The sequence below is a fragment of the Pongo pygmaeus genome, chromosome 16, assembly GCF_028885625.2.
Source record: "Pongo pygmaeus isolate AG05252 chromosome 16, NHGRI_mPonPyg2-v2.0_pri, whole genome shotgun sequence".
NCBI classification, from domain to species: domain Eukaryota; kingdom Metazoa; phylum Chordata; class Mammalia; order Primates; family Hominidae; genus Pongo; species Pongo pygmaeus.
In genome coordinates this window covers 35,238,114-35,381,612 of record NC_072389.2, presented here as the reverse complement: position 1 = coordinate 35,381,612, position 143,499 = coordinate 35,238,114, and the positions used below count along the sequence as shown (strand labels likewise).

Genomic DNA, 143,499 nt, shown 5'->3' with positions numbered 1-143,499 from the left:
ATAACTGACAGCCCTCACCAGAGAGTACCCAGCTTCCTCATCTCTACAAAAAGACCAAACTAACGAAGGCTTTACTCCAGCAGATACTAACCCTCCTCCTAAGTTCCCTTCAACCCTCCTCCTAAGTTCCCTTCAATTTCCTAGCAAGATGTTTTCGTCAGTTCGGGCTGTTACAACAGAATCACACAGCCAGGGTTGGTTATAAACAGCAGAAATTCATTTCTCACAGTTCCAGAAACTGGAAAGTCTAAAATTAAGGCACCAGCAGATCTGGTGACTGGTGAAGGCCTCTTCCTGATTCGTAGACCGCAGTATTCTTGCTGTGGCCTCACCTGGCAGAAGAGGACAGGGGATTCTCCAGGCTCTTTTCTTTTTCCCTTCTATTTTTTTGAGACAGAGTCTCGTTCTGTTGCCCAGACTTGAGTGCAGTGGCGCGATCTCGGCTCACTGCAACCTCTGCCTCCCGGGTTCACAAAATGCTCCTGCCTCAGCCTCCCGAGTAGCTGGGATTACAGGCCCACACCACCACGCAGGCTCTTGTTTCCTAAGGCACTAACCTCACTCATGAGAGCTCTGCTCTCATGACCTAATCACCTCCCAAAGGTTCCTCCTCCTAATACCATCATACTGGTGTGAAATTCAACATATGAGTTTTGGGGGCACATGGTTCCATCCACAGCATAAGCATATCATTGGTTCTATCCTACTACAAAACAGTACTCTCAGCCTCTTTGAGGCATGGTGGAGCCTGGGATTAGAGCAAAAAGCTCCCCCCACTGTTCCAGGCACAATCTCTCCATCCATACCCCTGAGTGAAGACCCTAGGCTCCACTCTTCCCAAACTGTGGACCCTAACCTTGCAGCCTTTCAGTGTAGGGGTTTGTTCCTTCCAGTGGGTTTGTGGTCTCGCTGACCACAAGAATGAAGTCCCGTACATTCACAGTGAGTGTTACAGCTCTTAAAGGTGGCACAGACCCAAAGAGTGAGCAGCAGCAAGATTTATTGCCAAGAGCAAAAGAACAAACACACCACAACAGTGATGGGGACCCAGTGGGTTGCCGGCTGCTGGCTGGGAGGTGGGGGGAGGGGGGGCCAGCTTTTATTCCCTTATTTGTCCCTGCCCACGTCCTGCTGATTGGTCCATTTTACAGAGTGCTGATTGGCCCGATTGGTCTATTTTCCAGAGCACTGATTGGTTCATTTTACAGAGCACTGATTGGTCCATTTTAGAAACCTCTAGCTAGCCACGGAGAGCTGATTGGTGCATTTTACAATCCTAGCTACAGGGTGCTGATTGGTGCATTTTACAATCCTTTTGTAAGGCAGAAAAGTTCTCCAAGTCCCCGCCCGACGCAGAAGTCCAGCTGGCTTCACCTCTCATTTCCAGCTGGTAGAGGTACCCTTCTACCCATGCCTCTTCCCTTCTACCCTCCTCCCTGCCACATACATTTACTCCTGCACACTTACTGGGCTCCAGTGCCCTCTGCTTTGGTTTATAAACCAACACCATCATGCCTGTTTTTTATTTTCTGGAAGTCCCTGATAGCTGCGGGCCCACTGGTAACTTGCCTGTGCCTCACTCTCCTTCTCACCTCTGCTTGGCTTATGCTACTTGTCCATGTCCAGGGAGTTCGGAGAGGAGAGGGAAGCAAACGGGGTGTTCAGTCTGCTCTATGGGCACCTATGTCGACATGCTTAGTTACCACTGTACTTGTGGTAACATGCCAGTGTGTAGGAGGAGTCCTCTCCCCGACGAGGACAGAGCCATCCCACAGATGAACCGCCTTAGCGCAGCTGGCGCTCCAGTCTGGGATCACTTATAACCACTGGCTGACCTTTTTCATGAGAAACATAATTGGCTGTAAACTCTCTGAGGGTGGTGAATCAGTTAAGACTATCTCTGACTATGGGTTGAAAAAATCCTAATAGTGGCTTAAGCAAGAGAGCAGTTTACTCAATGTGGGAGGCAGGAAGTCTAGATCTGTTACAGGGGCTACACTGATAGGGACTCAGGTTCCATCTATCCAGTGCTCATTATCCTTGTGTGGCTTTAAATACCCTCGTGTGACTTCCATTCCCACGATGACCCATGGTCCAATGTGACTGCTGCAGCTCCTGCCATCATGTCCACACTTCAGCCAGCAGGAAGAGAGAGAAGGAGGATTGGCTCATCCACTCATTTACAAGTACTTCCTGGGATAGAAGTTGTTCATGACACTACTGCACACCCCATCAGCCAGAATTGGTCCAGATAGCCACATGCTGAGCTAAAAATTAAGGGTGTCATTATTAAAGTTGGGAACATGTATGGTGGGGCCTCTAAAGGAGCCCCAGCTGACAGCATATCTCATTTGTGATTTTACTCCCCCATCTAGAGACAAGAATTCTGGAGTCATGATTCATCGATTATTTGCCAGTCACCCAGTTTCACTGTAGCCTTTGACTTGGACTGTGTTGCCCAGAGTTATCCAGACCAGAGCAAAAGATCTTGCCCCAAAACTGCTTCACAGTAGAAAAGACACTAAAAGAATGAGGGGAATCAGCAGACATATCTATACTCAAACATTTTGGGGATCAAGATAGACTGACAGTTGGAATTGGCAGTCGAGCCGTAGCGAGAGAGCAAATGGGAAGCAGCTTGTGTTCCCCAGGCCTGGACTAGCATGCCATTCCTGGCATCCATTTTTCCTGCTGGGCCCCAAGGGACCTGGCCCTGTGCGTCAGTTCTGCGGCTGCAAGGGATGCTAGTGAGGCTGCTTACGAAAGAAGAAAACAGTTCATGAGTCCCATTGCCCGTCCCTCCAAGGCAAACACTTTTAAAAGTATTTTTTTCCCCACATTTTAACATTTCATATTCTGATAAGACCCATATACTGCTGTTGGCTGAGCCAGAACAGCCTACACATCCCAGAGGAAACAGGACCTTCTCTGACAGAAACAAGTCTAGACTAATGAGCCGCAGAACTAAGTGTCTGGTGATAAGCTGAGAACAGTGAGCCTGCCTCCCCAGGCTCCACCTGGGGCTCTGTGCAGCAGCTGCTGCTGGAGACAGCTCCTCCGCTCCTGGCGGTGGGACAGCAGGGCAGCCCTGGGTCCCAGTGCCGCTGACAGCCAGGTCGGACCTGAGCACGAGACCCTGCACCAGAGCGGGGACATTCAGGCTCTGTGGACTTCCTGAGTGTCTTCTCCACATTGAGCCGTCACATGTTTCCTGAATGGAACTGTTTCTCTGGGTCTTTGTCACTGGGACCACTTGGGAACCCTCTGACTGAGTCTCAGCCCAGCCTCATCTCCACGGCATCTGAGGTGCCCCAAGCACACTGCTTTCATCTCCCACCCCTAGAGGTGCCCCTGTGGGGCAGGGTCCCCAGCCGAGAGCTCCTTCCAACCTCCCCTCCTCATCTAAACCTCATCCTCCTTTCAGAGGCTGGCGGGGGCACATCTTCTCCCAGAGGGCTCTCCATTCAGGAAGGCCATGGACCTACCCAGGGTCAAGAGGCAAAGGAGCAGCAGAGCCTGGAGCTGAACCCGCATCTGCGGCTCCCAGGCCCGGCCCCCACAGCCCTTCTTTGGGCCCCCTGACAGCCTCGCTCAGAGGTTGTGTCCTGGACATGCGGCATCTCCCCTACTGGGGTAGACATTGGTGCTGCTCACCCAGACCCCACCTCTCCTTGGGCACGCTCTGCATTCTGCGAAGTGGATGGCAGCAGGATCTGCCTCCAAACGTGCTCTTCTGACAGGAGATTCTGGCAATTCTGCTAAGAGGAGGGGTTTCCTTTCTTCCTCTTGACTCTAGGCAGGCTTGCATGCCACTCCAGGTAAGTGATGCTATGTGGCTTCTGAGGCTGGGTCACAAATGGTGAGATAGTGTCTGCTGGTTCTCTTGGGACTGCCCTTGGAGACTCAGCCCTCATGCTGAAGTGGGCCATGCAGCCAGAGGACAGCTAGAGACCTTGGAGCTGGACTGCTGCGTTCAGGTCCCTGCACCAGTGTGGCCTTGGGCAACTACCGCATCTCTGAACCTCAGTTTCCCCATTTGTAAAATGGGCATAATATAGTCTTTCCCGCTGAGTGTTATTAGGAGGATCAAATTCCCACATGAAGGGCCCAGCCCAGCCCCACACACCAGGTGGCCCCCACTCAGTGCTGGTTCCTGCTCCACAGCACAGGCTCTCACCCCAAGCACAGGCCCTGTGCCCAGAGGGCGGGACGCAAGCCTTAGGCACACCCTTGATGCCTGCTCCCCTCAGAGCAGGCAGCCCACTACCCACTTCACCCCTACCCGTGCCTTGCCCTGACTCAAGCCAGCTGGGATGTTACACCCCCCCAGGGGACAAAAAGCAGGCCCAAGGGACCCTGGGCAGGTGGGCAAGGACTTCGTGAAAAGAGCATAACTTTGCAGTCTAGAAGATTTTGTCTCGGCCAGGTGCAGTGGCTTACACCTGTAATCCCAGCACTTTGGGAGGCTGAGGTGGGTGGATCACCTGAGGTCAGAAGTTGGAGACAGCCTGGGCAACATGGTGAAACCCCGTCTCTACTAAAAATATAAAGTTAGTTGGGCGTGGTGGCGCATGCCTGTAATCCCAGCTACTTGGTAGGCTGAGGCAGGAGAATAGCTTGCTCCCGGGAGGCAGAGGTTGCAGTGAGCCAAGATTGTGCCATTGCACTCCAGCCTGGGCAACAAAGCGAAACTCCATCTCAAAAAAAAAAAAAAAATTGTTTCTTCATCTATCGACAGGACACATTGCAGCACTTGCCTCAGAAGGTCACCTGGTGACATCAAAAAGATGATAGCAATGCGACGCTTCCAGGTGCTCAAACCCAAATCTCGGGGTCAGCTCATCTTGACCCTCTCAGAGCCACATGTCACAGCCATCGCATCCAGCCAGCCAGACCTTCACAGGCAGTCAAACAGCACAATTGACTCTGGTCTGAGGCATTGTCCCTTCTCTCCTGGATCTGCCCTCTGCCTGGTCTCTTGGCTTCCACCCCCTCCCTCGACCCTCCTCTACCCTCCTCCACCCTCCTCCACCTTCCACACAGCAGAGTGATCTGAGTAAAACCTGAAACCCACGTTGGGGCCTGCCACCCCTCTGCTAGAAGCCCCAAGGCTCCCCATTTCCCTGCAGGGCACCTCACCCCCAGCTCTGACCTCCCTGTTCTGCTCCAGCCCCCTGCCTTGTCGCTGTCCCAGCTCTGGGACGGGCCACCTTCAGCTCTGGACCTGGGATTTGAGTTCTCCCTGCCTGTAGCACACTTTGTAAGGCTGGCTGACTCACTTTTTAAGGCCTTTATTTAAATGTCATCCACTCACAGAGACCTCTCTGAGCAACCTAATTAAACTGCACACCACCCCCTCCATGTGGGGTCTCTTTCTGTCCTTCACTGTTTTCTATTTCGTGGTTGCCGTCTGACACAATGCTGAGGATGGTTTCTCGCCTCTCCCCAGTTAAACACAAGCATGAACATGAAGGCAGGGCTTTCCTGTCATCAGTTTCACTGCTCTCGCTCTGTGGATTCCCTGCAGAAAATGGATTTGGGAATACCTTTTCCCCATTGAGGAAGGCCAGGTGGAGGGAGAGCAGAGTGGGGGTGGAACAGGAGTAGGACTCGTCTCCTGGCAGGCTGTCAAGAACCCCATGGGGAGGCTCCAGTCTGGCTTGGCCTGAGACCACGTGCTGTGGCCTCTGTGGGTCCAAGCAGTGCTGACAGCAGCCTGAGGGTTTGAGTCACCCTCCCTAGTGGGAAGCCCCTGGGCAAAGAGCAGAAGTCAAGTTCAAAGGGGGCAGCTGAAGCTTTGAAGAGCCACTGAGCAAAGGGGCCTAGGAAAGCAAAAGGCACCAAGGTGTGGGCCCAGCATGGCAGAAGCCCTGGAGCCCAGAGTCAGGCTCTCAGCCCCTCCCTGTGGCCCGCCCTGGCAGATTGGGCAAGACAGATGTGCACATGCACAAAAAAGCCCTAAGCCAGAAGACCCTCCCTCCCAGTGGCTGGTGCCCCTCTGCCCCACAGCGACCCCACCCTGGCACATCCACCCAAGGTGAGTCAGCTCTGACTCTGAGACCACACCCCTTGTCCTGCACCCAGCCACGAGGCGGAGGTTAGTGCAGGTTTCAGCGCCCTTGGACCTCATCTGGGAGTAGAGGGGGCAGGCCTAGGCCTGGACCTGGAGCAGTGGGTGTCAAGGAATCCCCTGCATGGGCAGGATGGCTCTGGGAAACCAAGGGCAGTGTGTGGTGGTTTGGCACAGCTGACTGCAAAAAACTCAGAGATAGGCTGGGCTCGGTGGCTCACACCTGTAATCCCAGCACTTTCAGAGGCCGAGGCGGGTGGATCACCTGAGGTCAGGAGTTTGAGACCAGCCTGCCCAACATGATGAAACCCCGTCTCTACTAAAAATACAAAAATTAGTGGGCTAATCCCAGCTACTCAGGAGGCTGAGGCAGGAGAATTGCTTGACCCTGGGAGGCAGAGGCTGCAGTGAGCCGAGGTTGCAGTGAGCCAAGATTGCGCCATTGCACTCCAGCCTCAGGGGGAAAACTCAGGTATGCAATTCCCTGCCATGTGGGTTGCCCCCACATTTGTGGGGCTAAGGGGCCCCTTGTTTTCAGAGGGAGCTCAGCTCCTCTCAGAGAGTCATTGCAACTTTGCCCAGTGGAGTCTCTGCTCTGCTTCTCCATCTGGTGCTGACATCCTCTAGGGCAGCCAGCACCATCCTCTTCACTGAGGCAGGATGAGGGGCTCACACTCTGCCAGGGACACTCAGGATGCTTGGGGCTGTGTGATACTGAGCTTCCCTGGGCACAGGCTCCAGGGAAAACCTAGTAGATGACACAGCCCCGCCCAGTGGGGCAGATCAAAGGGAGCTGTGTAGGCGAGCACTAGGCGACTGCAGGGCTTGCCCACGGCTTCTTGGCCTGGCTGCAGGCTCTTCCCACCCACAGGGTCCTATAGCTGCCCTGGGGGAGAGGGAGGAGGGCACTGTGCATGCTCGACTCTTCCTGCTTCTCAGCTCCAACGGCCTTGGCCTCCTGCTTGATCTTTCCAGGGCTTGGGGGCTTGCTCCGAAGTCAGACACTCCTGATGTGGTACTGTGCCTGGGGACAAAGGTGGCTTGGAGGGGCCTGGTGGCCACGTGGGCCTCAGAGCCCCGAGCTTGAGCCCTGGGATGGAAGGGGTCGCTGCTTCTCCACTGGGGTCCAGGAGCCAGTGGGCTCTTGCTCTAGGAGTACCCTGGGGACCAGGCAGCAGCACCAAGCATGCCCCTGAAATAGGCGCTGGCCAGAGCCTGGGTGTAGGCTGCAGGGTTGGCCCCAGGGCCAAGTTGGCTCCCTCATTGCCCACCACGCTCTGCTCCCAGCCACTACACACAAAATGTCAGCAGCTGTTTTGGTTTGGCAGCTTCTGCTGCCACCCCCATACCCCTTCTAAACTCGTCAGTGCTGCCGGGTCTGGTCTGTTGTGTCCTGGTGCAGCCCTGTCCCCTAACACCTGGGCTGTTTCCTTGCCGTGATGGCCATGGTTGTGCCTCTGAGGCCTGGGCTCCTTTCAACTAGGGTTGGAGAATCTCTGAAAACACCACCAATTAAGGCCCCGCCCGAGCAGGAGCATCCTGTGCTTTGTGGTGGGAACCTGTCCAGGCAAAGGCCTTATCCGAGAGATCAGGTAAATTACTGGGTAACCATCGGAGCCTGAGCACAGACGCAGGCCTAGCAGGCTCCTTATTAGGCTAATTACCGGCCCTGGACTGCGTAAAACCCAAGATAAACTCAGGGTCGACCCGGAGAGCAGCTGGGAGGTGGTGTTTTCCTGGAGAGGCACTTGCCAGAGGCCCTCAGGCTGAGGCCTGCGAGAGAAAGACTGAAGAATTCCCCAGGGAGAGTGGATCACCTCCCCACCCACCCCACCCCTAAAGACCAGAGAAGTCTGCAGACCCCACATCCAGCTCCTAACTCTGACCCCCTCCGTGTCCTCATCTGTGTAGTTCATCCCTCTGACATTTATGATGTGCCAGCAGCTGCTGGCCACTGGGTATGGTTGAAAATAACATAATAATGTTAGAAAATCAGCCTCACACTGTACAAAGAGTAGCTCATTTAGTCCTCAACAAATCCATCTTCATTTTATAGATGGGGAAACTGAGGCTCAGGGATGTTAAAGGATTTGCTAGCAGCTGCTAGAGCTGGAACCAAGAGGCAGCCCTGACCCTAAAGGGGAAACAGGCCCAGGAACTTCCCAGCGCCCCTCCCTTGAGGACAGACAAGGTTGGCAGGCCACGGCCCCTCCCACTCCGAGGTATCTGGACCTCTAGGCCCTCTCCTCACCGAGGAGAGGGCGCCACCGCCCCAGGCCTGAGAATGGTCGGCAATGGGTGGGGTCGGCGGCTCTCTGGGCTCGTAATTATTCTCCGGGTAATTATGCTGGCGCTGGGCGTGGCCTGAGCGGAGTGCGGGGAAGCCTGCCCGCCCTGCCACGTGCACCCCTGCCCTGCCCTGTCCTGCCATGTCCTGCCCGCCCCACCCCACCCCACCCTGAACCTGGACACCCTCTTGGCCTCAGGGCCTCAGGCTTGTTCCCAACCCCCCTTTGCCCATTTCCGCCTGGGAAATGACCCCCGGCAAATGTTCCTGTGGCAAAGTCAAAGGAAAAACCTGGACTGGAGGAGGGAAAGTGTCCTCTGGGCTCAGGATAGGGACAGGCACCAGCCCCTGAGCCACTGTTGAAACCACCACTGCAAAATTATAACCCAGACAGTGAACGAGATCTGACTTAACTGACTCCATCTTGCTTCTAACCTCCAAGCTGTCCTTGTTCATTCCTGGGCATAAGCTGAACTCACTTTGGGAGAAACTTGGTTTATAGTTTATAGTTTAAAACAAAGACTATAACATCCTTTCCCAAAGCAGACCTCCTTCTTGCCTAGGGACTAGACTGCCTTTGTAGCTAGGACTAATAAATTAGCCAAAAGATTAGAAATTATGGTTTAGGAGTCACGCAGCTGGAGGCTACAGGATTCTGACTTTTCCCAAGTTGCTTCTGGGGATAACATCACTGTTGTAAAGCCTAAGATCCCTAAAATCAGTGCTTGAGATATTTTGCAGACCCTGCACTCCATGGATCAGCTGGCACCACCCAGGTCAATAAACTGGCTCATTTGATCTTGTGGCCCCAAACCAGGAACTGACTCAGTGCAAGAAGACAGCTTCGACTCTGTATTATTTCATCCCTGACCAATCAGCACTCCCAACTCACTGGCTGCCCCCCAACCACCAAATTATCCTTAAAAACCCTAGGCCGGGCGTGGTGGCTCAAGCCTGTAATCCCAGCACTTTGGGAGGCCGAGGCGGGCGGATCACAAGGTCAAGAGATCAAGACCATCCTGGCTAACACGGTGAAACCCCATCTCTACTAAAAATACAAAAATTAGGCTGGGCGCGGTGGCTCACGCCTGTAATCCCAGCACTTTGGGAGGCCGAGGCGGGTGGATCACGAGGTCAAGAGATCAAGACCATCCTGGCTAACACGGTGAAACCCCATCTCTACTAAAAATATATATAAAAAAAAAAATTAGCCGGGCGTGGTGGCAGGCGCCTATAGTCCCAGCTACTGGGGAGCCTGAGGCAGGAGAATGGTGTGAACCCTCCAGGCGGAGCTTGCAGTGAACCGAGAAGGTGCCACTGCATTGCAGCCTGGGCGACAGATCAAGACTCTGTCTCAAAACAAACAAACAAACAAAAACTCTAATTCCCCAGTGCTTGAGACTGATTTGAGTAATAATGAAACTCCAGTCTCCAGCACAGCCTGCTCTGAGAGAATTACTCTTTCTCTATTGCAGTTCCCGTCTTGAGAAATCGGCTCTGTTCAGGCAGCAGGCAAGATGAACCCATTAGGGGGTTACCCTGTCTCCCCCAAACATAGCCCAAGGCTTTCACGGGAGACCCTGCCTGCCCCGCCAGCCTCTTCTCTGGCTCTACAGCCCCTGGCTCGGCTTGATCCCTCTGCACAGAAGTCCTGCCACACCCTGTCTCCTGGTCCCCCTCTTCTTTAGTATCCCAAGTCACCCTCACGGCCCCCAGGCTCTAAGGCCCAGCACCTCACTTGGGGCTTGTGTGTTCCCCATGGGCTGGGAAGCCTGGAGGACAGGGATGGGGACTTAACCACATCCCCAGGAAAGCCCCGCCAGGCCAAGACAAGGCCAAAGGCAGGAAAAGACAAGGGGCCTCTGCCTAGGGGGCCACCCCTCGAGTCACTCAGAAATCTACTCTGTCCCCAAGGTCCCTGCAGCTCTGGTACCACCATCCCAGACCTGGGGTATTAAGAAAAGGAAGGGTCACATCAACTTCCAAATTGGATCCAACAGGCTTAACTAGACTTGTCCATCTCCTTTTGTTCTTTCCTTTTTTCATGAAATAAAAAGAATGAAGAGACAAGCTTTGGTTTTATAGCAGTGATTCTCAGGGTGTCGTGGGGCCAAGCAGTGGCAGCAGTACCTGGGAACTGGCTGGAGTACCCAGGCCCACTGCAAACCCACTGAATCAGACACTGTTTAATGAGCCCTCCAGAGAAGCCTGATGCTGGCTGCAGTGTGCAAGCTCCTGGCCTGTGGCATCCCTCTCACCCTCACACATGACCCCACCATTGCTTCCTTCAGACCAGGAGCTCTGGGGCCCTGAGGGCATCTCCCACTCAGAACTACTCCAGGGCTTCCCTCCAGGGCCTCCCATCTGTTCCCTTCATCTCTAAAGCACACCCGGGCTGATCCCTGGAACTCCTAATCTGCCTGAATGTTGCCCTTACCAAAGACGATACCCAGGTGCGTGGGCAGCTTAGGGTCAGATCCCCTACTCAGCTCACGGGCTGGAAGCCCCAGTCCTATGGACACTTGCCTTTTGCCTTTTTTTTTTTTTTTTTTTTTTGAGACAGAGTCTCGTTCTGTCGCCCAGGCTGGAGTACAGTGGCGCGATCTTGGCTCACTGCAAGCTCTGCCTCCGAGGTTCACGCTATTCTCCTGCCTCAGCCTCCCAAGTAGCTGGGACTACAGGCGCCTGCCACCACACCCGGCTAATTTTTTCGTATTTTTAGTAGAGACGGGGTTTCACCGTGTTAGCCAGGATGGTCTCGATCTCCTGACCTCGTGATCCACCCATCTCGGCCTCCCAGCCTTTTGCCTTTTAACCAGGCTGGGGGTTACAGATCTATCTCAGTGTCTGGTCTTCTTTCTTCAAAGGCACAGCCAAGTATCCGAACAGTGACAGAACAGGGCGCTCTGCAACCTCTGTCTGCTGGAGACATTAGGAACAGAGAAGGCCACGCAGACATGGGGGTGGCCTCCACAGTAAGGTGCCTAGACCAGCACTCCAAGAAGCCACCGTATGCTACTTGGGCACCCTGACCCTCCCTCCACTATCTCAGTTCACATGTCAGTGCTGATGGGATGCCCTTTCAGGGCCCCACCGTTCCCCCACCCAACTAACCAGGCTGAAAATGTAAGCCAGTTACACGGTATGCAAAAAGCTGCAGGAGCTGCCTCGCCCTACTCCCCAAGACCCAGGGCAGAGCCCCTGAGTCCTTCACTGGGTCCACTGCTTCGCCCACCCTCCCTGTGTCCCCATGTCCAGCCAAGCCAGCCATCAGACAGAGTCAGTCCCCCACACCAGGTGTGCCCCTGCCTGTGAAGCCCACAGACCATGGTCCTTCCTCTACAACCCAGTGTCAGCTCTGTGCATCTCTTGGGTGGTGTCTTTTCCTTTGGAGTAGTACCTCGAGTCCCTGTGGTCTCCCTGACAAAGGAGACCTTCATCCCTTGAGGGCAGATCCCTCACTCACCTGAATGTGTTCTCCGTCTGCCACCCTCCCAGTGCCAGCCACAAGTCCAGGCACATGGGATCGCATGAGTCAGAGAGACTCTTTTTTTTCTGAGACAGAGTCTTGCTCTGTCACCCAGGCTGGAGTGCATTGGAGTGATCTTGGCTCACCGCAACCTCTGCCTCCCAGGTTCAAGCAATTCTCCTGCCTCAGCCTCCTGAGTAGCTAGGATTACAGGCATGCACCACCACGCCCAGCTAATTTTGAATTTTTAGTGGAGATGGGGTTTCTCCATGTTGCCCAGGCTGGTCTCAAACTCCCCACCTTAGGTGATTTGCCTGCCTCGGCCTCCCAAAGTGCTGGGATTATAGGCGTGAGCCACCGCGCCCGGTCTGAGACTCTTTTTAAGTATAGTAAAACATTTAAGTTTTAATTTCCTTTTTAAGTAGTTCAATAGTCTCAATAATATTAAAAAAAAAAAACCTTCCCAAGTACGTAATCAATTAAGTATATTAAAATAAAATACGGTGATTCACATTTTTAAAGTTTTATGGTATTATATATGAACTCAGATTTGCGGCAGGCATGGTGTTCATGCCTGTAATCCTAGCAATTTGGAAAGCCAAGGCAAGTGGATTGCTTGAGACTAGGAGTTTGAGACCAGCCTGGGCAACATGGCAAAGCCCTGTCTCTACAAAAAAATTAGCCAGGCCTGGTGGCATGCACCTATAGTCCCAGCTGCGTGGGAGGCTGAGGTGGGAAGATCACCCGAACCTGAGAGCTCAAGGCTGCAGTGAGCCATGATCATGCCACTGCACTCCAGATTGGATGACAGTGTGAGACCTTGTCACAAAAAGAAAAGAAAAAAAAGAACTTAGAAGTTAAAATCTCAAGTCTAAATTAATTCCTCAACTTTAAATTCTTATTACAAGGCTGGCCTATGACTGTAACGGGCCACATTATCCAAAACATAACAAATGCTGAAAAGACCGTACGCACATGTTTCACAATGTTGAAATTGTGGGTTTGATTCTCGTTAACATCTGAATGAACAATTCTACAATGTTGTCATCAAGATGTTATCAGAGTTACCTTTCCAAGGAATGTTGGGTTAGGTTCCTGGCTGGTGGAGCACGCTCCAGACAAGAGGCTGAGCCTATGTCACGGTTACTTTGCCTATTTTTTTCACATGGCAGGAGAGGAAGAGCCCTCCTACACAAGTTCCCTGACACTGGTCACACATCACCTAATTCCTACATCTTTTCACTGACATTTTCTAGCTCTACTCTGGTGGCTGCACACTTCTGTCCCACTGGGCTATTTACTGCTTCCTTTACTTCCGGGTTGTTTTTGTTTTTGTTTTTTTTCCAGGCCTTCCTGTTAGTAGAGCCAATAGGTATTTAAATGACACCTGTCTGACTCTCCCCAACGTGGTGATGCTTCACCGTAGCTGCTTGGTAATGGTAGGCCCCTGTGCCCTGGTCATCTGTCCCCAACAAAGTTGTACCAGCCTCAAGTGGATTGTGCTGTCTGGTGGCTCCAGCTAGATGTCAAGCAGCATGGACAGGATGACAGCTCCTCTCTACATCCCCAATACGAATCTGTGTGAGGAACAAGCCCCATCCACCAGCCACAGGCACCTCCCAAAGCCAGCCTCCCCACAAAACCCCCTGCTCGCCCAGTGTGTTCAGACATCCCTGCATCCCTCCCTCCTGTCGCTCCAGATGTTGAGCTGTGGACCAGAAAAGGGGGTCTCCTCAGGCATCAGCCTCTCATGGGTGTGGGGGAACTGTGGGGAAGGGATTCTCAGCCTGACCATCCATACCCAGGCAAACGGGCGTGGGAAACACCCAGCCCCAATGTGTTAGACACTGCCTGTGGTGACAAAAAGCAGATGTCCTCCTTGGCTGGAGAAGTGGCCTGGCAGCAGAAGAAGGAGGCCTGGGAGGGCTGGTTGCTGACCCACCATCCTCTGTCTTGGTTAAACCAACCCTCCCTGCCGGGCATGGTGGCTCACGCCTGTAATCCCAGCACTTTGGGAGGCCGAAGCGGGCAGATCACCTGAAGTCGGGAGTTTGAGAGCAATCTGACCAACACAGAGAAACCCCATCTCTACTAAAAATACAAAATTAGCCGGGCATGGTGGCGCATGCCTGTAATCCCAGCTACTCGAGAGGCTGAGGCAGGAGAATCGCTTGAACCTAGGAGACGGAGGTTGCGTTGAGCCAAGATCGCGCCATTGGACTCCAGCCTGGGAAACAAGAGCGAAACTCCGTCTCAAAAAAAAAGAAAGAAAGAAAGAAAAAAAAAACCCAACCCTCCCAGGGCATGTGTATCACAGGCCCTGAGGGGACAACAGCCAGAAAAGCTGGTGAATGTCCAGTAGGCAGAGGATGGAGGATCAGGGACTCTGAGGCAGACTTCTTGGGCCGGAACCTCAGCTCCACCACCAAGCAGCAGCATGGCTTGGGAAACTCAATTCCATATACTTTGGGGGTTCCCCTCCCCCATTTTTATTTTATCAAATTAATTTTGATGTGATATTGTTAAGTGAAATTAAATGTCAAAACTGTAGATGAAATGTTGCCATCGGGGAAATGCAAATCAAAACCACAATAAGGTACCACTTCACATCCATGAGGATGGCTATGAACAAAAAGGCGGACAGTAACAAGTGTCGGGGGATGTGGAGAAGCTGGACCTCTCATGGATTGCCAGTGGGAATGTAAAATAGTGCAGATGGAAACAGTCTGGCAGTTCCTCAAAACTAAACATAATGTTGCCACATGACCCAGTAATCCCACTCCTAGGTGTATACCCGAGAGAAATGAAAACTTATGTCCAAAAATAAATAAATAAGGAAAAAAGAAAACTTATGTCTACACAGAAGCTTGTACACACATGTTCACAGCAGCAGCATTCATAGCAGCTAAGGTGTAGAAATAACCCAAACATCCATCAGTGGATGAATGGACTTTAAAAAAATAGTACATCCACACGACAGAGTATTATTAAGCCATAATAGTGAGTAGGGGCCGGGCACAGTGGCTCACGCCTGTAATCTCAGCACTTTGGGAGGCAGAAGCAGGCAAATCTCTTGAGGTCAGGAGTTTGAGACCAGACTGGCCAACGTGGTGAAACCCCGTATCTACTAAAAACACAAAAATTAGCCGGGCGTGGTGGCGGGCATCTGCAATCCCAGCTACTCAGGAGGCTGAGACAGGAGAATCACTTGAATCCAGGAGGTAGAGGTTGCAGTGAGCTGAGATTGCCTCGCTGCACTCCAGCCTGGGCAACAGAGGGAGACTCCCTCTAAAACAAAACAAAACAAAACAAAACAAAACAAAGGGAGTGGAGTACTAACACATGATACAACATGGATGAAACTTAAAAATTTATGCTAAGTGAAACGAGACAGACCCAAAAAGCCACATATTGTTTGATTACATTTATATGAGATATTCAGAAGAGGCAAGTAGATGAGTGGCTCCTAGGGCCAGGGAAAATGGGGGAATATCTGGGTGATAGCTAAAGGGTACAGGGTTTCATTTTGAGATAATATTCTATAATTAACTGTGGTAATGGTTGCACATGTCTGTGAATATACTAAAAGCCAATGGATTACATACAGTAAATGGGTGAATTATATATGTGAATTATAGAAAACATGCACCTGGAGAAGTCTCACTTCTACCTCCATCCTCTCTGCCCATATCCACAGGACTTCTTTTTGAAAAAATAAGCAAAGTCTATATAAAATACACACCCACACTCTTTAAAATACTCCCTACTTTCTTTCTTTTCTTTTTTTTTTTTTTCTTGAGACGGAGTCTCGCTCTGTCACCCAGGCTGGAGGGCAGTGGCCCAATCTCGGCTCACTACAAGCTCCGCCTCCCGGGTTCAGGCCATTCTGTCGCCTCAGCCTCCGGAGTAGCTGGGACTACAGGTGCCCGCCACCACGCCCGGCTAATTTTTTGTTTTTGTATATATATTTTTTTTAATAGAGACGTGGTTTCACCGTGTTAGCCAGGATGGTCTCGATCTCCTGACCTCGTGATCCGCCCGCCTCGGCCTTCCAAGGTGTTAGGATTACAGGCGTGAGCCACCGCGTCCGGCCAAAATACTCCCTACTTTCTTACTCAAGTAGGATTGTCTTCCATGTACTGCTTGGCACCTTCCCTTTTTTTCCTTTAACTTAACAGTGCACCCCAGCGTTGTCAGCATCTCTCTTTGGCGAGTGCACAGCATTTCTCTTTGGAGATGTTAGCCTCATGGACCGCGCCACCAGGAACAACCTTGCCTGCAGGTTGCTTCCTGTCTGTCCAGGTGATCCCTGTGCGAGGCCCCTGAGATGCAAGGGCAAAGGCAGTCCAGGCTTGGCAGATGCGGCTGCCTGTCCCCCCACCTCCCCACCCACCACCCTCGCAGACGGGAGCCCGACCCGGTGCCTTCCAGCCAGGCAGCATGTCCTTGACTCTCCACAGAGGCCTCTGTTTGCTCTGTGAACAGGGCTGTAGTAGTAATGAGATGGATACAGGTCCAGCACTCAGAACGATGCCTGGGCCATAATGAACATGATCTCAGTGGGAACTCTCATCATCACCCCCTCACCTTCAAGGCCAGAGCAGCGATGCCTGGCTGGGAAAGCTCTGCCTTTGCTTCCTCTCTGGTCTTGGAGCACCTAAGCGGCTGCAGCTGCGACTGCAGAGCACAGCGGGGTTGAGCCCTGCGGAGCGGCGTGTAGGGAGTACTAGACGAGTAGTGGGAGGACCGAGGGACAGGGTGCTGGGATGGGGCTGGATGGCCGGCACCCTGCCCTGGCTCTGAAACCCCCTGGCGGGTGGGTGCATCCTAGGTCTGCGGGGGACGGAGGTGGGGACAGGGCGGGGCTGACGGGGTGGGTACTCTTTAGCGGGGTTTAGGGAAGGCCTCTCAGGGGGAGCAGCGGAGGAGAGGCGTGCAGGGAGTGCGCAGCACACCTCCGTCACCTCCATATCTGGACGGGGAAAAGCAAAGGCCGAAGGCCGGGCCCGGCGGCTGCTTACTGAACGCTGCATGCTGCTAGGAGGTCCCCGTAGCCCCAGCAGGGTGGGGGCTGGCGGGAAGGTAGGGGCAGGCCGAGTTCTGGGAGAGACGTAGGTGCCAGGTGGGGTGGGATCTAGAGGCTGATGGAGCAAGAGGGGAAGCCGCTGTGGGTTCTCCTTGGAAAGGGCCCGCGCGCCCGCCTCCAGGCTTGGAGGCTCTCCCGGGCTGCGGTCGGTCTCCGTCCAGGCGGGTATGGTGGGGCTGGACCGAGCGGTGCTGCACAGTGGTGGAAAGGGGATCTGCTTTGCAGGTGGAGCCGGCAGAACTTGCCTCCATGCTCTCCAGGCGTAGCGGACCTGGCTGGAGCCGGACAGTGCACCTAGAGCCGTTCCGGACCGGCCCACGGCAGCCGCCTAGACCTACCGGAAGCGTCGGGGGCGGGGGCGGAGTGGGGGGCAATCCCAGAAATGGGTGTGGGGCCCCAGATGGGGCTCCTGGCCCAGCCCCGAGCTGACCCTTGTCTTGGGCCGGTGCAGGGCCCCCACTGTTAAAATACCGCGAGTAGACTCCACTGAATTTCCAAAACGTCACCCAAGTCACTGGCTCCTCCCTCCGAGCTATTTCTAGGGCGGACCCCCAGGACAGGCCTGAGCAGGGTCAGGGAGGAAGAGCCGCGTCCCGTGGACACCCTGCAGGCCCCTTCAGGGGCGGGACAGTCGCGCGCGTAGAGGACCCAGGATGCGCCGTCAGGGTCCTGAGGAGCCCAGGGAACCCGGGGGAAAAGGACGCGGGTGAGAGCGGGGAGAGCAGGGCGGGGCCACATCAGGAGGGGCGTGACCTGGGCGGCCCCAGGCTCAGCCCCCCCGCCCCGTCCCCGTGACCCGTGACTCGGCGCCCCAGCCCGCGGCCAAGGAGGTGGCCTCTCCCCCGGTCTCACTGATAGTCGCTGCCCGCGTTACATGAGCTCACGTGAGGGGAAGAAACTTAGAAAGACAGAGTGCAAAGCACAGTGACAATCCTTACCGTTCTCTCCCGGACCACAGCCTCATCCCTGTGTCATCTGAGCTCGCCGTGGGCTGGGGGGATCGCAGTGGGCAGAGGGCGCTGCGAAGTGGAGACGACGTCCTGCGGCGGGCGCGAGGGCCTGGGGCTGGCCGGGGTCCGAGCGGGGATGGAGACCGCGCCGCGGGGGTCCGGGGCGAGCCGGCAGCTGGCGGGTCTGGCCGCTCGCTTCGGAGGCAATGAATGGCCCAGCCGGGCTCGGCGCCCGCCCAGACGAGGGCTCCCCCGCCTCCGGCCCAGCCGCCCCGGCTGCCCTCCGGGCGCTGCAGTCCGCGCAGGAATCCTCGGCCTCCCCGGGGCCCTCACAGATCCTCCCCCGGGCCTGCAGTTCACGAATTCCAGGAACTTACTAGAGCCTGGGAAGCCCGGGAAGCGCCTCCCGCCGGGCTCCGCCTCCCCCAACCCAACTCCGCGGACTCCTCGAGGGCTCCTGACTGCCTGAGGAGCGCAGTTAACACCCAGCCCACACAGCCCCACACAGCCCCACACAGCCCCACACAGCCCACACAGCCCCCCCACAGCCCACGCAGCCCCACACAGCCCCCCACAGCCCACACAGCCCCACACAGCCCCACACAGCCCACACAGCCCCACACAGCCCACACAGCCCCACACAGCCCCCCACAGCCCACAGTCCCCCCACAGAGCCCCCCCACAGCCCACACAGCCCCGCACAGCCCACACAGCCCACCCACAGAGCCCCCCCACACAGCCCACACAGCCCCCCACAGAGCCCCCCCACAGCCCACACAGCCCCCCACAGAGCCCCTCCCTACAGCCCTGCAGCCCCACACACCCAGCCCCCACAGCCCCACACCCAGGTTCCCGCACTCAGCCCCACACAGCCCCACACCCACAGCCCCACATAGCCTACACAGTTCCACAGCCAGCCCCCTTCAGCCCCCCACAGCCCAACACCCAGCACCCACCCCTACAGTCTCCTCAACTCTATACCCAGCCCCCCCACAGGACCACAGAGCACCCCCAGAGGCCCACACAACTCCCTCAGCCCTACAGAGTTCCCCACAGACCCTCACAGCCCCCTCAGCCCCACACAGCCCCCCCACACTCCCCCATAGTCCCCCACATTATCCACCCCCGCCATAGTCCCCACAGCCCTCCACCCCATAGAGAAGCCCCATGCAGTTGAGAATGTACATCCTTTCCGGACTCAACAGCCTAGTAAGGGTCAGGACAAAATGCCATGGCCAAGAGTGCCATGAACACTGCTTGGGGACAAGGATGGCCAGAAAGGCTCCCACCAGACATGACCTGTGGTCTGGGTCCTAGGGGATGAGTGAGATTTCAGTAAGGAAGCCTGTTTCAGCTCAGGGAGCAGACCAGAAGAAAAGAAGGAAAATAAACACAGGGCTAATGCCGAACACAGAGATAAGGGACACAGAAGCCAGATTCAGTAAATCCACCTTCAACTAATAGGAATTCCAAAAGAAAAGAATGTAGAGGGAGGGCAATTAACAATACAAGATTAGAGGAAAGCGTTGCAGACCTAAGGAACAGACTTAAGGAGACATGGGTCTGCAGATGGAGTGCTCGGTGGAATGCAGAATCAAGGAAAAAATGACCTGCCTCTAGAAATATCTGAACAAAAGTGCAGAGCGACAGGGAGTAAGATTGGTTGACAGATTTCAAAGATGGTAAAAATAAAATGTTCACTGCAAAGGCTGAGAACTGCAGTGCATCAGATCTCCATCAGTAGCAATGGTTGTAAGAAGATGATTGGGAAGTAATTTTAAACCTTGTTTTCTATACTAGGCCAAATTATGAATCAAGCTTGGGGTAGAAAAAAGATACTGTTAGACCTCCAAGGACTCAAAAAAACAGAAACCCATCCTCCCATGCATCCTTTCTTGGATAGTTACTCGAGGATGTATTCCAGCAAAGTGAGAAAGAAAGCTAAGAGAAAGACCTGGGATTGACTCTTGAGTGATCCACCAGAGGGTGGTAAAGGGAGTCCAGGGCTCTGCTCCCACTTAGGGACAAGGAGTGGGGGTGTGGATCCATGGGGTAGGAGAGGGCAGGGGAGGTCTTGAGAATAAAAGGGTGGCAAAACTGAGGCAAAGTCAAAGGCACGTTATTATTCTGTTATTAATATTATTGTCAATAAAAAGGAAGAAAGGCAATTAAGTTATAGGGAAAATGTATGTAACAAAATTCACCTTCCACTGTAAAGCAAACTAACACAGGATAGGATTTTCAGTTCCTGAGGGAAGGCAAAATGAGTTCGCCCCATTTGCTCTGGATGCTAAGAATATCTTCCTTGTGTGGTTGGAGAGGGTGGTAGTGGTGTTGATGCCTTTAGGCCCAAAGAGAAAGAAATGTCCCCCTGGCCCAGCGGTTAGCTGTGCAGTGAGTAACATGTAACAGTGACATGCCCAACTGCCCAGGGGTGTAGAGGCTCCCACTGTTGCAGTTCAAATCCACTGGGTTCTGCTTTTACTATAGACTAAGCTGCAAAAGTAAAGGCTGAGGAGGATGGTGTTGTGGGACCTAGAGAGAGTGGATAGCAGAGGCCATCCTACTCCCACCTTCCATGAAGGGGAGTCAAGACGCAGACCAAAGGTATGGTAGTAAATATAGGGGAGTAGGAGCTAATGTAAGGTTTCAGAGAGAATCTGCAGAAGAGTTAAAACACTCCTCTAATGTAAACACAGGGGGAGGAGGGAGAAGGTACAGGGGGAGGAGGGAGAAGGTGCAGAGGGGAGAGGGGACCGGAGGTAATTACAGTTGATGCTTGAACAACACAGGGGTTGGGACCATTGATCCCCTCCCCCATTAAGTCAAGAATCCACATAAAACTTTTGACTCCTCAAAAATTTAACTACTGATAGCCTGTTGACCAGAAGAAGCCTTGCCGATCACATAAACAGTTAATTAACACATCTTTTGTATGTGAGATATATTATATTCTGCATTCTTACAATACAGTAAGCTAGAGAAAAGAAAGTGTTATTAAGAAAATAATTATAAGAAAGAGAAAAATATATTTAGTATTCATTAAGTGGAGGTGGATCATTATAAAGATGTTCATTCTCATTGTCTTCATGTTGAATAGGCTGAGAAGGAGGAGGAAGAGGAGAAGGTGGTCCTGCTGTCTCAGAGGTGGCAGAGGCAGGAGAAAATTTACATGGAAGTGGACCCACGCAGTTCAAACCCGTGTTGTTCCATGGTCAACGGTATCCGTCTTTCATATTAGGAAGCCAGTATATTTTGTCAAATACTCATAAATCACAAAGTAGGAGAACAAGTATTTTATTGAAGCTGAAGGGAATAACGACAAAAACAAATTAAAAACAGCAGTGGTGAAAAGTTTAGTCCCAAGGTGGTAGAACTTGTGTGTGTGGGGGGGATGGGTAAAGAGACATTCTATCATTAGTTTTTTTTTTTTTTTTTTTGTTATTTTTTCACCTTGTTCATATGTATGATTAGAATTCCTGAATTTTAAAAATAAAACCAACAATCAAATTACTTCCACAGTCCTTGATCATCATGACTCAATACTCCATAAAATAAACATATTTTACTGTTTCTTTTCCTTTTTCTTTTCTTTTTTTTTTTTTGAGACAGAGTTTCGCTCTTGTCGCCCAGGCTGAAACCTTGGCTCACCGCAACCTCCACCTCCTGGGTTCAAGCGATTCTCCTGCCTCAGCCTCCCGAGTAGCTGGGAGGGATTACAGGGATGCACCACCACACCCGGCTAATTTTGTATTTTTACTAGAGACGGGGTTTCTCCATGTCGGTCAGGCTGGCCTCAAACTCCTGATCTCAGGTGATCTGCCCGCCTCAGCCTCCCAAAGTGTTGGGATTACAGGCGTGAGCCACCACGCCCAGCCTTACTGTTTCATTTTTAAAATCATTTTCACTGGCACTTTCTCAGTTTTACAAGTGTCACCAACTGTATACAGAGCATGCATTCTTTACCCTAGACATGAAGGGAAAATAAAGCAAACAAATAGTTTCTAATGCTTACCTAAAGGTACAGTGCCACCTGATGAGAATAATAATAACCACCTAGCCCCATCATGTTCAGGCACTTCCAGGTACCAGGACAGATGACTTCGACTCCTTCCTGACTCGTGGCAGCATCCTTACCTAGTCTCAGATCAATGAAACCTGCTCTTGTTTTAAAGGCCTCCCAGCAAGGAGCTCAGCCTGTCTCCTCTCCGGCTGAAGCAGTTCTATTTTTATTCCATGCTGTTGGATGGCTTGTGTCCAAGCCAGTGGCTGTGCTCCAGGTGCCAGACTCCCTGGCAGCACCCCTATTATGGGACAAAGCTCTGCCTGGTCCAGGCAGCAGCCTGGTCACAGCCTGATCACAGGCTGGTCACAGCCCTGTCACAGACATCTGTGCACACTTCAATCTGACCATTGTAGGGACAGCCTGCAGGCCTCCCTGAACCTGGCCAAGCCCTGATAACATGCAGGAACCACGTCTGTGAACCATGTCACAGACTGTCAAATTGTCAAACATTTCACACCTACGGTGAATACAGAGAAAGGAAAAACAAGCCCCACTTTTCCCACCACCCAGTTCTAGTACAGGCAGACCTCAAAGATATTGTGGGTTTGGTTCCAGACCACTGCAATAAAGCAAATATCACAATAAAGTGAGTCACACACATTTTTTGGTTTCCCAGTGCATATAAAAGTTATGTTTAAACTATACTGTAGCCTATTAAGTGTGCAATAGCATTCTGTCTATAAAAATAATGTACATACCTTAATTTAAAAATACTTTTTTTGCTAACAAATGCTAACAATCATCTAAGCCTTCAGCAAGTTTTGGTCTTTTTCCTGCTGGAAGGTCTTGATTCAATGTTGATGGTTGCAGACTGATCAGGGTGGTGGTTGCTGAGGGTTGGGGTGGCTGTGGCAATTTCTTCAAATAAGACAACAATGAACTTTGCCACACCCAATTGACTCGTCTTTTAGTGACGGACTTCTCTGTAGTGTGCAATGCTGATAGCATTTTACCCATGGTAAAACTTCCTCCAGAATTGGAGTCAGTCCTCTCAAACCCTGGCACTGCTTTACCAGCTAAGTTTATGGAATATTCTAAATCCTTTGTTGTCATTTCAACAATGTTCACAGCATCTTCACAAGGAGTAGATTCCATCTCAAGAAACCACTGTTTTTGCTCATCCATAAGAAGCAACTCCTCATTCATTCAAGTTTCATCAGAAAGGGGTCTTTTTTCCTGAGCAGTAGATCTCAAAGTGGGCTTAAAAATATTTAGTAAACCATGCTGTAAATAGGCGTGCTGTCATCCAGGCTTTGTTCTTCCATTTCTAGAGCATAGGCAGAGTAGATTTAGTATTTTTTAATGGTCCCAGGATTTTCCGAATGGTAAATTAGCACTGGCTTTAACTTAAAGTCATCAACTGTGTTAGCCTCTAACAAGAGAGCCAGCCTGTCCTTTAAAGCCAGCCATTGACTTATCTCTAGCTTTGAAAGTCCTAGATGGGATCTTCCTCAAATAGAAGTCAGTTTCATTTACATTGAAAATGTGTTGTGTAGTAAAGCCACCTTCATCAATGATCTTGGCTAGATCTTCTGGATAACTTGCTGCAGCTTCTATAGCAGCACTTGCTGCTTCACCTTGCACTTTTATGTTGTGGAGATGCCTTCTTTCTTTTTTCTTTTCTTTTTTTTTAAGATGGAGTTTCATTCTTATTGCCCAAGGTGGAGTGCAATGGCACGATCTCAGCTCACTGCAACCTCCGCCTCCCAGGTTCAAGCGATTCTCCTGCTTCAGCCTCTCAAGTAGCTGGGATTACAGGTGCACGCCACCATGCCCAGCTAATTTTTTGTACTTTTAGTAGAAACAGGGTTTCACCGTGTTAGCTAGGCTGGTCTCGAACTCCTGACCTCAGGTGATCCGCCTGCCTCGGCCTCCCAAAATGCTAGGATTACAGGCAGGAGCCACTGTGCCCAGCCTAATACCTTCTTTCTTTAAACCTCATGAACAAACCTCTGCTAGCTTCCAACTTTTCTTCTCTAGCTTTGTAGCTTCTCTTAGCCTTTGTAGAATTGAAAGAAAGTTAGGGACCTTGCTCTGAATTAGGCTTTGACTAAAGGGAATGTTGTGGCTGGTTTGATCTTCTATCCAAGCCACTGAAACTTTCTCCATATCAGCAATAAGCCCATTTCACTTTTGTATCATTTATGCGTTCACTGGAGTAACACTTTTAAGTTCCTTTGAGAACATTTCCTTTGCATTCACAATGTGGCTAACTACTTGGCACAACCTACCTCACCTTTTGAGACTTCCTCACATGGCTTCCTCACTAGCTTAACTATTTCTAGCTTTTGATTTAAAGTGAGAGACCTGTGACTCTTCCCTTCACTTGAACACTTAAGAGGCAATTGTAGAGTTATTAATTGGCCTAATTTCAATATTGTGTCTTAGGGAATAGGGAGGCCTGAGGAGAGGGAGAAAGACAGGGAAAGGCAGGTTGGTGGAGCAGTGAGAACACACACATTTATCGATTACATTTGCCATCTTATATGGAAGTGGTTCATGGCACTCCAATTACAAGAGTAACATCAAAGATCACTGATCACAGATCACCATAACAGATGTAATAATAGTAAAAATGTTTGAAATATTTTGAGAAATACCAAAATGTGACCAAGACACAAAGTGAGCATGCGCTGTTGGAAAAATGGCACCAACAGACTTGCTCAAGGTGGATTTGCCACAAATCTTCAATTTCTAAAAAACACAATATCTGCAAAATGCAATAAAATCATGTGTACTAGAACAAGGTATACCTGTAAATCCTAAATAAATCTAATGTTGCAACCCCCTTGGGCCCCTCTCAGTCACCTTGCCTGACTTTGGGATTAAACTTTATCATGTAGGTTTCATGCTCTTGGTCTATAGATACTCATCAGTTCAGGCTGCTAAAACTAATTACTATAGACTGGATGACTTAAACAACAAACATTTACTTTTCACAGTTCTAGAGGCAGGGAAGTCCAAGATCAAGGTGCCGACAGATCTAGTGTCTGGTGAGGGCTCTCCTCCTTGTTTGCAGATGGCCACCACCTTCTTGTATCCTCATATGGGTGAGAGAGAGATCATCCCTCTCACATCTCTTCTTGTGAAGGCATCAATCCCATTCATGAGGATTATGAAATCATGAGATCCACCCTCACGGTCTAATCACCTCCCAAAGGCCTTACCTCCTAATGCCATCCTATTGAGGGTTAGAGTTCAACACGTGAGTTTGGCAGGGACACAAACATTCAGTCCATAGCAGGTATGGATGCATGAGTAGCACATGGCATTGCTTGGTGTGTTTGGTGCTCCTTTAGCAGCTTGCTTTTGTGGTGCAGCATGGTTTTTGGGTGACTTTGGGATGACACACTCAGCTCTACGTCATCCCCTTGCATCAACATGTGGACAGCCGTTGGGTGTGTCTGTCCTTGTGTGGACATGTTGACGGCATTTGGGGTGTGTCCAAAAGTATGCTCATGAATGTTGGTGGACATCTTTTGGGGGATGAAGTGGGGACACACTGCACCAGCTTACCTTTAGCAAGCTCCTAGCCTCACAAAAGTGCTATTGTGAGTTTTAATGACAAAAGTGATACCTGAGTAGTTTTGAGAATTTAGAGAGCACACAAAAATAAGTAAATAAAAGTCATCTGTTGTCCTCTACCTAAAGGTAACAATTGCTTGAGTTTGTTCTGTCTCTTACCTGTCCTTATGTTTTTGAGAAGGAGCCTCACTCTGTCACCCAGGCTGGAGTGCAGTGGTGTGATCTCGGCTCACTGCAACCTCCACCTCCAGGGTTCAAGCCATTCTCCTGCCTCAGCCTCCTGAGTAGCTGGGATTACAGGCACCACACCCGGCTAATTTTTTTATTTTTAGTAGAGACAGGGTTTCACCATGTTGGTCAGGCTGGTCTTGAACTCCTGAGCTCAGGTGATATGCCCACCTCAGCCTTCCAAAGTGCTGGGATTACAGGCATGAGCCACCTCTCCTGGCCTACCTACCCTTTTTCTATGCATTTAAACATGTAAACACAATATATCTATAGAGAAAAATGTTTTAATAAATCATGATCATACTTCTGTACTGTTTTGCAACCTACCTCTTTCACTTAATAATAGATTGGGTATTAGTGATAATGGAGGTTATGTGGTTCATTGAATTAATCTCCTATTCCCGGACATTTAAGCTATTCGAAACATCTTGATATTGTTAACAGATAACTTTCTTTTAATGTTGTTCTTATGTGACATTCGCTGCATTCACAAGAACATATGTAATGAAAGTGTGAGTGCGACCCTGTCCTCAGCACTAGGCTGTCATCATCGCTGACACTGCTGTGTGTGCCTCTCCTGGCCCTGTGACCCTCACTGCAGAGGCACCTGTTCTCTTGGATTTAGCGTTTGTGTTTCCATTGTAATCCAGGTTCCACAAACTAGCAGCTGGTCTTCCCAATGTGGAAGGTTCATGTACAAAGTCCACTGGGCCACGGTGGGAGAGCACTGCAGAGCCCGGGAAGGAGGCCATCCTCCCTGCTCCGAGCATGTTCAGCCCCCACAGGCCAACGGTCAATCTCAGAAAACCCACTGGAGTGTGTTTATGGTTAAAAGAGCAGGAGACAGACAAGACACAGGGAGCAGCTGTGTTCATCAGGGTAAGCATGCAATAACCACTTTCCCAAAACACCTTGTGTCGCTGGTGTTGAGATGAGGACCCCTCTTAGGAGGTGCAGAGGAAGTCTGCTGATTATGCAGGCCATCTTGATATTTACTGTTGATTCTCCCTGGTCCCCTGGCCAATTCATAAGTAAACGATTACCTAATTGTGAGGTTGGGAATGGAAGACATGATGATGGGGCAGGGGTCAAGAATGAGCCCTGGAGCTGGGGTCAGGACACCCAGACGGAGCTCCTTGGGCCTATCATGTGCTTGCAAATGAGGGCAATGTCCATCACGACTTTGTACCGTCTGTCTCTGAGTTCCAAGAGGTCTGAGTGAGTGGATGCGGTACCTAGACACATTGGCAGCCTGGGCACAGGGAGTCACAGCTATGCAAGGGAAAGGGCTTTGCCTGGTTGCTTGGTGGGCCCTGAAGGGAGGTCTGAACCTCACAATGCCTGGGACTGGGCCCCTCTGAGGGCAGCTTGCTCATCTTTTTAGAGGACATTGCATTGGACACACTGAGCTGCCAGGTGCAGGCCCACAGACTGGCCAGTGTTCAGGCCCCAGAAATGCAGCAGCCAGAAAAATGCTAAGTCACCAGCCCTGTGTCCTGAGGCCTGTCAGTCTTCTGGGCCTGTCCCACAATGCCAGAGAATAGACAAAAGTACCCCTAGACAGGTTAGAAGCCTTTAGAACTCAGAGCTTAAAAGGCAGCTGTGGCCAGTGGTCCAATCAGACCAGGGTCCCTCTGTGACTTTTGCCAGCTGTGTGACCTTGAGAAGGCCACTTCACCCCTCTGAGCCTCGTACCCTCTGCAGCCCTAAGTTGGGACTACTCACGCCTCTCTCTGAGAGTGCTCAGAGGGCACAGCTCAGCAAGCAACCCTCTGGCCCAGGACCTGGGCAAGTGGCTGCTGCCCCGCAGGCCTCTGGGACAGGGAGTGCAGTGTGGGACAGCCTTCCTCTGTGTCACAGGTCAGTCCCAGTCTCTGTCCACAGGGATCATTTCCCAGTGGCATGTGAGAGTGGAGGCCTGGCCTGGGGGCCTTCCAAAGTGCTGGGATTACAGGCATGAGCCACCTCGCCTGGCCTACCTACCCTTTTTCTATGCATTTAAACATGTAAACACAATATAGCTATAGAGAAAAATGTTTTAATAAATCATGATCATACTTCTGTACTGTTTTGCAACCTACCTCTTTCAGGGGTACAGTTCCCGGCATCTGACATCTCGCACACCACTGGGAACTTCACCATGACCCCACACAGACCATGCCAAGCTTGCCTCCCAGGTGAAGGCAAGGCTCAGGAAAACACTTCTTTCCACAGCTGCGTGGCAGGCTGCTCAGAGCCGAAGGCCCAGCTGTGTCTGGCACGGAGACACCAGACCTTTCTCCGCCCTGAGCAACGGCTGTGCAGGCAGCGGCAGGTGAACTGGGGTGCAGGTCTTCAATAACTGATCGGCTTTTAAGAACTGTAGTGAAGTGACAATTATTTTTACTATTACTCCTACTTTTTAAAGCTGAATAGTTGATAGGGAATACTATGAAGGATGACAAAACACAGGTGGAAGAGAGGTTCAGTCCAGTTTAATTCAACTATGTTTTGTGACCCTTGCTTGGGTCATGGAGAGTGGGATGCAGGCTCCTTCCACTATGCAGGAGTTCATCAAGCCCTGCAGCCTAAGCTGCCACTTTGCTCTTCCCAGCTCAGGGGAGTGCAGGAAGGACACGAAGGCTGGGATGGATGGGGGGCTCATCCTGGACTAGTTCAGGGTTGGGGGCAGCCTGATGTGCAGCCACATCTCAGCCTCACAGGGTAATCACAGAGGTCCTTATAAGAGGGAGATTAGGAGGTCAGAGAGGAGATGCTACTCTGATGGATCTGAAAACAGTGGAGGAGGCCACAAGCCAAGGAATGTAGGTGGCCTCTACTAGCTGGAAAGGAAAACAGACTCCAGAAGGAAGCAGCCCTGATGACACCTGGATTTTAGCCCTATAAGACTTGTTTTGCACTTCTGACCTCCAGAGCTGCAAGAGAATAAAAGAATAAATTTGTGTTGCTTTAAGCCACTGGTTATGGTAATTTGTTACAGCAGGAATAGGCATTCTATTTTTTTTTTTTTTTTTTTTTTTTGAGACAAGAGTCTTGTGCTGTCACCCAGGCTGGAGTGCAATGGCATGATCTTCGCTCACTGCAACTTCCAGCTCCCGGGTTCAAGCGATTCTCTTGCCTCAGCCTCCCGAGTAGCTGGGATTACAGGAACCCACCACTACGCCTGGCTAATTTTTGTATTTTTAGTGGAGATGAGGTTTCATGATGTTAGCCAGGCTGGTCTCAAACTCCTGACCTCGTGATCCGCCTGCCTTGGCCTCCCAAAGTGCTGGGATTACAGGCATAAGCCACCATGCCCGGCCAGCAACTGGCAATTAATACAAGCCTTGTGCTTCCAACACTGTCTTCTGTCCAAACCTGCCTGTCCTTTGTACCATTGGAATGCTGGTCTCTGATGTATAACGGTGGAGGAAAGTTGGTGCAGAGCTAGCAGCCCTGCCAGGAGTAGCCGCATGTCTTTACTGCTTTCTACGTAGGAGACTTTTTAGGAGTGGTGCTAATCGCAGGAATTTTAGCATGGCCTAGATGAGGTTTGATTGGGGGTGACTGAGCCACCCATGTCCCCAGAATAAGCTACACATTGCCTAGTCTGTTATTCAAGGACTTCTGCAGCCAAACCCAACCCAGAAAAGGCCAGTCCACACCCCAACATGACCGACAAGGCTAGGAGAAAGTGTCAGAGGGTCTTGATGATTACACCCCAGTGAGTCCACTTGGAAAATACTGTGGCCCTTCCTCTGAACGCTAACCGGGCCCCCTTCCAGAACACCAGTCCCTTCACGGAATTCCTGGTTTCAGCCTCTGCTTGAATGCCTCCAGAGACAGGGTGCTCACTGCCTACAGGCCAGCACCAAGGGATGGGAAGTCCTTCTTTATTAATTTGTTTTTGAGACAGAGTTTCGCTCTTGTCCATGCTTAAGTGCAGTTGCATGATCTCGGCTCACTGCAACCTCTGCCTCCCGGGTTCAAACAATTCTCCTGCCTCAGCCTCCCGAGTAGCTGGGACTACAGGCACAAGCCACATTTTTGTATTTTTAGTAGAGACAGGGTTTCTCCATGTTGGTCAGGCTAGTCTTGAACTCGAAATCCTGACCTCAGCTGATCTGCCTGCCTCGGCCTCCCAAAGTGCTGGGATTACAGGTGTGAACCACCACGCCCGGCTGGAAGTCCTTCTTTAGAGGGGCAGATGTCACTGTGAGCCTTTGCCAGGCTCTGCCCTCTTGGGGAGTGCACCTCAGCCCTCCACCAGATGCTTCTCCTCACCTGGGTCACTATGCAGCCAGACACAGCACTTCGCCTAACTGCCACAAACCTGACTTCTAATCCAAGTCCTAAGAAACATGGAAAAAGGGTCAGGCCCAGGAGTGTCCTGAGGCTGGCCTCTCAGGCCTGCCTCCAGGACACTGTCATCTCTGCTCAGCACAGAGGACCTGTCAGCCACAGACCCTCTCCGCCACCCAAAACTGCTTTGTGACCTGGTCCAAAAAGAAAGTGTGAGAAGAAAATGTGCTATGCGCATGCCACAGACACTCATACATTTGTTCTTCAAACGCCAGGAAAATCTATTGCTTGCTTTTTTTCTCCCTTACATTACCAGGGGCCTCTGAAGGCCTTAGGAGACCCCTCATTCCTGGGATGGGGGCTCCATGAATGGTGGGTCCCCCAGTCTTCTGGAAAGAAATACCAGGAGGGGTTTCAAATCTCAGCAGTGACATCATAACTGACAGGCTTTTTTTTTTTCCTGTCAATATTTTTTAAGCATCTGGGATCCTCTGACAACTATTTATGGAAGCGGATCCGCCCTGCAGTTGCTGCTATCTGGGGAAGTTCCTGAGCAATAAATGGCTCTGAGAAGGCGGAGCAGTGGCTGTCCTGGGAAAATACTCCAACCAAGAATGGGCTCCAAACATCTCAGTACCAAAAAGACTTTTGTTTGAAAAATGTGTGCTTGTTTTTATGACTGTTCAGTATGTGCCTGGGAGCGTTCATTTCATGCCTCCCTCCCCCCAATCTATGATACAGAAAACAAACGTTCATCAGGCAATGCCAGCTGGTGTCAGGGTAGCTTCAGGAAAAACCATGTCTGATCAACTGCAATGCCTGTATTTGTTAGTAACACTTCACATCTTGTGGTGGTTTTTCATTTACCCTATGAACAGGTAATCACAGGCCAGGTATGGTGGCTCAATCCTGTGATCACCAGCACTTTGGGAGGCTGAGCCGGTGGATCACCTGAGGTCAAGGGTTCGAGACCAGCCTGGCCAATATGGTGAAACTTTGTCTCTACTAAAAATACAAAAATTACCTGGGCGTGGTGGCAGACATCTGTAATCCCAGCTACTCAGGAAGCTGAGGCAGGAGAATTGTTTGAACCTGAGAGGCAGAAGTTGCAGTGAGCTGAGATTGCCACCATTGCATTCCAGCCTCGGCGACAGCAACGAGTGGGGCTACACAGCGAGACTCTGTCTCAAAAAAAAAAAAAAAGAAAAGAAAAAAAAAAGAAAAAGAGCAGGTAATCATGTACGAACAGCGTACAGCCCAGATGCAGCGCTAGTCTATCCCTGGGTGAGGCTGAGATGTGGCTGCACCAGCACCTCCCTTCTACATGCTGTGGCTAGAACAGGGTTCGGGCCAGACCTCCACCCCAGCAGCCACCTCCTCCACTAGCTGCCAGCTTCCCATTGCCTCTGATGAGCACATCATCTGCCCTGGGGACAGCCAGGGGCAGTTAGTGTTCACTGGGGACTTAAACAGGCTCTGCTATCAACACCTGCCTTCCTACTCCCCAGACTCCCAGGGTCCTGGGACCTGTCCTCGCTGCAGCACACTTTGGGGTCAGTGCCCGTGGTAGATTGTAGGAACTTTGGTAGCTAGAAACAGGGGTGTTTTCTAGACTCTAGGCTGAGGGGCGAGGCAAGCAGTGCATCTGGGGTTGAAAGAAGTGGTAGCTGCTGCCCAGAAAAAGGAAGTCCAGGTGTTTTGGGGGACTTTGAGGGAAAAGGTGCCGTACCCTTTGAGGGAATCTGCCATCGCCACATCCCTTTCTCCTCCATGCTCTTTCGGATGGACGGAGGGGTGGGAATGGGATGAGCTGAAATAGCCTCCCATGGGCAGGAGGGGAAGCCAGAAGAGCACCCACTGTCTGCAAGAGCTCTTCTGCAAAGCCTTCCAAAATAGGACCCGCCAAGTTCCAGGCAAGCTTCAGTCCCTCAGTCAACTGCAACTGCTTGAGTTTGTGCATTTCAGTTCCCTTCCCCTCCCAGAGCCTGTGCAAGACATGCTCTTCAAAGAAACTAGCTCCAGCAAATAAAATAATGAATCATAAATTTTATTTCAAAATGTAAACGTCACTAAACATGCATACACGTTAAAACAATAAAATTTACAATTTCGTTAATTTTTCTTTTTGCATAGGACATCATTACAATATAGAATCTATGCCATACAAAATACATACAAAGTTTTATCCGAGCAAGCCAAGGCCAGACTGGGAACTGTACAACTGTAATACTTCACTGTAGTGATCCAGGAAAGATGAAACATGGCCTTCGGAATTATGGTGGGTGCTGGTTAAAAAAAAGTTCCTACAGAAAAGAAAAACATGAGCTCCATGGAAATGGTCTTGGACCCTTGGATTCTGCCTTGGGCTTTTGGCAAATGATTCCAGAGAAGCTCCACCAATGGCTTTGGATGGGAATGGGTTGCCTGTGTGGGCCTGGGGCAGCTGAGACCCGGAAGCATGCACCCAACACATGCACACAAGCAATTCCCAGTCACCAAGGAACCACCGCAAGCCCCAAACCCGACAATGACAATGCATAGTTGCTCAGTAGTGCCTCCTTTCTGCTGAGGCTGACCAGCGCCAGAGACCCCAGCACTAGGCACCAGGGGCCTCTCTAGGATGAGGCCAGGGAGCAAAGTCTCCCACTCACACACCCAGAGGCAGGCACCTGGAGCCGGTACAAACGCTGGGGCTAATGAGCCCACGTGGTGTCTGGAGCCACATGGGAGGTGGCCCCTTGCTCCTCTCAGGGCGGCCAGGTACAAGGGCTCCTCTGCTGAGTGCATGGCCTCGCAGGCATTCGGCTCACACCTGGTTTCCAAATAAGCACGCACTGCGGCCTGTCCATGGGCCCTCTAGAAGAGGCCAGAGAAAACAGGACCCTGAGGCCTTAAGAAGCTGTTCCCGCGCTCCCACCCCCACCCCCATGACTTCCTGCCTCCACCCCCCACCCCCCTCCCCGGAATGTGTGACTTGTAGGGTAGGGGACGCTACTTCTCTCCCATCCAGTTCATTTTTAAATAAAAGTAGTAAAGTTTTAAAGCTGTATGAGAAAGAAGAGAGGCAGGGCAGGGCCAGGTGTCCGGCACTGCAAGTCTGAAATCTTCATGGGGGTCAGTAGAAACCAAGCGCGACCCCTCTTCCCTCATGGACACCGGGCTCCCATCTCCTGCCGAATTCAACTCCTCTGATGCTGAGGGACAGGACAGCAGGCAGGAGGCGGTGCCTCATCCTAAAGGGTGCTCAGGCATGTATCAGTAGTAAGGTGGACTGTGCATCCAAGTTCTGGTACAAAGGTCTCTGGAATGTGTCTCAGACAAGCCTTCAAAGCCTCAGAATCAGGAAAATGACTAATAGGACCTGGTTCTTCCTGGGGTAATCCTGATTTCAAAAACCATCAGCCCACGCCTCAGATTTTAGCTTTGGAAAATATGGTGACCAGAATTGTATATGGTAACAGTCAGCAAAAGATGTGGATAACCTACCAAGCGTTTCTTACTGGTTGTGATGTGACCAACACATTACACTCTTTAAACCTTCTAGCACTGTGTCTTTGACTAAATGACCTTTTTTAAATGAGGGAAAGAAAATCAGTGACACCTGTCAGAAGTCAAAATAGTCAGGTAGCCCTGTAAACACAGCCACAACCAGAAGCGGAGCAACAAGGCCACACTATTGCTCAGATCACATCTTCCTGTTGGGTGGCACCCCTGCCCGGCTGAGATCCTGAATGGGTCCCGAGGGAGCGCCAGGACCCTGTGCAGTCCATCTTAGCACCTGCTTCTGGCAAGAAAGAGGCTGGTCTTCTGGACACACCGGGTGGGGAGACAGAAGACTTAAGGTCAAGTCCTGACGCAGAGTGGCCAGCCCTCTCTGCCCATCCCCACCTCTGAATCACCCCTCACTGGTCTGAGCTGTGTTCAGGGTGCCGCAAGGACTGGGATCACCAGTGCCTCAGATGTTTGTACCTGGAGGCTGCACCGTGGCGAATCCTGCACCTGCCTCGGTGTGGGGCCTGGGAATAAAGTCAGGGTTAGGAGTGAGGCAATCTTGCACTCGAGTGTCGTGGGTGGGGGTGCAGCAGGATGCAGGTAGGGCACCTCCAGGACTATGTTCCCATCCAGGACATCTCTGCCCGTTCCCATGCAGCATCCTGCAGGACAAGACCCCAGGGCTCTTTGAGGAAAGGGCTGTGTCCGTCTCTTTTCCTGTATGGCTGTAGGATCCAGTAGGCATTTGGGGAGCTGACAACCGTTCCCCTAATATGGCTGATGTAAACAGGGGCTTCCTTGTCTGGGACAGGAGCAACACCAGCCCCTTGATGGCTGAGCCCGAAATCAATTTTAGGCCTTTTATAGGGGAACTCTCCCTTCACTCAGGCAACCTTCACTTTGAGATCTCTGCCCCTATGGACCACTAGAACTGAAGTCCCAAAATAAGGGTTTGAGTTTTCCTTATTATTTCTATGAGTCCTATGGGTTCCTCAACCCCACCAAAACTGGCAAGCATGGCCATAAACCACAAAAATGGAAGACCCTGAAATAGACGCAGTCTGGGAAAACATTCTGCATGTTTGAAGAAAATGAAGGCTGTTGCAGGAGGGTCCGCCTTGTGTGCCCGCTTCAGTGGAGGCAGCGTTCCAAGGCCCACCACCCTCTTCCACAGGAGTCCCTCACTTCATGATGAGATGGAAATCTGCCCTTGAGGACCCCTGTGAACCGTGCCTGAGATTCATGGGTTTCTCCCCGCCCTTCAAGCAAGATGAGTTTAAGCCCCAGATGATTCAGGAGGGTCTGGCCAGGAGTACCCAGGAGGATTTCTCTCCTGGTGCCCTACCCCCATTTCCCAGTCCAGGCCGGAGCCTAAGGACCACACCCTGCCATTAAATGAGAACCACTTTGGGAATGAAGACACACTCTTATGCCAAAAATAGCCAACGCCTGCATATTTCTGTTTTAAGGCAATGTTACCCTTCCATCTATCAGACGGAACAGCCCTGGGTCATTTAAAGGAAAAATTAAATTAAGTGCTCTCTTTGGAAACAGCCAACACCCGCTTCCCTCCCCCACCCCCCGCCCTGCTCTAAAACAAACCAGCTCTTCTTTTTATTCCAAGATGACTAGGTTTAGAGTCCTATCTTTTCCTTCCTATGTGCAGACAGATGTGGAGCTAGAAAATCTCCTTCCATGACACCCTGGGCAGATCACAAGGACGTCTGACCCCTCCCTGGAGAGCACTTTGCCAGCCTCACAGGGACGGGCCGCTCCCTCTCCCTGCCTTGGGGAACGGTGGACGGTGAGTGCACCAAAGGACTTTGGAATAAAATTCCTGAACCTGGAATGTGAATTCCTGAGACATAAAATGTATTCAGAGTGTGGCTTTCTCTGCCTCACACGAAAACAACTTTGGGAGGGACCTCACTTTGGAACTGGGCATGAAGATCTTTGCACCACAAGCACCCAGGGCTCTCTTCTGTCAAGGTCCCTACCAAATATTCCACTCTCTCTCCCAGACCCGATGCAAGCAGGGAGGTCAGGGAGCCCCAACACAGCATGGCAGCCAGAGGGACCAGCTCTGCATCCAACCAGAGTGGGGGTGACCCTCTCCCTGCCAGTTCCCACCACAGCAGAAACAATGCTACTGCCCAATTTAGGGCCCATCGGTCTACCTAGAAGACACCACCACGCTGTCGGCCAATCCCAGCTGACACACAGTGGTAAGAAGCGGGCACCTGATGGCATACTGTGCCTGAGCAGCTGCTGTGGACAGAGCGTACCTGTCCACTCTGGAGCCAGCCAAAACAGTGGCCAGCAGCTGTGGGCGGTGGCTAGGCCTGGGTCCCGGGTTTGTGCTGCACCCCATACCATGGCAGGGCTGAGTAGAAGCAGGATGGCCACAACCAAGGCACGCTAGGCCCAGGAAGCCCATCTGTGGCCCTCTGAGGTCCCAGGGCCGTTCCTTTGCATCAAAATAGGTACTCATCAAAACAGGTATCTCTGGCAAGATACCCTGAGTCCACCCCAATCCCCCCACCCCCCCCAACACACACATGTGTGTGCTCACGCGCGCACACAACCACACGCACACATACACTCTGTCCTGGGCCCTTGTATTTACAGGCCCCAACTCTCAGGAGGAAGGGAAGGTGATACCTGGGCCACAAGCCTGGGGTCGACACTCCAGCCATCTGCAGAGGAGTTTGCTGGACCACGGCTTGACTGACCCCTGCCCAGGGCTCGAATCCCAACCCAGGACCCAGCTCTCTGCTCCTCCTCTCCTGCTGGTGATGGGGCACTGGAGCAGCCCCACCAGCTGGGTGTGGCCTGGAGCCTCCAGGCAGGACAAGGAGAAGCAGGAGGAAAAGGGAGGAGGAGTACAGGGGGAAACGGAGAGGCTGGAGGTTTGCTAAGTCTGAGTTGGGGACATGGTGGGTCTGAGAAAAGTGTTGCCCACAACTTTCCATCTGGCATTCCCTGGGGAGGAAACAGAATGCGCGCTCTCCGACAGCATTTCCTGTAACATCCGCGCCACTCCTGAAAAGGTCCAAGTCACAATGTTCCGGTCTCTTGCTACAGAATGGTCTCTGTGAAGCATGGTGTGCTGCCACACGCACAGCCGCTCACACAGACCCTCTGATGAGGAGGCCCCATGACCTGCCCACTGTTTCCAACAAAGGTGCCCATGCGGGCAAACTCCGGAACTGGATGTGCCACCAGGAATTTCTAACATCTTTTTAGAAGGCCAGAATTCCCCCCATCAGAGGCCCAGGTATAATAGTGACAGGGTCCTGCGTGCCTTCTGCAGGGACACGGAGAAGCGGAGTCCTGGCAGGTGTGACCCCAGCCCCTGCCTCAGAGGTCGGATGGTGCAGTGCTACGCTCAGCCAGGGCTGGCATCTCTGCTTCCAGTGCTCCCTAGCGCCGTAGGAGAGGGCTCCTGGAGGCGGGGTGTGAGGCAGGCAGAGTGCAGAGGGCTGAAGGCCCCCTCCACTGTCCCCAAAGTGGAGTGCTCCTCCAGCCAGGGACAGCTTTAAGGCATCCCTCTGCAGGGGCCTGTCTCAGAATCAGCTGCGTTGCAAGCCCAGCCAGGCTCGTTGGGCAGAGGCCAGAGACTGGGTTGGGGGGGGGGCGGGGGGCGGGGCAGGAAGAGGTCAGGCCAGCTGCTTAGGAATCTGCCCTGGAGGCACAAACGTCAGTGACCACATCTGCTCCCAACAGACCCACAGGCTGGCCAGCCAGCCAGACGCTGAGCTCCACCAGACTGGCTGGCCTGCTCTGTCCCCAGCGTGTTCCCGAATCTAACAGAAAACTCCAGAGTGCAAATCTATGTACAGAGTAAGGCGGCAGGAAGGGGTGTCCTCACTGACCTCGTGGAACGTGTCCATCCCTGAGAAAGGGGGTTCAACAACGCTGAATCTCAACTTTGTGGGTGTATCTATTGTGCAATTGGTGGGTGGTGTTTTTTGAAATTTTTGTGTTTTTTTTTTTTTTTTTTAAACAAATTTACTTTGACACCTGAGGTGAAAAAAATTGTTTTTTCGTGGACTTCGCATCAAGTTCTCTCTCTTCTTTCTTATTACAAAAGGAAAGGCCAGGGACTCACGAGGGGGTGGGAGCGGCTGCTCATGGCTGTGGCGGGCTCAGGGCGAGCTGGCCGGGCTGATGGTGGGGCTGCTGGCGTCGGAGCGGCTGTAGTCGCTGAGGGAGCCGGTCCGCGAGCCCCCGCCGCGCCGCTGCAGCATTCCCGGGTGGAAGTTGGCGTGGCGGCGCGCGTGCTTGGTCAGATGGTCGCTGCGCATGAAGCGCTTCTCGCAGATGGGGCAGCTGAACTTCTTCTCGCCCGTGTGCGTGCGGTAGTGCCGCGCCAGCTCGTCGGAACGCGCGAACTTCTTGTTGCAGTCCTGCCAGCTGCAGGCGAAGGGCCTCTCACCTGTGGGCACAGGGGCAGAGCGTCAGTATCCGCACCTGGCCCTGCGTTCACACCCTCTCTGGGAAAGGGCCCGCAACACCCAACACCCCGGTCTCTCATCACCCCTCCCACGTGCCCCATCTCCAAGAGCTTCTGTGACAAATCCATCAGGGCAGAGATGAAGGTGGGCCCCTGCCCTCCCACCCACGCCTGGGATGGAGGCAGAGAACACGGCCTAGGATAAAACAGCATTTCAGGTGCTGAAGCTGCAGGGCCCGTGGGTAGGTACATGTCAGGGCCCCAGGCTCCTGGCAGTGGACCCCCTAAGTACACCACAAAGCAGGCTGCACTACACACCCATGCCGGGCCAGTGGTCTCCAACGCCTGGGGGTTGCAGGCCCATGCCCTGGCTTCACAGGCCTCCCAGAGTTCAGCCGCCCATGCTGCTCCATGGGAGCCACACTCTGGACCCCTGCAGGGCAGGAAGGCAATTCCCATTCTGACCCTCCTCAGTCTAGTCTGTAACATGAGAGGGTCAGCCTAGGTGAGTTCCCGGGCCTGGAATTCTACAACCAGTCTGCTGCTCCTTCTCTCACAAAAGTCCCGAAGTGGCCAACCAGGGATGGCTGGCAGAACAGGAGAATGAAACAGGCTCTTGCAGACCCAAGTGTGGTGACAGACAAGGGCAGCAGCCCAGAGCACCCCATTATAGGAGCCTGTGCCGGTAGGAAGGAGGCGGAATACAGTGGGGTGGGAGGTAATAAAGGTTGGCTACAGTCAGGATGCTGCTCCCTCCTTCCCACCCCTCACTCAGAGTGGGAGACAGGCCAGCGTTTACCCAGGCAAACTCTCAACACACAAAACTCTCAATCACAAAAATGACATCAACTGCTCAGGAAGAACCAGGGTGGGGGGCTCTGGCACCCCAGAAACGAGCCCTTCTTGTATTAGGGGTGGCCGCAGGGCTGCCCTTCCTACACGGTCTCATCCCCTCTCACCCCCATACAGACCCTAAAGTGACTGCCAGTCACTGAAGCTGGTCTACCCATGTTCAACAGAGGAAACCCACTCACCCACCCACCTTAAACACAAGCAGATACCCAGGGATGGCCAGACAGCCAGGGAGAACCAGCAGCATGGAAGAGAAAGGCCAAGTGCAATGCAACCACGAACTCTAGAGGAAAAGAGTGAAGCCAGGAAACAGAAGAAAATTTTAACTTGAAATTTCTGATTAGTATTCTCTGAGGAATTTGAGACACAATTTGATGCAAAAGCAAAGAGGATACCATACAAAGAAGTTCAGAGAGCAAAAACGGCCAGGCGCGGTGGCTCATGCCTATAATCTCAGCACTTTGGGAGGCTGAGGCGGGTGGATCACTTGAGATCAGGGGTTTGAAACCAGCCTGGCCAACATGGTGAAACCCCGTCTCTACTAAAAATACAAAAATTAGCCAGGTGTGGTGGTGTGCACCTGCAATCCCAGCTACTCGGCAGGCTGAAGCAGGAGAATTACTTGAACTTGGGAGGTGGAGGTTGCGGTGAGTCAAGATTGTGTTATTGCACTCTAGCCTGGAGAAGAGAGCAAGGGTCTGTCACAAAAAAAAAAAAAAAAAAAGACCGCAAAAACAACAGCATTTAGAAACTGAAAACAGCATTGTGTGCATAAAAAACCTTCATATAAAAGCTGGAAATATACTCAAAGCAAATATATGAGAAAAAAAGAACCAAAAAACAGTTCTGGAAAATATGTGGATGTCGCAGTGTTCCGTCTCCTGGTACTGCTGAAGCAGGGGCCATGTGTCGGTACACTTGTTCTCTTTATTGATTTTACATGTTGGGGGAAAGGGTGTTGGGGGGATTCAAAATCAAGTAGCCACCACGATTTTCCAAATACATGACAATTACAATCAAGTGAGAAAACAGAAAACATGGAGAAGAAATTACAAAAGAAATAATGGAACAGTCTCTGTCAAAGAGTAAAAAAAAAAAAAAGAAGAAAAAGGAGACAGGAGACTAACATGAGACAGGCTGCACAGAGGTGGACCAGGTAAATGAGTTAAGACCTCTGCTGCTAGAAGCTCTGCAATGTCAGAACACTGAGTAAAAACAGGAGCTCTCACAGCTTAATAGAGAGAGGGGGAAGAAACAAACACCAGGTCATCCACAAAAGAACAAGGCTGGGACAGACATCAGACTCTTCCTAAGTCACACTGGATCCTGAAGACAAAGGAACAGGGCCTTCCAAGCTAAAATGAGGTAAGACCAAGGAGCTAGGGACATGACTGAATAGTAAAGGACTATCTCATGACAAGAGCGAGGCAGAGACCTGGGAGGTCACTGGAGCACAGGACCAAGACTCACGGGGGAAAATTCCAGGAGGAAAGTGAGTTTTGTGCAATCAGAAAGTACCATCAAAAAGCTGGATAAACTTCAGGACACAGTAAAGACACACCACTCTTCTTTGTTTAAAAGAAAAAAGAGAGGCAATTAGAAACTCCAGGAAAAATAAAAGACATACAAAAAAATTGTGGTTCAAATTAGACGTAAACGAAAATGCCTCATGATTATGGGTCAAGAGCTCCGAGCCAAGCTCGGTTCTAGGGGTCTTTCCTATGCTCTATTATTTATTCTTCACAACAACTCCATGAGGTGGTGGCAGGAAATGTAATCCCAGCACAGGCCCTGCTGATGGAAGCAAACCTTACACAGTTGTGGTCATGCTAACCTTAGCACTAGTTGTCAATGTTTCAGAACCAATCCTATAAACAAAGGCCATACAACTGACCTGTGGGTCCAGCAGAGAACATGGATTTAAGGGAAAAGTCGGAATGCACACAGTGTGCAAAGAACATATCTAAATGAAACACAGAGATTTAAAATTACAAAGACAGTCAACAAAATAAGTAAAATAATACATCCATCAATTTAGGAAGAGTTGGAGGGGAGGGATAGGAGTGAGGTAAATCCTTAAATTTCATGGCAGGAGGATAACAGAAAATATCTAAATTTGATAAATCAAGAAACAGCAATAAAATACAGTTCATTTATGGCAGTAACCATCAAGACAACTAAAATCAGAAAAGAAGCGTTGCTGTCTAGGGAGTGGGGCTGGACTGGTGAGAGGATTTTTTTTTTGTTGCAAGCTCCTCTCTGTTATGGGTATCTATCTATCTACCTATTTATCTATCTATCTAATCTGAGATAAGAGTCTTGCTCTGTCACTGCAACCTCCACCTCCCAGGTTCAAGTGATTCTTCTGCCTCAGCCCCTTGACTAGCTGGGATTACAGGCGCCTACCCACGCCCAGCTAGTTTTTATATTTTTAGTAGAGACAGGGTTTCACCATGTTGGCTAGGCTGGTCTTGAACTCCTGACCTCAAGTGATCTGTCTTCCTCAGCTTCCCAAAGTGCTGGGATTACAGGTATGAGCCACACGCCTGGCTTGGGTCTTTTAAAAAAATCCTATGTATTTGTTTCTTCCGTAACAATAAGAAGTGTTTAAATATAGTTCCTTAAATATCTAGTCCAATATTTCCCAAAACATGTTCAAAGAAATGTTATCATTGTATAAAACTGTTTATCGTTTCCAGAATAAAAAATTTTGTCAACTAAAGAGTGAAAATGTTGCATGGTAATTCCACTCTTGGAGATTCACAATGCACACTAGTCATTAAAAGCTTGGGAAAGTCCAGCATTAAATGGTTTAGCATTAACCATGTCAGGTCTGACAGATGAGGTTCAGACCCTGTTTGCCCTGAGTTGTGACACTATGGCCTCGAAAAAGCTCCGTGCTGCCTGTAGTAGGGCGGATAATGGTCCCCCAAAAGATATAGCGAAGTGATAACCCCCCAGAACCTGTGCATGTGATCTTATCTGGAAAAAGGGTCTTTGCAGATGTAATCAGGTCAGGATCTGGAGATGAGCTCCCAAGTGTGGAGCGTGGAGAAGAGGGGAGGGGAGTGAGGGAGAGGGGAAGGGAGCAAGTAAGAAGGGGGAGAAAGGAGGCAGGGGAAGGAAGGGGAGGCATGGAGCGGATTCTCCCTCAGAGCCTCTGGAAGGAATTAACCCTGCCAACACCTTGATTTCTGGAACTGTAAGAGAGTAAGTTTCGGTTGCTTTTCAGCCACCCAGTTTGCGGTAATGTGTGACAGCAGCCACAGAAAGTAAGCACACTGCCCCGTCCTCATAGGGGGGTCCATATAGTGATCCCATGGGGCTGTGCACGGCCGGCCTCAGCACAGTGCCTGGCACGTTCCAAAGGTCCACTCCTGAAATCTCAGCTGTTACTGTTGCTCTTAGTCATTAGCCTTGTCAACTGGGTCTCCCCAGATTTGGGCCTGTTGGTGTGGGGGGGAAGCCAACCCAAATTCAGACTCAGCCTTGCTTCCTAATAGCTCTTGTGAGGAGCCTTGTCCTTTAGCTCCTTCTGCCTGCAGGCTGGGGAAGCATGTGAGGTACACAGAGCTACAGGTGGGCCACATGGTGTTGGGGCCGCAGAGAAATGCAGCATCCAATGGATGGGACGTTGGTGCCAGGCAGCCTGGAGTGGAGGAAGGTGGGTGTCCGGTGCAGCCACTCCACCAGCACAGCTCTTGGCCTCCCTATGTATCAGGAGATTTATGCTTTGACAGGGCACATACTGGGTGCCTGGCCCAGAGACATGGTCCTGACCCAGGCAGACACGGCCCCCACGGCTCCATTCTCTGCTCCTCCCTCCGCCTGCTGCAGAGAGGTGACGGCCAATGAACTGGCCCACAACAGGAGTTATGGCTCAGGCTAGCAAGGAGCAACACTGGGTCTGTCTGGGTCCCCTGGTAGTGACACTCAGGCAGCACCCCGGAGGCTGACAAGGAGCACCCCAGAGAAGGGAGAACGGGTGGAGGCGGGAACAGGGAGCAACATGCCCCAGGCCACTTTCACCCACATGATCTGCAGGAGCCCCAGGAGCTTTCCTGTATGTGGGCGAGAGCCACTGCTTTCATCATATTAGAAACTGGAAATTAAAATGGAAAAAAAGTCTTCAACCCAAGCACGCATTCCAGTCGCTGTCAGAGGGACAGTGCTGTCACACATCCTGTAGCATCTGCAATAGCCTACTGTACCCTCTTTTGGGAGAATGAGGCAAACGGTGCTATTGTTATGGAAACAGTTTTGATCTCATGGCCCCTCTGAAGGGTCTGAGGCACCTGCGGGTGTCCTCCAGCTTCACTCTAAAAACTGCTGTTCTGGGGACAGACTCCAGGGGGCCTGTGTGCAGCCGAGTGCAGTGAGTACAGGGGGGCACCCAGTGAGGTGAGGGGCCAACCAGGCCCCCCGGCCCTTCAGGGAGTGAGCCCGCCTCCCATTCTAAGGCAAAGGGAGCCCAATGGACAAATCCAAGCACCCTCCTTGCTGGGCTCAAACCCTGCATCTGCCTCCACCTGGGCATGTGGTACACAGACAGCAACAGCAAGACAGGGACTCACCAGGACACGGGCTCCCTCTAGCTCCAAAATGACAAGAGAACCGGTAGGAGATTCCAGACTCCTGCAGAGGAGCTCCTAGCCTTCCTGCCAGATCCCAGAGCCACTCCAGCTCCCCAGGTGGGAGGGCCCCAGGGGTTCTGGCTATGTGTGCCTGTGCATGGGGTGGGGGCCGTGGGACAAGGCGGGGTTAGGCCTTGTGAGGAGACTTGGTGAGAGGAAGGGGGCTGAGGTCAAGCCTGGAGGGGCGCTAGGTGTCCTGGAGCCCTGAAGGGAGGCTGTAGGAGGGCTGGGGGAACAGTGGGGAGCTGGGAGAGGGACTAAGCCATGCTGGGGTTTGGGGGTCCTACGGGTGCCAGGCAGCGGGGGACTCTTCGGGTACCAGGCTGCATGGCTGGGTGACGCAGGGTAGAGGACCGCATGGAGTTGCGGGGAGAGTGGGGTGGGTGGGGATTGGAGTATGGTTGGGCGGGGCAGCTGCTCAGGGCTGCGCGTTACATAAATGTTCCCTGGCGCCACAGCGAGGCCGCGAGCGGAGCAGCGCCCCAAGTGAGAGCAATTGCCTCATCTTATCAGAGAACACAGCGTCCCACATGCTGCTCTTGCCCAAGCCGCAGGCCCAGGCGGGGACAGCGTGTTCTCTCAGAGAGCCAGCCGGAAGGGGGGCGCAGGGGCTCTCTCTCCTTCAGCTGAGCCCCCCATCCGCCTGAACGCCCAAGTCCCAGGCCCTCTCCCCTCCCCCACAGCAGCCACATGCAAATACAGCCAGCTCAGGAGTGTGCGTGCTCCAGCTCAAAGCCTGAGCTCAGACTCGGGCTGTGGCGCAGACTCCACTCTGCTCTGCCCTCCTGCGCAAAGGGCACGATCCAAGTTATCTCCTGCAATCCAGCCTTAGCCAAACTCCCACCCACCAGCCCACAGGTGAGTGGGCCCCCCCACTCCACCCAACTCCAGCTGCACCTGTATAAACCACACTGCAGATCTTTCTGTCTGTGAACCTCCTGTGGGAAGCCTGTTGAGGGGTCATTTTTGCAATGTTCCCAATGCCCAGTACCAAGCTGGGGCCAGAGCAGTGTCTGCTGCAAGGGCCTCTTCTGCCGGCCTCCTGCTGGGTCTTCTCTAGGAAGCCTCGCTGAGCTCCCCTTCATGGAAGGGAGAAGGGAAGAAATGCAACTCCTACCGGGAGGTCCTGGAAAAGCAGATGAGCTGTTACCCTCACAGGGATGTCCTGGATACAACAGCAGACCTCTGCAGCGCAAGGGTCCATGTGGGTGTGTATCTGGAGGCAACGGCAGGGGCAGGGCTGGTCAGACTCAAAGGGAGGCACAGGGAGCGCCTTCCAAAGAGAAACTGCTTGCCCTCAGGCTCCCAGGCCACTGTCCCCAGTCTCCAGGTATTCCCCAACAGTGAGTGGGCTGTCATTCACCAATGGACAGCTCTGCCCTGTGGGCACTGGTTTGGGGCCACTTCTAGCTCCCAACCTCAAGACTGCCATGTCTTTCACTCCAGGGAAGCCTGTTCACCCTCCTGTTCTGGAGCAGGTCGGCATGGCCAAACACAGGGGCTGATCAACTGCTGGCCTCCAATGAAACTCAGGCATACAGCCTCAGGGGTGGCAGAAAGGCCTGGCCTCTGTGGTGGGGGGTGGACTTCCTAACTCCTTAGGAGGCCATTTGACTGCCCTGCTCGTCTCTAGAAATGTTAGTGGTTTATTAAGCCACATGGAGCTGACATGCACATGGCCTCCCAGGAAGTCCAGGTTGGAAGCTCTTACCCACCCACTGAGCAGGTAAGGGAAGTGAGGCCCAGGAGGAGAGAGTGAGCTGTCATTCAGCTGGCTGGCACCACAGCTAGAGCCACAGCTGGAACTTGCCTATGGCAAGGAAGCAGCCTGCTCCACCTCCACTCCTTTGTTGATGCCTCAGGGATTGTCATCCAGCCTGTTTCTCAGTCACTGTGAGGGTTAAGTGGGAGAATACGCGGGGCACATGCCTGCTGCAGTGATGCTTGGAGGAGATAACAATGTTATCACCTATGGGCCAAGGGGCCCCGGGAAGCATGTTTGTGAGCCGCCCAGTAGTAAAAGGGACATGGGGGGCAGGTGTGCCCTGTCCCAGGTGCTCTGGTCTAGTGCCGCTGATCACACTCTACTATCCACTCTTCACGTGCAGAGCTGGCAGGGTGCTGAAGCCTGGCTGGAGACTGCCACAGTGTTGGAGGGAACACTGCTTCAACGAGAGAATCCTCCTTGGGCAAATGTGTGTCTCCACATTTCTACAATGCATGCGAAGATATTTTTTAAAGTAGGCATTTTTCTTGTTGCTTTGCTTTGTTTTCGAATAGGATAACTTGATCCTAAAAATTCATACAGAAAAACACACAGGAATAGCCAGAAAAAATTCTGCAAAACAATGATGTGGGGGAAACGAGACCACCAGGATCCAACACAGTTTCGTAAGCTGATCACTGGCCAGTGAAGCCCAGCAGAAATGGCAGAATTAGAACGAAAGGTAGTGGTAACTGTGCATAGGATGGAGTGACATCTCAAACCCTTAGGGCAAGGAGCAGTCAATACATGTTATCAGGACACTTCAGTAGCATCTGGAAAGGTTGGGTTCATTCTTCCCACCCTACACTAGCATAAATTCTAAATAGGTCAAAGATTCAAATGTGAAAAATAAAACCACAAACATTCTAGGAGAAAACTGTAAGATAGAAGTTCCTTCTATGAATCAGTCCACAAACCATAAAAGAAAAGCCTAAAGGCTGGGCATGGTGGCTCACGCCTGTAATCCCAGCACTTTGGGAGGCTGAGGCAGGAGGATCACCTGAGGTCAGGAGTTCAAGACCAACCTGGCCAACATGGTGAAACCCCGTCTCTACTAAAAATACAACATCAGCCGGGCGTGGTGGCGAGCGCCTGTAATCCCAGCTACTCAGGAGGCTGAGACAGGAGAATCACTTGAGCGTGGGAGGCAGAGGTTGCAGTGAGTTGAGATCACATCACTGAACTCCAGCCTGGGTGACAGAGCGCGACTCAGTCTCAATCAATCAATCAATCAATCAATCAATCAATCAATTTGACTGCACAAAAAAGTATACTATACTTCTCCATGAACAAAGTCATCATAAACAAAGGCAAGAGATAACTGACAAAACTGAGAGAAAAAATATTTGCAGCTCCTATCACAAACGGCTAATCTCCAAAACAGAAAGAGCTCATAGGAATTTTAAAAAGAAAAATATCCAACAGAAAAATGGGCAAAGCCAGTTCATAAAAAAGGAACTACAAATGGCTCTCAAGTGCCTGAAAAGATGCTCCACATCATCCATCAGGAGCTAACGGCAAATGAAACACACTGAAATGCAGCTTGGTAGCTATCATCTTGGTGAGGCTGCGGGTAAGCAGGCATTCTTTGCTGATGGGAGTACAAACTGCTACAACCTCCATGGAGGACGATTTGGCAATACCTATTAAAATTAGAAATGTGCACACCCTTTTACCCACATCTGAACTTTTGACATCCTAGCCTACAAACGCATTTGCACACCTACAAAATGGGATATGCTCCTGATTAGTCAATGCAGCAGGAACCTGAAAACAACTCATGTCCTTCCACTGGGGCCTGTCAAATAAATTATGGAACGCGCATATAACAGAACACTATCGCAAAGAAGTAGAATGAGTTCTTTACAAACTGATACGGAAAGATCTCCAAGCTGAGTGAGGAAAACAAGGTTGAGGAGAGATGACCAGCAAGGATCTACGTGCGCCTTGGCCTGTATGTGCAGAGAGAGGGTCCCTAGGAAAGTAGGAACAGAGATCACCCAGGGGAACACCGAGCAGATGGAGAACACGGAAGGATGACAGAATTTTCCCTGGGGAAACTACTTAAATCTTTTAGATTCTGAAACACACAAATGCATTTCCTATTCAAAAAGTTAAATTCAAAACAAAAAATCCATAGCAAACTAGAAAATGCTAGCCATCAATAACGCCAATTTAAAAATCAGACATTCAACACTCTGGGCACATTACTGGCCTCATTCTGTATTCCCTATTTCAAAGCACAGTTCCTCATATTACCCCAAGAGCTCTCTTAAAATAACAATGGTCGCCCAGGCAGATTCTCCTCAGAATGTGCTGGGCAGTGGCTTCCAGGATGAGAAACTCAAAAATAGCAATAAAGTCCAATCTAGCTTTGTAGGAGATGCTCCCAAGGGCAGGGCTCCGGGGCTTTAGAGCCCCTGGGTCACGCTGCAAACTGTCCTATTGGAGGAGGGCCCTCCCTGATAAATTGTTTGGCAGGCCCAGCAGCTTAGAACGGGTCAGACTTAAAAGGCTATGGGTGACAAATATTCAGCAAAGGATTTAAACAGAAGCAGTTCCAGAGTTGTAATTCCACGTCAGAAGCCCCCTTCAGGCTCCTGAATACCACACTCCTGTCATAAAACCACTTTGTGACACCACTGTGGGCTGAAAATTAGCCCAGGTGGATGGGGCAGGTGCTGGCAGCTAGGAGAGCCAAGTCCGTCCAGCCACTAGGATGCAGATCCCAAGTGCCACTGTAGGGACTCATGAGGAGTGGGAACCAGGGGATCTGTGGACTACTGGGAAAGGGTTTTCTCTTGCACCAAAAGGGAAAAGGAAGGAGGGAGGGAGGGAAGAAAGAGGGCAGAGCAGTGGTGGGTAGGGAAAGGGACACAGTATGGAAAGGCCTCTTGGGCCTACCTCTGGCTGTGACGTCTGGGGTGGGGGGTGGGGGGCACCAGCCTTGGCAGTCACAGGGGAGATCTGCAGAATCTCACAGAGAAGTCCAACTGCTTCTTGACACGAACAAGCACCTGCACAGCCAGCCCCAGCTCTGCACCCCAGGGCCCCGCGCTCCCAGCCGGCTCTCTAGGCAACTGAGGGAGGGGCCCCTGTCTGCAGAGCCTTTGGCAACCATCGTGGCCTACTTCCTCTTCCTGTGTCTCCCCTCCCCCAGCCTTCATTTCCTCCCCCTGCCCTCTCCTTCTGTGCCTCCTGGGGGGGACCTTGCCTGCAGGGACCCCACCCTGCTAAGCTCTGCTACAGACACTTAATGGCACAAACAGCTGCATGTACACTCTTTACAGGGGCGCAGCTTTTACTTTTGGCCTGCACTGGCCTCATCTGACTCTACCAACCCGGAAGACAGGAAAGTGGTGATGTGAAACCCTTGTCAGAGGTGAGGAACCAAGTGACCTCACCAAGGTAACACACCCAGAAGGGTGGGCCTGAGGCCAGGCTCCACTGGGAAGAAAGACATTCTCACAGCCCCTCCCCAGCATGGAACAGGAACACTGATGCCCACGTTCACGTTCCAGGAGGAGCAGGCAGGGGCACCCACCCACAGTACGGCGAGGCTACCCTCTGCACCCCGGGGCCCCTGGTGCCCCCACAGCCAGGCTCTATGAGGCCTATTTCACTGCAGGCTTGCCCAGGCTGGGGGCATGTGGGCCTGAGGACCTGTGGGGGACCTCCACGGTCCCCAGCTCCCCTGCAGCAGGAGGCTGCAGCTGAGGAAGGAGCCTGAGCGCCACCAGGCAGCGCACTCAAAACAATGGCACTCAGAAGCCCTGGAGGAGCCTCGGCAGGCTCCTCTTCCAGGCCCAGCACCTGCCACCTGGCCAGCTCCAGGTGCACAGCAGGCTCAGTTTTCTTAGGAAAAATGTGGCAAGGTTTCCAGCAGAATATAACAAAACAATACATTCTTCAGGGTTGGTTTCACAAAGTAAATACATCCGAATTAAAATGAGCTTGTAATTTGGACGACAGGCCTAAAAAACGCCTTTGGCTTTTGAGGGAGCTGAGGCAAAACAACAACAACAACAAATTAGACAATGATCTGTTTTTTCTGGAACAGGTGAACAGTGCCAGGGGCTTCTGCTAGGAACTTCCAGACCCCCAGGGAGGAGCTAGAAAGCCCCCAGGCCTCTCCTGCAGCAGCCCAGGCCCATGGAGCCACCAGGGGCTCTCGGTCTTGCCCACTAGGAGCAAGTTACCCCCTATCTTTTGGGAAAGCCCTTGTGTTCAAAAACCCTTTTGCAGAGAACAGGTGACCTGGCAGCCCCAGGCTCTGTCCCTCAGCCCTGCCCACAGGTCTAGTAGCCCCCTACATCCTGCTCAGGCTTGTTGCAGCCTAAGTGCGTTGGAGAGGGCCTGAAACAGAGCCCCGCTGCCTGCCATGTGGGGAGACCAGTGCCCTGGGGGGGCCACCTCTCCTCAGGAGACAAAGCCCACCCTCTTCCTGGCACAGGCCTGCCCGCCGCATGTCCGAGCCCATACCTTCCTCCCTGCATCCTGCTGGCCCTGTTTCCTACGCCCTTCCCTGTCCTAGCCTAGTACAGGGCCCTAACCTTAAGGCAGCTGACCCCAGGGACACCAGCCGGGAAGAAAAGCAGTGCCACACTCTGCACTATCCCACGGCCAGGCTCCCAGAGGCTTCAAGGTTGGAGTGACCCCCTCTGCAACAGCTCTGTACGGGACTCCAAGACCTGAGGCTACCTAGGTCTGCCTGATGCCAAGGGAGGGCTAGCAAGAGCTGGGAGGAGCCACTGGGGCAGGAACCCTGTCTTGTGTCCTGCCTGCCTCCCTCACCCAGGACCACAACATGGGGGGTGGAGGGCTCAGTGCTCCTTGGTGTCATCCCCAAGGTTACTGGAACCAGGCTTCACAATCTGTTGGATGGGGTGGACGAGGGAGAGTTAAGCACATGGAGCCAGCCCAGCTGTCTCTCTCAAATGTTCTTCTGAACCACCAATGTGAGCTGCTCATAAACAGCCCCTGGGAACGTGGACAGGGAAGAAAACAGACTATCAAGTGGCTGAGCCCCACCCTCAAATGCACACATGAAATGCATATGCCAGAGCTCTAATTGCAGGAAGGAAACAGAGGTTACCTCAGGAAGATGGGATTTGTGTGTGACTGTCCTTTCTGCATTTCTGTCTTCATCAAATGAAATCACTTTGGACAGTCAGAATTAATGCAATAACACTATATAACAAAGTGGTGTATGTACACACACATACCTTTCACCCAAGCTCCAGCTCACAACTGGGACTGCTTCCACAGAACCCAGCACCCCAACCCCTAAGAAGGGAATAGCACTAGTTTGCATGCACCAGTACACTGCCTGGAAAGGTTAAAAGGACCACATGCCAGAATTTCATAAAGGTGTTTGCTCTCTTTTTGCTAAGGGTTACAAAACACATTTGAAAATTTCCGTTCTCAAGGTCCCTTTTAAAAACAGCAATAATAGAATACCAATGGTTTCTGCCAACAGAAGGCCAGAAGCCACCTGAGACAAGGGCTCTGGAGCTTCTCTCCTTCATGCACACCCGAGTCACAACCCTTATTGCTCCTGAATGGATATGCAGGGAGACGTATATCGGCCCCTTGCCACAGAAGCTTCCAGATTATGGATTGTGCAAGTGAAGGCCTTCTCCAGATGAATGGTGCTACCTGTGGACTCATGAGAGCTGAACCCAAAGAAAAGACATTTCCATTTCCTTTCCATTGTGAGAGCCTCATCACTAGCTGCCTCCCAGGGGAAGCCAGAGGCATCTTCCCTGAGCACGGCGGGGTGACGCATGTCCAGCTGAGCCCACTGCCCCCGCCTTTCCTCTGCCATCTTGAAGGGAATGTTCCCTGGCTTCAGGAGCCAGTGTGCGGTTAACATCCTTGTTCTGGGCATCAGGAGGCAATGTGACTGCTTGCATACCCACACAGCCCTGACGGCTGGTGATAGCCCAGGGATGACATTCCTATGCACCTCTTCAGAGATTTTCTGAAACACAAGGCAAGACAGGAACATGAAGTTGGAATCCACAATTACAGAGCCAGGTTTATTTAGCTGATAAAAATGCCCTTGAGGCTGATCAAAAGTAAAGGCAACTTGTATCTAAAATACATAAAGAACTCAATCTCAACAATAAGCAAACGCCCAATTTAAAAAATGAACAGAAGATCTGAACACTCAACCAAAGAAGATAGAGAGATGGTAAACAACTGTGTGAAAAGGTGTTCAGTGTCATTAGTTATTATGAAAATTCAAATTACAACAATGAGATATCACTATACCCATTTATGACAATGGTTAAAATCCAAAACACTGACAACACTAAATGCTGGTGGAGCAACTGGAGCTCTCATCCATTGCTGCAAGCATGTTAACCACAGGGCAGCTGACCAGCCACTTGGGAAAACGATGTTTTGACGGAAACTGTAAGAATGCAGACAATTGCAACTGTACTATAGTCAACCTGCCAACCTTAGGTTTGGACCCCCTCCTTCCTTTGCACAACTGTCTTCTTGTGAGCTGCCTTCAGTTGCTTCCAGGATATTGCTGGGTGTATCTCTGGCAAACTCCTGGATAACATTGTCGGGCAAGAACAAAGGAGATGCTGGCTGCCCAACCAGCTGGACAACTCAGCCACCCCCTGCCTAGTGCTTACCTTACCCTCATCTCTCCCCAGACCTCCTGCACTGGACGAAAGGCCTAACAGGAACTCTGGATAAAGATGGCAGGTCAGGCACAGGCACCCACCACCTTTCCAGCCCTAGATCCAACTACAATGAAAGAAAGTGGATTTTAACAGACAAAGCAAAAGGGAAAGAGAATAACAAAAATAGTCTGGAAGCAAGAAATTAGAAAGACATCAGAGAAGGCAAGGAAGCAATCCACGTTTCCCCACAAAGGCTCGGGAGTCTCTGGCGGGGGTGGGGGTGCAGTTGGTGGGGGGCACCTGAACATCAGATAAAGCAGCTGTGGACACACGGTCTTTCCTCACCTTACAGATGGCTGCTTGCCCTTCCTGCACCTGCCAGGAACCAGAGGCTGACTTTCTGGGAGGGTCTACACAGGAGGGAGCTCTGGACTGAGGACTCCAGACCCAGCTCAGAGTGGGGCAGCCTCCAGAACAGGGATGTGGGGAACAGCCCGCTCACTGAGTGCTGCCCCCCAGCTTCTCTCCCAGTGTCGCAGCAGGACCACCCTCCCTCCCCCAGGCAGGAGCAGAACACTCCTCTTGGGGGAAAACCCTGAAGGAGATGGCCCAGTAGACCACCCACAGGAGGCCACCGTCACTGAGCCTGATGGGCACCCAGGAGCCCCCACCCAGCTCAAGGCTCTCTGGGCCGTGTCACCAGACATCAAGGATCAGCAGACAACACAGAAGAGCCTGACGTGGGTGAGCGAGAGACCCAGACCAAGGAGCAGAGACAGATGATGCAGAGGGAGCAGAGGCCACGCAACAAGACTTCCAGAGCTGTCACTAACATCCTCACCACATAGACGGCCTGGAGGAAGCAAGACCACATGCGCCTTTAAAACGGAGGCTTAGAAACCTGAGTTTGAAAGTAAAGATACAGAAGGAAAAATGTGGCAGAAATAAAAATCCCAATAGCAGGGTTGGGAGAGAACACTGAGAGAATTTCACAGAAAACAGAGCAAAAATACAAACGGATGAGTAAGAGAGAAAAAATACGAAAATGTAAGTATCAGTCCAACAGCTCCATATAAAAGGAACTGCAGGCAGCCCTGAGAACACAGGAGGTGAGGTGCTCGTGAAGAAAGTGGCAAGAATGTTTTCCAGATGCCACCCGAAGGGCCCGCTGCAGAGGACAGAGCTTGGCCAAGCACCTCCATGCACGTGCACACCTCCAAGCCCTGATAAAGGCAGAAGCCCAAAAGGCCCTGAGAGGCAAAGAGCCCGGCAGGTGCACACAGCCAGAATCAGAACAGCTTCAGTCTTCCCCACAGCAACATCAGAGCTCCAAACCCCACGAGTAAACCATTCCCACTTATGATTCAACCCAAAGAAACATGAATCAATCTTAGACCAGGATCAAGACATTTCCAGACATACAAGCCTTAAAACAATGACCTCCCATTATCCTAAGTGAATTAACGTAGGAACAGAAAACCAAACACTGCATGTTCTCACTTATTTTTTGAGACGGAGTCTCACTCTGTTGCCCAGGCTGGAGTGCAGTGGCACAATCTTGGCTCACTGAAACCTCTGTCTCCCGGGTTCAAGCGAGTCTCTTGCCTCAGTCTCCTGAGTAGCTGGGATTACAGGTGCCTGCCACCACGCCCAGCTAATTTTGTATTTTAGTAGAGACAGGGTTTCACCATGTTGGTCAGGCTGGTCTCGAACTCCTGACCTCAGGTGATCCACCCACCTTGGCCTCCCAAAGTGCTGGGATTATAAGTGTGAGCCACCGCGCCCGGCCTGTTCTCACTTATAAGTGGGAGCTACACACTGAGTACACAGGGACACAAAGGAGGGAACAGCTGACACCAGGTCCTACTTGAGCAGGGAGGGAGGAGGGTGAAAGACTGAAAAACTACCTATCGGGTACTACGTTTATTACCTGGGTGATGAAATAGTAAGAACATCAAACCCCGTGACATGCAATTTACCCATGTAACAAACCTGCACATGTACCCCCAAACCTAAAATAAAAGTCAGAAGGAAAGGAAAAATGGCCTCCAGTGCACCCCTTCCAGGAGGCTATGCAGCAGGAGCTCCGCCAAGAAGCAGACAGCAGGGGCTCCAGGAATTGGGGCCTGGATGGTAGGGGAGGGGTCCCAGGATGACAGCCAACCCCCAGAGATGTTATCCAGGCCACACGGAGCAGGCCACACTGGGTGTGTGGGGACAACTGGGGGGCTGGGGATGTGGGGACAACAGCACTGGGAAAACCAAGCAGAAACGGCAACTATTGAGTCTAAGGGAAAGAAACATGTGTAACATATGGGTCACCTGCAACTAGCATTTACTGTCATGATCCCCAAAATACTGCATGCTGGCTCCATTCTAAATATCCAATTATCACATGGGTGGGGGAAGGGTGCCTGCAGGCGCTCACGTGCCATCATGGGAAGTCAGGAGATAATGCCTAACACTCTTCTACCATCAAGAAGAGCCCCTATGAACACGTTATCGAGCTGGGAAAGGTAAATACCAAAGGCAGTAGCTGAAGAAGCTGGCAGATGGTGGGGGTGACCTGCTTATCACAATGAACATACAGAATGACTAGATCCTTAAGCTACGTGTATTACCACATGCACTACTCTAATACAATTATTAACATAATTTACAAAATGGGATGGGTATAGCGTTCTCGGCAGTCCAGACTTTCCTTAGAGCATCACTTTCTTCTCCTAGCAGCTCCTCTTCAGAAGCCATCGAGGGTGCTGGCCCTGCCATCTCCCCAAGGCATGTGGAGATGACACCCTGCCCTTCTGCTCAGGGGAGGTGAGGGACCGTCCTCAGGAGACACTTACTGAGTACCTGGCCTCTTCCTCACCTATCTGTGTTACCTTAGTAGCCCTGTTGATTGTTTCAGTTGTTGTTGCTTTTGATCTCATAAACATCTGTGTCTTGGTTGCCTTCTTTTTACCTACGACTAGTTGTAACTCGAGGCTGAGGGATGGCGAGATGGGCTCCATCACTTCTTTAAATGGTGACTCCAACCCCAAGCTCGGTGATTTTAGGGCTGGACCCACACAATTCCCAATACCAAGTCATGTGGGGTGACTTCAGGCTTTGGATTCTTTGCTTCACACTTACTGTTAGCCCAGTATTAAAATTAGATGTAACAGGCTTTCATTTGAAGGTGTAAGGCACTGAAATATTTATGGACAAATTGATATTGCATCTGGGATTTCCTTCAAAACAACTGGAGAGGACGGTGGTGGGGGAGGGGCAGAGATAAGACTGCAGGGGGTTAGCAGGTGCTGAAGATGTGGGTGTCCTGAAGATGTGGGCATCTGTCTGAAGTTCTCCAAACAGAAGTTTAAAAACTATTAATATGACCAGGTGCGGTGGCTCACGCCTGTAATCCCAGCACTTTGGGAGGCCAAGGTGGGCAGATCACTTGAGGTCAAGAGTTCAAGACCAGCCTGGCCAACATTTTGGTGAAACCCCATCTCTACTAAAAATACAAAAAATTAGTTGGGTGTGGTGGTGGGTGCCTCTAATCCCAGCTACTTGAGAGGCTTAGGCAGGAGAATTGCTTGAACCCGGGAGGCAGAGGTTGCAGTGAGCTGAGATCGTGCCATTGCACTCCAGCCTGGGCAACAGGAGTGTAATTCTGTCTCAAAAACAAAAACAAAAATTACAAAACTATTAATACATGGACAGGGATTGCAACCCTAGGCCCCGCCTGGAGGCCACTCCTCCTCGCTGGATTTCAGCCCATCCCTCCTCTGGCTCTCCCCAGGCCTGCTCACCAGCACACTATGGTTTGGGGTTTGGTCAGCTGCTTCTCTGCCTGCCCCAGGCAGGCAACGTCCCATCCTGTAGGCCTGGGCTGATGCCCTGGACTGGACATTGCTGTCAGTCCACTGCAGCCTGACACTCACTGGGAGGGCAGATCTGTGCCAGGCTCCGGGGCCAAGCTGGGTAGGGACTGGACAGGCCTGAGGCCTCTACACTGACGCTGTCTCCAGGGCCTGGCTGTAGTCAAGTGCCACGTCTGACCCCACACTACAACCTGGGTCCTGGAGTCTGAAGGGCTCAGGGGAGTTAGGGACTCTCAGGGGTCTTCAAGCTAGGCAGGGCTGTGGGGGTGTACTTTTTCCCCAGAAGCAGCCTGGTTTCTGTTTAAAAGAAGGCAAAGTGAAGTCCTCTTCTCCTCTGAGCCCCATGCCTGCAGTACAGGGTCCTTGGTGAGAGAGGGGAAGGGTGTGGGGGTTGCCTGCCGAGAGCCCCCTGCCCCAGGCCTGGCCACACTGAGCTACCCCACAGCCCTGCCAGCTCACTGTTGGAACTCTGGCCACAGCCACCGCAGCCCCCCTTCCCAGCAGCTATTCTTGGTCTGTGTCTCCCTTTGGAGGGAGGATAAGGGTGGAAATGATCGGAAGCTAAAATTAGCAAGAGGCAAACAATTGAGGCCAGGAATCTGAGGTCAGTTGAGGACAACAGTTTGTTCTCTGCAGCCCCGAGGTGGTTTTAGCAATAAAGGGAATTGAAAATGAAAACAGATCTGGAAGCAGCCCAAGCCCTGGTGGGACCAGGCCCAACACAGCCAGCCCCAAGTGGGCAGACCAGATGGCAGGGACTTTGCCCAGCCCAGGCCCCCCAACCTGGGGCTCCCGTCTTCACAAGGGGGCCCTCTACAGCCAGGAGGCAACACTCAGAGCACCTGCAGCTACGGTTACAGAACGCCTGGGACAGGTTTCTCACTTAACGTGGGCGTGACTTCCTCTCCAGGGGAGGCCCAGCACAGGCGGCTGTAAACACCCCCAGTAACTACTGGATGACCAGGGCCACAAGCCCCTGCTTTGATACCTCCAGGCACTCCCCCTTTAACAGGCCCCAGCAAAACTCCCTAAGTGACAGACCAGGAAATCAAGCCACAAAGTCAGCAGATGTGGAGCCACCCTTGAGCCCAGCCCCCGGCCCAGGGTCCCTTCCCTGTCACCACCTCTGCAGTCCCTCCTCCCCTGGAAGGCCCGCCCAGAGCAAGCCGCACACTCCAAGGCGGCATCAACAGAGCCCACAGCCTAGGTGGGCTGCATGGTGGCTGCAGACAGACGGGGAGGTGGGTTCAGCCTCGTCATGCTCCACGGTCAAGAAACTGCCCTCCCCACAAAAACTCCAAGTAGCTACCCTGGAGGTCCCAATGCCAGTGGTCTCTGGGTTCTATCTGGTGATGCTCAATCCTAAGGGAACTTGGCTCAGCCTAGGATGCATGGGAATAAATACAGCCTTTTATTAAGTTTTTATTCATTGATCTCTGCCACCTAACAGTTTGCAAATGGCAGAAGAAATAAATCAGCCCAGTGGTCATAATTCAGAGCTGGGAAGCACACAGGAGGCTGGAAACGCACAGACTGGGTCAGTAGACCCAGCCCTGAAGATACTGCTCCTGTCCCCAGGAGAGAGTAGATGCTGACAGGCCCTTCCACGGGGCCAGCACAGGGCCAGGAGCCAGAGGCACACCAAGTGGCACCACATACAGACGCTAATCTCAGCAGCTGCTAAGGCTGCTGGCTGACCTCATGGCCCATGGAGAAGGCAGGCATGGAGCCCATGGCCAGCCCACACCTGGGCCAGGCAGAGCTCACACAGCCTGTCCTTTCTCACTGGTACGGTCAGGTCTGTGCATTCTGAGCGGGACCAAGGGAGCACACAGGGCAGACACTGGGACTGAGGGAGGTAGAAACCCCTGAGCGTGGCCTGCAGTAGGCCAGGCCTCTGTTGTGAGACAATCTCACCTTTCCCTGGACTGCAAGATCTCAGAACCCGGCATCCAAGGCTGGATCACAAAGCCTCCAAGATCTGAGGGTCCAGGGGAGGCCTATTCCGAACAGTCTGAAGCTCCCAGGTACAGGGCAGCCTGGGGACCCCTCTGTTGTGTAAACTCCAATAGTGACTTTTGCTCACTGCAAAACCCTTTTTTTGTCGTTGTGTGTAAACTCTACTTAAACAGTGACTTCTGTTCGCTGCAAAACCCTTTTTTTTTTTTTGACACGGAGTCTCACTCTGTTGCCCAGGCTGGAGTGCAGTGATGTGATCTCAGCTCACTGCAACCTCCACCTCCTGGGTTCAAGCAATTCTCTGCCTCAGCCTCCTCAGTAGCTGGGATTACAGGCGTCTGCCACCACACCCAGCTAATTTTTGTATTTTTAGTAGAGATGGGATTTCACCATGTTGGCCAGGCCAGTAGTTTTGAACTCCTAACCTCATGATCTGCCCACTTCAGCCTCCCAAAGTGCTGGGATTATAGGCATAAGCCACCGCGCCCGGTGTGCAAAACCCTTTTAGACATCCAACAGCCACCCTCCCATTCTCCCTGCCAAGGTGCGTACCTGGGCACTCTCATGCCTTGCTTGTGGGTAGCACACTCATCCTTCCTTTCTGAAAAGAAGCAACCTGCGCCCTGAAAATGCACATTCCTTTGCAGGCTCCTGGGAACTCCCCCTGAAAATAATGAGGTGGACGGCTGTCCCAGGACAGCCAATCACTGGAGCTCTCAGTGCAAGATAAGGGCACACAGGGCACCATTCAGACCAGGTTAGAAACCAGTCAGTGCCTTGGGGTTATGAGCCTAACAGGATGTTAAAGCAGGAAAATGTAGAACAGAAAATGACTGGTATGGAATGATCCCACGTTTTAACAGTGGTGACTTGTGAGTGGTGGGATTAAAGTTATTGATTTTCTTCTTCATTAATTTTTCTTGATACTTTCCTGTTTCTCAAATTATCCTTAATTAACATGCTTGACTTTCACAAGTAGAAATAAAAACAAATGCCAGGCACTCAAATGATGATCTTTTGGCAAGGCAACTTCTTATGACAGGAAAACACTTACAGATCTGACCCCAGCCCAGAGCACCAAAAGCAAGTCCACGATATGGGCTGAGCAAAGACCTTCCAACTCAGGTTTCCCAGGCCTTGGCCCAACTCAGAATCTGCGCCAGGTCCAGGGATGGTGGATTTGGGTCATTTTACAAAGCAAGTGGTTCCTGGAGACACTGGGGAACTCTTACTCGGATGTCCATCCACACTCTCCCTCCCAGCCTCCCTGCTCTCACCGTTACTATCATGTTCTTACACAAAGGCCATTAAACATTAGGCTCCTTACTTACTCAAAACTGCTGCTGCCCAGAAGATGCCTGGGTGAAGAGTGCCAGGCCTGCATTCTGGCCTGGCCATGGGCACACCTCAAGAGCCTGCTTAGCCTCACCTTCTCCACTGGCATGGCCACCTCTAAGGCCCTTTTCAAGGGCTGTACCCAGACCAAAGCTTCCTCGCAGATCCTTCAAGGTCTGAAAGCTGAGCCAAAGAGCCAGTCCTTGTGCAAGTCCCAGACTTCACCAAAAAAGGGGGTGAAGTTGGGCCAGAGACCACCTTACATGCCAAGCTACTTTCTCTAAATACCCAGTGTATGGAACAGGTACAAGGAACCAAGGCTTGGGTGTCATTTCCTTTATCCTGAACCCTGCAGGGGCATAATTTCCTACACCTCAAATTTTAAGTTTGGTGAAGACAGAAGCGAAGTGGAGTATCCTTGCCCAGAACCACATAGACTCCCTCCTTTGAGATCTGTAATGAGATGAAGTTCACAGGTGTCCACCTGCTCAGCTGAGAGACCATTGTTCTCATTAGGCCCTGGCAGAGGAGAGCTAGGGCGAGGTTTCGAACAATGGACCGATGTGGTCGGCATCCAGGTGCCCTGCACCCTGGAGGGCCTGCTCGGCTCATCCCCTCCCTCTCCAATCCCAAAGCTTAATCTTTCTGTCCAGGATCCATGGGTCCAGGGTGCCCAATATCCTACCATAACTGAGGCAGACCCTGGCCGCTTCCTGCCCTGTAATGGGCATATTGGCTTAAAAACAGGGGCCGCATGCTGTACTACTTTCTAAGTCTGGAATGGCCGAGGGTTAGGGGCCATTTTCTCTAGGGCTTCACTCAGTGGAGAAAAGCACACCATCTCATGAAATGGGATTCATACCATGAAGCACAAATTCAGCAAAGGCTAGGCTACTCTGAGGACTTGGCAGCTTCAGCAACACTGAGAACTTTTGGTTCCGCCAAGAACACATGGCTGGTTACATTATACCATTCAACTTCATGTGGAATTCCAGGGACATCTGAGCTCATCTGCTTTTCATTAATTCACACCCAAGTTCACACTGACAGGAGGGGACCTGGAAGCTGTGAACCCCCTCCCCAGGAAGCCCTCCAGGCCCAGGAGAAACAGGCTTAAAGCAGCCTGAGGACCTGAAGCCCCCTGCTCCCAGCCTGGGTCACAGGCACAGGGGCACAGGCTTGGCCCATACTCACCTCACATGGGCCCGGAGGACTTCTCCTGCAGACACCAGCCTACTTCCTCCCCACTGCATGCTAGGCATTAAGAGCACAGCACTGCCCTTGCGCTCATGTAGCCAGGGCAGTGAAGTATCAGAGGCAAGGTGACTAACCACAGGCTGGCACCAGCTGGAGCAGACTGGGTCCCAGAGACTCATGTTAAGGGTCAGTGCAGAACGAGCCAAGCGCCCTCCAGATCCCCAGGTCCTCGGCACGGTGGCCGTTCCATCGAAGACAGTGCTGCTGTACCACTACTGCCTGACAGGGCACCCGCCTCCCATGTGGCCCAGCTGGCATCAGTCCATCCCACGCTCTGGGGAAACATGTCATAATCTGCACAGGTGGCTCACGGGGAAAGCAGTGTCAGCCTCCCCTCCCTAAATGGGCAGCAGCAGCATTGCCCTGGGTCCTGGGATTCCCCCAGATGGAATGACAGTCACAGGCTGCGGCCCTACAAAGTTAAGGGGCAAAAAAGCTGCCATGAGTGGGGGGAGTAGGCCTGCAGAGGATACAGTACCCCACCCTACCTCGCCATCTGCACTCCGTGGTTAGGCAAGAATGCTGGGCACTATAGGCTGAATGTTTGTGCCTCCTGAAAACCCATACCCTGAAGCCCTAACTCCCAGGGTGATGGATGGTCTTAGGAAGTGGGGCCTCTGGAAGGTGATAATTTCATGAGGACAGGGCCCTCCTTATGGAATTAGTACCCTTAGAAAGGAAACCCCAGAAAATCCCGTCGCCCCCTCTACCATGTGACATTATAGTAAGAAGACAGCTGTCTACGAACCAGGAAGAGGGTCCTCACCAGATACAGAATAATCTGCCAGCGGCCTTAATCTTGGACTTTCAGCCTCCAGAACTATGAAAATAAACTTATTGTTTATTTGCCACCCATCTCCAGTATTTCTGTTACAGCAGCACCCTGAGCCTCCACCACGGCTCTGGGGCGGTGCTTAAACTCTACAATGCCAGCACCGAGACACCCCACTGGAGCCCAAGGCACTGCGGCCTGAGATGCAGTCAGGACCCCAGGGTCTAAAAAATGCGGACATCGGTGGCCAGAGCAGGCAGGCTGCCGTGACTGCAGGGCCACACCCTTGGCTGACAGGAGGGGCTTCCTGGGCTCTATGTTGGCAGGTTTTCAGTGAGAACTGGGCCAAGCAACAGTCCTGTCTGGGAGGTAAACTGTGGGTGCCACTTAATTTCTTCTTTTAGCTTTTCTGTACTTAAATGGTCTGTAGTACATGTATACTTCAATAAAAAGTATGTGGTGCGGCGTACATGTGTGCCTACGTACCATGCGTGGTTTTTCCTTTTGGAAGGCACTGGAGGCTAGGCTGACAGAGCCAGGCCCTCTGGGTTCTGCTGTTCGTTTAGTGCAAAACCAAGCTGAAGAGGGGCGCCTGTGCTCCTGCTCTCTCTTCTAGACATCACCCTCCACAGTCATCCTGACAAGAGTGGCAAGCTGCCTGTCCCAGCTCCACAGGAAATCCACGGGAGGAGGAGTGGCATCCTTTCTTCCCACAAAGCCTGTGTGTTTTCCACTTTCCTCCACCAGCAAGAACACCTGGGGTTCGAGGCCTGCCTTCCGCCTTCAGAAATAAACCCCCCTGAAAGTGCAGGAAGAAGCCTCCACACTGAGGCAGACTCATGTGGAGTGGCCAAGAAGGCCAGGCTGGAGACACTGAAGCCTGATATCTGGAATGCACTGAGAAGCGCAGCTCTCTTCGTCGTGTTGGGAGGGTGTCACCCTCAGTGGGTATGGTCCAGGAGAAGCCAACAACACACCTTCCTGTTCCACCAGCGCTGCAGCCACTACAACAGAGGCAGCCCCCAACCCCTGCAGCCTATACGCTGCCCCAGGGCCCCAGAGGCTGGAGGGGGTGGAAGGGCAGTCAGAAGAGGTTGGGGCCCCCTCAACCTGCTGCCACAGGATGGCAGGATGGGAGCCTTTGGGCCCAGCCACTGTGACACCCACTTTTCCTTTAGCCATTTCTTGCCTTGGCTTCCCAAGTCACACTGCCCCGCCTCTCTCCCCTACTCTTGAGGCTCCGCTGGCTAAGGGCCTGCCATAGATGCTCCCGTCCCTCATGAGCAGCACCTCCAAGGCAGAGTCACCTCCTGGGCCCCACATCCTGCCTCTCTCATCACCACAGTCAAGGTGGGGCCCCTCCCCAGCTCAGCTCCCTGAGGGTCCCCTTTGACGCTAGCACACACAGTTTCTAGAAGGCTTGCCACCCACGCACAGCAAAGCCTGAGTAGCTCCTCCCTGCCTCTAGTCTCCACTGCCCACCCCCAGCCCTGCCTCAGGGGGAAGCCTTGTTCACAGCTCCCCTTCCCCACCACAAGCACCAAGGACGGCCTCTTCCTGAGGTGTGCTGTCCCACTGGAGCTCAGCAAAGAAGCTGGTCACCCTGCTCCCTCCAGGAGGTTCCCAGGCCCTGCCAAAGAAGCCTTTTTCTGGGAAGGCTGGTCCTACCAGCAGAGCAATGGAGGGGGGAACGCCTGCTGATCCCAGGAGGGTGTCCAAATCCTGAATTCCCTGCTTGACCTTCTAGCTTCACAGGTCCTCAAATCCTCCTACCTGCTGGGCTCGGTGCCGTGCCCTGTCACAGACCTGACCTCATCCCAGCCCCGATGAGAGCCAGCAGGTAGGGGAACTGAGGTCCTCACCCATGCTTGCTACCACAGTCTGCTCCTGCCCCCAGACTCAGGACCCTACGCTGCCCCTCTGCCCTGCTGGCCCACCCAGCCCACACGTTCAGTCTGCACCTCCCCAGACCCTCCCTGATGCCGCCAGCACAGAGGGATGCAGAGTGGTGGCAGGCAGGAACCTGGCCTGCAGGCCAATAGCCCACCTACGGCTGGCAGGAACCGTGACCCCACTACCAAGTGCCTGGGATGTCCCTGTCTAGAAACAGAAAGATTTCGAGGCACAGGTGGTATTTTCATTTCTTCTTCCAGTTGAAGGTGATGCCTTTAAAAGAGAAAGAAAGATACGGAAGTGAAGGCTGCTGTGTGACACAGAAGTCAGCCTGGGGGGCCTGCAAGGAGGGGACACCTCATGTCCTGAGAAAGCTGGGGCAGTGGGCAGCATGAGGCCTTGGGGCTCTGGCCTGGAAGCTCCTGCAGAGGAAGAAGAGAACCCGGAGAGGAGCTCCTGCCTGGCTGTGGCCTGGGGGCTTTCCATAGCTGTGTGGGTGGCCGCAGCTCCAGGGTGGCTGAATACTGGTAACAGCGGTGGGGGGTCCATCATACTCTTTACCAAAGGGTCAGGTTAGAGTGGACCAGTCCAGAAGGGGAAGGACAGCAGCTGCTATGCAGGAGCTCAGGCATGTGGCCAGGGCGAAGGGCCCATGTAGAAATCTCTCCTTCTGGCCTCAGAGAAAAGCAGAGGACAGGAGGTCGGGGGAGAAGGCTGTGAGTTTCAGAAAAAGGAAGAGGTGCTTTCTGGAAGCCACAGATGGGTAATCTTCCCAGAAACAGAGTCAAGATCATTGACCTAGTGTTCTGTGCAGAACAGCTCTGGGTTCCCGTCAGGGTTCTCGGGGGCTCCTGAGAAATACGCCTGGGCCGTGGGCATCTCAGCTTGAGGCAGGCATCTGTACAGAGGGGCTCAAGCACACCTGTGCCAGATGCCCGCACAGAGGGGCACACTTGTGGAGCTGCACTCCCTCTGAGCTCAGATACTCTTCCTCTAGAACCAGAACCCCCATCAGTGCCTACAAACGGTACCCTCCGGGAAACAGAGACAACGAGGGGTGAGAGGTGGGGAGCAGTTGCAGCCCTCCCCAGAAGGTCATTTGCCCCCGGTAAACTGACGGTGCAAATATGACCTCGCGTGGCCCACAGCATCTGACGACTTTACACCAGGCTGGCGGGGCAGACACCCAGGTCAGAACTAAGCACACTAAGCCCTGGTGTGGTTAGTCTCAGGCTGCGGCCTCACAACCACAACAGCCCGGCAGGATGCTGCCCATGTAGGGCCACTGAGAGACAGTGAGCAGGGCAGGGTCCCCTGGTGAAGGGGCTGGGGGCCAAAGGAACGGTGCACCTCCCGGGCTTTCTCCATCCCACCCTCACACTCACGGATTTCCTGTCAGTTTCAGGCTGGGACCCTGCCACACTCCTGGAGATCCCCTGCTGCTCGCTGCTGGGTACGCGGTGATCACTCAAGGCAGGATCTGCCCCCAACCCAGTGCTCTCCAGGCAGGTACCCGAATGGGCAAGAGGCAGGCCAGAGTGCAGCAGGGCAAAGGCAGGCTGAGGCGGGGGCATAGGCCTCCAGACCCCCAGAGCAGCACACAGGGTGGAGCCACAGGCCCTGCCCTCAGACACCACGCCCTCAAGGGACAGAAACACCAGCCAAAGCCAGGCCCCTCATGACACTCAGGCAATGAGTGAGGAATGCCCAAGTCCCTGCTCCACCCCTGTCCGCTGGCACCCCACAATCCCAGCCCGATGCAGCATGCCTGCCTGCCATCTGTCCTGCTCCTCTCCTGGCTCTGTCTGGGATCTCACAGCTGCCTCCTCCTGCCCAGCCCTATGGAGCCCAGACCCAACCCCCACCTGCTCAAAGGCAGGGAGGCCAGGGTGGCACGCTCAGAAGGGCCAGGAGAGGACCCTGACTCACAGAGCCTGGAAGGCACCTGCCCCAAACTGCAACAGCTCACACTCCCTGGCCATCCCCCAGGGTTGGCTTGCACCAAGCCTGGCTGTCCCGGGCTGAACCCTGGAACCTTGGCCTGCTCCTGGTTACTTGTGGCCCCTCCCTCCCCACTCAGGCGGCTTCCTTGGGGGACCCAGGGAGGATCCCGCACAGCCTCAGGACAGAGTCAAAACCCCTCCCACCCTCATCCTTCCCCACCCAGCAATCCTCCCAGCTCTTTTCTGCACTGGATTCCAGATTTTGTTAAAAGACAGGTTCCATTAGGTTTAGAATAAAAACCTGTAAACCCAAGGACCAAAACTCCTCCACATTCTTACAGCAAATTCTGTAATGGTCCCTTAGGGGAGCTCTCCCTCCCCACTGGCCCAAAACCCCACAATCCAGAAGAGAAACAGGGCCCCTGGCCTGGCCCAGCCCAGTCTCAGCTCCTAAGCAGCAGGTGACCCTTTCGCCATGGGCCAGCCATGACAGTGGGGTGAAGTCACCCCCAAAGGCCACCAGCCAAGGCACTGAGGAGCCAAGCTTGGCAAATGTCTCGGTGGCTAGGGATTCCTGGCCTTGGTGCCTGGCACCCCTGCCACCTCCCCTGGAGCCCCTGCCAGCCAGACACATGAAAACGTCCAGCCATGGTGTGTTTTCAGAGCATGCCCTGGCTTAACAGGCAGGTGAAGGAGGCCACTCTGCTGACACTCCTCCAGTCCTGCCACAAGGGAAGGCCTAGGTGCCCTTGACACAGGCTGGAGGGGTGGATCTGGGATGTCTCCATCTGCACAGAGATGGGTATGGGTGTGGGGAGAGCCCCACCTCTGGAGCTGGAGTGACAGGCCCAGGGTGGTGTGGGTGCCCAGCGCTAGCAGGAGGTAGCTGCTAAGTATTGGCAGGTGTTTGTCCCAGGGGGTTGGAAAACATCCCCCAGGGCCAAAGTCACCCCTGACAGCCAGGCCATTTGTGCACAGTAAGTATTTAGGGCAGCAACCAGGCACGGGCCACTTGCAATGCGTGGCTCTCCTGTCTCTGCTGCCGTCTCAGAGGGAGGGACACTGAACACATTATACAAAGACCGACAAGTGACCAAAAGTATGGGTGGGGACAGGGGATCAAGAGGTCTCCCAGGGAAGACTAAGGAGCAGGTTAATTCATGCACCAGAGCCTCAGACCTCTCCAAGGAGACCTTCCCCATGGAGTCATGGTGACTCGCAGTCAGTGGGCACATCCCCACATCAGGACTCAGCTTGGCCCGAGGGCTGTGTGCGCTGTTGGAAAGCCAGAGCTGGCCAGCTCTTAACAATAGGCAGTTTAAGTAGGAAACTTTTCCAGGTCATTTCTTGAAGTTGGAAATTATCTCCTAACATGAAATCCAGTTCTTGCTCCTGCGGTTCAAGAAACTGATGGCATGGGTGGGCACACAGACTCTGCCAGGGCCCATCAGCACCCAGGCCACCTGTGGGTCCCCACTGGAGGCTGGATGCACCCCTCCTGCCTCCTTGCCTTCTCCCTTCAGGTGAGCAGCCTGAAGGCTGGTCTCCTTCCCACTGCTGGGGGCCGACACGTGGTGGGAGGTGTGCAGACTTAAGACTGCAGGAGGCTGTTTGGGAGGCTGTGTGCACCCAGCCTGTCTGTGGGCACTGCACCCCGCCTTAGGGCTGGGGGCAAGTCTGAAGTCCCGAAGGCATCTGCCTCTGCAGAACATGCAAATGTGGCCACCCCAGACCTTGCTGCTGTTTCTCCCAGGACAGTGTCTGCTGCACACCTGAGCCGGCGGGCCCTGTGCAAGGGTGCAAGACAGTCCCCAGCTCAGGCGCCACTCTACACCTAGTCACTCAAAGCAGAAGAGAGAAGAGGCCACTCATGACCACAAGAGCAGAGCACGGAGACAGTATGTGCCTCGGCGTCCTCCTCTCCCTAAGCACAGGAGCCTGGCCAGCAGGGGGATGCGGAAATCCCATGGCCAGGAGCGGCCCCGACCCCCTCCAGCAAGCGGGCCCTGCCTGGGGAACAGACACAAGTGTCCGCGGAGCAATCAGATGCCGGGAGAGCGAGGAAGGCCACGCTCTCCTTAGTCACTCCAAATGTTCACCTCCGACCACAGGAAGCGCTTCCATACCAAATACACTCACAGGAAGACAGAAATAAAGCAGGAAATGGGTGCGAAGGCCCGGCTCAGCAGCCAAGAGGCCAGCCTCAAGAAGGCCTCATGCTTCCCTTTAGGAAACAATCCTCATATTTGCAAACATAGAACTGCTGCCCCAAAAAAGAAAGAAAATAAAAAAAAAAAAAACCATATATCAGCAGATGGCCCAAAGCTCATGAAGGCAATTACTCCTGTAAACAAGAAGTGGAATGCTTGTGGAAACGAGCAAAGCCCAGGCGAGACACAAAAATAGCAAACCTAAGTCCTGAGTGGGATTCTCCGGGCTGCTGATGGCTGAGATGCCAACGGCAGCGATGAGCTCGCCCCACTTGAAGGAGCTGTTATGAAGTGGTCCAGTGAGGCAAGTTTTGCTGCAAACAGGATTTCTGTTGTTCTCTACTAAAGAGCTGTCAGTTAAGAAACCCGTCATGGTGCCTGGGCCTCGGGAGGGAAGGCGGGGCACCCAGCAGGGCACTGAGTCCCTGGGAGGGCAGCCGGCATCCTCACCCAAGACTGCCCAGTGTGGGGAGTCTCACCCAGAGAATGCCTGGTCTCAGAAAGTCCTTCCCTTGGGGTGGGGTCACTCGGCAGGACTAGTATGGCCACCTGCATGCAAAATCTCTCCTGTCCCTGTAAGACTGCCCAAGACTACTGACACAGGGTGCAGGGCAACTTTCAAGCCCACCTCAGACAGGTGGACTTGTCCAGAACTGTTCTGATGACTGGTGACTGAGTCTTTCACCTTGAGGTTGAGGTTTCAGTTCATCTACTTCTGCTAATTAAAGAGTCTGGCCAGGTACAGCCTGTTGGTACCTGAGAGGGGTTGGTTACCTGGTAACACGTGAGGCTCACCTGAGATGGGGTCACCACTCCCTAGTCTGAGCATGCCTGATGTCTAGCAACAGGGTCTCCATAGCAACAACAGGATGCTCATAGAAGCTCACAGACTATACCACTTTTCTGCAGCCAGTCTGGATTTATCCAGGGGGATACAGACACGGAAGCTGAGGCTGGATGCGCCTCGGGCTGGGATGCCGGGAGCATCATCCCACATGCTGTGTCACAGGGTGACTCTGGGAAGGGGGGCTCAGGGCAGGCTGTGAGGATCCTGGAAAGTGACCCAGCACCTGCTTTAAAACAGTAGTTCTGGGCTGGGTGTGGTGGCTCACACCTGGAGTCCCAGCACTTTGGCAGGCTGAGCTGTGAAGATAGTGTGAGCCCAGGAGTTTGAGGCTGTGGTGAGCCATGATCGCACCACTGCACTCCAGCCTGGGTGACAGACTGAGACCCAGCCTCAAAAAAAAAAAAAAAAAAAAAAAAAAGTTCTGAATTGTCCCAGCCTCAAAAAAAAAAGTTCTGAATTGTCTATGTGTTTGTTTCTTTTCAAAACAGAAGACAGCAAACCTGTCTGTTCATTTAGGTGCCCACGAACAATACTGCAGGGGGTGAAATTCTGCTTTGCAAGTGAATCACCACTTACCTGACACACACATGTACACACACATGAACACACACGCACACACACCCCTCCTACTGGGTGCCTCACCCACATTCTACTCCTCTGCTCCTAGATGCAGCATGACCAGACCCACTTCACAGTGAAAACCCAGAGATGGGCTCAGCCTGTCCCACTCCGAGGCCAGGGCTCCTCATCACTACGCCACAGTGCCTCTGCTTAGATAACAAAGAACCAACAGACAAGAAGGGCTTTCTCTGATGAAAAACAAAACACCGAGAGCCTCCCAAGGAAGGTCATGCAAATACAACATCTGTGGAGTCAAGCTTCCACGAGGCGATCCAATAAGAGAGACACAGCAATGTCTCGGGGCTCCAGATCCAGAGCCCAAATTGTCAGAATGAACACAGGGCACAGGGGCACTGGGTCTCCCATGAAACTCCCAAGTGTGCTCATGTTTTGGACTCCTTTAACACTTTCCAATACTATTTCAATACCTTTGACTTGAGATTTTTTCTTTTGTTTTTAAGACAGGATCTCCCCGTGTCACCCAGGTTTGAGTGTAGTGGCAAGATCGTGGCTCACTGCAGCTGCCACCTCCTGGGCTCAAGTGATCCTCCCGCCTGCAGGCTCCTGAGCAGCTGGGTCTATAGGTGTGTGCACCACCATGCCCAGTGGAGTCTCACTATGTTGCCCAAGGCTGGTCTCGAACTTCTGGGCTCAAGCAATTCTCCTGCCTCAGCCTCCTAAAGTGCTGGGATTACAGGCATGAGCTACCATGCCCAGCACGAGTTTTTTCTTAAACGCTAAAAAGGTATATTTTCCAGGAAAAAAAAATCAAATTCTGCTTACATCTTTGGAGGGGGGTGACGTTAGCAGGACTGTTTCTGCTTTACAAACAGAGAAAGGATGACAAGAAAGGAGCTGAGCACTCAGGTGAGGAGGGATGCTGGGGCCCTCACCACAGCCCTGTGCCACCCAACCGCAGGAAAGCTGCCTGTTCAACAGGGAAACCTGGAAAGGCCAGGAGGCTTGGGGTGTGCACAAGCAACACCAGGCACTCACTCCAAAACAAATGCAGCAAATCTGAACATCTTTTTTGGTGCTGAGCTCCCTTGGCGACTGCCACAGCAGCTGCTGCAGAGAGAGGCTTTGTAGGCAGGTTCACACCGGAGGTTGGTCATGAGGGCAGTGGAGAGAGGAACCATGAGGCAGCCCAGCCCAACTGGGCACATCCTCAGCCTGCCTGAGTCGTGAGAAGGGACCCAAATAGACCTGCAGGCCTACAATGAAGACGAGACCCTGGAAACAGGCCTAGAGGCAGAGGCTCACAGGACACACCACCCACCAGGGCAACCTGGGTCAGCCCTACTGACAGTAAAATAAACAAAGCCACTTCCCTGGATCCTCACCTGGCTCCTCCATGGGGCAGGTGACTCTTTACAAGATAATCCATGGGTGGGCAGAGCAGGGAAGCCCAGTGAAATCCAAGGTGAAGGGTCAGGCCTGCGCAAGAACCCGCTGCTGCATCTGCCACAGCAAAGTGCCACCTGGGGCACTCCCATGAGACAGCAGGCGGGGGGCGGGAGGACATCCACTGGGCGCAGCCAGCCCAGGCTACCTAGGTGAGCAGTTAGAATTTAACAGCAAACACCAACAAGGTATAAACAAGCACATGCCCTGACCTGCAGGGAGGGGGCCAGGCCTCTGGCGGGAGAGTCCAGCACTGGGTGGGAGGGCGCTCCTCGGGCTCAGTCAGACTCATCAGCCTTCAGACAGCTTCTGGAAGCACCAGTTGTGGGTATGTGAACACCCAACAGGGGAGAGGCATCTCCCCAAAATTTTCCATGGAACTTAATTAGCCTCAAAGCCAATAAAATCCTGGTGTGGTGTCTACGTAAGCACACCTGGTCCCTGGATCGTGGCCAGTGCTCTCCCAGCCTCCCGTGCCAGCTGTCGGCAGTGGGGGGCCCTCTGTGCTGCCCCCGCATTGCCTCACCAGGGCCTTGCCACCATCTAAAAGAAAAGTCAATGAATCACTAAAACATTCCTCCTATAAAGGGAAGACAAATGTTTATTAAGAAATTATAGAAACCAGGTCAGACATTTTGGTATCTTAGTCATTCTTGCTAATTAAAAAAAAAAAAAAAAATCAAAATAGAAACCCATCCTAGAAACTTGAGACAATGGGAACTTCTCTAGCTAGGAGCACTTGGAGCCGTGGCACAGCCCAGTTGCCAAGGCAACCCAGTGTTTACCTCCAGTTCTGCTGTGTAGGAGGACCCTGACTGTGAGCAGGGACAGTCAGCCAAGCCACCTCCTCCCAACACCCAAGGGACAGGCCGCCAGGGCATCCCCAGAGGGTGGAAGGAGGAAGCCACAGCCTCCCCCACAGTGTCTCCCAGGATGAGCAGCTACAGACAGCACAAAGGAAGGTGCCTTCACCCTCCCTCCTCAGGCCCCCCTGGGGTCTGCTCCCCTGTATACCCACCTGCTGCTTGTCCTGAGGGCTGCAAACCCCTGAAGGCTGTTAAAGAAATGCTCAGATCCCACAGAACAAGGGAGAGTAGAGGAAGTGAGAATGGGGCCAGACTTAACCTCAGCTTGGCAGCCAAGGAGCGCAGTTCCCATCCATTAACCTGGCCAGGGCCAGGATCCCAGCAGGCTGCTGGCCCCCCTGGTTTGCAGAGGAGGAGCAGAGAGACCAGGGGGCAGAATGGCCCAAGATGGAGTACCTCATCAGGGACCAAGGGTACACACCCTCTGGCTTGGCTCCAGGGTCCCACCCTCCATCCTGAAGGCTGGTTCTGCCTACACAGCCACGGCTGGGCACGCACTGCTGCTTTCTACCCTGCTCTTGTAGAGACCAGCCTTTAAGTGATGCAGCCCCACTGGGGTTCATAGGGCTGGGAGAAACAAACATTGTGCTGCAGCCCGCACCACCTGGCCAGATGCCTCAAGACTGGGTTACTTCCAGTGAAATAATTGTTCTGAGACTTGGCTGCATGGCTGACCACGTGTGCATGCGCATACACAAGCACACACTCACATAAATATCCATCTTCCAAGGCCACGTGCAGTGCTAGATGTGCAAAGGAATTCAAACGCTTGGCTCATAATCCAGGGCAACTAGGAAGATCAGGGAAACAAACTTTGAAATTTCTCAAAGGCTAAAGTGAGTTAACTTAAGATTGATAAAATTTGTCCAAAGCAAACTGCTTAAGTGTACTACCCAGCCCATCGTTAGGGAAACTTCAAATCACAAGCTATAAGTAGCCAAGGCTGTATTTCCTGTAAGACTCTAAAGCCTGACAGTAATTCAGGACAACCACCTACCTGCTCGCCAACACAGCAGCTCTACACCCGTGACAGTAGACACTGATGGGCTCCTGCTCTGTCAGCCTCAAAGGGGACACAGTATACAGTGCTAAAACTAATTTCAACCTTGATAAAAGATGGTATCCTGCAAAGCCCCTCAGGCTTACCCAGAGAATGCCCTGGCACCTTAGGTCAAGCAGCAAAGTACAGCCATGCACCACATAATGACGTTTCAAACAATGACAGTCCACGTGGGATGAGAGGCTGGTCCCATAAGACGATACCCCATTTTAATTGTACCTTTTCTGTATTTAGATACAAAATGCTTACCATTGTGTTACAGTTGCCTACAGTATTCAGGACAGTACCATACTGTACAGGCTTGCAGCCTAGAAGCAAGAGGCTACACCATACAGCCTAGGTGTGCAGTAAGCTATGCCATCTAGGTGTGCATAATAAGTACATTCTATGATGTTCACATAAGGACGAAACTGCCTAACGACACATTTCTCAGAATGCACCCCTGTCATTAAGCAACCTATGACTGTAATTTTAGAAAGGGCCTGCCATGCAAGCAGAAAAAAAGGGCACTCTGGAAAAGATAATAAAACCTTGGGCATCTTCCCTCAGAACGCACAGCTGCAAGGGGCCAGAGTCCCTGTGGGTCCTCACGTGCTGCTGTCCAAGGCCTCCTTCTACCACACCATCCGTGCTAGAAGACAAAAACGACAACTGGTGGACAAGCACAGGAGAAACCTTCCACGTGTTAAGGTGGGCGGAGGAAGGAAGGAAGACCTCAGCGACGGGATGGAGGGAATCTGAGTCCCTGCCTGCCCTGCCGCAGGCCACTTATCATGCCTAGTGGGAGAGGGACATGGGGGCAGATGGCGCACCCCTGTGGATGCCTTCAATGACGAGTAGGCAAACCAGACATGGCCAGTCATGCAGGTGAGGACAACGGGCAGTAAGTCTGGAGAGTAGATAGGCTAAAATATGCAAAGCAAGACCATGGAGAGCCTGCCAAATGCTCAGACTGTGTGTCACATTTACATATCCCAGATTCGAATGTGTGGGAACCACGTCATTAACTCCCATTTATCCGCCCTGGTCCATGAAAATGTGTTGGGGTTTGTTGTTGCTATGATGCCCGGGTGCACCCAAGGTGCCGACCCCGGCTCCCAGATCCTGGCTTTGAGCAGCACCCCCAGCCGGTGGCCCAGGTGAATAGCCTTAACCTTTTTGGTAACCCAAGACCAATGACCTGCTGGACCCATGCCCTCTGCCCCACTCCCAGTCAACAAAGGAGTCAGGTTCTAAGACTCACATATGCCTTTGCTCTATTTCCAATCTCTTTTCCAACAATTCCTTGCAGACACCCCTATTCATGCTCTGCCATCAGCCTTAACTTCTACCAGTAGCCCTAAACCAAGTTCCCTTTATTCTTTTCCTTTTTAGTGAGCATTTAGACACTAAAAGAATTAAAGACAAGTAGAAAGGCTCAGAGAAGTTTATCAGAAGAGGAAATTCTGGCTGTATCACAGGCCCTGCACATACTGACGTGTGGCCCAAGAAGGACTCTCAGGTCTCACTAACCCATGCATACCTGTTAGATCTCCAGGGAGCACCTAACCATCTCCCATATGCCAGGACACTTGGCCTCCCCATCCACAGCTTGAACCCACATATGGAAGCACAAAGCCCCTGCCATCCCCAGGGGCCACAGGCCTTGGGGTCACTGCTTTGTTCACAGGCTCTCCTTACTCCAGGAGGAAGACAGATGTGTCCTCCAACGAGGCCAGACCGGGAAAGGATGGTGTCCCCCAAGCATTAGCTGCCAGTGCTCCAAAAGGGAATGAGGAGGCCCCAACCAGGGCCCTGACCACTCGCCAGGCTGCTCAGGCATCACCTCACCTCCCACGTGTGTCCAGTGTACGCTGGGGTTGGGGGAGAAGCCCATGGCTCCTCTGAGCCCACGTCATCCTCTCCCCACTCCCAAGCTTCCTCCCACCTGGCCTGTGCTCACAGGAGACAAGCACGTGACACAACTCCACCTCTAGAAGCTTCTCCCGCGCTCACAGGAGACAGGCACGTGACACAACTCCACCTCTAGAAGCTTCTCCCGCACTCACAGGAGACAGGCACGTGACACAACTCCACCTCTAGAAGCGTCTCCCGTGCTCGCAGGAGACAGGCACGTGACGCAACTCCACCTCTAGAAGCGTCTCCCGTGCTCGCAGGAGACAGGCACGTGACGCAACTCCACCTCTAGAAGCGTCTCCCGTGCTCGCAGGAGACAGGCACGTGACGCAACTCCACCTCTAGAAGCGTCTCCCGTGCTCGCAGGAGACAGGCACGTGACGCAACTCCACCTCTAGAAGCGTCTCCCGTGCTCGCAGGAGACAGGCACGTGACGCAACTCCACCTCTAGAAGCGTCTCCCGTGCTCGCAGGAGACAGGCACGTGACGCAACTCCACCTCTAGAAGCGTCTCCCGTGCTCGCAGGAGACAGGCACGTGACGCAACTCCACCTCTAGAAGCGTCTCCCGTGCTCGCAGGAGACAGGCACGTGATACAACTCCACCTCTAGAAACTTCTCCTGAGACAGGAGGCCGAGGTAGGCTCTGAGCCACATGCTCTTTGGTGAGTGACTTTTGCTCTGGGCCTTCAATTCTTGCAGAGCTCTTTCATGATGCAGTGTGGGCTCCAGCTTCAAGGAGACGAGCCTGTGCCCTGTGCCTGGGGACCCAGGGTCACCCATCCATGCAGAGTAGGCCACACCCCTGTGGCACCAGCATAAGGACATCAAGCCTCAGTGCTTCCCCAAACAAGTCACCTTGGGACAGACTGGCCAATGGCCACGGAGTGAAGCCAAGTTTCTGGTTAGCAAGTGTTTTTGTGTGATGAACTTCAAAAATGGAGAACAATAAACAGAATCCTCCCCCTGCCAAGTGTGCTGTCTTGTTTGTCTAGAATGATGTTGGTAAAAACCAGGGACTGATCAAGGCTGTGTTTTCTGGTGCTCAGTGCCATGCTGTGCCCTCCCTCCGTCCCGCCACCACACACACACACACACACACACACACACACACACACACACACACACACAATGCCCAACAGCAAATGGCGATCACAGCCTGGCCCTGCATCAGGAGGGGAACTGAAGCAGTGTGGAGGACACAGGAGCCGGTCACTCTGCTGGGCGGGGCAGCAGGGTGCAAAGGCATAGCCCCTTCACCACAGCCCTAGTTTCAACTGAACAAACTCCATGTCTCCCCCAAAAGCCTGACTCACAAACAGCTGGTAACATTTGCTGCGGGTGAAGACGGACCTAAGATCTAAAACTGAACTAGAAATCAGAAGTTCCACATAGCCACTATGTTCCAGGTGTGGATGCTCCCCCATTCAGCAAGCATAAGCAGGGTGCCACGTCCACTCACACACACACCCATATGTGTTTCTACACATGTACGTGGCTATGGAGGCATATGTGTGTGTTTATGGCCAAATGGCAGAGCTTTTGGTTGGGTGAGGATTTCTTCTGTGCCCAGTGCCCAATTGATGCCAAGAGTAAAACAAGTTCAAGTTTCTGTTATTTTGGCCCAGAAGAGTGTCCAAAGCCTTCTGAACTCAGTATCTCCCATCCCGAGGACTGCACTGGTGGCTCTCTCCATGACTCCAACCCCAGCCACAGAGCACAGCGGCTGCTTCTTTATTGCCAAGCTGGAGAGAAGTTTATTCCCATCTCGACAGGAAGTTGACTTCTCAAGAAAATAATCCCATTAGGGGCTTTGAAAGGAAAGAAAAGGCCGGGTGTGGTGGCTCATGCCTGTAATCCCAGCACTTTGGGACGCCAAGGTGGGCGGATCACCTGAGGTCAGGAGTTCCAGACCAGCCTGGCCAACATGGTGAAACCCCATCTCTACTAAAAATACAAAAATTAGCCGGGCGTGGTAGCAGGCGCCTGTAATCCCAGCTACTTGGGAGGCTGAAGCAGGAGAATCGCTTGAACCCGGGAGGCGGAGGTTGCAGTGAGCCGAGATCGTGCCATTGGACTCCAGCCTGGGGGACAAGAGCAAGACTTCATCTCAAAAAAAAAAAAAAGAAAAAAGGAAAGAAAAACAGGCTCAGGTGTGTGGACTTAGGACAATTTTTGTTTATTTCTTAAAAGCACATAAAGACTCACCAGGACTTTGAGAGTGTCACCCGCCATAGGCCCTCCCCAGCCCTAGGAGACAGGCTGCCTGTGGCCACAAGGCCGGCATTCAGGCGGGCTGACCAAGAACACACTCACAGTTACCCTTGAGCTGGCTATTAATACCATCTGGAGCCATTTTCATTCAAAGGAAAATCAGGGTGTCTTGTCTGTTTGGGGAAAGGAGCACCTAGGCCTCCTCCAAGTGGTCCTTTGACTTCAAAAGCCTTCCAAAGCTGAACCCAACCCCCAACATCTCTCCAGTCAAGGAAGTTGGAAGATGGAGTAGAAACCAACCAGGTGGACAGAAGGGGCTGAGCCTAGCCGCCCACCTTAACCATGTGATCCTGCAGTGGGACAGGCTAATATCCCATGCCCCCGCCCCCACGAGGCTATGGAAGTGCCCAGTATCACCTGTGCCATATTTTGGACCAAAATTTGTTTAAACCAGACCTGATCACAGGAAACAATCAGACCAATCCATATTGTGAGTTGTTCTACAAGACAACTGGCTTTGGGCCTTCAAACGCCAGCGTAACATAATAAAGGACCAAAAGAAACTATCCTAAACTAAGGGAAACTAGAGATGACAACCAAATGCAATGTGTGATTAACTGGATCCTGAATCCTATACTGGACATTTTAGGAATCACTAGGGGAACTGAATATGGACTGTGTATCGATAATATATAATATTTAAAGAGAGAGGTGAGATGGAAAAGGGAGAAAAATATAGACAAAAAATTAATTTTTCTTTCTTTAGAAAGAAAAACACAAGGAGAAAAGGAGAAAAATGTGGCAAAATATTACCCAATGACCTTATGGGAAGAGTATAGGAGTGTTCACTATACTACTCCCTCAACCTTTAAGCAGCAGCAAAAATCTGTGCGGGAAGCCGTGTGCTGGGGACATCCAGATTTCTACTACTACAGGGCCCTGCTCACCTGCAGTCACCTGAAACACTGGTTCAGACAGGAGTGGCAGTAGGACACAGCAGGTACACCCAGCTCGGGGGCGGCTGCCCAGGCTCAAGCCCCAGCTCCAATCCCTGTTCCACCCTCACTTACTGTGTGACCTTGGGCATGATTCCTAAGGCATCAGAGCCTTAGCTTCCTTATTTGAAATTTAGTATTAATAACAGAGCCTACTTCATAGGGTCCTTGTGAAGATTAGATAGCTTGATGTAAACTAATACAAACAGAACAATGCCTGGCCCCTAGAGCAAAGAGTCTGGAAGTCTTAGGATTGTGAAAGTTGAGTGTACCGTTCTAGAAGTTTTTATTTTTAAAACTATTTTAATTGCTTCCTGAAAGCACAAACTGAACACACTTCACAGTGCCATGGTATCTCAAGATCCCTGCTAGAGTGTTTGTTATTCCAGGGTCTCTCATGCAGATCTCAGGGACTGCTGCAGAGAAACATGTGCCCCTCCACAAATGGCCCCATGCTTGTTCCAGTGCTGGTTGACTGTAGGGCTTCTTCATGACCCATTTAAACACACACACGTACACACGCATATGTTAAAAACCTGCTGGTTTGTTTCCTCCCCTGCCTTTAGCTGCTATCCATGTCTTTTGCCCTTCCCCAGTAACCAATCGGATTAAAGCTATGTGTAAAGTGGGAGCACACAGGACTTAAGGGCAGGAGGCTGTCAGAAGCTTGAGAAGTAGGCTTCATGGCACCTACTCAGAAGGATCAGGCCCCCATCTCTGCTCTGTTCCAGACATGTGAAGCCCCAGACACAGGCTACTGGTTTAATGAACTGCGTCCTATCAGTTCGCTCAGGCAGCACAGCTTCCAGCCTTCTTTCAGCAGCGGGGGAAGGTGAGGGGGGTGGAGATGGCGCCACACCAGCCCCCATCCAACTGCTCCGGGGCTGAGCGCCCACCACACACTTTCCAATCTCTGTAAAACCAGAACTGAAGATGGCCAAGAGAGCCAGCCACCAGGCGTGCGGGAGTGACAGTGGTTTTGCTGGTACTGTTTTAAATGTTCTCAATGTTCTCACGCATGCAAAAGGAGAACTGGGAGAAGTAAATATTTTCAAGAAGGTGGAGTGGTGACACAATAGGTCTCTCCCTCAGAGGGGGGACCAACAAGTGTGGTCTCTTTCCTTTAAAAACATAACATAGTAACTCCACAACAAATTTAACCAACACTTATCAACCCTGTCAATACCACCACTAGGTCTCAATCCTACAGAAATGCCAGCTCCCCTGCACCAAGACACACACACACCAGAGTCCACTGCTACACATCTTGTAATAGCAGAAAAAACAAAAAAAGGCAATGTAGCTGTCCTTTCCATAAGTGAAGAGTAAATAAGTTACAATGCAGCCATATAACCATATCTTGGAATACCATGCGGCTGTGAAAAAGAATGAAGATGCCTCATTTAAGCAAACACACAGAACAAAATGCCAGCAGTGAGATGCTTGCTAGGATCCTATCTAACTATGTTTCAAAATGTCTACGTGGATACACACGTATGCATACGTGCAAATCCATCTAGAAGGTCTGTAAAGAAAAACACCAACGTGGGGTAACAGTGGTTTGGTGGCGGTGCAGGCTGGCACCTCCCATGCTGCATACACTTCTGCATTGTTTGAGGAGTTTCACAACTAGGGCCACTGGCAGCCTGGGACTGTGAGGGTGTGAGGAGGAGGGATGGGCGTGCTGAGCCACTGGCCTGTGTGTGTCTCTGAACAAAGCACGGGCCACCAACAAGCCTGGCTTTGCCCTGGGTAAAGGAGATCCCACCCAGATGTCCTCTGCTCTGCTTTCCGAGGCAGCAGCATCAGGGAGGACCTGCAGGGTGCCCAGGGGGCGGTGTGCTTGGAAACAAGTCTCTAAAGTCAGAATGTGCCCTGGGGGAGGGGTCGCAATAATCTGTCAGGATCAAATCCTTGCTTCGTGGGTAAAGATAAATTTCAGGTGAACCCCACCCAAATTATCACAGGAAATGGCTGACAGAATGTGATCTTACTCTACTTCCCTCCTCCACCCCAAACAGGGCCAGGTGACCACAAACATGCCTCGGGTTCTGCAGGAGGGAAGGCTGGGCACGCCACTCTGCCCACCTTTCCATGGGACCCCCAGAACCCAGAGCGGACCCAGCATGCAGAGAGATGTTTTGGCTCCAGCGCTGTAAGGAAAACAGGGCACAGAGCAGTTTTGAAAACAATTCTCTGCGGGAACAAATAGGTAGAAATGTATTCACGGTCTCTCCGCCAAGACCGACCAAGTGGCCATTCTGCTGGGGGCCTGCCAAGTCTCCCCATTCAGGACAACACGCAGGACTCTCCAGAGGCAGGATGTGGGCAACCAGTCTGCCCTCAAGAGGGCCCCAGCCTGACCTATAGAAGGTGAGTCCTTGAATTTCTGCATCAAAGCACCTCAGGCTCCAAGAAAATCTGCTCCTGGTCTTGCTGCTCCCCTAAGCCCCTCTTAGCAAACTTTCCAGGTCTGGACTGGGAAGTTCTAATTGGCCAAATAATAAAGTAGCACGAGCTGCAAAGATGCTTTTCCTGGTTTTGTGTTATTATGCACTGTTATAACATTAACAATTACCTAAATGTGACAGAGACCAATGTGTCCACAGGATAACTCCTGGGAGAGTGGAAGTGGGAGACCACACTGCTACACAGCTAACCAGGACAGAAAGCTCTTAGCATGCAGCTGTTCAGAGAGTAGGGGTGGAAAATCAGAGCAGAGCCACGGCCAAGGGACCACAAGTGCCTCCAGAGTCAAGGCTGACCCTTGCACTTCCCAAAGGGTCTTCACATACTTGACCTCATTTCCCTGAAGACTTTGCAGGTGGTCAGGGCAGACATCACCAAGTGGCAGGGAGATCTGGGAACCGGTCCCTGGTCACATAGAGGAACAGCACAGAGCAGCTGGCCACCTTCCTGGTTTTGACATTCACCCTCTGCCATGAAATTACTGTGGATCCTGGAAATGCGGGAAGTGGGGCGGGGGCACCTTCCTGCGCCTAGTGGAGTACGGGGCCCGGCATGACCTCAGTCACTGACTGCAGAGACCCCACAATGCTGCTAGAGGCCCACAAACCACGGACACCTCAGAGCCCACGGCTGCAGCAAAGCCATCACCTTGTGGCCTGCCTTCTCAGTCATCCCTGAGGCCTGTCTGGGTTTCTCCCTCCTGCAAGATGCTCTTTTCTCCCCCCACAGCAAGCTCCTCTTCTCCCTTGAGAACACCAGTTACTTATGCTCTGCACACCCGGGCAGGGGCTGGAAATGGGCTTCCCAGGGGTGCCCTCCACCAGATGCTGAACCAGACTCCCTCCAGAGGCAGGTTTCTGGGCAGTTCAACTCTCATAATGGGTCACCTGGGGTACCGGTAACATGCACTCCCAGCTGCAGGCTGGAACTGTGTGTACTAGGTCGGCATCAGGGGCCTGGAAATCTGCATTGTTCCCAACTCCCCGCCACCCCGCTGCCGGAGCCCTGTGCACTTCCGACTTGGAGGCCGGCTTCCACCCTGGAGGTAGGACTTCTGATGTCTGCACATCTGAAGGGTGGAATAGTTTCTCTGCTTCAAGAATGGGCACTGTAGCACACTACAGACACTCAAAGGGTTGGTCCCATTCTCTTTTGCCTGCCTTCGGTTTCCAGGCGCTCCGAGGAAACTGGCCCCACCTACAGCGGGAGGCCCGGGTCTCCAGCGCCCCTGCGCCAATATTCTAGTCAAGGGGCTCGCGCGGGGCCAGAGCCTGAAGCGAGAGGTGACCCCACCAGGAAGACATCCCAGGACTGACGCCCTGACGAGCCGGCCCCGCCCACGACGGCGAGCCCCTCCCCTCGGCCACCCCCACTCCTCAATTCCCCACTACCGGTGCTGCTGAGAGGCAGGCCACCCTGACAAGAACCGTAGAAAAATTTCCCAAACATTAAGTATCCCGCCCAGCACGGGCATCATCCCCCAAAGCGGATCTCAACCCCAGCCACGCCCCAATCGCTGCCCCACCCCCGCGATACTCAGGGTCCACCTGGAGCCGAGCTGAGCCTAGGCTGGCCCCTCCCCCAGGGCCACACCCACCCTGCAGCCGCGTCCCGAGCTGAACTCCAAGCCCACACTGACTCCCACCCCCAACCTGAGCCCCCACACCCTTAACTGACCCCAAATGCCTAGAAATGGCCTCGCTCTCACCCTCTACCCCATCACCTGCCACGTGGTTTGGGGCGGCCACAACAGCCTCCCAGGGGAAAGTTAGTCGGAGATCCGAAAGCCTCACCTGCAGACCTTGGGCCCTTTCACTTCCAAATGTACCGGAAAAAAAAGGGCCTTCAGCTCTAGGGTATCCAAGGCTGCAGCTTCTTTTTATGCCTTTTAATCACTATGTGAACTATTTTACAAATCAGCGACCACCACCCTTGGTCACAAGGTAACAGTATTCAGCACACGGGTTTTGAGCTTGCCCCCAAGGTAGAAGAGGTGAGGGTCACAAAAGAACTCACGTGAGCTCGGAGGAAGCATACAATTCTTTACACCAAAATGGGGAAGGATTGCCGTCCATTAAAATATTTTCATCTTTGTGTTAAAAACGAAACAAAAAAGGGGGAAAGGAACCGCCACAGATGAATCAACTACAAAGTATCCGGCCGCGCGTGGGAACTGCTGCCGCTGGGGTGGCGGGGGCGGGCGGTGATCCCCAGGCTGGAGGCTCAGCGCCCGCCCTGGCGCAGGTGCCGCCCGCCCCGCACCGGCCCAGGGCAGGTGAGAGGTGGGCAGGCGAGAGGGCAGCACGGAGGATGGGCAGCGGCCAGGGCATTCCTTTCCGGAGAGAGCCTCGAGGACGAGGAGCTCTAGGGCCGGGCGCGCCCCCGCCGGGCCGGATGGGCGGGGGCTCCCACAAAGAGCCGCAGGCGGGGAGCGGGAGCCAGGACCGCCCCCCGCATCGCCCAGCGCCACCGCTGACTTTGGTTACGACAAATTAAACCTTAGAGCGCTGGAAAAATTACAGGAAGAAGAGAGCGAAGAAAGTGCCGAGTGGCGAAGGAAGCCTTGTCCCTGCGTGAACTTCGCCCGCCGCGCACCGGGGCCGGCCCCTCCCCTCCTGAGCGCGCGCCCGGGCAGCGGGGGAGGAGACGAGGAGGGACCCCGGAGAGCGTCCCCTGCCCCCGCTCCGGGCGCCCCTTGGTGACGAGTGCCGCCTGCGGTCCACACCCAGGCCGCCCGCACCTGCCCGCGCCGCCTCCCGGCCGAGTGGGATCCCCGCCCCCAGCCCAGATGACTACATCCGCCCCCGCGGCCCCACCCGAGCGCGCCCGAGGAGGGGGCGTGCCCGGCGGGGGCGCGGTCGCCTGGCGGGCGCCGGCTCCGAGAGCCAGGACCCGCCTCGCGCGACGCGCTGGGCCAGCCGCGGGTCGGAGCGGCAGGAGAAGGGGCGAGGCCCCGGGCATCCCGGCCCGCCCGGCCCCCACCTCGCGCCCCGCCGGCGGCTCCGGGGGCGTGGTCGGGCAGCTCGCGCCTACCCCGTCCGCGCGATCTGGGCGCCCGCGCCGCCCCACTGACCTGTGTGAGTTCTCAGGTGCGCCTTGAGGTGCGAGGATTTCCCGTAAACTTTCTCGCAGCCCGCGTAGTGGCATTTGTGCTTCCTCTGCGGGGACTCGAGGTCGGCGCGACTTCGGCCCCGCCGGCCCCTTTGTCTGAGGCCGGGCTCGCCGCTCCCCGCGGGCCCCTGCTCCCGCTCGGGCTCCAGCCCCGCCTCGGGCTCCGGCTCGCTCCACGCCGGGCTGGGGGGCGCGGCCGCCGCGCCTTCGGCGCCGGGGGAGGCGGGTTCGGGGGCGGGCGGCGGCAGGCGGCAGGGGGTCCTCGCCTTCCGGGCCGCGGCGCCCTCCCTGCGCTCCGCCGGGGCGGGCGCCGGCGCTTGCTGGTTGAGGTCCGCTAGGATCCGCGCCACCACGAAGAGCGAGGCGCTGTCCTTACCGTCGCGGCGCTCCTCGACGCGGGGCAGCGTGGGGGTGGCGGCCACGGCCGCGCCCTCGGGCCGGGACTCCGGCCCCTCCCGCGGCCCGTGCACGACCGCGCGGCTCGACATGGACACGAGGCACTCGGCGGCGAAGTGGTCTACATAGGCGGCGGCTGCCATGCTGCGGGCTGGGGCCGGCGGCGGTGCTCTTGCTGCGAGGCGTCAGCCGCGCATCCGCACCCACGGCCTCGGGAGAGCGGGCGGGGGGCGGGGGCGCGGCGCGCCCTCTCCTCGGGCTGGGCTGGGCTGGGCTGGGCTGGGCGCGCAGCCGCCTGTGCCGTCACCCGCGCGGCTCCGCGTCTGCGAGGCGCCGGCCCGGCCGGGCACCGAAGAGTGAGCGCATGGGGGGCGCGGGAGACTGGGGTCCCCGCGCGGCGTCAGGAGCGGCCGGTTCTAAGGATGCCGAGCGGCAACGTTAGGGACCACCGCGCCAAGTCGCGGCCGCAGCTTCGCCGCGCATTGTGGCAGGCGGGACAGCTGCCGTGCGCGCCGCGGCTCGGTGTGGGCGGCCCGGCCCCGGGGGTGGGCGGGGCCGGGGCCACATCTGGACCCGACGTCAGCCCCCAGCCACATCCTGGCGGCGCAGGTTACAGGCGGCGACGGCTGCGGGGAGCTGCGCGCGCGGAGGGGGCGGGGAGCCTAGAGCGCGCACCGGCGGAACGGAGCGGTCGCGTGCCCGCGCCTGGGGAAGGGGGCGTGACCGAGGGCCGGGACAGACGCCATTGGTCCGTGAGCGCACGGCCAGGCCAATCCGGGCCGTTAGAGGGGCGTGCCCGGTCCCGGGCCTTGCGCGCGCCAGTGGGCGTGTCCCCTGGGCCGGTGAGAGGAGGGGTGGAAACTGGAGCGGGGCGCGCTGACGCATGACGTCCGGGGGCGGCGAGCCGGCTAGTTGCGGCGCGGAGCGGCTGCCCGTACCCCCCGCGGCGGGGACACAGCGGGCACTTCTCTGCCGGAGCTTTTGTGTGGTGACAGCCTTGGCCCCCGGCATGGAGGGGAGCGGTTTCTGGCAGGCGCCATTTGTTCCTCCCGCGATGGGCGCCGGCGGGGAGGCGTGTCTGCCCGGCCAGGCGCGGGGCTGCCTAGGGGCGGAACGCACTCGCGCCGCGCCCTCCGCCGCCGGCTTGCCGGGTGGCCGCGCCTAGAGCCTCAGGCCGCTCTCCCTCCCCACGCCCCTGCCTTGCAAAGCTCCGGGAGTCCGGGCGGGGCAGCTCCCGCGGGAGGGACAGACTCGGGCTCGTTCCTGGCGTCCGGGGTCCGGGGTGCGGCCGCGCTGCCCTTGAACTCGGGTCAGCCCGAGCAGGAGTGGCCTAGGCTGGCGGTGAGCCTGGCAGCCCGGGTGGCGCGCCCACCGCGGCCTGTGCCTCCAGAAGCGAACTACGTGCCAGGGCGGCCGGCGCCGCTGCTGAGGGAACGCGGGGCCCCTTCCTCCCCCTCCCGCCGCAGGCTTGCTGCCAACTCTTCTAGGCTGCCCCTCTCCCACCGCGGTGGGGGGGCTTCAAACGCCACCAGCTGCGAGGACCCCGCCCACCGCGCCCCACCCGCCCGCTGTCTGGGCCTCCCGGAGGAAATCCTCGGCTGCGCCCAGCTCGCGCCTCCCAGCCCGGGCCGGGCCAACTTGCCCTTGACTCTCACCGTTAACCCCTACCCCAGCCCGCGGCCCCAGCCATTTTCCAGGCCTGGGCCGTCCTCGGAGACGCCGGTGAATAACTTTCCACCGCCGCGGAACCGGGCTCAGCAAACCCCCTACTGCCTCGCTCCGGTGCATTGTGCTTAATGGACGTTCGAGGGAGTCAGCCACCCTTGCTGTGTTCTGAGAGGAGCCTGAGGAATGAAGGAGCCCGGACATTCACCCTCAGTGGACCCTGGCAGTGGGAGGGGGGTGTCATTCTTCTCTCAGAATTAAGGTTAATAGCCGAGTTCAAGTTCTCGCCAAATTAATTTGGGGTTGGAGCTCAGTAAGACTGGTTTTCAGGTAACCGACGGGGGACCGAAACAGCCATTCTGGGTTGCGTGTTACGGTGAACAGCAAACTGCATGGATGTTTGAGTATCCTCGGTATCTGTAACTAAAACCCTGAAATGCGGTCTCGCTGATTGAGTTGCTACCCTCTGGGAAGACTAAAGGTGCTGGACTGGGTCTGGTCCCTCTAGGAGGGTCTGTGCTTGGTAGAAAGTAATCATGTTTCTTCCAGGCAGATTGTGTTGATGACATTTAATAAGAGACGTGTGTCCTGACCAAGTAATGATTCGGAATGTTCCTCCATTCCCACCACATGTCACAATCAGTCACTTCTTAAGGAAGGAGTGGTCCTACACCAGCTTATCAGCCACCCATACCCTCCTGGCCCCTTTCCAGCCAGCAGAATTCTCCCCAGTCTTCAAGGTGCCACGTCTCCCCACTGAGTCACCCCAGCCGGCATACACAGTGGTAGGCCGCCTAGAGTCTGCACTATTCTAGTATTAGGCTACTACAGCCATGAACAAAACAGGCCTGCCTTGGGTGACGGGATGCCCTACGTGGTCAAGGGTCCTTTGCACTGATGCACCGCCTCCAAGAGTTTTCCAAGAATGTGGGTCCCAAAGAATTTTGACTGTGCCCTGTGGCATTCTGGATAGAAAACTGAGCCCCTTGGCTGGTTTCTCAAAAATCCACTCATCAAGCATTTGATGATTGTCGTGGTGTTCACTGACTTTATCCCACACCTACATGGAAGGGTCTTCCGGACAGACACAGCTCTTCCCCAAAGAAAATCTCTTAGCTAAGAGTCCATGTTTTCTTTTCTAAATAAGATTTTGACAGACATGGCGTATGTATATGTGAGGGCTGGGTCGTCTCGTTTCAAATGGAAGCAACAGAAAAGCAGAGCAGGTGTGTCTGGGGAGTATAGAGACTAAAGGCTGAAAGGGTGGTTGAGTTTCTGGGTAAAGTTGGATGGTTAGTATGTATTGACTTTAACTTCCTTCTGGAGCATTTGTTAGAAGGCAGAAATCCACAAAGACAGGGAGAACAAGAGAGGAAGTAACAGTAACACAGTTCTTGAAGCTAAAATACTTAGCAGATCCAAGAAAATGAAACCCTGAGATAGTAGCTAGGAAGGAAAGCTAAGAACATACTCCATGGAATCCCCCAGAAGGTTCACTAATGGGTGGTACTACGTACCTCTGAATGTGAGAGTAAACGGGGGTGAAAATAAGATTGGCAGAACGTCTGCTTGAAGAGCACTCAGATGCCCATATCTGCACCCCAATTTCATGCAGCCTGACAACTGCCCCTTCCTTGTTCTGACGAAAGGCTGGATATTTATGACCTGAAAAAACTAAAAGGCAGCGTCTTGGGTGGGTGGACACCAGGCACAATTAAGGACAGGGGTACGGTAATAGGATCAGGGGATTAAATGCGTACGTGGATACTGGATGCCGAGACCCACAAGCCCCTTTCTGGGATTTCAGAATGCAAGCAGCCAGGAGACTAGAAGGGTCTTTCCTGGGGTAGCCAACCATGCCAAGGGGAAACACCTAGACATTCTAACATTTGTGGCTGCCCAACTAAACAGCCAGCTCACCGTATAGGGAAGGCCACAGTTAACACTGCCACTCATGTGTACAGAAGTTCTCATCAGTCTCTCAGTCCCTCCCAGGCAAAGTACAAGCAGGCAGCCAGAGCTGACTGGCATCTCAGGAAACCATGTGTCATGAAATACAAAGCTACAATAGAGTTTTAAAAAAGCAAGTTGGAAGAAACAGACTATGCAGAAAGAAGTAAACATCAACAAGACCATCAATAATTTCATTAAATTTTAAAAGACATACAACCTGTGAAGGGAGAACATATATAAAGAAACATTCAGGGGAAAAACAAAAAGTGTTCTTGAGATGTTTACAAGGTAGCAGAAATGAAAAAGTAAAAAACCTCCTTGAAAGTAGAGCCAAGGGCTAATATCCAGAATCTACAATGAACTCCAACAAATTTACAAGAAAAAAACAAACAACCCCATCAAAAAGTGGGCGAAGGACATGAACAGACACTTCTCAAAAAGAAGACATTTATGCAGCCAAAAAACACATGAAAAAATGCTCACCATCACTGGCTATCAGAGAAATGCAAATCAAAACCACAATGAGATGCCATCTCACACCAGTTAGAATGGCAATCATTAAAAAGTCAGGAAACAACAGGTGCTGGAGAGGATGTGGAGAAATAGGAACACTTTTACACTGTTGGTGGGACTGTAAACTAGTTCAACCCTTGTGGAAGTCAGTGTGGCGATTCCTCAGGGATCTAGAACTAGAAATACCATTTGACCCAGCCATCCCATTACTGGGTATATACCCAAAGGACTATAAATCATGCTGCTATAAAGACACATGCACACGTATGTTTATTGCCGCATTATTCACAATAGCAAAGACTTGGAACCAACCCAAATGTCCAACAATGATAGACTGGATTAAGAAAATGTGGCACATATACACCATGGAATACTATGCAGCCATAAAAAATGATGAGTTCATGTCCTTTGTAGGGACATGGATGAAATTGGAAATCATCATTCTCAGTAAACTATCGCAAGAACAAAAAACCAAACACTGCATATTCTCACTCATAGGTGGGAATTGAACAATGAGAACACATGGACACAGGAAGGGGAACATCACACTTCGGGGACTGTTGTGGGGTGGGGGGAGGGGGGAGGGATAGCATTGGGAGATATACCTAATGCTAGATGACGAGTTGGTGGGTGCAGCGCACCAGCATGGCACATGTATACATATGTAACTTACCTGCACATTGCGCACATGTACCATAAAACCTAAAGTATAATAATAATAATAAAAGAAAAAAAAATAAAAAAAAAAAAAGAAAGTAGAACCAATCTTTTTTTAAAAAAAATGGAAAATAGAGAAAAGCTAAATTAGTGGGTGGACCAACCAAAAAAATTATTGATCAATGAATAGGGACCCCAACAGGTGATCAGAGAAAACACAAGAGAGAAAATCGTCAATTAATTATTAATCCAAGAGAGGTGTTCATGACATATGCTGAAAGGGAGAGAACCCAACACAGTGGGAAAGAATAGCTCTACGCCAAGGCGTATTCATTGGTGAGTTTCAGAATGCAGGGGACAAAAGTGTCCTAACATTAAAACAGGTCACATACGGATAGTCGGGTCAGAATAACCGTGGGCCTCTCCACAACAACCAGTTGAAGTTAGAAGGAAGGGAACAAAGCCATGGGAAATAAATGTAAAGAAAATTATTTTCCAGCCTTCACCCAGCCAAACTATAAACCAAGTATTTTTCAGATGCATGAGGTTTCAAAAAATTTATCTCCCATGCATCCTTTCTCATACTAGGAAGCCACGGGAGATTATACTTCATCAAAACAAAGATGTAAACCAAGAAAGCAGGAGACATGTGATCCAGAAAGCAGGGAAGTCACTGCAGGATGGAAGGGAAAGGAAGTCCCAGGTGATAGCTGCCCAGCCAGGTGCAGAGGGTCAGCAGCCCAGGCTGGAGCAGATCGGCAGGTCCAGGAACACGTCTTCAAGAGGTAGGATGAACAGAGTCCCTGTACCAGTCAGGAGAGGCTGGGCCACACGGCAAAGCTCAAAGGTTTATTTCTGGCCATGCTGCGTGTACATAGGGAGGCACCTGGGGACAACAGGTTGATGGAGCAGCCTCTGTCTAGAATGTGCTGGTTGCCGCACAGAAGACAAGGGATAGCATGGACCCAAGGGTGTTAGCTGTCCCTTCTTTCCTACACACGAAATACATTTTACCCCTCCCTGGGTGGGCCTGACCCATCTTACATGCCTTTTTAGTCTGGGTCTAGAGGTCAGAGACAAGATAACAGGAATTTGAGGTGAGGGACATTCTATGGCAGCCAGCTCAAAGCCCAGGACCCCCGTGGGAGGAACAGTGGCTTCTTCATGTGGCTCATGTGGTTCCTCTTGGTTTAGAGACCTACGGCCTAAAGATGAATTGTCTGGGCCCCCGCTGCTCATATGGACACCCAATGCTGAAAGTGCAAAGAGACAGAATAACACAACAAACAGCCTAATTCAGAAAAGGGAGGAGGGGGAGACACACAGTAGACAGAATCCATAGCAATCCTGAAACCCTGCTGGGCAGATACTCCCCTCTGCCCTAAAGTGAGACTAGTCCTTGAATAGCCTCAAATCTGCTCTCTCTGGAGTTTGGGGATGGGGCAGCCAGGGCTCTACTCCACCCTCGGGAAGTTTGTCCTTTTGCAATTTATATCTCACAGTTCTGGAGGCCGGATATTGTATTCCAGCCACATATTGTATTAATCCTAGTTTTGGGCACTGCTAGTTTCTCAAAAATGTAGTTAACATCTTACCTAGTCTGTTTGCTTCCACTTGGTTTCATTGTTACTATCTACTCACAGTACTTTTCGGGACATGTCTTTCAACTTGATTGCGGATCCTCTGAGCCTCTCAGTCTTTGATGGTAGAGTAACACCCTTAGTCTCTTTTCCCTGAACCTTTTAAGTTATCCAAGGTGACAATTTACTAAATATTATGCCATTCAATACATGGATGGCCATGCTTCGAGCCTTCAGAAACCATTTTCCCACTGCCTGCTTGATCAGCCACATATCTTGTTTTCTGTTGCAGCAGTGCCCCATTCCTCGTTACTATTCTCTGGATCAGTCAGGATCAGCTAAGTTATGCTACAGTAACAAATAGTTCCTGAAGCTCAGTGGCTTAAAATAACAAAAGCCTAATTCTCAGTACGTTGAGGGTTGGATGGGGACGTTGCTCTCTGTCATTATCATCCTCACCTCAGCACTCAGATCAACAAAGCAGCCACTCTCTGACAGTCACCATGGCAGAGGAAAAAGGGACTTTCTGTAAGGTCTTGGATTGGCCCAGAAGTGACACACATCATTTCTGCTCATAACTGGTCACATGGACCGTCTGCTAAAGACTGCATGTTTGTGTTTCTCCAGGATTCGTATGTTGAAATCCTAATCCCAATATAATGATATTTGGAGGAGAGATCTTTGAGAGGTAATTAGGTCATGAGAGTGGAGCCCTCATAGTGGAATGAATGTCCTTAGAAAAGAGACCTCAGGCAGGGCGCAGTGGCTCTTGCCTGTAATCCCAGCACTTTGGGATGCCGAGGCAGGTGGATCAGTTGAGGTCAGCAGTTCAAGACCAGCTTGGCCAACACGGTGAAACCCCGTCTCTACTAAAAAAAATACAAAAATTAGCCAGACATGGTGGTGCACACCTGTAATCCCAGCTACTTGAGAGGCTGAGGCAGGAGAATCGCTTGAACCCAGGAGGCAGAGGTTGCAGTTAGCTGAGATCGTTCCACTGCACTCCAGCTTAGGTGAGCAAGACTGTCGCAAAAAAGAAAAAAAAAAAAGAAAGAAAAGAGACCCCAGAGTATTCCCAGAGTACTCCCTGGCCTCTTCCACCATGTGAGGTTATAGTAAGGAGATGGCCTTCTATGAACCAGAAAGTAGGGCTTTACCTGACACCGGATCTGCCAGCTCCTTAATCTTGGACTTTCTGGCCTCCGGAACTGTGAGATACAAATTTTTGTTGTTCGTAAGCCTCCCAGTTTCTGGTGATTGTGTAATAGCAGCCTGAACAGACTAAGACACCATCCTGTCCACAGGGAGCCAGGAGTAGACCCGTGATGTCCCCAAAAGGCAAGGAACTGAGCTATTCAGGGACACATTAAGAGTTTCTCCAATACCCAGTCTAACTTGAGAAGAGTGAGAAAACTGGTGAAGGGTTTGGGATTGAAATAATGAGTAGACAGAAAACTAAATGAAGAGAAAAGACAATAAAGAGCTCCAAAGAAAACAAAAGGAAAGTCCGTTATAGTTGACTACTTGGCACAGTTGCAAATAGTGTTTTCATAATGGTAATAATGAATACTGAACACTGATCTTATAAGCTTTTCTGCATGGATCTGGTAGGGGAATTGGGCACTCAGGTGTACACATGGCACAGGTGTGGGAGGGAAGTCCCTATCCACATAATGGGAAGTCAATAGACACGGCTCCAAACTGAAAAACAGAGAAGCAGCAATGCAATCGTGCTGTGGTTGGCAGAATTCTAAGATGGCCCCAGCATCCTGCCTGTGGTCTGTACTCACCTTTCTCCCAATTAGTCAAACACTCAGTGTTTCTGTGAAGGGGTTTTGCAGATGTGATCAAGGTCCCAAATCAGTTGACTGGAAGATAGGAAGACGGTATCTGGGTGGGCCTGTACTAATCCCGTGAGCCCTTTCAATCTGGGTCAAAGGTCAGAGACAGGGAGCTCAGAGAGAGTAGAAGCAAGACAGGGATTTGAAGTGAGGAAGAGTCTGTATTGCTGGCTTTAAAGACAAAGGGGCCACATGGCAAGGAACTCCGGCAGCCTCTGGTAGTTGACAGTGGCCCCCAGATGGCAGTCAACTGAAATGGAGACCTCAGCCCTGTAACCACAAAGAAGACTCTTACCACGTGGAGCTTGCACAAGGACCCAAGCTGCAGAGGACACAGCCTGAGTAATACCTTGATTTTAGCTTCTTGAGACCCTGAGCAGAAACCCAGCTGTACCTTGCCCAGGCTTCTGATCACAGAACCTCGAGATGCTAAACCGGTGCTGTCTCCAGCCGCTAAGCTTGTGCTGTTTTGTTATGCAGCAGTGGAAAACGAATACACATGCTGTTTGAGTCGTGGAAATAATTAGGTAAAAGAGGAAAAAGAGATAATTTCTAGGGATGGAAAGGGGAGGAAAGGAGGGAAGGACTGCTGTGTTTGCTAACAAACCTTGTAGAACGACTTGACTCTTCAAGTGATGTGCATGGTTAACTTAGATGTAAGGAAAAACAAAAATCAAAAGATGGGGTCAGAGACTACTAGCTGCCCAGTGAAATCTCTCCTCTCTTTCCACAGTTGTGACTCAGTTCACTTCCCAAACACCTTTTTGTTTGTTTGTTTTTTGACAGAGCCTCTCTCTGTTGCTCAGGCTGGAGTATAGTGGCACAATCTGCTCACTGCAGCCTCTGCCTCCTGGGTTCAAGCGATTCTCCTGCCTCAGTTTTCTGAGTAGCTAGGATTACAGGTGCATGCCACCATGCCCGGCTAATGTTTGTATTTTTAGTAGAGACGGGGTTTCACCATGTTAGCCAGGTAATCCGCCTGCCTCGGCCTCCCAAAGTGCTGGGATTACCAGCGTGAGCCACAGCACCCGGCCTTCCTAGACACCTTGGTAGTTAGTTGTGACCAGGTGACTAATTCTCAACATGGGAGTATGAGTGGAGGGGCTGCCTGTCACCTCTGCGCTGGGGCTTTTAAGAGAGCAGGTCTCCATGCTGCAGCTTCCCTTCCCTGTCTGCCATTTGCATGCTTATGGTGACAAAGCTCTAGGGGATGATGGAGCCACCAAATAGAACGAGCCTGGGACGCAAAAGTCTTTTGGCCAAGAACATGCTCCCGAACCATCACTGTGTTTGAGTCACAGTATACATTGGGGTCCACCTGTTACTGGGACTTAGCCTACCATAATCAATGTGGAAAATGGGACAGGGAAGAAAAACAACAGGTGCCAGGTAGAGTGGGGCTGGACTTTTTTCTGGAGTGTGGCTCTCTAGGCTTCCTGGTGACAGCCAGGCTGTGAGATGCCCACTCTGGGCACTGTCCTCCCTTCCTCCCAGGGCAGCCATTGCCTGCAAGCCCTGCTTCTGCTCACAGAGCCCAGCCTGGAGCTGAGGGTGGTTTGGTTTATCCAGGATGTCTCATAGCGTCAGCGCTCAGTGCCCCCCAACTCAGAGGGCAGGCAATGTCCTCCTTAGCCCAGGAGTCATGTGTAAGCGCTCAGGCCCCCCACACACTCTCCTATCTGCTTTTGACCTATCTCCTAACGTACTCATAATGTCACCAAGGAATCCTTCCATCCAAGGAGGGCTTTGACCCCAAAGTTTTTGCAACCCTCAAGCCTGACCATTTCAGAATGGGGTTGTTGGATGAGGAACTTCTGAGAAAAAGCTCATCTCAGTCACTGATGGTTTGGTGTTGTACAAAGAACAAGCCATTTTCTGTCGTGTGACATGGGGTTGGAGTAGAAAATTCTGTTTTCATGCCCTGTCTCCCGTTAGTCCAGAGTGCAAAATAATTGATCAAGTTCTAAAGGACAAAAGCCAACTTCACATCTGGTGCACATTTACACGGGGAAAGATTAAAACCAGCAATGCTTCTGAATCCGAGCCATCGAAACACTGGAGAGGTATATACAGTGTCTGCAACAAATGTACAAGGGAAGCATGTTAAAATGACGGACGATCCCTTCTAGGCTTGCCAGAGCAGATGGCTTCCGCTCCTAAACATGAAAACTGACATGGGACCCCTGCCCTCCGTCGTGATCCGGGAAGATCTCCAGCCTTGATGACAATTATGCATTCTACGTGTCCCCTCCCACTCTCACTCCTTGGTTATCTGCCATTCGTAACTGGTGATCCTCTCCCCAGTTAGGTCTCAGGGTCAAATGCTGCATTTTATCCCATTGACTCTGAGATTCCTGCCCAGCCTCTGATCAATGGCAATAAACCCCCACCCATCAGCGCCCACCAGGCACATTGACACACACAGGAACTCTACACAGAAGGTGCCATTCATTCCCATGTCCAGGTGAGAAAACTGAACCTCCATCAGGCCAAGAGACTCCCAGAGCCACACGTAGCAAGATGCAGAGCCCAGGCTCTTGGCCTAGAGTCCTTTCACCTCACACTGGTGCCCCCACTGCCAGCCTACAGGAAGCTAGCCAATTAACGCAGGGACTTACCAAATCAATTCAGGGAGAGCCAGGCTGATTCATTCTGGGCTGTCATGGGAATCCAGTCTAATGAGTGTTCTTATTAATGGGATTGGGAGGATTTATCATGAACAATGTAGGCTATGATTGCCTTGAATTCTGGGCTGTTTGCATCTAGAGCTGAAAGATGGCAAGGATTAGCCGTTCCAATACACATGAAGTGGTTTTCCTTTTTGTTACTGCTAAAGTGAGTACCAGTCAGTAGCATCTAGGCACCATCAAATCACAGGAAGTGGAGCTGGAAATGAACTGCTAGGCCGCTCATGGTCAGGTTGAGCTCAGCAATCAGCACACATGGTCTGTTGTTAACCTGGGGGTGGCAGGCAGTGAATCCTCAATGTATCATGTTCTTCATGTATTCAGTTAGTTTTGTGGGCCCTGGGCTGTCTTTGTAGGACAGTATATTGAAGAGTCAGGAGCTCTTGCCCTGATTTCATAGTTCAACAAACTGATTTAAAATATTTTCAGAATATAGGTCTGAGTAGTTCTTTCTATCTGAGCCTCTTTGAACTGGAGCTTTCTGATTTGGTATGGGGTGTGAACTTGTTTCCTATGTAGAGCAGAGAACTGCACCAAGAGGGATGTTAACATTCCAGGAAGAAAAAAAAGACTGTTTTCCCCTCAATGAAAGAGAAAGGAGAAGTTAAAAATCAGATTTAATCATATTACAGGAAACTTGAGAGCAGCCACAAGGCTGCCATTTCCAACCTGAAGTCACTTCCTGAAAGTCCAGAAATCATTCCCACTGGAAGCCACTGACTGGGACCCATTGAGGGGTCTGCATTGGGTCTCGTGGGTGGATATGAGGTAGATCCTTAAACAGCTCCTCTCCAATGGGGTAAGAATGCCCACGGCTCTCAGCCAGCTCTGGGGTCAGTCACCAGCCATCTCCCCTTGGCACCCAGTGCCTTGGGTGAGCAGCCATTCAGGAAATAGGTGCCCAGTCAATGAGGGAATTCTCCAGCCACATCTGTGGTCTTCTTGAAGTCTCTCCTTAAAGACCTTTATCTGCCCAGGTGTCATTATGAAGCAGTAATCCTGGACTGAGACAGCTCAGCTCAGGAACTGCAGCCTGGATTCCTGGGCCTGCTGACAGTGAGACATCCAGGGGAGCTGCCCATGAATGTAACCACCCCAGCGGTGTGCACACACCTCTACTACAGCGGCTCCACCGCGTGCCCGCAACGCAGAGAGGACCAGCTGGCATGGGGGCTGCCCCTGATCTCAGGGGGACCTTCAGTGCAAGCAAGGAGGGACCAGGGATCCCCTGAGCCTCAGCTCAGCTCACAGCCCTGCTGAGCTGAAGGAACCCCCTGCTTCAAGGCAGAGATTATTCATACAGTGTTGTTGCAGTTTCTTAAAAAATGGCCAGTCCGGGCACGGTGCTTCACATCTGTAATCCCAGCACTATGGGAGGCTGAGGCAGGCAAAATCATTTGAGGTCAGGAGTTTGAGACCAGCCTGGCTAACATGATGAAACCCCATCTCTACTAAAGGTACCAAAAAAAAAAAAAAAATTAGCTGAGCATAGTGGTGCACGCCTGTAATCCCAGCTACTCAGGAGGCTGAGGCAGGAGAATTGCTTGAACCTGGGAGATGGAGGTTGCAGTGAGCCAACGTTGCACCACTGCACTCCAGCCTGAGCCACAGAGTGAGACTCTGTCTAGAAAAAAACAAAATGGCCACACATTTATTTGATGCTCCTGCCATCAAGTCTGGGCCACTGGTGACTGCTTTGGCCTAGAAGGGCAGCCTTGTGACTTCCAAGGCTGGGTCGTAAAAGGTGGGGCAGCTTCCTCCTGGCTCCCTGGGCACGGGCACTCACATATACCTCTGCTTGGGGCACTGAGCTTCATGTAAGAAGTCCAGCTACTCAATCTGGTGGGTGTTTGGGGATGGGCCAGCTGAGCCTAGCTTTCCCTCCATCCCTGACACAGTGCCAGGCATGTGCATGGGGCAGCAGGTCCTTAGCTTTCCAGCCCTGGGTGTTCCAGCCCTGATCTGTTGGAATCATCCAGCCTTCCAGACCTCCCAGCTGAGGCCTCAAATGGGAGGAGCAGAAACAGATCATCCCTGCTGGGCACTGTCCAAATTCTTGACCCACAGAAGCAATGGTTATTGCTTTAGGCCATTACATTTGGGCTTGTTTGTTACACAGCAACAGTAACTGGAACAAACAACTTGGTTTATAGTTTCTTTTTTCTTTTTCTTTTTTTTTTTCTTGAGATGGAGTCTCCCTCTGTCACCCAGGCTGGAGTGCAGTGGCATGATCTTGGCTCACTGCAACCTCCGTCTCCTGGGTTCAAGCAATTCTCCTGCCTCAGCCTCCTGAGTAGCTGGGACTACAGACACACGCCACCATACCCGCCTAATTTTTTTTTGTATTTTTAGTAGAGACGAGATTTCACCATGTTGGCCAGGCTCGTCTCGATCTCCTGACCTTGTGATCTGCCTGCCTCGGCCTCCCAAAGTGCTGGGCTTATAGGCGTGAGCCACCGCGCCCGGTCTATAGTTTCTATAAACCAAGAAACTATTGGTCTAGTGCTCAATCACAAGAAAAGGATCCCTTTCAACCCTGGGGGGAACAAATGTAGTCAACAGATGGGCTCCAAACTGAAAAACTGAGAAGCAGCGATGCAATCGTGCTGTGGTTGGCAGAATTCTAAGATGGCCCCAGCATCCTGCCTGTGGTCTGTACTCACCTTCTTTCTCCCAGTTAGTCAAACACTCGGTGTTTCTGTGAAGGGGTTTTGCAGACGTGATCAAGGTCCCAAATCAGTTGCGGGGGAACAACCGGTGCTGCTGGCCTTGGGTCTGACGTCTGCACTTGATGGGTGGGCTAAGGCATTTTCAAGGGAATTTGACCTATACCACGTTTGACTTGGGGACTGACTTGAGACTTCCCAGTACTTGCGGCTGCCAGGTGGGTCCTCGCTGGTGAGCTCTCTGCCTCCTCACAGCCAGCTTCCTCTGAAGGGAGGAGGGATGCCCATTCCACACCACTCTTCCACCTGGCCACTGTCCACGTGGGGTCCTTGCAGCCCAGTCACCTCCTCAGGGAGATGACAGGGATGATGGCTGTCTCAGACCTGGCCCCTCTGACACAGTCTCCATAGCCCCATGCTTCAGTACCTTCCTTATTGTATCATGATTTAAATGGAAAAGTACTTAAAAACATAATAAGTTAAAAATTGCTGATAACCTTCATTTTCTTCAGGAAAGAACCATTTCTTCACCCTTTTCTGCCATCAACAGACTAGTTTTTTCTTTGTACACATTATGACGGCCACTGCTAATTGTTTACTGTTAGGCAGCTATTGCTGCATAACCAAATACCCCAAAACTTAGTGGCTCAGAGTAACAATAAACATTTACTACCATGCTTGCAGTTTCTGTGGATTTGGGAGTGGCTACATTGGGGGATGCTGGCTTGGGGTCTCTCATGAGATTATAGTCATGACACTGACTGGGGCTGCTGTTGCCCCAGATTGGGGTTGGAGAATCTGATTACATGACAGTAACTCACACGGCTGGAAAGTTGGCACTGGCTGTTAGTGGGAAACCTCAGTTCCTTCCCAGTTGGACTTTTCCACAGAGCTGCTTGAGCATCCTCATAACATGGCAGCTGGCTTTCCTGACCTAGAGCAAGTGATCAAGAGGGAACAGCTGTTCTTTTTATGGCCTAGCTTCAGACATCACAGAGCATCACTTTTACCCTATTTATTAGTTGGCTCTTCTGAGTTACTAAGTCTGGCCCAGATTCAAAGGGAGGGAAATTTGGCTCTGCCCTTTGAAGGGAGAAACTTCCAAACATTTGGAGACGTCTTTCAAAACCACCACACCTACCCAGTATCTGTTATTCCCTTCCTTCTGTAACTGTATTCTAAGCAGCAAGGTACCTGGCTAAAAAACTACATTTCCCAGCCTCCCTTGAAAGAATTGGAGGTTACTGAGATATAAACAGAAGTTGTTAGGTAAGGCTTGCCAAAAGCTTTTTAAGAATGGGAACAAGTAGCTAAAATGTGCCCTTTGCCTCTTCCTGTTACTGGCTGTTTGGAATGCAGATGTGATAGCTGGTACTCCAGCAGCCATTTTGTGAATATGAGGCAACTCTGAGACTGGAAATCATATGCTAAAAATCAAACGGAAAGTGGAACGAAGCCTGGGTCCCTGGTGACATCATGGAGCCTCCCATAACTTACTTGGACTGCCTAACACTGAACTTATTTTATTGAAGGGGGTGGAGGACTGACATTTCTTGATATTTCCTGATATTTAAGCCAAGGTTACTACCAGATAAACACAGATCCTGGCCGAGCATGGTGGCTCACTCCTGTAATCTCAGCACTTTGGGAGGCTGAGGTGGGTGGATCACCTGAGGTCAGGAGTTCGAGACCAGCCTGGCCAATATGGTGAAACCCTGTCTCTACTTAAAAGACAAAAAATTAGCTGGGCGTGGTGGTGGGCACCTGTAATCCCAGCTACTTAGGAGGCTGAGGCAGGAGAATTGCTTGAACCTGGGAGGCGGAGGTTGCAGTGAGCTATCGCATCATTGCACTCCAGCCTGGGCAACAAGAGCCAAACTCTGTCTCAAAACAAAACAAAACAAAACAAAAAAAACCACAGATCCTAAAAGATAAGCTCACCGTAGTTTTTCTCCACAGACTCCATCATGGTATTTCTAGGCCCTCTTCCTTCATCCTGTCCTTCTGCAAATGACCTAGTTTTCTTGGTGTCTATAAATTAAGTTGCTGAGGGAAACTGACCCATATAATCATAACAATCCATTTAGGCATAACCTCTTGTGCCAGACTAAGTCATAGGCCACCTAAAGATGGGCCAACTTTGAGGTCTGGGGCCCACCGCAGTCCAATCAGCTGTGGCCATTGGCTATAGAGAACTTACATATACTCTAAGATCATTGATATCTGCCTGGAGACAGGGCTGGGTGAGGCAGGGAGGGGCTCTGTTCCAGGATGTGAGAGAGGGAATGGATAGAACAGCTCTTAGCCCAGTCCTGACTCTTAAGTTTGCCATTTGGGGAGAAGTCCAGGCCTGCCATGGAGGACCCTCAGGTAATTAGCAGACCAGAACACCTTCATTGGCATACAGTCCCCTCTGATCTCTGAGGGCTCATCTCCAGAAGAGTTAGGTGGTCTTTGGTCCCCTCCACCAGCAGCCAGAATACATATCTTCTGCTTAGTCCCCTCCACCAGCAGCCAGAATACATATCTCTCTCCTCCCTGGCCATCCTGGAGCACCAGAACTGCACTCCAGGGTCCTGGAGCCATGTCTCTGCCACCATCCCTCTGTGGAAATGCGTGCAAATCACCTCTGCTTTCTACAGCTCAGTTTCCTCATTTGAAATGGCTTACCATTGCTGTGTAAAATCCACCCCACACCTAGTGGCTTAAAACAACAACTGCCATTTTTTTTTCATTTTTTTTAAACAAGAGGTGGGGTCACACTATGTTGCCCAGGCTGGTCTCAAACTCCTGGATTCAAGCAATCCACCCACCTCAACTTCCCAAAGTACTGGGATAACAGACATGAGCCACCATGCCTGGCCTACTTTTATTTTTACTTTTTTGAGACGAGGTCTTGTTCTGTTGCCTAGGCTGGAGTGCAGTGGTGCAGTCACAGCTCATGGGAGCCTCAACCTCCCAGACTCAAATGATCCTCCTGCGTCGGCCTCTCAAAGTGCTGGGATTATATGCATGAGCCACTGCACCCGGCTGCGACTGCCATTGATTTTGCTCACGGCTCTGCTATTTGGACAAGGCTTAGAGAGGATGGCTCATCTTGGTTCCATGCAGAGTCAGTTGGGGTGGCTCAGCTGGGGCAGGAAGACCCTCTTCCATGATGGTGGGTTCACATTGGTCCTAGTTGTTTAATGGGAGCTCAGCCACAGCTGTGAGATTGGGCACTTGGTTCTTAACCTCTAGATAGGCTTCCTGCACTTCCTCACAGCATGGTGGGCTGTGTTCTAAGAGCGGGTGTCTCAGGAGATCAAGGTGGAAATGCATGACATTTTTACAACCTGGCATTCAGAAGTCACGTGGGTTAGGCAGTTACAGTGACCCACCTAAGCTCAAGGGAATGGGGATGTAGATTCCACCTCTTGGTGGAGGAATTACAAGGTTCTAGAAGAGCCTGTGGAACTGGAGACAGCACTGTGGCATTCTTTAGGAAGCACAGTCTGCCACAAAGAGCTGACAGGGCTGAGCCCTCTCCATGCTGATGTTTGATGGTGTTTGATTCATAAGGACTTTGGGGAAGCTGGAGACACCACAACCCAGTCTCCCTACCTCCTTCCAGGAAACCAAATTTCTTAATGAAAATAGAAGTTTTCTTTTAAAAATTAAGCTATAATTTCACAAGTGCCAAGGTGAGATGTGTCTTTTCTTTAGAACCCTGCATGCTGTGGAATTTGTCCTGGAAGAGGAGAAATTTCTGTGGTATAGGAGTCATCTCCAGAGATTGCAACCAAAGGCCACTTCCCGGAGGGACACATTGAGGATGACCACTCCTGAGAGCATTGCTCCACTGTGGGTATATCTTCCCAAGGGCCTCTGAGCAGAGATAAGGGGGAAACAAATACAAATCCCTGACTCGCCAACCTCCCTGGCAGCTGGACGTACCACGAGACCACACTTGGGTCCGTGGGATCTAAGGGCCCAGCACGATATCTGTGATTTCCAAGAGACCCCGAACTGGGAGAGAGGAACCCTTGCTGCCTTCTGCTCTCCCTCCACCCACTGCCCGGGACCCAGAGCCTTGCCGGTGGTCCAGGAGCCCCCCACGGGCAGAGGAGCTGCTGCATCCACCCTGCTGCATCCTCCGGCTGCGTTGTGAGAGAAAATAAGGAGGTCCTCTCTTCCTGCAGCAGGGCTGCCCCTCGCACATACAGCCCTCTCCAGTGCCACATCTGGACCCAGCGCAGCCCCTTGCAAGGATGCAGTGAGCAAAGCTCACCAGGGGGCCTTGGGAGCTCTGCTGGAGGGACCTGCAGAAACAAGGCTTGGGGAAGGACAACTGTGTGCTCGGACAGGAGGACCACCTGGCAGTGACTGCTGTGGGCAGCCCCCTCTTCTGGCTCTCATCCTTTCTCCTGCAGATGCTGCAGCTGCCCCTCTCTGCTGGCTTTGCCCCTTTGGCTCTTAGCATCCCAGGGCTTCCTCTCCCAGCAGCCTCATGGCTCAGCTTCAGCACCCTCTGCTGACTCTCTGGATCTGCAGGGACAGACCCCTTGGGGGAGATCTGGTGGGCAGCTGGTGGCCCTGCCATTGGTTCTCCCAGCAGGCCACCCTGAAGCCCTAGTCAGCAGAGTGGGCTGCCCCGGGGAAGATCTCAGGTCCAGTCTGTTAGGGGAGCACGGTGAGAAGCACGCAGCTGCAGCCAAGGAGCTTCTGTGGCCCCCAGGGGCTGCGCAAGGTGCGCTGTGCAGGGCAGAGGCTGGGCTGGAGTCCTGGCTGGACTGCCCCAAATGCCTGGCACCCTCATCCTAAAGTGGGGAGCATCGTCCTGCCTCTCATGGGGCTGCCACATAAATACCTCCTCGGTGCTGAAGAGGGCTCTGCAAGGCACTTGATCCACAGGAGACGCCCACCCAGGGCTGGAGCAGGGTGAGAGGGCAGTGCCCAGAATGCCAGGACTGTCCAGGACACATGCCTTAAAAGTCAGGGGCTGCAGCAGAGGGCCTAGCAGCTCCTGTTTTTCTCCTCAACATTCTGTTTCAAAAATTTTCAGCTGGTCTCAGTGGCTCATGCCTGTAATCCCAGCACTTTGGGAGGCCAAGGCGGGTGGATCACAAGGCCAGGAGTTCAAGACCAGCCTGGCCAACATGGTGAAACCCGGTCTCTACTAAAAATACCAAAATTAGCCGGGGGTCGTGGCACACGCCTGTAATCCCAGCTACTTAGGAGGCTGAGGCAGGAGAATCGCTTGAACCTGGGAGGCGGGGGTTGCAGTGAGCCAAGATCACGCCACTGTGCTCCAGCCTGGGCAACAGAGGGAGACTTTGTCTCAAAATAATAATAATAATAATAATAATAATAATAATAAATCAACCAGAAGACAAAAGAGTAGTGCAAAGAACACGCTTTACTCTGATTCGCCAGCTCTTCAGTGATTGCCACATTCACTGTATTTCTTTCTATCTCTCTGTCTATATCTGTATATTTTTTGAAATGATTTGAAAGTCAGCTGCTGACATGACAACACTTTGCCCTACATATTTGCAAAAAAGAAGGACTTGCTCTTGGATAGCCACAGAGCCTGTATTGGACTGAAGAACTTTATTGTTAATCTGTGAATATTGTATAATATGCAGACCATATTTACATTTTTGCAATGGACTCCTAATCTCTTTTCTATCCAAATAGCTCTTTTTTTGTTTTGTTTTGTTTTGTTTTTGAGATGGAGTCTTACTCTGTTGCCCAGGCTGGAGTGCAGTGGCGTGATCTTGGCTCACTGCAACCTCCGCCTCCCAGATTCAAGCAATTCTCCCACCTCAGTCTTCTGAGGAGCTGGGATTACAGGCGCCTGCCACCACGCCCGGCTGATTTTTGTACTTTTAGTAGAGACGGGGTTTCACCATGTTGGCCAGGCTGGTCTCAAACTCCTGACCTCCAGTGATCTGCCTGTCTTGGCCTCCCAGAGTGTTGGGATTATAGGCGTGAGCCACTGCGCCTGGCTTAAATATCTCTTCTTTATCAACCAAACTGAGATCTCTGTCTTCAGGATGCTGCACTGTCACCCTGGTCATACCCCATGTTAGGGCTTTTCTGGAGCCTACCCACCTCTTCAGGGTGTGTTGGGAGAGTGCCGGTGAGGGTAGAGAAGGGAGCTGCAGGGATCAGTACATTTCATCCCCTCACTGCCACCGTTGTCTGTAAAGATACAGCTAAGCTCTGACAAAGGCACCATTGGTTTTCCTGCCCTTTAAGAAGTTTGCTTCCAAGACCACAGACCTCCAGCCCCACTCTCAGCGACCCTAGGCCATGGGGCTGTTCTCAGGCCCACAGCCATCTGTAGCCCTGCCCCCACCCAGTCACCATCCCATCCTTTCTTAGAGATAAGACAAAAAAAGAGTACCCCTCGTCTTCCCCCAGTGTGCTCTCCAGAAGGCAGGGGGTTATGTCTGGAAGAAATTGGTGATTACTAGGAAATTGTCTACATTTGTCCACCCATCATGACACCAAGCACTCAGTCTTCTCAGGCTCCTGTCTGATCCCCACAGATTGAATTTGGTCCCCACATTCCCAGATTTATGTGTTGAGGCCCCAACCCCCAGTGTGATGGTGGCCTTTGGGAGGTGATTAGATCATGAGTGTGGTGCCTTCATGATAGCATTAGTGACCTTTTTTTTTTTTGAGATGGAGTCTTGCTCTATCACCCAGGCTGGAGTGCAGTGGCACAATCATAGCTCAATGAAACCTCTACTTCCTGGGTTCAAGCGATTCTCCTGCCTCAGCCTCCCGAGTAGCTGGAATTGCAGATGCCCACCACCAGACCCGGCTAATTTTTGTGATTTTAGTAGAGTTGGGGTTTCGCCATGTTGGCCAGGCTGGTCTCGAACTCCTGACCTCAGGTGATCCACCTGCCTCAGCCTCCCAAAGTGCTGGGATTACAGGCATGAGTCACCGTGCCCAGCTGGATTCGTGACTTTTTAAGAAGAGAGGGAGGAGAGAGAAGAGAGAGAGAGAACATCTCCACCATGTGCGGAAACAGGAGGAAGACGGCCATCTCCACGCCAGGGAGAAAGCCTGCTGCTGGAACCTGGATCTTGGACTTCCCAGCCCCAGAATGGTGAGAAATAAGCCACCCAGTCTGTGCTATTTTGTAATAGCCTCCTGAGCTGATAAGACACTCCATGATGCAGGAATTAGGCTCCCTGCACAGGAGGGAAACGTGCTGCAAGAGACACAGCGGGCCACACAAAGCCACGCCCGGGACCTATGTTGGAGCCTGTTGATCTGTTAGATCAGTTGACAGCCAGTTAAACAAACAGGGGTCTCCCATCATAAGAGGTTGGCAGGTGGGCCTTCTCAGGGCCAGGGAAGTGGCTCAGGGGTGCCCACAGGGACCCGGCTCCTCTACTATCCTTAAAGTGTTGGCTTTCTGCTCTAGAGACACTTGCCACTGCTCCAGGTCTGCAGCTGGAGTCAGAAGCCCGGGGAGGCTGGTAGAAGCCAGCAACCTATGCCCTCCGTAAGAAGAAGCTGCTTTTCCAGAAGACTTCTGCTTCACTTTACTGGCCGCAGGGTGCTTGGCCCCGCCAGCACTGGGGGAGATGGGGGAAGCAAGTTTCTGACCTGGCAGCTCTTGTAGGGAAGGCGGCACGGGAGAGGGGCTGGGCACGTCCATTGGATCAGCCCATCCAGGGTGGGCCACCCCCGGGGTCTTATTACAGACCCTGAATTCTGACTCAGTTGGATAACTTGGGACAATTTGAGGAACTCATTCAAATTCCAAGTGCCCTTTAAGGTTTAATTGGATACCTAGCAAATGAGCATGCTCTGAGGTGTGGGTTTTTGCTTTCCCAGTAGTGGGGGAGCAGAGGATGAAATGCTTCTAATTCCACATCTCCCTTCTGCCTCTCTGAGATCTCCCAGGGTTTTCCTGGTGAGAATTGTTAGCCTGTGTGTCTGAGGGTTTTCAAGCTCACTGTAAGCTTGATCAAGGCGGATCTGACCCCCAGGAGCTTCCTTGCAGGTGCAATGGGGGAGTCCCTGGGACCTAAAAGGAGGGCAAGCACTGGTCCTTCTCCCCACAGCCTGCAGCTGGCTCTGTCTTCCCCCACAAGCTGAAAGGTTGTGCAGCAGGGGTGCAGGCAGGGGAGGGTGGGGCCCAGGCAAGGGCTCAGCTCCTCCTGGGCTGTGACACTGAGGTCCCGCCCACAGCTCTCCTGCTGGCCCAGCCCATTTGCAGCCTCTCCTTGGGGTCTTCCCCACACCTCCCTTTCTTGTCGAGGCTGCAGGGCCTTTCTCCTCCTGAGCTCTGGCTTCTGCACCTGCTGCATGTTGATCCTTCCCACAGCCCTGTCTCCCAGTCATAGTGTCACCTCCAGCTGGGCCAACCTTTCCCCTGGAGGCTGTGCTCCTGGCTCCTCAGAGGACACACCTCTACCCCAGTCCACTGGGTGCATCATGGACTCCTTTGACCTCCCTCTGGTTGGTTTTGGATTTCAGGGAGTCCCAGCAGGAGATCCCCGGGAGAAGGAAGGAGGGAGCCTCCCCTAGAGTCTCTGCAGGCGGGCTGTGTCCCTCAGGAGCAGGCGGTGGCTTTGAGGGCTCCTCTCCTCATGCTGTTTCCAGGTTTGCAGCACAGCCTTCCCACCCCAGGGTGACTCAGTGGTAATGGCCCCCTTCCCTGCTCTGATATCTGGAGAGGATGGCCCTCAACACAGCTTTTCCTAACAGTTCCTGTCTCTGTCAAGGCCTCAGGAAGGGCCACTGCCTGCGGGTGTGCGGAGGCCTTCGCATCTGTGGCTGGTACCGCCCTAGCACCTTCAGGTGAGCCAGGGGCAAGCACTAGTTAAGCCTTTCTCCTGTAAGTCAGAGTAGCAACAACATTTGCATTTGGAATACAGTTGTGAAGTTAATTTAGTTCCATGAGTGCTGGCCAATTGCAGGCACTAAGGTGGAGCTTCTGGGCTAGGTACCAGGTGCCAAAGTGCAGGTGCTCACAGCCGGGACACAGGACCATGCATGGAGAGAAGGCAGCCAGGCTCAGGAGGGGCTTCTGGGGAAGAGGAGGGGTGCACAGGGCTCAGCGGGCTAACAGGAGTCTGTGGATCCATAAAGGACACAAGGGAGTGGTATGTAATGGACACAGCCCCAGGACCAGCGAGGAAGTGCTCCACAAGGAAGGGGATGCCGCTGACGGCAGGCACCCCAGGGGCGCGGCGAGGGCAGAGGGCCCTGTGCTTGCCGCCAAGGCAGCTGGATGCTGTGGCGAGGCCATTGAGGAGAGAGAGAAAGGACTGAGAAGCTCAGAAGGGAAAGGGGAAAGGGCCAGGGGAAACTCTGGGACCGCTGTGAGAAGCATGCCCCGAGGGGCTGGGACCTTCAAACCTCGGCTCTGCTGTGTGATGCTGGGCTGGCTAGTGAACCTCTCTGAGCCTGTTTCCCCATTTGAAGAGTAAGAAAAACACCTGTTGTGAGTGAAGCATCAAATAATGCAACGCTGCAGCGTGGGCGCCGCACACTTGGGGTTTGTGGTTTTCTTCCCTCTTCCAGCCTACACTGGTGACCTTGGAGTCCTCACCTCACCACTGGCCAGCCCCAGGCCAGCCCCCCAGGCCCTTTGGCAACCAGGCAAGGTTCCCCCACCACCCACCCCACCCCTCACAATGTGTTCTGGATGGTGCCCAGGGCCTCGGAGTCTGTCCCTGGCTGTGTCCTAGCAAAGGCATCAGGCGCCACGCAGAGCCTCGAGGCAGTGGCGGTGCAGGGAGCAGGTGCTGGCAGCTGCCGTCAGCCCCACAATGTGGCTTTTGTCAGCTGGGGTAGCTGTGGAGCCCAGGAACAACCAATGTCGGGGAACAATTCCCAAGGCTCAGCCTGAGCGAGGCTGCAGCTCTCAACAAAGCCGCTGAGAGCCGTTGGGCAGGCGCTTTTGTCATGCAAATACAGGCGGGGGACCGGCGCGCTCCCGTGCATGCTAACCACTTTGTGATTCAGAGGAAGCCAGGGCCCTCCCGGGAAAGGCGGTGGCTCCTAGCTTCCCTGGGCCTGCCCTGCCTCTCCCATTGTCCTCTCCTGCACCCGGCTTGGTGAGCATCACGCTGGGCCTGGGAAGCAGGCCCTGACGCTCAGAACTCACAGTCTGACCAGGAGTTGACCAGACCTGAGGAAAGATGCAGAGGCCAGAGGACATAACCCCAAAGTTCGCAGCTGGCCTGGAAGAAGGAGACTGGGGAGCTGGGAGAGGGCTGAGCGAGGAGACCGCTCCAAGAAAGCCAAGCTCCCAAGTTCGGCCCAGCCAGCCCGGCTGAGGACAGCATCTCACTGGGGAGAGCCTCAGGGGCAGAAGGATTGTGCATCCCAGGGCCCCAGTGGGGTGGCCGGTGACTGGTTCCAGGAGAGCCTGGCTGGTGTGAGGAGGGCCCGTCTGCAGGCTCCTGGCGCACAAGGCATGCATGCTTGAATGGGGCTTGGAGAACAGGTCAAGGGTCCAGCCCCTCTGGGCGGGGCAGGTGCCCCAGGGCTGGGCCTGCGTGCCCTTAGGAAAAGGCCTGACAGGGGCCTGGAGACTCAGGGTCCATCCCAACCCCACCCCACCAGCCCAGATGGCGATTTGGCATGTTGCTGAGTTTTTCTGAGCATCTGTGTGCTTATCTGTAAAACCAGCATTGGAATAACCTCCATTTTAGGGCCACAGTGAGATGAAATAAAATAATCCAGATAAAATGTTGAGTTCAGTGTTCAGCATGTACTAGGCTCACAATGGATGATATCAACGGACAGCAATTTGCAAAAATTTCCAAACTTAGAAATGCATATACTAATTTCCCAATAATGCTACTTCTAGGAGTTTATTCTACACATATTCTAACATGTGCAAAATGACATATGTTCAAGGTTATTTTTCACAGATTTGTGACGACCAGAGATTGGAAACAGCCCAACTGTCCATCTAGAGAGCCTGGTTAAATAGATTATGGTCTGTCCATCCATGTCACAGAGTAGTCTGCAAACGAAACAAGAACGGGGGTGCCCTTTGTGCACTGACACGGGGATCTGACCTCACAAGGAGACACGGAGGAAGGCCCCCTGTACAGCCAGTGCCTGTGGCCCAGAGTCAGTGTCCTATGAAAGGAATGGGGCCAGTATCTTGGGGACCCAGGCAGCCTGCTGGGCAGGGACAGAAGGTCCACTGGGCCCAGGGAAAAGGTGGGGGCAGCAGGAAGGGCAGTGTGCCCATTTCTCTCTCTCTCCTTTCTTCTCTCTCTCTCTCTCTCACACACACACAGACAGACTTGGAGATAGAGACTTTCTCCTGCAAAAACAGACCATCTTGGGCAAGGTGGAGCACACAGCTCTGTAGGCTAGAATAACACAACCAGTCACCATAGCAACAACAGGGAGTTGTAATTTTCAGACTGTGAGCTGCGCCAGAGCCCGGGGAGAGGATGCAAGCCACCAGCAGGGCTCCCTTCGGGCAGGTGTCTCTGTAACCCGGGGAATGGAGGCCTCAGCCATCTCACCTATAAAAGTAGGATGTGATCCGCACACCGCTGCCCTGTGATGCCTTGGAGGAGAAATTGAGAAAGGCTAGGAGGAGCTTTGAAGCAGGCTGAGGGCTCTCCAAAGTGTGAAGTCTGTTAGCCTCCCCCACCACGCCCGGGGGGATGCCTGGTCCCCTTCTCTGTTCCCGAATGCCCTCATTAGAGACGCCTATGTGCAGCCCTGAATTTCTATCATAAAAGCATCTTTCAAATGAATAAATAATGACTAGAGAAAAGGAAGAAAGCAGATTGCATTTCATTGGGCAGGAAAGCTACTTGGCCTCTCGGGGCAATTTAGCCAAGCTGCCCACAGGTGCCCGCTGCGTGAACACAGGTGTGAGTCCCCACCAGGTGCTGTTCATTGCTTTCTAAGTACCCTCGCCCCCACCTCCACCCCAACCCCATCCCAGCCCTTCCAGCATGCAAAGTCGTTCTATCATGGCTGTCTCTCCAGAAGAGAGCAGTTTCCCAGGAAGGCACCACCCTGACCACTGGCCTTGTCCCGTGGCATGAAGCCAACGTCCCTCTGGACATTGCTAGCTGAGCTGGTTGGACTATGACCGTGGTGGCTAGCACCTCCCAGGTCTGACCCTGCAGAGAAAGGCCAAAGATGAACTCTGACCCCTGGGTGCAGCCACCCCAGCCAGCCCAGCCAGGCCCAGCGGGCAGCATCCCTCTGTCCCCAAGGGCCTGGGATGCAGTGTCCCATTTTCCCTGGTGAGACTGGCCTTGTGGGCTATACAGGGGGCAGGAACTAGCAAGGCTATTCAGGGCCTCACTGAGGGGAAGGGCCGCTGTCTGCATGTCTGCCAGTTTCTGGAGACGTCCCCAATGGTCTTCCTCCTGCAGGTTCTCAGGCGGTGCCCTCCCACTCCAGGCTGTGTCTGGCTGGGGGATGGGGGTGCAGGCCAGGCTGGCTCCGGCTCCCACTCACACTAGTGCTACAGGGCTATGGTCACATCCCTTAGCTGGGCTAGAAATGGAGAGGGGCTAGGCTTGGGGCTTGGGGAAGGGTCCGTCTTCAATAGCTTAGTTCTCAAACTGTGTTCTGGGGTGGGCAGGGAGGGTGAGCCACACTCCATAGGCAATGGTGAATGCTTGAAAATGCCTTTTACAGACTAGTGAAAACAAACACAGGAGTATGCTGAATAGCACACATCGTCCCATGACGTTTGAAGGCAGAGCAACATCTCTTGCGGGCAGCTCTGCAGGGGGCCCTCTTGGGCCTTATCACTCTCAGTTGGTGGTAGACAAAAGTCTGAGACCCCCATCACGTGAATTTGTGTTCCTGTCACTTTTCACATGCGTTCGTGCTGGTGCGTGATCTCTAATCTTTATAGGAGTCATTTTATATCCTTTGGAGGGATTTGGGAGTGAGGAGTTGAGAGGCAAGGCTTTAAAGGAGCCTGAGGTCACCTCCCCTCACCCATTCCCATGTGGAGTCAGCCCCTGAAGCCCCTCTTCCAGCCAGGCAGGCCTGGTTGTGGCTCGTGGCTCCGGGAAGGGAAGGCTGTGTGGGCGGGGTGGTTGTGTGAGCGGGGTGATTCCTCTTGGCTTGGCTCAGGGGCCCAGCGCTGTCCCAATCTTGTTTGGGGTGTGGTCTCTTTTATGCTGTATAATGACTCAAAAAAAAAAAAAAAAAAAGACCTTGTTCTTGAACAAACCAAGAATATCTGTCCCAGCATAATGACAGAAATATTGTGAGAAATTAAGCCTCTGTCATTGAGCTATCAGGCTCTATTTTAGGTTAAACCTGCTTAGAGATTATGCTCCTTTCAGCTCAGTGCTGCCTCCCACTGTGCCCTGTAAGCACTCTGAGGCTCTGAGGACAATTGTTGGGCCTCACCGGGCCCCAGTGGCTCCGTCTGAGATTCAAGGGGGTGGGCTTAGTCCCTGCTCAGACACTCACGGCACGTCCAGCCAGCCTAGGGAAATTTCATCTACTTCCCCACAGTCCCCATCCCCTCCTCGGCACCCCCATCTCCCACCTAGGTCCTAACGGCATGTGGCACTCAGCGAGCTCCAACTCTCACTGGACAGTGGGAGTTGTAAAGGGAGCAAGATGCCCCTGCTTGTCCCTGGCAGAGAGAGCCCAGGGACCCCACGAGGGGTCTAGAGGTCTAGAAACAGGCATGCACCATCTCCTTTCTGGGCCAGGGCCAGAGGGACACACACAAGGCAGCTGAGGGGGCCAAGGTCACCTTCAGGCCACCTGGGGATGGTCTGGAGCCTGTCCTGCTGTGTCCCTCAGCCCCCTCCGTGCCTGCAGCACCCCATTCCAGCAGCCCCCCATTCCTAGAGGAGACTCCAGTGACTGGATTTCTCCAAGGATCTCTGCATTTGCAGTGCTTGGTTCTTTATCTCCCCCACCAGTCTCAACTTCACAGAAGAGACAACTGCCTCAGAGAGGCGACCTGCGCGTGCTTCCCCAGCCACTTCTAACCTGCCGACCTCACACCCTCTTCCCTAGCCTGCAGGTCCTCTGCCAGCCACACCTGGGGACATGACGTCTCCTCTCAGGGAAGAGCCAGGGACTCCTGCTCTACAGAAGCTCATCCCTGGGTGGCTTGAACTCATAGCCAGGCCAGGAAGTGCGGAGTGGCCCTCCAGCCAGACCGCACGTTGCCTTTTGGAGAATGTGCCATTCTGCACGGCCCCCGCACACGCTGCTCCCTGGCCTGGAATACATCCCTGAGCATCCTTTTTCTGCTCTGGGAGCCTTCTCTGCCCACACACTCTCCTGGCAGCCTGGGCACTGTGCAGTTATTTAGGGCTGTTCCTGTTCATTTGCCTCCTCGGCTTCCTACCAGACTGTGAGCTTCTTGGGGGGCTGGTCTGGACTCAGGGGACCCAAGATGGGCCTCATGGTGTCCAGGGAGGGTGTGCAGACCTCCCTCTGTCCCACAGTTCCCACTGGTCCCCTCTATGCATACAGAAAGGCCCAGATGGCGGGGAATGTTCCAAGCCCAGAAGCATCTCTTTACTGATCCCTTCCTGAGTAGGGGTGTCCATAAGGTGCTGTCCCCTAAGTTCCCAGAGCCCCTCAGGGCCGGGGCCTTTCTCCACGGGTCTGGGAAAATCAGTCTCAGCAACCAATTGCACCTAATTATTTACAGGACTGAAATTGGCTAGAAATCTTACAAGATTCAGGCCCAGTAGAAAGGCCCTTTTGCATTTTTAAAAAACCTCAATGCAAATCCAATGCAAAAAGAAAATAAAAATATCTGAGGGTGTTTCTTAAATTAAGTTTGACACGTTACTGTGTCATTCAAAAAAAATAACCAAAACAGGCCTTTCTTGGATTTGTTTCTTAAACGTTTCTGTGAACGAGAAGCAATTTCCCTGCCAGCCCCTCACTCCAGATGGCCTAATCCCCTCGGGACCTGCCTCAGGCCCGAAAACATCTCTTGGTGGGCTGGTCACAGTAAGGCCCTGCACTCACTTCATGGCAGGGTCCCCAAGGGACCTCACGCCACTGGGCAGCCGTGGCAGATGGGCTGTCCCTGCCTGCCCACACACAGCAGCCATCCCCACGAGGCAGGGGATGGTCCCTGCTGGCTGAAGGATGGCTGTTTTTCTCAGATCCAGGCCAAGTCACTCGGGCAAAAGGTCTGTTCCTTCCTACTGAATGCTCTGTAGCAATGCTAGGGCAACCCAAAGAGGACGGACTCTGTAGAGAGCCCATTGACACCACCCTCATCTGCCAAGGGAAGGGCTGAGGAGGGGCTTCCTGCCCAGCATCGCCAAGGGTGTTCCTGAGAGCCGGGCTGGACACCAGGGCCCTGCCCTTGCCCCACACAGGCTGCAGGGGAGCCGTGCAGGGCTGCACAAGTGTGCGTTCTCAAGGTGGACAAAGGCAGTGGGGGCGGGGAGGGGCAGGGAAGGGAGAGTCAACGCCATCCATGGTCCAGAGGGGAGAAGGTCCCAGCTCAGGAGAGCCCCCACCCCCACGCAGCTCTGGGAAACTCTGGGGCATCCTACACAGGGCCCTCCAGACGTGCCTTCCCGGCTGCTGCCCGCCAACTGTTCCCCACGGCTGCCCAGCTGCGCCTGCACGAGGCGCCCAGCCAGCCCAGCCAGCACCGAGGGGTCGATGTTTGGGGGCTTCAGGAGCCACATTTTTATACAGGCTGAAAATAGAGTTGGAGACTTTTAATTTTGCTGATTAAGGATGTTGTCATAAAAACAATCTCTATGCACTATAATAATTTCATTTAAAAAGGATGTTTTAACATTTCAAAAAACTCATATTAAAAACAATAGAAACATTCAGCATTACAGACACGGGCAAAGCTGTCCTCTTTTTTCTCATTTCACCCGGGACCAGGGAGCTCTGTTAGGAATCCTGAGGCAGGCTGAGTTGGTCCAACCGGTGGCCTGGCAGTCCCAGGGTACCCCACAGGCCCTACTAGTTGGGGACTGACAGCCAGGCCTCCGCTGAAAGTTTCCTGTTCCCCAGACACAGCCTCCAGGGGTCCTGAGTGTCCCCTGAAGCAGCCTGGCCAGCCCAGGTGTTTCCTGGAAAGCACCAGGCCCCAGGCCCTGGAGGGGTTGGGCAGGGTGGATCCTCCCTCCCTGACCTGGCATCTCTGGCTTCCAGGGCTGGCACTGCTGGCCAGGACTGCCCCAGACACTCTGCGTGTGCTTAGAGCCAGCTGCCACACAAAGCCTCATTGTGGGCCTCCTCCTGGCTGGCAGACACGTGACAGCAGAGGGTGGGTGGTGGGCTGGGCGGGCGTGCCCCACTGCCTTCTTCCTGTTCAGGGCTCAGCATCCTCGCATCTGACCCCACATAGCAGGAGCCAGGCCAGGCAGGCTCTGGGGCCTGGGTGGGGGCATGAACAGACACTGAGTTGTAATCATAGTGTCCTGGAGGAGGGCTATCATCCAGGGGACCCCAGCTGCACTCCCTCCAGGGGCGGCCAGCACCCAGGCCACAGCTTCGCCCAGAGCTTGGTCCTTCCGTCTCTGCTCCAGCCCGGGACCCCCACACTCTCCCTTTCTCTTGCAGTTGATGCATGGACGGCTCTGACTTAGAGCCTCAGCCCGGGCCAACTCGGCTGCAAGGAGAAAAGGGAGCCCCAGAACTCAGGGCCTCCTGCCACCTGGGGGTCTGCCTCCAGGAGCGCAGCCTTCACACAAACAGAAAGAGCAAGACTGCTCTGCCCGTGCCGCCCATGCCTTCCTGCAAGCCCCCAGTCCTGCTCAAGGCTCCCACAAACAAGGAAACAAATCAACAAGATACACCCCAAATGGAGAAGAGAGAGCCCTCCCTGGCCCGAGTGTTGTTTGGAGCCTACCCCTGGGTTCCTCTCCTTTCCAAACCTCCCAACAGCACGGCCTGCACCCTGGGGTGACGGGGATGCCCGGGTGTGATGAGGCACCATCTGCACTGTGGAATATTATGCCATTCAAAAATACCAAGACTCTACACTAACATGGAAAGAATGCGGCCGGGTACGGTGGCTCATGCCTGTAATCCCAGCACTTTGGGAGGCCGAGGCGGGTGGATCATGAGGTCAGGAGTTCAAGACCAGCCTGACCAAGATGGTGAAACCCCGTCTTTACTAAAAATACAAAAAAAAAAAAAAAAAAAAAAAATTAGCTGGGAGCGGTGGCAGGCACCTGTAATCCCAGCTACTCGGGAGGCTGAGGCAGGAGAATCGCTTGAACTCAGAGCGCGGAGGTTGCTGTGAGCCGAGATCACGCCACTGCCCTCCAGCCTGGGCGACAGAGTGAGACTGTCTCAACAAAAAAGAGAAAAGAATGCATGCCCAGCCATTTCCCTGGGAGGCCCCATCTTGGTGAAGGGGGCACCATGCTCCTCCTGGCCCAGGCCAGGTGATGCGGTATTCCTCTAGAGTCCTCCCTCCCCTCCTTCCCTGTACTCCCCCGTCACCCCCTGTAAGGAGGCCAGTGCCACCGTCAGAGCTCCTATTCCGGGCCCTTCTCCAGTGGTGCCCTCCCCACAGACAAGGAGTCTGTGGGCCCAGGAGATCTGCCCACCCAGACCTGTGCCCCTTCTAGACCATGCAGCTGGCCCTGGGGCCTAGAATTCCCCCCAGACACCTCCACCTGGGCCTCGTGGGTCTCCCCAGGTCTCTTCCTGATAGGGGTGCACAGCTGTGGGCCTTGCGTCAGAAGGGGCAGCTGTTTCCAGTGATAATCCCCACGTGGGCTGGGCTGGGCTCGGCTGGGCTGGGCTAGCGGGACTGTGGGACGGGCAAGGAGTGGGAGCCGAGGGGAACTGGCAGGGCCTCGGCCACATTTCTGTGCAGAATGGATTCCAGGATCCTACACTTGAGCCTGGCCTTCCAGTCATTGTGAAGACTTAGCTGTCAAGGTAAATGGATAGAAGGTATCCCATCAGCAGTGCGGTAGCTGAACCCATCACTTTCCTACACCAGGACATTGTGACATTGTGCTATAACGAGGAATATGCACTTGGCCTTCGTAGTCTCCCCACCGTCTTTCCTGCCACACGGCTTCTAAAACTCTTGAATCTCCAAAGCCATAAGTGTCTTTTTGTGTGCTCATGGGAGGGACTGGTGGCTGGGGACTCCTGGGTAGAATCAGGAGCGGGGTTGGTTGCCAGGGGAACCAACCAATAATTGGAGGGTTGGGATTTCAGCTCCACTACCCCCCTTCAGAGAGGGGAGAAGAGCTGAAGGTCAAGTTGATCACCAATGGCCAGTGATGTAATCAATCAGTCTATGTAATGGAGCTTCCATAAAAACCTGAAATGACAGGTTGGGAGAACCCTATGCTGAACACACAGAGGGGCTGGGAGGGTGGCGCCCAGAGATGCCCGGAAGCTCCCACCACTTTCCACATTGCCCTCCTGTGCATGTCCTCCATCTGGCTGTTTATCTGTATCTTTTATAAGATCCTTTAAAATAAACCGGTAAACGTAAGTAAAGTGTTTCCCTGAGTTCTGTGAGCCATTCTAGTAAATGATTGAACCCAGGGAGGGAGTCCTGGGAACCCCTGATTTACAGCCTGTTTGTCAGAAGCACAAGTGACAACCTGGACCTGCAATCAGCATGTGACGGGGTGGGGCGGCTCTCTGGGACTGAGCCCCAGCCCTTAACCTGTGGGGTCTGATGCTATCAAAGTAGATTGAGTCAGAATTGAGTTACACTCTAGGACACCTGTTTGGCATCTGTAGAGAACTGGAGAACTGCATTGCTGGGTGTGGGAGAAGCAAACCACACTTCCAGAGACTGGAGTGGTGCACACAGGTACAGAAGACACATGGCTTGCCCTTCCTGCACAGGTGTGGAGCAGGTGGGCTTTGGGGTGCGCTCAGCCCTGCAGCCCTGAAAGGTGCCTTGATCTGGCCCCCGTATCACTGCCTGAGCTGGGGCTTGGCCCCTCACTTCTGCTAGTCCCAAACCCACTGCTTTCCCAAGCCAATCCATGCTGAAGGAGCAGCTCTGACCAGACTCACCCAGGCCCTTTTGGCCCCTTTCCCCACGAGCTCAAGGCCTAGGACTTCTCTTGGTTGTCATCACCCATGCCCTTGCAACCCACCCCAGGGTTTTAAGGCTGACTTCCCACTAGCTCTGTCTTATCCCTGCATACCCTTCTCCCCAACCCCAGTGAGCTCAATGGGTGGCCGGCCCATTGGCTGTGACCCCCCTTTCCCCACTGTTTGAGGCTCACCTTGATGTGCCCCCTTTCCCTGCCAGTGATGTGGGGACCGTTCTGGCTGGCCACTACCAGCTGTTTGACTCTCTCCCTACTTGCTGGGGGGCTGAGGACCCTGTCCTGCTGATGAGACATAAACAAAAGTTGGCTGGGAATTCCTGGCTAAGGTTTCCTCTCTGATAAAAGAGACCCACAGGAAGAAATAGTCTAGCATGTTCCACTGGACTTTTGCCATTGTCAGGATATCACCTTTTACCAGCCAAGGGTGAGGCCACACCCTGAGGAGGGCTACGCCCAGGGAGACACCCTGGAGCCTGGCATAGGGTGCCCACTGCCACCCTGCCTCTGCACTTTCTGCTACAAGATCCTCAGTCCCTGTTGCTCCTCCAGCTTGAGCCTGGATCTTTGTCACTTGTAGCCAAACAAACACCTTACACCTGGCGCTGCCCTGCAGAGCCTCGTCTGATTCAGTCCCTGGACTTCTCCCAGGACTCAGTCCCTGCTGCCTTTGTGCTCTGGCCCCCTGAGGCAGAACACCACTCGCCAATGAGTACCTGAAGGGCAAAGGTCATCCTGCATCCAGGGCTGCGTCCTGCCCTCTCCTGCCCCTCCCGGCATCCTGGTGGCAGGCTAGATGCCTGTCCAATAGAGTTCAGTTGAGTTTGTTGACACAGTGCATTTTTTTTTGTAAAACATCCACTGTGAACCTGCTCATTTTGTTGTGCAATATCTTTAAAGTTCACATTGTATTAGATTTGTGAAGTAGGAAAACATTTCTCCCTCCCTAGAGATTAATTAAAAGCTTCTATTACAGGTCTGCAGTCTCTAACTCACAGTTCCAAAATCTAAATATTCCTGAAAACCAAGACTTTTTCCATAAGCTTGTGGCAAACTCATTTGGTGGCAAAACCTGACCTGGTCGGATATAAGGATAGTTAAAGTCTTAATGTGAATATTTGCATGTTTCACTGCAAAAATGTATGAATGTGCTTGGTCATGAGTGGCCACCCTGATCCTGTTAGGGTGTTACTTAACATACATATGCAGTTTATTACTGGTCTAAAATCCAAACGTTCTGAATCAGAAAAGCATCCACCCCCAAGGGTTTCTAATAAAGAATCACGGAACTGTGTTAGATAGCAAGCGCTTTGTAAATGTTCTTTATTTTCCTTTTTTTTTTTTTTTTTGCCTTGACTGCCAAGAAGGTCAAATTTAAATAATTAAGCTTATTCACAGCAACAAGGCTTTGTCTCAAGTTTCTTAATACAATTATCCTGTCTTTTTATAACTTGCCTTTAAAAAATTAATTCCACAATATAGCTTTCTTGAATTGGTGTCTTTTATTTAATTCTGGTTTACAACATTGTTTTTTAAATGAAGATAAACTTACAGCAAATTCGTGACTCCAGAAGGCTTCTATGGACTATTGAGACAGATGGTCCCTAAGTGTCTCTGTCTGCCATCCTACCTCCTAGGGGGAAGGAGGGGCTGGGCTGGTCCGATCATGGATCGATTCTCCCCATGCATCGATTCTCCCTGTGCCTCACTGCATGTCCAGGGGAAACAAGGGACACTCCCCTGCCATCCCAGCAGCCACAGCCCTCGGAGGCTTCTCAGTGAACTCGTCCATCCCACATCCATCCTGCCACCATCCACATGCAACAACATGCCTACTTCGGGTCAGTGCAGCAAATAACTGGCTTGTAAATTTGCATCATTAACAACCTCCCTAATTCTTCCATCAGATCCACCCTGCTAGGGAGACCCAAACATAGCATTTGTAGGAGTCATACATTATAAGCTAATTTTTTCATACAAGACTATTTGTGTGGATATATTGATAACAGAGTACACATATTTAGTGCTACAATAAAAAGAGTGACAAGTGCTAACTGATGGGGACTATGGGTGATTCTTTTGGGGGACTTGCCATTACATTCTAAATTTTCAATGATGTATAAGTATTACTTTTGCAGTAACAATCAGGAGTACAAGTTAGTGTTTAATTGCTTTGCAAATATTATCATAGAGCTGTTTCTTAGAGTATGGCAGCCTTTTTCTAAGAAACAGGCTTCCCTGGATCTTCCTAAGACAGTTTCACGGGACTGTGTCAGAAATCTGAAAATGCAATCAGGCTGTACAATATTTACTTCAATTAAATTTATTAGGCTATCTCTTTTATCAGGTAACATTTTAATTTTATGTATTTTTTTTAGAGACAGGGTCTCACTCTGCCACCCAGACTGGAGTACAGTAGTAAAATCATAGCTCACTCTAACCTTGAACTCCTGGGCTCAAGTGATCCTCCCTGCTCAGCCTCCCAAAGTGCTGGGATTACAGGTATGAGTCATTGTGCTCCACCAGGTAACATTTAAAAAGCAACTTAGAGCTTTGTCTACATGATGTCGAAGCAGTCCAATAATTCGATAATTCTGATTAAAATAAGCAGACTTTCACTTCCAGTTAAGACAGAGCACTGGCATCACACTAGCCTTCCTGCTGCAAACAAGTTGGAAACCAGACGAAATATATGAAAAAACTATTTGCAAATAACAGGCAGTGCAGGCACATGATCCCTCAGAGCAGCTAGGCAGAGAGCATGAGCCCTACAATCGACCTGGCTTCTTGCCTGCAGGCATTTCCCAGCCCTGGGGCAGAGAGGGGATCCAGCAGAGAACAGTGGTCTTGCCGAGCTGAGGAAACAGCAACTGGAGTTTGGGGAGGCAGAAAAAGGGGTTCATAGGCCAGGCATGGTGGCTTATGCCTGTAATCCCAGCACTCTGGGAGGCCTAGGTGGGTGAATCACTTGAGGTCAGGAGTTCAAGACCAGCCTGGCCAACATGGCGAAATCCCATCTCTACTAAAATTACAAAAATTAGCCAGGCATGGTGGTGAGTGCCTGTAGTCCCAGCTACTCACGAGGCTGAGGCAGGAGAATTACTTGAACCCAGGAGGCGGAGGTTGCAGTGAGCTGAGATCATGCCAATTGCACTCCAGCCTTGGCAACAGAGCTAGACTCCATCTCAAAAAAAAGAAAGAAAGAAAAAAGGAAAAGGAGTTCATGAATCTGCACGGGGTCACCCTGAGTCTCAGATGAACACAGATGTGTACTTATATAGGGCAAGACTCCATGGGGCTGGGCACACAACCACAATGCACAGGTATAGGCAGCTGTAGGCATTGCAGTAACCAGAGCTCACACGGGTTGGGAGGCCCTTAAGTTCTGGCCAGCCAGAGGAGACAGTCCTCACTGAACACCAAATTAGAGTCATGCACTACATAACGATGTTTTTGGTCAACGATGGATCACATATATGACAGGAGTCCCATAAGATTATAATGGAGCTAAAAAATTCCTCTCACCTAGTGACATCGTAGCCATGTGACATTATAGTACAACACATTACCTTTCCTATGTTTAGATATGTCTAGATACACAAATACTTACCATTGTGTCACAGTTGCCTACAGTATTCAGCAGCACGTTGCACAGGTTTGTAGCCTAGGAGCAATAGGCTGTACCACATAACCTAGGTGTGTAGCAAGCTATACCATGTAGGTTTGTGTAAGCACACTCAACACTCTATGTTGTTTGCACAACACAATTGCCTAATAATGCATTTCTCAGAATGTATCCCCCTTCTATAGTGGCATGTGCCTGTAGTTCAATAGAGAATACAGAAAGAAATGACCCTAGATAAAGCCCTAACAAAGTTTTAAAACAAATCTTGAAAGTTTCAAGTTGATGTGCAAAGGAATTAAGTGCCTATTGGAACAAAATGCAACACTCTCTAAAGGAAGACAACAAAATCCAGATATTCAATAACGCAATTTTCTCAAGTCCAGCATTCCATAAAAATTATTAGACATGCAAAAGGCAGGAAAATGTAACCCAAAACAAACAAACAAAAAAAGAACCAATAATAACAGACCAAGAAAAAGCAGAGGTGATAGAATTAGTAATCATGGACTTTAAAACAACTATTATAGATATATTCAAGGATTTTTTTAAAAAATGCAAACATAACAAGGGGAGACATTGAAATCACAAAAAGAAAAAAAAAAGGAAACTCTAGAGCTGGAAAAATACCCTATCTGAAATGAAAAATTGACTAGATGGAGGTAGGTTCCTGATCTGGGTGAGATGAAATAAGCACCTTTCATCTGCCTTTCCACTGAGTGAAATGATGCTTCCTGGACAGAAGGCAAGGGACAGCCACCTGAGAACTCTGAAAAAGCAATGGTAAGCTGACAGGGGAATGAGGCCAGAAGCCGAGGGGCCACCAAATTAGTGGTGTATTTCCCATGTTCTTTTCCTCCAGTATTACCCACCCTGGACTCAAAGCCCCTTCCCCCAAAACCTGGGAGGGCACAATGGGTGTGGACAAAGAGCACTCCAAGAGAAGCCTTCTCTTTCTGCTCAAAGAGCAGGAAAGGGGAATCCTGAGAGTCAGAGAGTGAGAGGAATACCCTGGTTATTTTTCTGTCTTCTCCCTCCCAGCCTCAAGCAATCCCACGGCAGCAGGGTTGACAAGGGCAGTGGCTGTTGGAAGGGTGCCTAAAACTCTAATGGACAGGAATCCTTCTCTCTGACCAGAACAGCCATGGTACCAGGAGTGTAAGACAAAGTGTCATTGTTTCTTCTCTCCCTGGATCCTCCCACAGATTGGCTCTGGATGCAGTCACAGTTGTGGGAAGTGTGTAGCAGAGTGAGAAACTAAAGCCTGGCCTTTCTGGCCACAGGATGAGAAAGGAAGGCTCCAGAGAGCAGGAGATAATGGAAAGAAAAAGTCTCAAGAGAGAAAGCCCATAGAATTGGGTATGAATTTCTAGGCTCACTTCTGAGCTGCATTTGCATAGATCTGTTCCTCATAGCACACCACAGGCTTTGAGAATTGAGCTTAAAGGCAGACCACAACCCCAGGTCCCAGACAAGCCCATGGAGAATGCACAGGCAAAGCAGAGTCACATAGTATTATTGCAAAGCCTTTGAAAACTGAATTGACATTGGAACCACAGCCCACAGGTGGTGGGTCAGAACCTGTAGCCCAAACCTAATCAGGTCAATTGTGTATTAAAACAAAAATGTCAACATTCTTTTTGGGATTTAAATAAGACACAGAGCCTTATAACATAATATCCAAAATGTCCAGGATACAACCCAAAATGCCTTGTATTTAAAGAACCAGAAAAATCTCAAACTAAAAGGAAAAAGATAATCAAAAGGCATCAACCCTAAAATGACACATGTTGGAATTTTTAAAGACTTAAAGCAGCTATTATAGCCATGCTGCAATACCTAAGGGGAAACTTTTGAGATGAAAGGATTGAAAACCTTAGCAAAGAAATAGAAAATACAAACAAGAAACAAATGAAAATTTTAGAACGTAAAGCTGCAACAAGTGAAATTAAAAATTCCCTGGATGGACTCAATAACAGAACGGAGAGCAGAGGAAAAAGTCAGTAAACTTGAAGCTAGAGCAATAGAAATTGAATAGCAGAAAGAAAGAAAATCAATGTACAGAGCATCAGGAACCTAGGCATAACATGAAATGATCTAATGTTTGTCTTATTGAAACACAGAAGGAGAAGAGAAAAACTGTGGTACTGATATAATATGTGAAGAAACACTGGCTGAGGCCAGGTGTGGTGTCTCACGCCTGTAATCCCAGTACTTTAGGAGACCAATGCAGGCGGATCACATGAGGTCAGGAGTTCTAAAGCAGCCTAGACAACATGGTGAAACCCCGTCTCTACTAAAAACACAAAAATTAGCCGAGTATGGTGGCTCATGCCTGTAATCCCAGCTACTCAGGAGGCTGAGGCACGAGAATTGCTTGAACCAGGGAGGCAGAGGTTGCAGTGAGCTGAGATCACACCACTGCACTCCAGCTGGGCAACAGAGAAAGACCCTGTCTCAAGAAAGAAAAGGAAAAGAAAAGAAAAGGAAAAAGAAAAAAGAAGGAGAGAGAGAGAGAAAGAGAAAGGAAGGAAGGAAGGAAGGAAAGAAGGAAGGAAAGAAGGAAGGGAAGGGAAAGGAAAGAAGGAAGGAAGGAAGGAAGAAAGAGGAAGGAAGGAAGGAAAGGAAGGAGGAAAGGGGAGGGGAGGAAGGAAAGAAAGAAAAGAAAGATGGATGGAAGGAAGGAAGGAAGAAAGGAAGGAAAGACTACTGGCTGAGAATTTCCCGATTTGGTGAAAGACATGAACTTACACATTCAAGAAGCTCAGTGCATCCCAAACAAGATAAACTTAAACAAATTAATGACCAGACACAGGATAATCAATTGCTAAATACAACGACAAAGAAAAGAATCTTGAAAGCAGCCAAAGAGAAATGAAACATTAAATAGGGGATCAAGTATTTGTATGATGATGGATTTCTCATCAGAAATTACAGAAGATAGAAGAAAGTGGCACAGCATTTAAAAAATACTGAAAAAAAACCCAAAACTGTCTGCCCAGAGTTTTCTGTCCAGTGAAAAATATTCTTCAGAAATGAAAATGGTATAAATATATTGTAAGATGAAGGAAAATTAAGAAAATTCATTGCCAGTAGATCTCCTTTAAGAAAAAAAATCTAAAGGAAGTTTTTTTTAGATAGGAGGAAAATGACGCCAGAGGCAAACTTGAAACATTGAGAATTTAAGAAGAAAAACAGAAATGGCAAATATATGAGTAAATATAACACACTATCTTTATCCTCTTAAATTCATTAAAATAATGTATGACAATTTAATGTACAAAGTATAACACTGATGTGATTTTCACTGGGGGTAGTATCACACATGTATCATATATGGCAACTATATGATAAAGGGAAGAGGGTAAAGTATGACAGTAAAATTTTTAAATTTCAGCCAGGTGTGGCGGCTCATGCCTGTAATCCCAGCACTTTGGGAGGCTGAGGCGAGCAGACCACTTGAGGTCAGGAGTTCGAGACCAGTCTGGCCAACACGGTGAAAACTTGTCTCTACTAAAAATACAAAAATTAGCCGGGCATGGTGGCATGCGCCTGTAGTCCCAGCTACTTGAAAAGCAAAGGCAGCAGAATCACTTGAACTCAGGAGGTGGAGGTTGCAGAGAGCTGCGATTGTGCCACTGCACTCCAGCCTGGGCCACAGAGTGAAACTCTGTCTCAAAAAAAAAAAAAAAAGATTTTAAAATTCCACCTAAAGTGGCAAAATACTAATTCTATGTAGATTACAAGAAAGATATATATATGTAACAATAAATATTGTAACCCACAGTGCGATCACTTAAAAAAGTACAGAGATATTGTAAAAAAAACTCAAGAATTAAATATAAATGAAATACTAAACATATTTAAATGATCCAAATAAAGGAAGGGAGGGGAAAATACCAGAATAAAAAAATCAAGGAACAAATAGAAAACCAACAAAGAAATTGTAGATCTAAACCCAAACTTCAAAAATTACATTAAATGTTAAGTGTTTAAACGTACAAATTAAAGGAGAGAAATTATAAGAATGGAATTAGAAAACAAGAACCAATTGTATGCTGTCTATAAGAAACCCATTTAGAATATTATTATATGGATAAGATAAAGGTAAAAGGATGCAAAATGATATACCATACAAGTAGGTTGGAGGGGGTATATAAATATTAGAAAAAGTAGACATCGAAGCAATGATATAAAGGTCGATTCACTAAGAACACATAAAAGTCCTAAATATGTATACAACTAACAACAGACCTTCAAAATAAATGAAGCAAAAGCTGATAAAACTGTAAGAAGAAATAGAAACACTCACAATTATAGTTTGAAACTTTAATACCTTTCTCTCAATTACCAATAGAACAAGTAAACTGAAAATCAGTAAGGATTTGGAAGACCTGGACAACACCATCTACCAAAAGAATCCAATTGACACTTTTAGAATACTCCATCTGACAATAGCAGAGCACAAATTTTTTCTTTTCAAGTACATGTGGAATATCCAACAAGATGGATTATATCTTGTGTCATAAAATAACCTTAAGTAATTTTTAAAAATTTAAATAATTCAAAGTATGTTCTCTGACAATAATGTAGTTAAACTAGAAATCAGTAACAGAAAAATAAGTGTGAAGTCAGCAAACACTTGTAAATTAACACATCGAAATAACTCATTGGACAAGAAGTCTCAAGGGGAATTAGAAGATATTTTTAACTAAATATAATTGAAAATATATCCAAATTTGAGGGTATAGCTAAAGCATTGATTAGAAAATTTTTTTATCACTTAATGTTTCTATTAGAAAAAAAGAAATAATTCAAAATTATTAAATCTAAACTTCTACCTTAATAAAGTAAACAAAGGAAAGCATAATACACCCAAAGCAAGGAGAAGGAAGGAAACAATAAAAATGAGAGAAGAAATCAGTGGAGCCAGAAAAATAAATAATAGAGAAAATAAATGAAACAGAATAATTGTTCTTTGAAAAGATCAGTACAATTAGCTAACTTCTAGTCAGGCTGATGAAGAAAAAAGAGAAAAGATAAAAATTACCTATATCAGCAAAGAAGGGATATCACTACACACCATAAACATTAAACAGATAATAAGGGAGTTGCATGTACAACTTTATGTATGTACCTGTATTTTAAATTTTAGATGAACCAACTCTTTTTTTTTCAGATGGAGTCTCACTCTGTTGCCCAGCCTGGAGTGCAGTGGCGTGCTCTCAGCTCACTGCAACCTCCGCCTCCTGGGTTCAAGTGATTCTCCTGCCCCAGCCTCCTGAGTAGCTGGGACTACAGACGCTCGTCACCACGCCTGGCTAATTTTTGTATTTTTAGTAGAGACAGGTTTCACCATATTGGCCAGACTGGTCTCGAACTCCTGACCTCATGATCTGCCTGCCTCAGCCTCCAAAAATGCTGGGATTACAGGCATGAGCCACCACGCCTGGCCGAACCAACTCTTTAAAAGCTACAAACTACCAAAACCCACCCAGGAAGAAACAGACAACCTGAATGGTCCTATGTCGTTTGAAAAAATTAAATTTGCAGTTAAAATTGTTTTGGAACAGAAATTTCTAGGCTCATTGGTGAATTCCACCAAACACTTACAGAAGAAATAAAACCAATTTGACACAATCTCTTCCAGAAAAATAAAATAGGAGGAAACACTTCTCAACTCAACTTATGAAGCCATCACTACTCTAATACTAAAACCAGGGAACAGTGCAGGAAAAGAAAACTACAAACCAATATCCCGCATGAACAGAGACACAAACAACCTCAACAAAATATTCTCAAATAGAATCCAGAAATATATTTTTAAAAATACCTTATACCTAAATGGGGTTTATCCCATGAATGCAAGGCTGGTTCAATATTTGAAAATTAATCAATATAATTCACAATGTTAGCATACTAAAGAAGAAAAGCCATATGATAATGTCAATTCATGCAGAAAGTATTGAAAAATTTCAACATCCATTCATGATTTTAAAAAAATCTTTGCACAAACTAGGAATAGTGGGGAAAATCCTTAATATAATCAAGGACATCTATGATGGTAAATTACTGAATGCATCTCCCTAAAATCAGGAACAAGGCAAAGATGTCTGGTCTCATCACCCCTATTTAATATTGTATTGGAAGTATTGGTAAGTGCAATTAGGCAAGAAAAAGAAATAAAAGCACACCAATTTTATAAGAAAAATGAGCTGTTCCTATTCACTGGTAGCTGCCTATGAGGAAAATTCTAATGAATCTACACAAAAGATTTTGGAATTAATTGATGAGTCTTGCAGGGTTTCAGGATAAAAGGTCAACATGTAAAAGTCAATTGTATTTCTATTTACTAGCAATGTACATTTAGAAACCAAAATTTAATACAAATGTCTCTTAAAGCCTCAGAAAGTATAATCAACCTCATTTACAATAAGAGAGATGAAATTTTAACTACACTGAGGTATCACTTACAGTGAATATAGTGAACTGTTAGAGAAATAAGATAGAGGGAACAGCATGAGATATGCATAAAATATACCTATGGGCTTGTCCAAGAAAATGCTAACACTGCGGCTTGTGGGGAAACTGGATGATTGAGAGACTGGGAAGAAAGAAAGAATTCAGTGTACAAATTTCTTTTGTACATTTAGGATTTTGGGTCGTGTGAATGACTTTGAAACACATGAAAAAATAAATAAAATTGAACTCTTAAAAAATCGTTTAACCACAAATTTTTTAAAAATTACATATAGTTTCAAAAAATGAAACATTTATGATAAATATAACAAAACGTGGTTGAGATCTATAGGCAGAAAACTACAAAATATTGACGAGAGAAATAAAAGAAGCCCTGAATAAATAAAGAAACATGCTATGTTCATGGATTGGAAGACTCAATATAGTTTATATGTCAGTTTTCTCCCAGATTGGTCTCTAGACTCAACACAATTTCAATCAAAATCCCAGCAATGGGGATGGTTAATGGGTACAAAAATAAAGTTAGAATGAATAAGATCTAGTATTTGATAGCACAACAGGGTGACTACAGTCAACAATAATTTATTGTACATTTAAAAATAAAAGTATAATTGGATTATTTACAGAAAAAAGAAATGATAAATACTTTAGATGATGGATACCTTATTTACTCTGTAATTATTATGCATTGTATGCCAGTATCAAAATATCTCATGTACCCCATACATATCTACACCTACCATATACCCATAAAAATTAAACATTAAAAATTTTTAAAAATCAGCAATACTTATATACATAGACAATATAACTCTAAAATTTATATTGGAAGCAAAAGATGTTTGAATAGTTAAACAATTTTAGAAAAGAAGAATAAAGATCAAGGATTCAACACTACCCAATTTTAAGACTTACTATGTATTATAGCTACAACAATGAAGACAGTATGATATTGGTGAAGGGACAGAAACATAGGCCAATAAAATAGATTAGAGTCAGAAATAGACTCACATGAAAATGGCCAAATGATTTTTTTCAAACATTTAAAAAAATTAGATATAATTCACACACCATAAAACTATTCTAAAGTGCACAGTTCAGTTGTTTTTAGTATATTCAGAAGATACGCAAACGTTCTCACTGCCCAGTTCCAGACCATTTCCATCATTCCTAAGATTAAAAAGCAACAACAACCTGTATTCATTACCAGTGACTCTCATTGTCCCTTCCTCTAGCCCTTGGAAACCACCAATTTGCTTTCTGTCTGTGGGGATTCACCTATTCTGAACATTTTGTATAAGTGGAATCATATAATATGTGGCTTTCTGTGTCTGGTTTCTTTCACTTAGCTAAATATTTTCAAGGCTCAGCCATGTTGTCATGTTTCAGTACTTCCTTTTATGGCTGCAGAATTTTTTGTTGTATGGGTATACCACATTGTGTTTATCCATTCATGAGTTGTTTCCACTTTTGGCTATTTGAATAATGCTACTAGGAACATTTGTGTACAAGTTTTTGTGTGGCCATATGTTTTTATTTCTCTTGGGACTATACCTAGGAGTGGAATTACTGGGTCATGTGGTAACTCTATATTTAACTGTTTAAAGAACTGCTAGCCTGTTTTCTAAAGCAGCTGTACCATTTTACATCCCCACTAGCAGTGTATGAAGGAGCTAATACCTCCACATCCTTGCTACCACTTGCTGTTATCTGTCTGAGATATTTGATTATAGCAACCCTGGTGGGTGTGAACTGTTATCTTATCATTTTGATTTGCATTTATCCTGATGGGTAATGACGTTGAGAATCTTTTCATGTTCTTATTGATCATTTGTATCTTTTCTTTGGAGAGATGTCTATTTGAATCCTTTGCTCATAATTTAGTTTTTTAAATTATTGTGCTGTAATAGTTGTATATATATATATTATTTTCCTGGATATTTGACACTTGTCAAATATATTATTTACAAGTATTTTCTCCCATTCCATTGGGCTGTTTTTTCTTTGTGATAGTGTCCTTTAAAACACACAGGTTTTAGGGCCAGGCGCAGTGGCTCATGCCTGTAATCCCAGCACTTTGGGAGGCCGAGGCGGGTGGATCACCTGAGTTTGGGAGTTCGAGACCAGCCTGACCAACATGAAGAAACTGCGTCTCTACTAAAAATACAAAATTAGCCAGGCATGATGGCGCACGCCTGTAGTCCCAGCTACTAGGGAGGCTGAGGCAGGAGAATTACTTGAACCTAGGAGGCAGAGGTTGCAGTGAGCCAAGATCGTGCCATTGCACTCCAGCCTGGGTAACAGAGTGAAACTCTGTCTCAAAAATAAAATAAAATAAAATAAAAATAAAAAATAAAACACATAGGTTTTAAATTTTGATGCCAATTTATCTATTTTTCTTTTATGCTTTAGGTGTCATATCTAAGAAACCACTGCCTAATCCAAAATGATGGAGATTTATGCCTATTTTTTTTCTAAAATATTATAGTTTTAGCTCTTATGTTTAGGTTTTTGAAACATTTTTAGTTAATTTTTGTAAATAGTATGAGCTAAGGGTCCATCTTCATTCTTATGCTATGTGGGTATCCAGTTGTTCCAGTACCACTTATTAAAGAAACTATTACTTCTTCCATTGAATTGTCTTTGGCATGCTTGTTGAAAATCAATTCCCCATAAATATATGGGTTTACTTGTGGGCTCTCAATTCTATTACATTGATCTATATGCCTATTGCTATTTTACATCCACATAGTGTTGATTACCATGACTTTATAGTAAGTTTTGAAACTGGGAATTGTGAACCCCCAAATTTGTTCTTTATCAAGAATGCTTTGGCTATTTTGGGTTTCTTATGTTTTCCTATGAATTTTAGGATCAGCTTGTGAGTTTTGATGGTACACCAAAAAAGTAAAAGTTTATTGTACTGTACGTTAATTTAAAAAAATAATGTAAGTCTGAAAAAACACCAGATAGGCTTAACAGAAGATGTGACATGACAAAAGAAAAGGCAGTAAAATGGAAGACAAGTTACTTGAACTATCCAAAGTAAAGCACAGAGAGGAAAATGAATGGAAAAAAATGAACTTGTTAAGGAGTGTAACATCTCTAAAGATGAACAATGTCAAGGGGTGTAACTTATCTCTAATTGCAGTCATGGAAGGGGTCAAGGGCAGAGAAAATGTATGAAGAAATGATAACTGAAAATGTTCTACATTTGATGAAAAATATAAACACACTATTCTAAAGAATGCATTGAAACCTAAGAAGAATTAATGCAAAAAGCATCATGGCCAATGTCATTATATTCAAATTGCTAAAAACCTGTGATAAAGAGAACATCTCAAAATCAGCCAGCAATAAAAGACACATTATGTCCCTCACCAAGGAAGAGGTACAGGTGGCAAAAATAGGCACATGAAAAAATACTCCACATCACATGTCGTCATGGAAATGCAAATTATAACAACAGTGAGCTACCACTGCACACCTATCAGAATGGCCAAAATCCAGGACACTGACACCACCAAATGCTGATGAAGAGGGGGAGCAACAGGAACTCTCATTTATTGTTGGCGGGGAATGCTAAATGCTACAGCCATTTTGGAAGACAGTTTGTGGTTTCTCACAAAACTAAACATATTCTTAGCGTACAATACAGCAATGCGCTCCTTGGTATTTATCAAAGGAATTGAAAACTTTAGTCCACATGGGTGTTCATTTGTGTCTGAAATACCTGCATATGGATGTTTATAACAGCTTTATTCTTAGCAGCAATCATGATGCTCTTCAGCAGGTGAATGAATAAATAAAACATGGTACATCCCGACAATGAAATATTATTCAGTGATGAAAAGAAATGAGATAGCAAGCCATGAAAAGACATGGAAGAAACTTAAATGCATATTACCAAGTGAAAGAAGCTGATATGAAAGGCTACAGACTGTGACTCCAACTATATGATACTCTGGAAAAGCAAAACTATGGAAACAGTAAAAAGGTCAGCGGTTGTCAAGGGTTTCAGGGAGGGAGGAATAGATAGGCAGGGCAAAGAAGATTTTTTTAGGGCAGTGAAACTACTCTCTATGATACTATCATGGTGATAAATACCATTATACATTTGTCTAAACCCAGAGAATTAATGACACCAAGAATAAAAACTAATGTAAACTGTGGACTCTGAGTGATAGTGATGCGTCAATGTAGGTTATCAGTTGTAACATATGCACCACTCTGGCAGGGGATGCGTATGCCGAGGGAGGAGATGTGTATGTAAAGGCAGGCAGCATTTGTGAAATCTCTGTGCCTTTCACCCCATTTTGCTGTGACCCCAAAAAGTAAAGTCTCTTTTTTAAAAAGTTACCTTAAGTATAGGGAACAAAAATAATAATGACCATCAGAAACAATGCAGGGCAGGAGACAGTCAAGTGGATATTCTTTAAGTGCTGTGGAAGAAAACCTGTTAACTTTTCTCGTTCAAAAAAAAAAAAAGTCTTCAGAAGCAATGGACTGTTTACAACAATAATAATATTAATATGCTGTGGAATTTATTACATATGTGGACATAATATATCCGATAACAGTGGGATGGAAGGCTAACAATGGGAAAATAAAGGATGAAAGAAATGAAAGTATATCACTTTAAGGTTTTCCACCTTATGTAAGCAAGTATGCTATTATTCGATTAGTTAATGATAGATCTTGTAAACTCTAAATCAACTAGTAAAAGAATAAAGATAATACATATAGCTAATTAGCCAATGGAGGAAATAAAAATGGAATATTGAAAAATACACAATTCAAAAAAACAAAAAGAGAAAAAGGAACAGATAGACAAAAAGTAGACAAATAGCAAGATGGCAAATTTAAAGCCAACTATTTCAATATCTAAAAAAAGCAGAACTAAACTAAAAGCAGCAATGGCCATATTGAATTTAAAAAAAAAACTCCAAAATACATGTTATCTATAAGAAATATACTTTTAATCTAAATCCCAGGGAGATAAACAGTAAAAGGATAGAAAAAATATGTATAATGTAAACACTAATCATAGATAGTAAGAATTGCTTCATTTATATCAAATAAAATAGACTTCAGTAAAAGGAATACTGCTAGAAATAAGAAGGAGTATTCATATTAGTAAAAGTGTCCATTCATCCAAAGGTATAACCATCTGCTATAGATTGAACTGTGTCCCCTACAAATTTATATGTTGAAGCCCTAACCCCTATGGTGACTGTATTTGAAGGGCCTTTAGGAATTGATTAAAGTTAAATGAGGTTGTAAAAATGGGGCCCTGATCTGAAAGGATTAGCATATTTGTAAGAAGAGGAAGAGAGGCTGGGCGCAGTGGCTCACACCTGTAATTCCAGCACTTTGGGAGGTGAGGGGGGGCGGATCACCTGAGATCAGGAGTTCAAAATCAGCCTGGTCAACATGGTGAAACCCCGTCTCTGCTAAAAATAAAAAACTTAGCTGGGCATGGTGGCGCACACCTGCAGTCCCAACTACTCGGGAGGCTGAGGCACAAGAATTGCTTGATCCTGGGAGATGGAGGTTGCAGTGAGCTGAGATCACGCCATTGCATTCCAGCCTGGGCGACGGAGTGAGACATCATCTCAAAAAAAAAAAAAAGAAAAAAAAGAAGAGGAAGAGAGAGGGACTCTTCTTGGTCTGTGCATGCATGCACTGAGGAGAGGCCACATGAGCACACAGTGAGAAGGCAGCTGTCTGCAAGCCACGAAGAGAGCCCTCACCAGGACCCGACCATGCTGCCACCCTGATCTTGGACTTCCAGCCTCCAGAACTGTGAGAATACATTTCTGTTATTTAAGCCACGCGGCCTATGGGATTTTGTTATGGTGGTTATGTTTAACCATGTTAAATGTGCATGCAAATAATAAGAGAGCTTCAAAATATATGAGGCAAAACGGCTAGAACTGAAAGGAGAAGCAGACAAATCCACTATTACAGTGGGAGATTTCAACACCCAACAGACAGAAAATCAGCAAGGATCCAGAAGACTTGAACAACACCATCAACCAGCTTGACCGAAATGACATTTACACAATATTTCATCTCCCACTGCAGACGACACATTATTTCCATGCTGGATCATAAAACAAGTCTCAATACATTTTAAATGGCTGGAAATTATACCAAGAATATCCTCTGACCACCGTGGAATCAAAGTAGAAATAAATCACATAAAGTTGTCTGGATATCCCCCAGATATTTGGAAGTCAAACAGAATACTTCTAAAAATTCCACGGGTCAAAGCAGAAATAACAAGAAAAATTACAGAGTCTTTTGAATTGAATGGTAGTGAAAATACAACCTGTCAAAATCTCTGGATACAGCTAAACAGTGCTTGGAGGGAAACGTGTGGCTCGAAACACTTATATTAGAAAGGAAAAAGGTGGGTGGCAGCCAGGACCACAGCAGTGCGTGAATGATGATTTGGAAGCGGCTCCAGGACAGCACATGAGGGGCAGCTGGCCAGGCAAGGGATCAGGCTCAGGGTCCTAAGCAAACAGAGCCAGAGAAATGTCTGTGTCTTTTGCACATGCACACACACACGTGTGTGTGTGTGCATGCATGTGTGTGTGTGTGTGTGTCGGGTTTGGATGGAAGGTCCCTGAGCACCAGAGGATTCCTTCAATGGCACTTTCTGCCTGAAAATGGAGAAACGCCTTCTAGTGTTCAGTGCCACCCAAATACCTGGAAAGCAGTTTGGTAAGTGTGGGTCGAGGAGGGTTAGACCTGGTGGGGGTTGGGCAGCTGAGACCTGAGGGTGCAAGTGTGGGGGCAGGGGGCTCAGGCGCCCCACCCAGGAGTCTGTCTAAATTCCCACAGCCTGGAACTGACTCCCCCGGCATTCTCATTCTCTCTGGGTGGGGACAGGACGGAGCTGCTGTGTTCTGACCTCACAGTGAAATCTGAATAATTGATGCCCAGTCTAATGTTTCACCCAATTGTCATAAAGCAAGAAACACAAGCCCAGTGTGCGGCAGATGAGGCCCTGGACAAAGGGCTGTTTTCATTGCCCCCTTTCCCGGCCTCAGGTCTGCGCGGCTTTCCTCCCCAGCACATGATCTGTGACAATCATCCTGTGTTCTCCTGCCCCTCCCTGGGGAGCCACGGGAGGGATTATCGGGAGGTGGCTCCCCCAGGGTAGGAGAGGGCTGCGCCCCCACCCCCGCATGTGTCATCTGGAGCGTGTGCCCGACCGTTGCTTGATACCCACTTGGCACGGCCTTGTCTCTGCCAAGGGCTGCCGGCAGAGCTGCTGTCAATACAGAGCTCTCACCCAAACAAACAGAGCAGATGGGTCCCCAGAGGCCTGCGAGTTCCCAGCTCCAGCTCCATGTGCTGGGGGGGTGGGACATGAGGAGTGGGTGTTGGGGACAGCAGAGGGACTCCCTGAGCCCCAGGCAGATGGGATAGAGCCCAACCCTGTTTGGATTTCTGGCACTGTTGTCTGGGGGTAGGGCTCATTTGTCACACCCCGAGGGGAAAATACACAGTAAATGAACTTCAAACATACTCAGCTCCATGAGCAGGGGACAGGTGACAGACCTCATTTAACCTGGCACCCAAGGCCATGACAGCATGTCTGGGCCAGGACAGGGCAGCGGCACAGGGGTGTCAGTGCCAACCTGGTCACCATAGGCACTACAGAAACCGGGCCTGCGGGCAGGATGTGGCTCGTGTTCCCTGCAAGTTTTCCCAAATCGGTCACATATGCAATCTCCGAAAATCACAGAAATCTTTGGTGAGCTCAAGTTTAACACTCCCACCCTCCCCAGGTTAATAGGACTCGGCCTTGGAGTGTGTTTCTAGGTTTGGGCAGGGAGAAAGGGGCTGAGCCTCTTCCTGATGAAGGGAAGATAGGGGAAGAAGGTGAAATTTGGGGACCAGTGTGTGGGCTGCGTGGACCACAGTCAGCAGCTTGCAGGCCCTCCTGGTTTGTCCACTGAGAAGACACTCTGAGAGCAGGGCAGGCAGCAAATGAAAGTGTGGGCCCTTGTTCAGAAAGCAGGAGGGGTGTTTTTCTCTGCTATTTAAAATCAGCCCTGGGCTCAGGGATCCCTGTGGGGCATGTGCAGACCTCCCAGGTGCCCAGGGCTCTGTCTCATCCGTGGAGCGCCTGTGCAGGACAGCCTGGGCCTGCGGCAGGGCAAGCGGCAGCCCAGAATGCCTAACAGGGGGTGTGGAGGAAGCAGGGAAAGGAGCCTTGGTGGATGCTCCATTGTCCCATTGACTTCACTTACAAAACACACATTCAAGGATAAACTCATTAAGAATCCCAAGAGCGGAACCCCAGGGCACGGCTGAAGGGGTGGCATGCATGGGAGCCTTCCCTGCCCGTGAGGCCTTCTTCCCATCCAGGACAAACCGGCCTCCTGCTTGGGCAGGGTGGAGTGGGGACCATGCCAGGGATGGGGCACCATTGCAGGACTGGAGGTTTGGGACAAGCCTTAGCGCCAGGTGGCCCAAGGCAGCCACAGTGCAGAGGAGAGGGGAGACAGTGAGGGCTGCTGAATGGAGGGTGAGAGTGGACACCAGGCGCTCTACCCCACGCCTTCCTCAGAGCCCTCAGGCCCACCCCACCCACTGGGCAGAGACTGGTTCACAGCCTGTCCCTCTCTAGTAATTGTCCTCTGCCTCAGGGAAAGTCCCTCCTGAGACAATGCTGCCAACAGTGGGACAATGACCCGCCAATGTTGTTGGTGCAGAGGCCCAGCCCCTTCAGGGTGCGAGGGCATCGTGAGCCTGTCTCTGTCTGCAGCCCGTCCTGCCCTCCTCACTGTGTGGAGCATGAACGGTGAACCAGGGGACTCCTCACTGTATGGAGCATGGGCGGAAGCCAGGGGAAGGGGTCCGACCAGCTGACGAAACATCCTGGTGGGCGAGGGACCTGGAGCCGGAGGACGGGGCTGCCCTGAGCACCACTCAGAAGATGACGGAGAATGACAACCAATAAAATCAAAATGGGAAAGTCAGAAGGCCTCCCTGATCTCCGGCATTTGGGGGATTTGGGGGATGGAAGCGAGAGGTGGATCATGCCAAGGACATGGCTCAAAATTACTGCTAGGAGTAGTGGAGCTCTCAGCCTCCAGGGGTATCCCAAGCTAGGTCAGGACCTCGGTAGGGAAGGGAAGGGACCCCGAGATCTGGGATGGGGAGTCTGGGGAGGTGCAAGTGAGGACCTAGAGCTTCAGATTCCTATGTACATGCAGGGCCTGCGGAAGTGACCACTCCCCCTTAGGCAATAGTGTCCATTCCCCCAGCCAGCTTGAAGACTGTGCAATGGCCTCCAGCTGGTGGTGTCTGACAAGACAGTGCTTCCTTCAGACCCACCTCCACCATCCCTCCAGGCAGCCAGACTGATGGGAAGGGTCAAATCCCACTGCAGCCCAACTGGAGAGGGCTGGACCTGCTAAGGGAGTAGATGCCTGGTTTTGATTTTGAAAAGAATTGGAGTGAAATACATGTAACATAAAAGTTGTTATTTCTGGGTGTACAGCTCCCTGGCAGTAAGTACACTGGCAACCGTCACCACATCCATCTCCAGAACTTTTTCATCTTCCCAAACTGAAACTCTTCCCCATTCATCACTAAGTCCTCATTGCCCCCTCCCCCCGAGTCCTGGCAGCCACCATTCTACTCTCTGTCTCTGTGGATTTGGCTACTCTGGGTTCCTTATGTAAGTGGATTCATACAAGATTTGTCCTTTTGCTACTGGCTTATCTCACTCAACGTAATGTCCTCAAGGTTCATCCAAGTTGGGTCATGGGCAGGGAAGGCTTTGATGTGAAAGAAGCTGCAGGCCCAGGCTGGACCAGGAAGACCAGTAGAGTGTGTACCTGGGCCTGGGCCTGAGGATGCCGGAGCACAGGATAAGGGAGAGCCTGTCAGTGTGGGCACACCCGCCCTGAGGCAGAATTTCACAGCCGGCCAGGACCCCAGGAGATCTCTGATGCGGAACTTCACGGCCCGGCCAGGACCCCAGGAGACTCCTGATGTGCAGTGTCACAACCCAGCCAGGACCCCAGGTGATGGTGTTACCATGTGCTAGAATGATTCTTGGAATGCCCGGGAGAGGACAGCTCAGGACCAAAGGCTCTGAGTAAGGCTGGAAAACCCAGGAGGGCTGATGGACCCCCATACACCAAAGTGACAAAGAGCACTGGTGAGGGGGTGGCACGTGGTTGAGAAGCTCAGTGGTGCTGTCCTCTGAGGGTCAGGGCTAACAGTAGAGGTTTCCAGAGGACCTTAATAGAAACAGGGATGATGACAAGGTCTCCATGGGATAGAGAACAGATGGTGCTGCTTAACCTTCAGAAGCAAGGTGGATGCAATTATCTCAGCAGGTGGCCACTCTAAGTAGCATCTGGGGCCCATTGTGCAGAGAGCCACAGAGGTGGTTCCTCAAACCCAGAGTCCACAGAGGCAAGCTGGGTAGGCAGTTAACAAGGGCATGGCTTAATTGTGCGATAAACAGTACCCAGCATGGACAACCAGGAGGCTGAGGGCAGCCACCTCCCACCCTCAAATCACAATCCCTTGGCTGGTTTCTGACCCCGAGCCAGTCCTCAGACCCAGAACCCAGACTGAAGGAGATATCAGATCTGTGAAGACTGACCTGCAAACCCCTGGAAAGTGTGGGCAGTAATGACTCCTCCAGGCCTTCCCCAAGGGGCTCCTCAGCCATGGACTTGCATTTCCATGCACAGAGGAAAGGGAGACATCCAGAAATGTGTGGGACTCTGCTGGACGTAGGATCTGAGTTGACATTGATGAGTGGAGGTCCCAGTATCTCCACGGGCCCCTGGTGGGGAGGAGCATGAGGGACCAGGTCTCGGGTCTGGCTCACTGTGGTCAGGGGTCACCTCTCTACCACCTGCACATATGCTTAGGATGGAGATTCCCAGCAGTCAGCAGAACCCACATGGATTCCTTCACCCTTGGGGGAAGAGCCATCAGAGCAGGAGGGCCAAGTGGATGCCTCTGGGTCTCCCCTCCCCTGGCCAGTATAGCAAATCAAAAATGGTATCACATGGCAGGGGGGAAGTGGCAGAGATTAATGCCACCCTCAAAAAATTCAGTAGTTCAGGGGTGGTGGTCCCTGTCACATCCCCATTTAATTTACAAGCCTAGTTTCTACAAAAACCAGATACGTGATATCAGTGGCAGTGGACCATCCAAACTGAAGCAAGTACTGACCATTGCAGCTGAGGCATCAGAGGCAGTGTCTAGGGTAGAGCAGAAGAACGCAGCTCAGGGGCGTGGCATGCGCCCATCCATCTGGGACTGTCGTCCTTTCCATTCCCATAAGAAGGGGACCAGAAGCAATTTGTATTCCTGTTGGGTGGACAACAACACACCATTATCCAGGGGAGCCCAGACCGTCTGGTCATTCCATGAATGGATGATTCACGTCTATTGGGTTCTACCCGCAGACGGCTTGTCCTCCAGGCTCACCACACACTGATGTGGTGGTTCTTTGGCAAGTCCAAAAAGTAAAATAAAAATCACTCATGCCATGGTCACGGTGGGAGCCAGCTGAGGGGTGACACGTCCAGCAGGCCTGCTCCCTAGAGTCAGGGGCAGGAGGCCAGCCCCAGGTCGGGGGAACCTGGCAAAGGAAGGGGTGCTGGAGAGTGTCACCATGCATGTCAGAGGACAGGGCACCCAGAGCGGGGTGGGGTTCGTGTCTGACACGGGAGCGGGGCAGGCACTGTTCCAGGCCTAGGAGATGGGATCACTTTAGGGAACAACTGGGCAGATGCTGGAGGGTCTCCAAGACAGGCTGGGGTAGTGGAGCATTGCACACAATAGCGTGGCAGAGCTCCCACAGCCCATGTGGCCACTCTGTGATCCAATCAGAAATGGCCCCTGCCCTGTAGAATGAAGGGCAGGACTCTGGGTGGGACTCAACCTGCACAGCAGCACCCAGAGCCCGTGCCAAGCACCCAAGAGCTGACAGGCCCCCGGGGCATGGCCTGGAGACTGCAACTGACCGTGAGGCTTGCATTCCTCCAGCCCCTCTGCTGCCAGCCCAGCTTTGCGTCTTCTGCCTTATAAGTGTCCAGGCATGAGCCACTGTCCCTCTCCTCCACAGTCCCTCATGTGCTGTCTGCAAGTGGAGCAGATGCTATGGATGGGCTGGTCGCACACCCTCAGACACACAGGTGGGCTCTCCTGCCCCGTGCTCAATCCTCTCCATTCTACTCTGCGAGCAGCTCAGGGCAGCAGAGCAGTCGGTTCCAACCAGGCCTCTGGGGTCCTCCTTCCACCGTAGGGGCTTATCCCGCCATTGCTCCTTCCAAAGGGGAATTCCAGAGCCAGATAGCAGGACAATAAAAATGCTTCCACTTTTTCCTTTGGGAACCAACCAAGAGCAGGGAAGGAGCCTGTGGCGCTGTGAACTGGCCAGTGGGCAGAGGCATGAGTCCATTCTCCCTGCATCTACATCCAGCCAGTCACCACCCCTAGGCCTCATGGTCTCAGAAGTGACAGTAATGAGGCCGACAGGCTCCTCCACCTTCCCCAACAGATGCATCATCCCCTTCTCCAACTGTTCTGGGGGCTCAGGAAATGCCCCTTCCTGTGGGGTCCCTGGCTGGAGCCCTGCCTGAAGAAAGGAGCAGTCCTTTTGCCTCTGGTCCATGAGGGCGCTCAGAAAGGGCCCCATGTGCTCAAGGCTGAGTTAGGGTCTGCTGGAGCTTCATAGACACCAGGAACCAAGGGACACCCAGCAGGGGTGAATGAGGGCAGCTCCCAAGCCCTTAACAGCTGCCCTGCAAGTAGAGGACTGCAGGCTCTCGCAACCCTTGACTGTGCCGCGCACCCAGGACACTATTCTGTTGTTTGTTTTCAAAGGAGATCTTATTGAAATTGTGAATAAAGATTATGAGAACAAATAGAGCCATGTTTCCTCAACATCAGCTGTTGCCCTTTCACGTGTTGGTGCGAAGTTTATTTGTCCAAAAGGTTTAGGAGGCTAAGCCATGCTTTTTTTTTTTTTTTTTTTTTTTTGAGAGAGAGAGTCTTGCTCTGTTGCCCAGGCTGGAGTGCAGTGGCACGATCTCGGCTCACTGCAAGCTCTGCCTCCTGGGTTCACGCCATTCTCCTGCCTCAGCCTCCTGAATAGCTGGGACTACAGGCACCTGCCACCACGCCTGGCTAATTTTTTGTATTTTTTTTTAGTAGAGACGGGGCTTCACCATGTTAGCCAGGATGGTCTCGATCTCCTGACCTCGTGATCTGCCCGCCTTGGCCTCCCAAAGTGCTGGGATTACAGGTGTGAGCCACCGCGCCCGGCCCATGCTGTTTTCTTGACTGTGCCCCGGAAACTTAAGACACACAGTGGGTTGCATCCAGGAGAGAACATCCAGGTCACCTGTGTGCCTAAGCATCCCTAAGATCAGGGCTCTGTGCAGAAGGAGGAAGATGCCTGGGTGAGAGACACTGCATACATGCAAGGTTTCTGTCAAGAGGCTCCCCCCACCTGGATGGCCCTGGGGGTGAAATGAATGTCTTTAGGGAGAGTTGCAGAGCCTTTGAGGCTGCTCAAAGGACGGAAGTGCAGCCCATGGCTGTGGCAGGGGAGGGCAGCACTTGTAACAGAGAAGGGTGCCTCACTCAGGCCTGCCAATCCACACGTGGGTGGAGGGTCCTGTTTCCCTTTGAGACTGTAGGCTTCAGGGTCATGAGGTCCCCCTTCGCTCACCTCTCCTCCGAGGAGTACATTGGTGCGTATCTGAATCCCCTCAGGCCTGAAAGGCAGTTCCTGGCCCCACGGAAGCTCCGGATGGCAGCCTGGTCAACTGCATGGCATCTTGGGGATACAACTCATGTCCAAATCCCTGTTCCACTGCCTGCTGGCCTCATCCTCTGAGAGGATCGTGTCACTTCTGTAAATGGAAGTTTCCAGATTTATAAGATGGGATTAAAATCACACCTACTGCCCCCAGGGTTTTGTGAAGATGAAGCTGGGTAACGAAGGTGAAGCTCTTGGCCTAGCATTGGCCACTGTGCAGGAGGCAGGAGATGCTCTTTGGGTGGTGCTGCCCAGGTCGGAGAGGGGCTGGAGTCTCCAATTCCAGCTGGAGTGTAGCAGGATGAGCCGTGGACAAAAGCCCTCAGATACCCGGTTAAGGAAGGATTTGGCTTTATTTGGCCGGGAGCTTCGGCAGACTCACGTCTCAAGAACCGAGCTCCCTGAAGACAGAGTTCCTGGCCCTTTTAAGGGCTTACAACTCTAAGGGGTTCCACGTGAAAGGGTCATGATAGATTGAGAGCACATGTGGTTAGAGTTGGGGAGGGGGTTAATCTTTTAACCTCAGGCCTGGTCACCAGTGGCACCGGCTGGTCTTGCCACTGACTTCATTCCTGTTGTTTTTCAACTTTTACTTCCTCCTTCTCTTTAGAGACCAGAGACAGTAAAATAAATGGCCTCTCTCCTCAGGAGGACGTGGTCAGAAGTGGCTCAGGCCCAGGCAGGCTTCCGCAGAGGGCCTGGGTTTTAAGGACCATCTGATGAAGCTCTCAACCTGTTCCCTGGAGCAGATGGAGCTCCCAGGGCTGCCGGCAGAAGGACACAATTCATCCAGCCTGGTTCTGAACCCAAAATAGCCTCCCTGCTTAGGGCAGAGCGGCTTGCCCACTATCCTCCACGGGTGCAGGTTCCTTGGCCCAAGCTAAGCTCCATCTCCCACAGGAGGCTCGGAGCTCCTCCACCTGCGGGGGCAGGGCCACAGCAGAGGCCTTGGGGCTTCTTTGGAAACTACCAGGGTGAGGTGGGTGTCAAGGGCAAGAAGGTGGGAGGCCCAGAGAGCAGGGTGCACAGGATCTGGGCCTGCCCACGCCTGAGCCCAGCCACACCCACCTGGATCCTGCCCGGCTTCTACCAAAAGCCACTCCTTGCCTTGCATTGTGGTCTATTTTTTTCTTTTAATTGTCAATGACAGGCCAGTCTTCTGCAGAGGCTTCCTGAAGGGTCTTTAAATTTCCAAGTCCAAACTCCTCAGCCTGGCAGCCAGATCTCCTCCCATCTGGGCCTGCCTGGCCTCTGCCAAACTGTCACCTGCAGCCCCCGGAATGAAAAGCATGAGTCTCCCTTTCCCCCTGCTCCGTGCTGGCCAGGCTCTGTGTGGAAAGCCCACCTGCTCCTCCACCGCACAGCCCAGGGGGTTCAGAACTTCTGCTCATGCCAGGCTCCTGCAAACAGAATGGGAATCATTGACGCAACCCAAGCCTTTTGGACCACGCCTCCCCCCTGGTGGAGTCCCCACCAGGGCCATATGCCATTTCATCCTCCAACCTGGGCTTGGTGTTTTTATTAGCTCCATTTTACAGTTGAGGTTTTCAAAGCCAAAGCCAAAAAGGCTGGCGCTGAGATTGAAACCTTGGGCCACCCAGAGCCTTTCCGGTGGCCTAGGATCCCCTGAGGTGTCCCTCATGTCCATTTGTCCCAGGCTGGCCCAGATTCCACTTGGGCCTCCTGACCAAGCTTTGCAAACAGGGGTCAGCATGCCTGCATTCATCACTCACTGCCAGACACTGGGCTGGGGCTGGGGAGGCAGAGATGGGCAGCTGAGGTCCTCCACCCCTGTTGGGAGCTGAAGGCCTCCACGTGGCAGAGGCAGAACCACTGGGCAGAGGGCCGGGGCAAGGGGTTCCAGAGAAGACACTGTCACCTCCCGGCATGACAGATGCCACAGCCAGCACACAGTAGGCACCTTAATATCCACAGAGCAGATCAGCACCAGGGATGCATGCCCAGGCCTCAGCCTATGTGGCCCCAGAGAGTGAAGCGTCAAGCCCTGGTCTAGAACCTTCTTTCCTGCATCCCTTCCATGACCCCACGGCCTGAGCCTCAGTACCAGCTCTGCCCATGGGGATGCCTCAAACTCTGCCTGCTGGGTGCTTTCTGAGGTCACCTTTGGCCTCTACATCACTACACTAAACATCAGCCTGAACCATGCCCCAGCCTTGGCTAAGTTGTAAGTCCATTTTATCTGCAGCCTACTATCCCAAGGGCCTCTGGATTCTTAAATCTGGCTGCATCAACTCCCAAGACTTAACTGGTCTTAGTGTCTTCTGAGGAGAAAGAAACTGCTTCCTCCCTCCCCACATTGGACCCCGGCCCCAAGAGGAGTCATTCAGTCAATATCCACCTTGGAGCTTCACACCACCATCATGTGGAGGCCCAGATGGGAGAGAAGTCCCTGCGAGGTCGCAGAGCTTAGACTCACACTTGTGCTTTCCAGAGTCCCCCTGGCCAGTTCTGACTATGTGAATTCCACTGTGCACAGGGGGATGCAGCCACAAATGGCTTGTACTGCTGGAAGGATGGGAGCATTTCAAAGTAAAAATAAGAGCCATTGAGTTAAGTTGGCAGCTTCTGTGCCAGAGTACTCTGTTGGCCCTCAGCTCCACACCTGCTCCCCCTGCTCTCCTTAGTATTCAAGGGGCTAGAAGCCTGAAAACTACATTTCCCAGGCTCCCTTGCAACTGGTTTCTGGTTAAGTGCTGCCAATGGGAAGTGGACGGGTGGGAGATAGGAGGAAGCCACCTTGCTCCGGGCTGTAGCTCCAATGGTGGCAGTGGGGTGATTGCTCCTGTAGTGACAATGGGAGTGGCCCCAGCAGCATTAGTAACAGAGGCAATGGGGATAAGAGGCTGGGCATCAGAGTGGCCCCTTCTCCGGGACACAGTTGGTGTCTGCAGAAGCTCAATACAGGCGTAGAGCAGGAGCAGCCTCAGATCTCTGTGTAACACCCTCTTGGCCCATTTGCTCCTCCAGCTTTTACAACATCTTTGTCATCGATTCCAGCACTAAATACCCTCTGCTTAAAATGCCTGGGATACTTTCTGTTTTCCTGGCTAGAAATTAACTGATTATAGAGTTGTTTGCCAATTAGATGTTTCCAGGTCTGGGCATTAAACTCCCCTGGCTCTTCCAGAGGCCACCATATCCTGGGCCTTTCCTCTTTCCTACCCCTCCTGGACTTGCACCCAAAGCCCTCCCCTCTCACCCCAGTTGGAATGACTTTCCTTTAGCCCACCCTTTACCCTTCTTGAAGCACAGACTCCTGCCATCCTGGGGGTCCTGGTCAGTGGGGAGGAACACACAATGCTTCAGGACCTTCTAGGACAGTTTCCCTGAGCCATTCTGGGCCTGTGGCCTCCATGTTTACACCTTTTCAGCTTCCTGTGGACCCCAGGGATCTCTTGGCTTCTACATGGAGGGAGCTGCTGTCATTCCAATCCTTTTCCCTAGGAGCTCAGGGCCCTAGCTTCTAGGGAACACTGCTTCCATTCCCCTGCTCACTCTCTTTCTCTTTCCCCAGCTCACTCTTCTCCCTCACAGCTTATTTCTGATGACAATATCCAAAAAACAAGATCACGATGTGGTCCCGAAAGCTGCCACATCATCCTCACTAATGACAGTATTCTCTGGAAGATGACATTCACTGGGGTTCAGAGGACATATTGCTGAACCACCCCAAACAGTGATCTATTATTTCTCATGATTCTCTTGGCTACTATCATCACATGGCATTGACTAGAGTCACATTTTTGGCTGTGTTCACTTGGCTACCAGGCTGGGTTGGAAGGTCCCCAAAGCCTTGCCTCACCTGCTTAGTGCCTTAGTGGTCCTCCACATCGCCTTTCTATGTGGTTAGCTTGGGATTCCTCATAGCCTGGTGGCCCCAAGGCAATATGACTTCTTACATGGTGTAGAAACATGGGTCTGTGTGTCCTGCAGAGCTGAAGGAGAGGGCAGGACTTCAGGAAGATGGTGAAAAGGTTCAGGACTTCTCGAGAAACCACGACCCAGCATCAGGTCCCAGACTGCATTCTTTGGGGGCCCATCCAATGCATGTGCCCAGGA

General features: G+C 51.3%; 1 protein-coding gene across 1 annotated transcript; it reads right to left on the bottom strand.

Annotated features, from left to right (window-relative positions):
* Positions 1–31,988: 31,988 nt before the first annotated feature.
* KLF13 (KLF transcription factor 13) lies at positions 31,989–83,441 on the bottom strand. The gene is made up of 2 exons (XM_054450333.2): positions 82,481–83,441; positions 31,989–37,892 (listed from the first exon to the last, which is right to left on the bottom strand). The coding sequence occupies exons 1-2, from the start codon at positions 83,055–83,057 to the stop codon at positions 37,603–37,605; spliced, it is 867 nt and encodes a 288-aa protein (XP_054306308.1). The 5' UTR covers positions 83,058–83,441; the 3' UTR covers positions 31,989–37,602.
* Between the last annotated feature and the right edge of the window lie 60,058 nt (positions 83,442–143,499).

Coding starts and splice junctions, on each gene's coding strand:
- KLF13 (XM_054450333.2), bottom strand. CDS start 83,057: ATGGCAGCCGCCGCCTATGTAGACCACTTCGCCGCCGAGTGCCTCGTG. Junction 37,893..82,480: donor GCACCTGAGAACTCACACAG/GTCAGTGGGGCG, acceptor CTGTGCCCACAG/GTGAGAGGCCCTTCGCCTGC.